We start from the raw sequence: 144179 nt of genomic DNA, 5'->3' as shown, positions 1-144179 counted from the left end.
GATTTCGGGGCTACATTAGGCCAGCCTACAAACAAAGGGTTGCCATACCTGCAAGGAGCGAAGTGGTAATCTGGGGGCGTGCTGTGGCTGGAAGCAGCGACTACCATGGACTGATCGAGGCACTCCCGGAACCTGACACCATTTCCGTAGCTCGAACGGTGGCTGTGGTAAGACAGGGGAGGGTTCCTGTCCGTGTCCGCAACCTACAAGACTTTCCTGTCCTCCTAGGACGCTACCAGAAGTTGGGCCGGTTATTCCAGGTGGGGAAAGGGGATATCCATGGAGCACGAGATGTCAGCCTGAAGCCCGGGCCCGATGGCGTGGTTGAAGTAAACGTGGTGGACGTCTGTGATGGAACGGAACAAGACGAACTGTTTGAGACACTCAAGCAGGCTGAAAGGCCAGACCTGACCGAGGATGAGCAAGGCCAACTGACTGCACTCCTGGATAAGTGGGGGAAAGCTTTCGCTGCCCACGAAGAGGACTTCGGTAGGACCGACGCTGTGAAGCATGGCATACCCACAGGTGACGCAGCCCCTGTACGAGAGCGGTTTCGGCCGCTACCGCCCCTGCTCTACCAAGACATGCGAATCCTACTAGAAGGTATGTTGCAAAATGGTGTAATAACTGAAAGTTCGAGCCCTTGGGCTGCACCCATTGTAATGGTTAAGAAAAAGGACGGCAGTTGGCGATTCTGTGTTGACTATAGAAAGCTGAACTCTGTTACTCATAAGGATGCTTTTCCACTCCCTAGGATCGAGGAGACACTGACCTCGATGACCCGGGCGGAGTGGTTCTCCACTTTGGATCTTGCCAGCGGCTACTGGCAAGTTGAGGTAGAGCCCAGAGACCGTGAGAAAACTGCTTTCACTACACCCATAGGTCTTTATGAGTTCCAACGTATGCCATTTGGCCTTTGTAATGCACCAGCAACATTTCAGCGCCTAATGCAGCAGTGCCTCAGTGGCCATATAACCGATTCCTTGCTAGTCTATTTAGACGATATTATTGTTTATTCCCCTGACTTTGCCACACATTTAAGACATCTAGAAGAAGTCTTTGAGCGTTTATGGAAGAATGGCCTAAAGCTTCGACCTGACAAGTGCAAGCTGTTCCACAAACAGGTTAAGTTCTTGGGACATGTAGTGGACAAAAATGGTGTAAGCCCAGACCCCGGAAAAGTGTCTGCTGTTGTCGATTGGCCGGTTCCTACTACAGCCAAGGAGCTAAAGGGTTTTTTAGGCCTCGCAGGGTATTACAGGCGTTTTGTCTCGGGGTTCGCCAAGGTCGCGCGCCCCCTGAACTCACTTTTAGTGGGTATACCCAACGACAAGCGGATGGGCTTCCGTCATCTAAGTTGGTCAACGGAGGCCCAAACATCCTTTGACACTTTGAAAAAGACACTAACTGAGGCCCCCATTCTTGCATATGCCGAGTTCTCTAAACCATTTGTTCTCTATACAGATGCCAGCAACCACGGACTGGGAGCGGTGTTGGCCCAAATCCAGGAAGGTAAAGAACGCGTGATCGCTTACGCTAGCCGCAGCTTACACCCCACCGAACAGAATGATGCTAATTATAGCTCATTTAAACTGGAACTGTTGGCATTGAAATGGGCGATTACTGAAAAGTTCAAAGACTATTTGACGGGGGCCAAATTTGTTGTATACACAGATAATAATCCTGTAGCACACTTACAGACAGCGAGATTGGGTGCTGTCGAGCAGCGCTGGGTGGCCCAGTTGGCCTCTTTCGATTTCGAAGTTAAGTACCGGGCCGGGAGGGAGAACACCAATGCAGATGCCCTCTCTCGATTCCCCACAACTAGGACGCCACCCGCACAGCTGTCCGAACCCGTAGCTGTTATTGCGACGGCTGCAGTGACTCAAGAGGAGAACCCCCTGACACAGGACCTGGACTGGGTAGCCGAGCAACAGGCAGACCTGGACATTCAGGTGGTGAAGAGGTATGTGGAGCAGGGCCGACATCCTACAAGGATTGGACAGAGAACGTTACCTGCTGGCACTGCCAGATTGCTGAAACAATTCAAAAGACTCTGTATTCGTGAGGGCATTTTATGTCGCAGATTTATTGACCCTAACACTCATGACCAGTGGTTCCAGATTGTGTGCCCAGTTCTGAAGCGCAAGGACGTGTGGAAGCTGCACCACGAGGCCGCAGCACATGCCGGAGCAGGGAGGACATTGACTACTTTGCGACGCCGGTTTTTCTGGGTCGACATGGAGAAAGAGGTGCGTGTTTTTCAGTCCGAGTGTGTTGTCTGCAGCCTACAGAAGGACAGGGCAGAACCAAGAGCTCCCTTGAACCCCGTTTCTGTAACTTACCCTTTAGAAGTTATTGCTATAGACTTCTTGACTCTCGGTAGGCCCAGTGATTCATACCAAAATGTTCTGGTTATGACGGACATGTTCACTCGTTACTCCTGGGCCGTGCCCACTCGTGACCAGACAGCCAAAACCACAGTGCGTGCAATTTGGTCCCACATAGTCCAAACGTTCGGTTGTCCTGCTCGTTACCATTCCGATCAAGGTGCTAGCTTTGAATCGGAATTAATGAAACAGTTATGCGAAATGTATGGCATCACCAAAAGTAGAACGACCCCATACCATCCGGCCGGTAACGGTCGTTGCGAGAGAATGAATCAGACCCTGCTTACTATGCTCCGTACTTTGGGAGTCGAGAAACAAAGTAGGTGGCCTGAACATTTGCCCGAACTCCTGCAGGCCTACAATAACACCATACATAGTGCCACAGGTTTTGCTCCCTCGTATCTTATGTTTGGTAGGCACCTGAGGCTCCCCATAGATATTGGGCTAGGGGTGGTACAGGACCAGCCTAATGGTGGATTGGGTGGCTGGGTACAGGAGCATCACCAAAAGCTCACCTATGCGTACGATTTGGCCCGTGACAAAATGACTAAAGTGTCAGAACAGTCTAAGCGTCGCTACGACCAGAGAGCCAATGCTGCCCCACTACTACCTGGTGAACGTGTGTGGGTTCGTTGCAGGAATAGACAAGGGCAGGGGAAGCTTCATGCGGGGTGGGATCCTGAACCTTACGTTATCTGCCAGACAGTGGGAGACACAGGTCTTGTCTACAAGGTCAAGCCAGAGAGGGGGGGAAAAGAGAAAATCGTACACAGGAACTCCCTCAAATTGTGCACAGGCCCCCTTCTACCACCCAGGCCCACACCACTGCCGGTAACTACAGAAATACCGGTAGCGGTTCCACAGTTTTATTGCACACCAGGTCACCCCAATGATGGGGAAGAAGAAGAACCCAGGCGGCACTCCACCAGGTCCACCCGAGGGGTTCCACCAGCTCGTTATGGAATGTAATGTTGCAGGGACTGCCAACTTCAAGCCGTGGGGGGATGTGATGGGGTCAGATTTGTACAGTGTGTTTTCTATTTGATTTGAGTGTTTTTATTGTGTGATTATTTTGGTGTGCAACACTCTGCTACTGCCCCAAAGAACAGTTACCACGGCAACGGGCAGGTTCCCAGGACAATCAGGACAATTCACGCCAGCTGCGCGACCAGCGCAGGTGTACGGAGTTAAGCACCTCACCTCTCCACACAGACAGAGACACCGGTAGCACGCGGACGCCACCACGCAACTCAGGGACACAGTAGTAGCAGCAGCAGACAAACACACGCAACAAGACGACACAGAGACGAGTAGAGTCGGCGAAACGGACAACAGACGGACCGACGGCGCAGAGAAAGACGAGCCGGTACCAGCCCAGCAGCAGCCGTGACGACGGGGGTGTTCGGCGATCGGCGGTGCCAGTCCAACAGTCCGGCGACCAGAGAGGAGGAGGGGGAGCTGAATACACTCAGCAGAGGGGCCAAGTTACGACTTGCCCCTCTCCAAAGCTAAGTGCCCCTCTGTGCCTCATTTTTAACCTGTGATAGTGTGTCTGCTGCGTGCTTTTAACTCCCTGCTTTTAGTCCTTTTAGTTATTATTTTATTGGTTGATCCGTCCTTCGAAGCCCGAGAGAAAGCCATTCATTTAATTCTTCTATAAAGTCCTCACTGTTTTTTAGACCACTGCATGCTTTTACGTTTATTTTAGACTTCATTTTATTAAGTTCTTATTGTTTTTTAGTGTGCAGTGTGTTCAGAAGTGAGAGTGAACATTTAGTAAGAGGACTCAGTACTGATGTGAACTTTTTGTCTGGCCCTTAAAGGAGAATTCCGGAGTGGACGACGTGACTAATATTTGAGAGACTGAAGGACTGAGGACTTGTGGGGGGCTGCATTCTGGAGGATCTGTGACAAGAGGGTTCTGTTATAAGTGCTTGTAATTTGTATGCATCATTGTTTTCTAATTAGAATATTTGATAACTAGCAATAAATGTGTTTATTGCACCCTTGATGTTTTTATTTCACCGCTCAACCCCTGGTTTTTAAGAACCTGTGTGAAACTGAAAAAAGTGTAGAGTTCCTGGGCTCTAAAGTCCTCCAGGTGGCGTAGTCGGCTACAAATACACATTTTAACAAGTATACTTTTTAAACCTCGCCACATGTATTGATGATTAGTTATCGATCATCATCAACATGAAGGCTCGTCTCCTCAGAGCTTCATGGTTCGTCTGTCTGTTGACAGCAGCTGGACTCATCCTGACGTCAGGTAGGAAAAAAGTCACATTAAAACATTTCAAACATGGACCTGACTCATATCTGTCTGAAATGATGATGATTATTTTGTTTCTCTTAAGTGTTAATTACATTTGGTGGTGTTTTTAAAAAACACCTATTTTAAAAAACACGAAAAGTTTATTGTGTGTGTGTGTGTGTGTGTGTGTGTGTGTGTGTGTGTGTGTGTGTGTGTGTGTGTGTGTGTGTGTGTGTGTGTGCGTGCGTGCGTGCGTGCGTGTGTAATCCGTGAGTCACGGACCTTGACCCTGGCTCACCCCTGGCTTATTTAATTATTAAACAATAATTAAACTCTGAACCTATACATTAATTATTAAACAAGCCAATAAATCAAGTTTAGCTTCACTAACTTGTGCCTTTGGGCTCAGAACCAGTTTCATTGGATGTCACTGTGTATGATAAAGTCCATTTGACTGTTAACAATTATGCAAAGTTATCCACAAGTTTCCTATAGGGCATGGTGGGCATCACTTCCTGTCGATTTGATCAGGTATCAGGGATCAAACGACAGGAAGTGATGCCCACCATGCCCTAGGAAACTTGTGGATTAGAAAAATATATCTTTGACAAATTTGCCAGAAATAGGCTAAATAACCTTAGGGTTTAAATTAAATATAGGTCCAGAGTCAAATACATGTGAAAGCAGGGGGATTCAATTTCAGTTTCACCCAGCTGATAGCTGCTCAGATGGTCATGATTAATTAATTGATTTAATGTTTTATTAACATGCTTATTAACAGTAGGTAGTACAGTCAAATGTTATGCTTAAACGTGATAATGTCCCATTCAGTGCATTGACAGCATCCAAAGCCGGTGCACTACCTAGCTATCCATTCAGCTCTGGACACTTAATAATATCCATGATAATCTCAAGTGGTGCTGTGTGTCACTAACAAAAACAGTTGCTGCTCATTCAATCTGACTTCCGCCCGAATTAGTTTCAGGCTTTCATTTGCATAAAGTTGAGATGATCTCAAATTTTCAACACTTTCCTCACCTGCTCCTCTCCACAGTCAATCCCCCTATCCTGTACATTGCTTCTTATATATATATGTCATTACATTTTTGTACTGCAGACACACATTAAGATTTTTGTTTACTCTGCTTCCATAGAATATTAATGGTAAGCATTAAAAACACTTGCTCCCCCTGCATGTAACTGTTACCTGTGGAAGATCACACAGCTATGGTGTGTTTTCCTCATCAAAATGTTCTAACTGCAGTTTGATGGAGACATCATCACCATTAATTCATAGCTGTGTTCATTATTTTTCCGCAACAGGGAAAGTCCCAACACCAACGGCTATCATGTTACCATGTACACCTAACTCTACCAGCTGCATACTGGACTGTGTAGGGTCAGGGAACATCAGAGACTCAGGTCCGGTCACCTATCGCTGGAAGAAAGATGAAGGGGAATGGATGGTGTCTGACTCTGGACAGAACTCTACGTCAAATATCACCAACGATGTAGAAGGGAAGAAGGTTAAACAATTATTTTGTGAAATGAAGAACCCAGTCAGTGTGGAGCAGAGTGGTGCCACTGACAACCTGTTTTACGAAGGTATTTGTAAAACAGTAGTACTCCACAATGTGTAGAAATGTATGGTGTTACAGGGTCAACACTGCTATTATGAAAATTATTTTGGCTCCTAACACAGAAATCATAAAACTGGTCATGTGTGTCTGAGTGAAGCGCTGTTTAGAGGACACTTTGATAAAATGTGTTTGTAATTCTGGTTGTTTCCTGTGTTCTCTCAATAAAATAACTAATTAATTTAATTATTTATTGATATAATGTATATTGTCGCTGTTGGGTGGATGTCCAAAACCATTTATTTTTAGCGGTGCCAACCGCTCTATACGTGGCTTTGACTCGGTGTCTGTGTGTCTGTCTGTGTGTCTGTCTGTGTGTCTGTGTGTCTGTGTGTATGAGCCTGGGATGAGCACGGCAAAGAAGCAACACATACAAACACACGCACACACACACACACACACACACACACACACACACACACACACACACACACACACACACACACACACACACACACACACACACACACACACACACACACACACACACACACACACAAACACACACACACACACACACACACACACACACACACACACACACACACGGACTTGGAGATTGCCTATGCCATCTCTCCTCTCATTTGCCACACGTGCCACCGGTTATCAAAGATTTGACTCGGTGTCTGTGTGTCTGTCTGTGTGTCTGTGTGTATGAGCCTGGGATGAGCACGGCAAAGAAGCAACACATACAAACACACGCACACACACACACACACACACACACACACACACACACACACACACAGACACACGGACTTGGAGATTGCCTATGCCATCTCTCCTCTCATTTGCCACACGTGCCACCGGTTATCAAAGAGGGGTCCAGGGACCCCCAGGGACGTCCGCCCGTATGAGCACGGGATGAGCACGGGATTTTAAACAGCTATAACTCCAGTTTGCAGCATGCCACCAAGTCCAAATTTGGTATGTGGACTTAGACCACCAATAGGGACGAGCATGAATTGCTGAAGCCCCGCCCCCTCTGCCTTCCCATTGGCTGGCCTTTAAACAGCCATAACTCAAGTTCGCAGCATGCTACGGAGTACAAATTTTGCACATGGACTAAAACCACCAATAGGGACGAACTGTAATTACTTAAGCCCCGCCCCCTCTGTCTGCCCATTGGCTGGGCTTTAAACCGCCATTATTCCAGTTTGCAGCATGCTACCAGGTACAAATTTGGTAAGTGGACTAAGACCACCAATAGGGACGAACTGAAATGAGTTAAGGCCCGACCCAAAGGCACCGCTTCCTTCACACAGGGTGTGATTTTTAATATTATAAAAAAAAAGAAAACAGGAAATCTGCAAGCTCACAACGTGTCGCATCGCATCACATGAGCTTGTAGATCTGCTATTTTCACTACTTTTGTGCGACACTCTTGCATAATGAAGTAGGGCATTCATTGACGAACAATCGTAAAAAGGTCAAATATGGAGATACAAGGTTTCTGCCTGACAGCAACAATATATAATATATGAATTATAAGATTATTGCATTATCTCTATGTATTTGATGCCTCCATTGATGCTGCATGGTTGCAGCCATAAGAAATTATTTGATTTGACTCATCATCATCATCATCATCATCATAGCTTACTGTACATTGTGTTGTAATTTGTGTAAAATGTGGTAGCCTACATAGCTGGATAGCAGGGAGAAAATAATACAACACTGACATGAACTAAAATAAATCCAATTTCCAGTGAAGTCAACCGACCCAGGCGGCTGCTTGTAGGTTAGTCTACATACAGTATTGTTGTTGAGGAATATTAACATGTCAATAATAATATTCTGGTGTCAAACTAGTCTGAAATGTACACTTAAGTTTGTCATCATCCTTCTTTCCCAAATTAACTGATCCCAAAACTGAGTGGCTAACGTACTAGCTTCTTAGTCAGGCTCACTCACTGATCAGCTGGCAGAGTTAGACCTGCCAGAAATACAGGACAATCATCTGAAAGTCTGAATTATACTCTACGATATTATTGTACTTGCCTGAGTGTGTTTAAACTAATCACCCCATTATTCTAAACAAATAGCATTGTCAACAAAATGCAGAACATGTATTTATTATTCTTGAATTGAAAGCAAATTAAACCCAGTAATGTAATTGTTTATTTTGTCTCCTAAGAACCTGAACCTGTGCAACATGTGGGAGTGCTTGTTGTTGGCATTATTGGTGTTTTCAGCCTTGCAGGTTTCCTTGCAGTGGGTTTGGTGCTGCGTGTGAAATATTGTGGTAAGTTTCTCTACTGATTTTAAGTTACACATAACATACAACATGCTTACAAAGTTACTGCTAACTGTTAGGCAGCTACATGCAATGTCAAATATTTAAATCTTTGTGTGTGTGTGTGTGTGTGTGTGTGTGTGTGCACGCGTGCGTGCATGCGTGCGTGCGTGGACAGTAGTGATGCGCGGGTCGGGTTTTTTCATGACCCGCCCCGCCCCGCCCCGCCACGGAACGCAACCCGCCTCAACCCGCCCCGCGAACCCATATATAAATCTATGGCTGGCTCAACCCGCCCCGCGACCCGCGATTTTTTTTTTATTCTGTAAAATTATGGATAGAAAATAATCCCCAAGTGTATTCAAACTGTTTTATTGTTATTATTCTTATTCTTATTAGGAATAAAGACAAAACAAGAGCATGTTATTATTTTTATTTTTTTTGCGCGTGAGAGCGCGTGACCCACTCACCCTCAGCCCGCATCATTTTCTCCGAAATTCTGACTTGACCCACCCGCGCCGCGGGTTGACCCGCGGGTCCCGCGGGTTACGGGTCAACCCGCGCATCACTAGTGGACAGGAAACCTAATATCACTGTTTGAATTTCATCTCAGGTATTATAAAGAGGATGTTTTCTTCACGTGGGTCTGAGCCTGTGCCTACGGAGGAAGGTGAGTGTTAGAACTTTATTCGTGCAGTTTGTGATGTGACTTGGTCTGGGGTTGAACCTCCAATTCATTTATAATAATAATTATTTAGTAGAAAAGGTTCTTTTGCACACCTATTGAAAGGACATGGTGCGTAGGAGTTATGAACTTGACAAGAGAAAAGAAAAGGGGATTCCCGCACACTGGGATGTTCCCTACATTTTGCTTCAGCAGGATGCTTGGCAAAATCAGGGAACACTAAGCAAAACCCCCCATAGATATACAAGAGCGGGCCTAAGCAATACATTGACAGATTGACTTGAATCAGCAGACATAAAATCACAATAGTATTTGAGCCTATGTCAGACTCTGATGAAAAGGTGGCGGCTGGGGTGGAGGAGGCAGCTACTGCAACAGCAGACTTGTGGCAAGCAGCAAGAGAAGCAGAGTTCTAGTGAATGGAGAAGCCATTATTGTCTCCGCCAGGCCGAAAGGCATGGCGAGAGAGTATGTTTTACCCTCCGTCCGTCCTTCCGTCCGTCCGTGTGTGTGTCCGTGTGTCCTGTCTGTGTGTTACCAGCTAATCTCCGGCACCGTTGGCCCGGTCGCTGCGAAACTGTGCACACACACTCCCTGGATGCCAATTCAGAACACACACACACACACACACACACACACACACACACACACACACACACACGGACTTGGAGATTGCCTATGCCATCTCTCCTCTCATTTGCCACACGTGCCACCGGTTATCAAAGAGGGGTCCAGAAAAGGTTCTTTTGCACACCTATTGAAAGGACATGGTGCGTAGGAGTTATGAACTTGACAAGAGAAAAGAAAAGGGGATTCCCGCACACTGGGATGTTCCCTACATTTTGCTTCAGCAGGATGCTTGGCAAAATCAGGGAACACTAAGCAAAACCCCCCATAGATATACAAGAGCGGGCCTAAGCAATACATTGAAAGATTGACTTGAATCAGCAGACATAAAATCACAATAGTATTTGAGCCTATGTCAGACTCTGATCAAAAGGTGGCGGCTGGGGTGGAGGAGGCAGCTACTGCAACAGCAGACTATTCTGATCCCTTCGTACAGAAAGCTCGCCTGTGACCAAGGTCGGAGCGTCTCCACGCAACGTGGTGACACGACCGGGTGCAATACGTTAGTCCGACAGACCATTCCTCCGACAGCGCATGCCTCCGACGTTTACTATACTAACCCTATACCAAACCCTAACCCTAACCCTAACCGCACGCGGAAGCCACGTAGTCGGAGTAATGGGATGTCGGACTTACGTATGCCCCCCGACACGACCACCTTCCAAAACCCCTGGGTGCATCGCATCCACCTCTGAAAAGGTCTCATATGGAATCTGCCCAACCGAATCAGGTGCACGGCCAAAGCCATGAGACCTGCTGCCTGCATGCAGGTTTTGTATGCAACTCTGCGCCCCAGGCGAGGAGACTTTACGCATGACAGAAACCCCGCTATTCTGTCCTGAGACCGACGTGCCAGATTCGTGGTCGAGTTCAGCGAGACTCCTATGAAGGTGGCCTGTTGTGCTGGGATCAGAACGCTCTTCTGAGCGTTGATTGAGAACCCCAGGGACGTCAGGTGTGCGATGGCCACCTTGGTGTGCCACGCCACCTCCTCCCTCGAGCCCGCTGCCAGCAGCCAGTCGTCGATGTAAGTGGACAGACGGAGACCCTGCTGCCTCAGTGGAGCTATTGCCGCATCGGTGCACTTCACGAAAACCCTGGGACTTAGTGACATGCCAAAAGGAAGAACAGTGTACTCGTACACTTTCCCTTCGAAGCCAAAGCGCAGGAATTTCCGGTGCGGAGGGTAGATTGGGACGTGAAAATAGGCATCCTTGAGACCTATACTCGTCCACCAATCCCCCTGTCGTATCGTGCGTAACAGCGTCCCAGTTGTTAGTATTCGAAACTAGAAGACCCTCAGATATCTGTTGAGGCCTTTCAGATTCAGAATGGGTCTCACCCCCCCGCCCCCCCCCCCGTTCTTTTTCACCAGAACATTTTCCGAATAGAACCCCAGCCGGTTCTGATCCGGAGATAATTTTCTGATCGCGCCTTTGCGTAAAAGAGACAAAACCTCCTCTCCCAGGAAGGTGGGGGCTGCTGACATCACCTGCTCCGTGGAGCTCGCGTCCGTTTCCATGGCGACCGTTAGCGACAGCTTGGTCTCTGGAATGGCGCCGGGTGTTGTCGTCATCGGCATCCCAGAGCGCGTGCTCGTTCCCGAGGGAAGCGGAGGCGCCGACGCTCTGTGTGACGTCACAGCGGAACCTTTCTGCGATGGTGGTGTCATCCGGAACGTAACTCTCGCCCCCCCCCCCCCCCCCAGGGGAGCACGGGGCGCTGAGCGTCCTTGCGTCTGAGGTCGCCCACTCCAAGCGAACCGGGCCTTCCCTCCCGGGAGCTGGTTCTGGTTGAAGATTAGTGCGATGAACCCCGTGTGCGAGCGGGGGCCCCGGCTCCACCCGTGGGCCTCTTCTGAGGCTGATTTTCAGCAAGTGGAGCCGGGGTCAGGAGGCCAGTTGCTGCCTCCTTATGTTTCCTCCGCCTTTGTGCTGCGCAGCAGCTCGGCGGCGGTGTGGAACAAGTTGTCCGCCTTGAGGGGGAGGTGGAGCAGCTTCGAGGGGATGTCCTTGTCCGCCTCGGAGGCGAGCTCGAGCCACTTTGCCCTCTCGAGCCGTGGCTCGACCCGTCCACATCACACCGTGGCAGGTGCACATGATGGCGATCTGCATTAGCCTTTCGAGCTCTGCTGCATCTGCGATCCACTCGGCATGTACCTCAGCAGCTGTGGCCTTGTCCTCCAGAGGCCTGGCCACTAGCTCCTTCAGTCTCTCGGCTGCCGACCCCTGCAGGAGAGCCACGGCGTTGAACGACTCCGCAGCATGGCCCGAGGTCTTGTAAAGTCCGTTCAGCGTCGCAGTGTTGGCCTTCCTGTTCGTGTCCGTGAAGACAGGCTTGCCCTCGATGAACCTCACGGAGCCAGGCTTGCCCTCACCGAGACTCTTGGCCAGGGTCGAGTCCATCGGGGGGAGGCCGAGGATCCCCAGGTCCGCAGCTGTGAGGAGCTTGGTTGCAAACCCCAGTTTGCCCGGCTCCTGTTTCTCCTCCCAGGAGAACTGCAGGGCGCCCCGAACACTATTCGCCTCGGGGAGGAGTTTGGATTCCACCCGCCTGGGGGAAGGGCTGCTAGGCCTTGGAAACCTGGGACCGGTGCTGCGCCCGCCACCTTTAGGGCCTCCATTGGCTGCTCCAAGCCGCATCTCCCGATGGCCCGCTTGAAGATAGCCGACACAGGCTCCAGTAGCTCCTTGTCCGTGGAGTCAGCCACCGACACAGGAGCAGCAGGCCGGACCGGATCCGGACTCGTCATGGCCACCTCGCGGTCCTCCTGGTACGAGGTGAGCCAGGTGGAACACTGTTAAGCAGGCACACGCTCGGCAGGTGTCCTCATCCCCCAGGTGGTAATGTGCTAGCATGGCCTGGTGTGGCCCCAGACAGGCGATGCAAAGCCGATGTGGATCGTCGGCCGCAACGAGGAGGTTGCAGCCATCAAGGCCGCAAACCTTCGGGGCCTCCATCCTCTTTCTTTTGTTCTCTGCCACGTGGCGAGCAGGCTAGCTTAGCCGCCTAGCCTAGCTTAGCTTGCTGGTTGTGTGGCCTAGCCGACCAGAAGCTAAGCTAGCTCGACACAAGGAAAACTTGAGAGGATAGGAAATAAATCAAATAAAGTCGAAACGCGGGAGCGTTTAATCTAACAAAACTTTTTCATACTCAAAAACGCCCGTAGAGGTGCAATCCGTGCCCTCGCTAAGGGTTTTGTTGGGATTTGAGCAAAATGTCCCAATCGCTGTGCTGAAACTCGTGCGCATTCGCTCGTGCAGAGTGAAGAAGAGGGCGTATTCATGCTACGCGATGGGCTTTATACTCCTTCCGGACTACCGGTTTCGCGTAACATGACCCTATCCAATGAGAATTGTCGCGGGAGTCCATGTGTTATTTCTCTGTGCATCGCCAGGGGGCGATGATATCCCATAAGTAAGTACCTCACGAGAGGAGAGCAATAATAACTAAAGTTTTCACAAAATTGTAGTGGAGTAAAAAGTACAATGTTTGCCTCTGAGATGTAGTAGACTAGAAGTAAAATTATTTAAAATTGGAAATACTCCAGTAAAGTAAAAAATACCTCAGAATTGTGCTTAAAGGTAGGGTGTGATATTTTTTGGTTAAAACAAAAAGTATTTTGTTAAAAGGTTAAAATACTATATTCTGATAGTAATCATTGCTATAGAGTGTTTTTTCAGTAACCGATGTCTCCCTGTCTCTCCAGCTCTTTAATAAACAGAAAATACATTTTTCGGTAGGTGTCAAAATCTCAGCCAATCAGGAGAAAGTACCCATTTTTAAGCTTCATTTTTATAGTGTTCCAGTTCCAATTTTGCCTGCTCATTTCTTAGTGTCATCACTTCCAATTTCACTTGTTTAATCTATATCCTGATTGAGTTCTCTATCCTGATTGGATAAAATTGGAAATGGAGACAAGGAGACTCCTAATACTGAACAAACACTCTATAGCAATGAGTACTATCAGAATATAGAGCTATTTAACACTTATTTTAACCAAAGCAAATCACTTACCCTACCTTTAAGTACAGTACTTGAGTACATAGTACTTAGTTACTTTCCACCACTGATCGATCATAGGGCATCTTAGCCTTGTAACGACCGGACCGAAGGATGGACATAACTGGTTGTTGTTGAACATATTTTCTGACTTATTCCAAGTTAAACGAACTGAATGAATACGTTTGCTACGTTTCTTTTCAACCAGAGCCGTAGTAGAGCAGAGAGCAGCAGCAACGCATGTTATCCTATGCTCCACCGAAAATAGCAGATCTACAAGCTCACAACGTGTCCATCCGTGAGGCAATGGGCAGTTGTAGATCTGATTAGGAACAGCTGCTGTGGGTTTAGAATAGACCAATCAGACCGCACAGCTGCATTTTATGGCCCCGCCTATTAGTTACTATACTCGCTGATGGTTTTCAAGACTGCAACACGGCATTTTAATGATAAATTATGTTTGTATTGGATGAAAAAAATATGATATTTCAGCGGCGAATAATCGAATATTCGATTTAGCATTCGAAAAGTTGAATGCTAAAAATCACTATTCGTGAATGCCCTAGTGTGTGGTGTGTGTGTGGGGGGGTGGGTTGCTTTACACTCGTAAAGCAATGATTACTATCAGAATATGGTGCTCTATTAAAGAAAAACATCACATGGATGCAACTGGGACGTATCATCAGTGTTGTAGCCTGGGGTCATCGGGTCTCGCAACATACAACATACACCCTCGCCCAGGTGACCCAGCCAGGGTTGATCAAGCCCTGACTTAAGTCCCAGTAGCTACCCACGGTCAGTCCTATAGGGCAAGACAGGGCAGTCCGCTTCTCCGGAAGTACTCTGCCGCGACTCGGGGAGGCTCTGGCACGTGGAGGGACTAGGCTCTGTGGGTTGTCTCCTGGCGGGGCTCCTCCTTCGGCTCACCAGGTCCAGGACCTGAGCGCTGCGCCAGATCAGGTGCACCGCCCCGATCCAAACATTTCCTTCTGGCGTGAAGGTTCCTTGGGTCGATACCACTAGATTGGGCCGTCTAATGGTATTAGCTCCACTTGCGGTTAGCTGGAATGGCCCTCCTAAAGGCCTCACCGCGGGTTTGTTGGGCTTCTTCCTCACGGAAGACACAGCCTGGGGCGCTAACCCATACTGCTCCCGGGATGCCGTCTACATTCCGGCTGTCACCAGTCTCTCCTGTGGTCACCAAACTACTCCTGGTTGTCACATAGTCTATTCCTATGAGCCACTATAAATAGAATAACTAATAAAGAAAAACATCACATGGATGCAACTGGGACGTATCATCAGTGTTGTAGCCTGGGGTCATCGGGTGTTTCGGGTCTCACAACATACAACATACACCCTCGCCCAGGTGACCCAGCCAGGGTTGATCAAGCCTCTACACTTTTAACAAAAAAATATATCACTTACCCTACCTTGAATTAATTAATTAATTACTTACAGAATGTGACGTTTCCATGATCACCACTACAGAGCACTACAAAAGGTCCGCTCATAAAAGTCCTTGCGGTCTTGTTTGCAATGAGGTCCTTGATATTCAATTCATAGACAAATTCAAATGCATAGACAAATTCGAATTCATTCATTCATTCATTCATTCGTTGCAGACAACCTCATGGCTTTGGACCTAGTCCCCCCTGCTGAGCAGGGACAGTTCTACGCATGGAAACACAGGGTGAGTTTATTGCAAATAATGTGAGAAAGAATAAATAAAATCACAACTACACTTTGACCTCTCTTTGTTTTCTCTATTGCATGGGTCTTCAACAGGGGGTCTGGGACCCCTAGGGGGTCCTCAGAGTTACTACAGGGGGGCCGCTAAATCTTTGTGATAGGAACTGTTTGTAGATCTGCTATTTTGTCAAATAGGTTTGGTGTAGAGGGAAAAAATAGCAGACGAAGTACAGAGTCAAAGGTCAAGTTTACTAAGTATTGACGGTTTAAGTGGTTACATCTGAAAACACACATGAACATGAATTCAATATATTAATAGAAAAGATCCCAGCTATTACTCATCTCCGAGGAGAAAGGCCTGGTAAGCCTGGTCACAACCTAATGCAGAGAGTGTCTATAGGGGTGGGACTTCCCTCGTATGTATTTCCCTCAGAAACTATCCTTTCCAACCAATCACAACACTTGTTTCATTCACGGAGACTTTATTTCCTTGGGCAGTAGTTCTGGTATTTCCGTTTAGACACTCAACCGGCTAGGTCTTGCCCAGCTAATGTTTGTTTATAAAACTCTTAAATTCCTAGTGGAAAGGGTCATTCACACTGAGCACTATAACTATAAAAATATACTTTTAAAAATCTTCGAAGTCAAGTGGATGGCAGAGTGAAAAATACAATGGGAACTATAGTTATCATTATAGTTATAGTTATAGTGCTCAGTGTGAATGGCCTTTTAGATGTTTGTCTGTTTACTCGAAACTTTCACACAGTGGTTGCACTTGTATTCATAATATTAATAAATACAAGTGCAACCACAGTGCATAGGCTACTGTATGTCCTAATATTATTAGGACATACAGTAGCCTATGCATATTTTTTTTATCTTCTTTTTTTCTTTAGGCTGGGGTTGAAATTGAGAACTCAAATATATACCGGTGCTGTAAAACTGTCATATTTGTTTCATATTCATTTGTGTTAATTCAGTATCCATGATTTGATTAAATCTTCTCTGTTCTCTGTTTTAGGAAACTATTAATTTGCATGAAGCTGATTCCGATCATTGCGATGTGGCATGTTGGTCTGAACTGAACTCCACCATCACACCATGCCGGAAACTGCATGAAGGTCCCCTGCCCCAAGATGCTCTACGGGAAATAGTTACACCTAACAGGTGTCCCTCTGTTACTATAGTGTCCATCCATCCCCCCATGTTGTCTTCCTTAACCATATCACAACAGTCCTTCCAACATTCCACAGAAGAAGTGATGTCATGTGACACAGTCTGTGCTTTCGCAACCACAGACCATCCTGTTACAGTGTCGCTGTCCTCTGTGCATGAGCTACATGATGCAACTAATCTAAGTACATGTTTCAGTTGTAGTATGATGGGAGAATCCACCTCCGTGCCTCGTTCCTGCAGCTTACCCTCACTGAGCCAAATTCCATGTATAGAGAACAAGGCAAGTTTCAGAGCAAAGCAGTCCCACAGCTTAAATGATGTTATACTACTTGAGAACACCAATAAAATTACACCTGATATTAGTGTTGTAGAAAACAAGGAAAGCTACTCGTTCCACTGCACCCAAGCAGGACTGTTCCAATGCAACGTGACCGGCCTGGTGTTTAAGATGGAGGCAGATGGAGATGTGACTTACAGGACAGTCCCCTGGAACCGAAGGCTTCTAGCCCAGCTTGACAAGAGGCCTGCAGGACCACTGTTTGACATCAAAGGCCCTCAGGGTTCTGTTTGTCGGTTACACCTTCCACATTGTGAGATCCGCTCCATGGGTGGAGGTAAATCCTTGTCAGTTCTCCATGTGATGGATGAGGGTTTTGAGCTTATCACCCCCCATGTGATCACAGAAACTCATGTTATCATAGATGTAAGTGCATTTTCTCCCTATGGTTATGTCAAGGATGTCGACAGCCCCAATCCTATCCAAGCACAGGTGTTACTGTTTTATAGACCACCAATTGATGGAGATCCCAGTTCAATCTTGAAAGTATTGCTGCTACCTAAGAACATTGTGCTACGTGAAGTAGTGAATGAAAGGAGGAGCATACATGGAGAAGAGATTTACATTGAAACTCACTCATGTGAACTAATCCCAAAGCAACAATATACCCTCTCCACTTCCCCTCAAAATGATGACATCATAATTCAACCAAATCAGGCAAAATTTCAAGATGATTATGATCGCAATTACATTCAAACGTTTAGCATGATTTTAGAGGGAAGGTGTAGACGTGTTAGTCTGCTTCTAAGAGACAGTAACACCTCAGTCTCTGTATGGGAATTCTGTGTATGCCTTTCAGATTCTGCTTTAAGACGACAACAAGTTCAGTGCACACTGAGTCGTCCAGCAGAAGACAGATTGTTTTCTGTGCGGAGCGAATTCATCGGCCACATTTCAGGTCCAAATCTCAATGGTATTTTGGACAAACTTTTTGAGCAGAAGGTGTTATCCGGCTATGAGCAGGATGAGGCCAGCAGGATGGACAGGAAGGACAAGGCACGTTTTGTTATCGATGCAGTGAGGAATAAAGGACGTGCTGCAAGTTCAAGCATGATATTTATTTTCTGTTATATCGACCCATTCTTCTCTGAACATCTTGAGTTGGTGTAAAACTGTACTGATGAACTTAAAATACCTTCTGTATCTAGACAATTTCTTGCTTGTTTTTTCTTTTATTTTGGCTACATATGTACACTCTGAGTTGCTAATGGATGGATAAATAAATAACGCTTGAACCAAACAGTAAACTGGTTCTCCTGTACTGCACCACCAATTGACTTGACTAAATACATACCACTGGACTTAAAATAAATACTGGGCCGGAGATCAATACGTACTACTGGACTTAAATAAACACTGTGCCGGAGATAAATAAACACTGGGCTAGAGCTACAACCTCATCATTACTGATGAGCATATACATTTTGTGACCAGTTGAAAAGGTATAATATAGCTGCAAGCAGCGATAATACGGGGCCAGGGATTGCAGAGAGAAGAAAGAAAGAAGCAATGATAAGTAATATGCACAATAAGCCATAGAAATAGAAGACTGAACTTGAGAGAAAGAAGACCATGCAATTAACATGAGCATTTTCAACCGTCACTAACCCTAACCTCAGTAAAACAACGCCTAAGCCTATCCTCAAGAAACACTATGTGTTATCCGAATAATGCCAAATCATGACCACCTCAATACATTGTCGTGGACAGGGATCGAACCAGCAACCTATGGACTCCAAGACTGGCTTTCTTCTTATTGGGAACTATTTCCGTCCATGTTGAACCAGGCCTCTGTGTCCCGAACTACTCTAGATCACTGGTTCATAAACCATTTACCAATAAAGGCATTTTTGTGTCTCCTCAGAACAAAAACTAGTGTAAGTAGCCGATCTACAAGCTCACAAAACGTTACTATCTGAAAAATTGTGAGATTGTAGATCGGCTATTTTCACAATTAAGTATGTCATACATTAAAAGAGAGACAAAACTATAAGTAATATGCACAATAAGCCATAGAAACATAGAAGACTGAGCTTAAGGTCATGTTTTTTGCAATGCCACCTCTCACCCACCCTCAGAGAGAGAGAGAGAGAGAGAGAAAGAGAGAGAGAGAGAGAGAGAGAGAGAGAGAGAGAGAGAGAGAGAGAGAGAGAGAGAGAGAGAGAGAGAGAGAGAGAGACGGAATAGATTGAAGAGAGAGAGAGACATGGAAACGGAATAGATTGAAGAGAAAGAGAGAGAGAGACATGAGACCTGTTCCTCAAAAGGTGAATAAACTAAGCCTGGACTTAAGCCAAATCCAGACTTGACAAAGTCGGGTCCATATAAGCCTCGTTTATTCCGTTCCTCAAAGCAAAGCCAGGCTGAAAAGGAGCGACTTTGTCGAGCTAGGCCTTGTCAAGCCAGGCTGTTTCGAGCCAGGATAATGAAGCCAAGCTTCACGTATTTCTATAAAAGACCATGAAAGTCGATAGCAGAATCCTTGAACTTGACCAATCATGGAGTCCAAAACCAGAGCAGCGTTCCTCTCTGTGGCTGAACCATAGAGGTATAATATAAGGGGCTGAACAGCAGCATTGCAGCAGCTCATGGAATCATACAAGGAAGTGAAATGTATTATAAGCGAGAAACGCGACCGCAATAAATAGATCCAGGGAGAAAGCGTGGCAAAGTATTGCAAGCACACACTGTGTGTGTGTGTGTGTGTGTGTGTGTGTGTGTGTGTGTGTGTGTGTGTGTGTGTGTGTGCGTGTGCGTGTGCGCGACGGGACGGGACGGCAACGGGACGCACGGGACAGGACGGGACGGGACGGGGGGTGTACCGCGACTGGGGGCCGCGACGGGATGAGCGGCCGGACGGGGGTACGGGGGGGGGGGGGGGGGGCGGGACACGCAATGACCCCACATTTGCAAGACCACTTTGGTAGAGGTTTGGGTTGTGTAGTTCATAATGTAACTCCAAAGGTGGACAAGAAATAAAAAATAATTTCTCCATTGACTAGAAATTGATAATTTAAAATATGCTCCTCATTGACTTACATTCAGTGAAGAGGCTCTTTTAAACCCGTAATATATATATATATATATATATATATATATATATATATATATATATATATATATATATATATATATATATATATATATATATATAAATATATAGACATTTTTTTATAATATAAAAAAAAAAATCTGCAATATATTATCAAACATCTAACAACAATATGAACTATAGTGTTAACAGAGTGACAATGACATATCACGAGTCATTGTGAAACAATTATGATTCATGGTCACACTATTTCAGTAATATAATTAATTTGATTATATCTTATTGTATTTATTTCAATTTATTTGAATGCAAGGTCATTAAAATGAGTCCATATTCAAACACATGTGTTGAATTAAGTGTGGAAAAACTTGAAGAACAAGGCACTGGATTAAGTAAGCTTGGCTGTTAGCCTGCTCCTGACCAGGCTAACTTCACAGCTAAATTGCCATGGTAACTAAGGTAGGATTGCTTCAATTCTCTTTTGAGGAATCGGGTCATGGCTAAACTTAGCCAGGGTGAACTGGCTAAACTAATCTTCAAGCTAATTCAGCTTTTGAGGAACCGATTCAGCCCTAATCCTGGCTAAATTAAGCCAGGATAGGTGTTAAAGCCAGGCTTAAGCTCTAATTCCCTTTTGAGGAACAGGCCCCTGGAAACGGAATAGATTGAAGAGAGAGAGAGAGCGAGAGAGTCATGGAAACGGAATAGATTGAAGAGAGAGAGAGAGAGAGAGAGAGAGAGAGAGAGAGAGAGAGACATGGAAACGGAATAGATTGAAGAGAGAGAGACATGGAAACATGAGAGATGGAAGCAGAATGGATCGATTGGACATCTCAACCTATTGCCATTAACAGGAATCGAACCTTTAACCTTCGGATTAACAGGCTGCAACACTACCTATAGTGCTATAGCTTTGTCCAGGCTGAGGTTGTCTTTTGAAGATAACACTGAACCAGTGAAAGCAGCCGATCTACAAGCTCAGAAACACGTTGCTATCTGAAAAGTTTTGAGATTGTAGATCGGCTATTTTCAGAATGAAGTATGTCATACATTGCAAAAACATACCCTCTCAAATAAGCATTTCAGGTTATCTTTAACAATTGCACGTGTATTAATTGACACAATCATGTTGTGTGCAATGCAACTTCAATGAAGTCCGCATCAAGTGAGGCTTGAACTGGCGATCTTCAGGTTGTGAGGCACACGTTTAAGCGAGAAGCCATTGGACCAACAGACAAGAACCTGTGAAAAAGGAGATCAAACAGATGATACAGTTTCACGCAAATAGCTGAAAAATCCTGGGTTTAAGTGTTTTTCAAACTGCTCAAAATTGTGGACAATATAAGGGCGGAGCTTACTGGTCATCGTGATACACGTGTTCCTCATGAGTCAAGGCACATGTGTAAGCAGGTTTAATGGCTGTCGACCAAACGAGGCATGACTTTTGCCTGTTTAAAGTTTGCATTTTCAAAAAATCGCTATAGCGCCCCCCTATGACCAATTGGAGTAAGATTGGTTTCAGCGATATTTGGAATGACCCTCTACATTATTGCAATTTTTCAAAGAAATGTGAGTCTGCATGTATGTGTTAGGGGCAGATGAATAATTGTCATAAAACTGCAATATTCATTGGCTCATTAAAGCTTCATTTTTTCTCTTATGGAAAATCCGCTGCATCGTTAGTCGGCATAGGTCCAAAGTCCATGTGTAAAAAGTTTCGTGCAGATTACTCAAAAATCCCAGGAGGAGATAGGTTTTAACTGTTTTTCATATAATTCAAAATGGTGGGAGATCTAAAGGTCAGAGGTCAAAAGTCAGAGTGTAAAAGTTGTTCATCATGAGTAGACGCATATGTGTATTGAAGTTTCATGGCTGTAGGTCAAACAGGGCATGAGTTGTACCTGTTCAAAGTTGGCATTTTCAATTGAGTGCTATAGCGCCACCTTTTGACGAAAGATTGTGAGATTTATTTCTTGATAGTTGGCCGAGTTTCGTAAAAAGCGTATGCACGGTTCAGCCAGAACTGCCAAAAACGGCAGAAGAAACGGAATAATGCCAATATCAAAACGGGTCCATGCTGGAAGCCTGGCCCCGTAAAAAAACGAAGGACCAGAACAGCGAGCAGTGTTAGTTAAGTTTGTGACACGTTTATCACCATCCTGACCTGACCAGCATAATTGTAAAGAACTGTGTATTCCCAGTAAAGTCTACTAACCTGGATAAACATTGTCGTGCCCCTCCTTACCGAGTTACACTAAAGCAGTCATGTAGGCAGTGGTGTGTTCTACCGTTATACGCTGTACACGCCGTACACAGCTATATTCCCCATGAGACTCGGGCGGTCTGCAGACTGCAGTGATCCCGTGCCGCCACCCACGTTATAAGAGATTGGAGCGTCAGGTTTATATCCTTAACCCAGCCAGGTTGTAGCCTATATAACTCTCTATGACATAACTCCATACCATAGGACAAGCTACTGTAAGTTTGTAGACCTCACTGTCCATGAAAAGATGGTCGGGAGTCCCGACCGCGGGACTCCCGACGCAAAAGCACTCGTATATTTTGAAAATAGCAGCATCTACAAGCTCACAACGCATCGCGATGCGACGCTGGCTTGTGAGCTTGTAGATTTGCTATTTTCAATGCAGCCAGATCTACAATCTTATCTGAATGACTGTTAAAGCAGTTTGTTTAAATTACTTTATAAAATGTTATATTTTCACAGGGATTATTTATTAGTGTACTGTAGATATACTTTTAGGAGTGGATTATTGTGTCTAGATGCCTGTCAGACAGTCAGACAATGTTGCTCCGCAGGTCTAGAATGGAATAAACAAGTCAACAACTGCTCCCGACCACACGTGAGATTTCAGCCTACGGTAGGATGAAGCCCACGTCAGGATATATTGATGAATGCCGAAAGGTGCGGTGATCTCGCCGTACGCCCATTATTTGGGCTGCACCGCGTTGATAAATGAGGGCCATTGTGATTAAACCTGCAGAAAATGGGGTTCCAAATTGATATTTGGCCACGGACCCCCCACTTGACAATGTTTGTGCCAGGGACCCCCAGGAGAGAAAATTTGCGTTAACATTTCTAAAAATGATTCAATTATTCCAAAAATAAAAAATAGCAGATGTACAAAATCGCGGCATAAAGTGACGCACTGTGATATTGTAGATATTTTTTAATAGTCAACGCTCAAATCTAAAATGACATCTAAAATATAATGTTTACCTCTAAGTTTTTATCATGTATACAGATGACCACATCAACAGTATACCTATATCTCTAAATAAATAAATATCCCTTTATTATCCTTTTCCTACATTTAGTTTTTAATAATTATTTCAAAAGATTTACAAAAAAAGGGAAATAAGAGGATGTATATAAATGGTAACTGGAACGCTAACCCCAAAACACCCCAGCGGTTATTACGGGGCCAGAGCTCAGCTCTGGACCTGTTTTGTTATTGGCAGTATTCTGTCTCTTCTTCTTCTGCCACTTTTCGCAGTTCTGGCTGAACCGTGCAGTCGCTTTTTACGAAACTCGGCCATATGGTAGATGGTCATGAAAAACTATCAAGAAATAATTCTCACAATCTTTCGTCCAAAGGTGGCGCTATAGCACTCAATTGAAAATGGCAACTTTGAACAGGTACAACTCATGCCCTGTTTGACCTACAGCCATGAAACGTGGATACATGCGTTCTCCTCTTGCTGAACAACTTTCACCCTCTGACTTTTGACCGCTGACCTTTAGATCTCCCACCATTTTGAATTATATGAAAAACAGTCATTGGGCTCCTAACTTCTGCATTTTTTCACTTATGGAAAATCCGTTGGAAATTTTTGTAGGCAGAGGTCCAAAGTTGAAGTGTTAAATGTTTCGTGCAGATTACTCAAAAATCCCAGGAGGAAATAGATTTTAACTATTGCAGTTTTATGAAATTATTCATCTGCCCCTAACACATACATGCAAGACTCACATTTCTTTGAAACGTTGCAGTAATGTAGAGAGTCATTCCAAATATCACTGAAACCAATCTCACTCCAATTGGCCAAAGGGGGGCGCTATAGCAATTTTTTGAAAATGCAAACTTTTAAACAGGCAAAAGTCATGCCTCGTTTGGCCGAAAGTCGTGAAACTTGCTTACACTTGTGCCTTGACTCATGAGGAACACATCTATCGCTTTGACCAGTAAGCTCCGCCCTTAGATTGTCCGCAATTTTGAGCAGTTTGAAAAACACTTAAACCCAGGATTTTTCAGCTATTTGCGTGAAACTGTATCATCTGTGTGGTCTCCTTTTTCACAGTTCCTTGTCTGTTGGTCCAATGGCGTCTCCCTTAAATGAGTGCCTCACAATCTCAAGGTCGCCAGTTCAAGCCTCACTTGATGCAGACTTCATTTAAGTTGAATTGCAAACAACATGACTGTATCAATGAATACACGTGCAAATGGTAAAGATAACCTGAAATGCTTATTTGAGAGTACGCTTTTTCAATGTATGACATACTTCATTCTGAAAATAGCCGATCTACAATCTCAAAACTTTTCAGATAGCAACGGCTTGTAGATCAGCTGCTTTCACTGTTTTCGGTTGCGAGGAGACATACAATTTCTCTATTGGTAAATGGTTTGTGAACGAGTGATCTTAGTGTTGGCTTGGTTCATGACAGAAGGCAAGAGTTTATGATCTTCAACAGACAACATCAGCCTGGACAAAGCTATAGCACTATAGGTAATGTTGAAGCCTATTAGTCCGAAGGTTGAGAATTCGATTCCTGTCAATGGCAATAGGTTGAGATGTCCAATCAATCCATTCTGTTTCCATCTCTCTCTCTCTCATCAATCTATTCCGTTTCCATGTCTCTCTCTCTCTCTCTCTCTCTCTCTCTCTCTCTCTCTCTCTCTCTCTCTCTCTCTCTCTCTCTCTCTCTCTCTCTCCCCAGTTTCCATCTCTCTCTCTCCAGTTTCCATGTCTCTCTCTCTCCAGTTTCCATCTCTCTCTCTCTCTCTCTCTCTCTCTCTCTCTCTCTCTCTCTCTCTCTGTCTCTCTCTCTCTCTCTCTCTCTCTCTCTCTCTCTCTCTGTCTCTCTCTCTCTCTCTCTTCCCTCCCTCTCTCTCCAGTTTCCATCTCTCTCTCTCTCTCTCTCTCTCTCTCTCTCTCTCTCTCTCTCTCTCTCTCTCTCTCTCTCTCTCTCTCTCTCTCTCTCTCTCTCTCTCTCTCTCTCTCTCTCTCTCTCTCTCTCTCTGTGTCTCTTTCTCTCTCACTGGCCCCGTATTATCGCTGCTTGTAGCTATATTTATATTCTTGTATTAGTTTTACTGAGGTTAAGGTTAGGAATACGTTTTGGGTTAGGCATACGGTAGTTTTACTGAGGTTAAGTTTAAGAATAACGTTAGGTTAATGCATAGTTTTACTGAGGTTACGTTTAGGAATATGGTTAGGTTTAGGCATTGTTAGAAAACAATTCCTTGTTGTCTGAGACGTACACGTTGAATTTGTGCTCGTCCATGGCGGACGACAGGCGAAAACTGGATAAATAGAAATACTATATACTATACTTACTGACACTGCTGCAAGCTGCAAACATAACACAACGGGATAAAAAACTAAGCAACAGTGCTGCGGGGAGTATACACAACAAAGCGATTTGTAACAAATAGAATACGAGAAGCGTTACCTTCAGCAGAAATCCAATACGAGAGCTATATATATACCTACAGTGTTTGAATCCACGTTAGCACATCTTCAAATGGAAAACAACTAACTAGAATAATATCCCTGCTGCTTAGTGCCTATTCAGGGCTGTGTCATGTCGTGGGGTGCTGTGCAGCCATCAAATATGCTGTGGGGAAATAGCATTTATAGGACATATACGGTAACCCCTAACCCTAACTTTTAGCATTTGTGGCATCGCCTATCTGGTCAGAATTGAAAGTGCTTTTGAAGGTGCACTCTAGAAGTTGCTTTCATTGATATAGCCTTATAGTAGGCATGAGTGGGTAGATTTCAATATCGATTATTAATAATCAAGTTATTAATCATAAATGTGGAATTAAGTAAAAAATTATAACGGGGCACCATGAAAATCAACTTATGACTAAACACAAGCTTAATTTGTATTTAACCTTAACTTTAAAGACCTGGGTTTGAGAACCAGTCATAGGGCCATGATACAGTTTGATGGGTGGAGCATTGAAAGATGGGTGGGACTTGAGTTGAGGAGAGACAGAAAACAACCTAAGTGCATGTATAAGAAGTATACGTAAAATAATGCTAAATAGCTGACAACGGCATTGTTATATTATAACAACGCCGTTGTCAGCTATTTAGCATTATTTTACTACAAGATATTTGTTTATTAGGCTAGAGTAAACCTTTCAAAAGTATATTCCTAACATTTTACTAACACATGAATAAATACAATGCCTATTCCACCTCCGATCAAGGTAAAATAAAGAAACAGATTTTTTTTTAAATTGTTTTATTAAAGCAGACAAACTTAAAGGTTTAGTTCAGATTTTTGGACTTCTGTAGGAAATACTTGCCATAAATGTAATGGTTGCAAAGGTATTAATTGATTGCCTGAGTCCCGTGGTCTGATGAATATGAGGTAGTTCCGTGATTTGGTGGGGGCCGCTCATTAAAAACAAATTAATCAAAAAAAATAGCGTCATTTGTATTGTTGACCTATTTCTACCATATAGTTCGACCCCTCTGTCACATGGTACTATTTTTTGTGTCCAGAATCACTGCGATCACTCTCCCACAAAAAAATATGACACAAAAAAATAGTACCATGTGACAGAGGGGTCGAAGTTGAACGAAACCTGCACTATAGGGTAGAAATAGGTCAACAATACAAATTAAGCTAGTTTTTTTATACATTTATTTTTAATGAGCGGCCCCCACCATATCACAGAACTACTTAATATTCATCAGAACCGGACCAGAACCGGACCAGAACTCTGACCACGGGACTCGGGCAATCAATTAATACCTTTGCAACCACTACATTTATGGCAAGTATTTCCTACAGCTTTAAGTCCAAAAATCAGACTAACCCTTTAATGAATGGAAATGTCGCATAAGCACTATATAAAAGCTCAATTTCAATCACAAAGGAAAAATATGAAAACAATCAATTCTAATCCAATCACATACTGTCATCTTGACATCATTTTAGAAGAAATAAAGACTGCCTGGCCAGTCTTTTCAACATTCCTGACTCAGTCCAAAAATTACAGTAAAAAAAGGCTCTTAGCAGAGAGTGGCAGTGGACTACCGGACCGTTACCTCCTTTGTGCAGGATCCATGCACACAAAAAAACATTTTTTATCAAAAAAAAAGGCAACATGTGTGTGAAAGACAAGGCACTTTTTGAAAATATCAGTTGTCAATGACTGACTCCTTGTAACGTAATGATCTGTGATAATGGTTTTGTGGGTCAATTTCTGGGTACATGCCCTGTGCGTGTGTGCGTGCGCGTTGCTATTCTGCACTTGCTATTCTTCCATGCTGGTATCACTCAGGGGCAGAGGCGGATCTTTTAACTAGGTCGGTGGCTTAGCCCCAGGGCCTAAGAGGGGTCAGAATCATGTTTTTTTCCACACTTAATTAGTTGATATACAAACACTTAAGAGTCTAATCAGCAGCTTGTTGATGTCACTGTTCAGAGTATGATGCAGAAGCCATGAATCTCTAATGACATAATAAACTAAAAAGTATAAAGAAGTTTCTTTATACTTTCCTCTAGTTTCATATCCATTTGAAAGTTCTGCCAGAAAACGTGTGTTTTGTAAAATATCTCCACTTTTCTACGAGCTGCACACGGACGACTTACTGTCCGGGCGAAGGGCCCAGAATGAGTGCAGGACTGAATATATCTTAACTTCCTTTGGGAAGCACAAATGTTTGGGGCACACAATTGGCAGGTGGTGTGATTAATTAACCCGCACTAATCACAACGCACCTGTCAATTGTGTGCCCCATTCGTTTGTGCTTCCCTGTCAATTTGTGATGACGTTTGTGGTGATCAGAGGGAGTTTTGATGAATTCGGTCCTTCACTCAAGTCCTCGCCCGTACAGAATGTTGAGTGCAGCTCGTGGAAAAGTGGAGATGTTTTGCTAAACCCACGTTTTCTGGCAGAACTTTCAAATGGATATGAAACTAGAGGACAATTAATTATTGGGTGAGTACAGGCACAGTTTAGAGCACTTTTCTGACGCGCAGATCACTGTGCTACACAGGCACGGATAGGATCGATCTATGGCTGTGGATTTGAAATACATGAAATGTATGTAAGATTACAGACATTCTAGGGCTAGTTCTAATCATGTATACCTTACCATTTTTTTTTTTAACATAAAATATCTTTTTACAAAATAGCCAATGTTACATTGAGGTGCCCAGATGTCCATAGTGCCCACCTATCATGTTACCTTCTCATGTGCCCACTCCTCTGGTTAAACAGTAGTTTAACTAGTCATATTTGCATAGCCCTAAGAAAAAGTGGGTTTTAAAAACTAAATAAACATGCTTATTTCAAATACCATGTTAGCCTCTGTGGTCACTTGGCAAACAAGGAACTGTGTCAGTGCCCCCTTGCTTCTGCTTCTCACTTTTCTTGTGATCCATGTTGTTTACAATTGCATCATGGATTCGACTGTAAAAACTGTCACACTTTCTTTCTAGCCACCCTTGTTTTTCCCCACTCAGTTCTAATAATATATTCTTCTGACATCTCTTTTGTTTTTCCTTTAGACATGACACTTCTGTTCTGAGCGATAGTGCTGGCTACCTTAATCCATGCTTGTTTGTGTTGTGTTTTGATTGGGGGACGCAGAGAAAGCGATTTCTCATTGGATGTGTCATGATTAAATGAGCCAATGAGCTGGATGCAATAAGCTGACGGCACCAGATCCACATGCAGACTCTCACACAGTAAACACAGTAATGAGAGAGAGAGACAGGAATGAGTAGGACAGCAAAATTACCGTTTTTCTCAAATAAAACCGCCCTGTCATTCATATTATAAAAAAGAAAAAGAAAAAAATGTAATCATTTTTTTTGATCGGTGGCTTTGGAGAAAACATTGGTGGCTATAGCCACCAAAGCCCCCGCGTAGCTCCTCCCCTGCTCAGGGGTCTGCTCCCCTGGGTCCTCAGGGGTCTTAGTGGTGATGTTGGCCTGACGTTGCCTCAGGAAGCCAAGCCTCTCTTTGTTGTTCCTCAGCTCTGTCACCTGTGGAGAGAACGGTGTGTGTGTGTGTGAGAGAGAGAGATAACACACCTGAGGCAGCTTCTACAAAATAATGCCTTCTAAATCAGTAGTTCTCAAACGTTTCAGTGACATGGACCCCCAAATTGATATATTTGGCGGCGGGACCCCATCTGAAAATGTTTTGTGCCAGGAACCCCCCAGAAGAAAAGTTTTGTGTTAAAAAATATAGTTTTTATTAAGGATTTTCAAGACACACTTCAAAATGTTTCAAAAATGTTCAAAGATAGCAAGCTCATAGCGCGGCACGAAGTGACGCGCTATGAGCTTGTTTATCTGCTAAAATCTAAAATGACACAGATGCTTTCCCGGTTTTAATGGGTTAATGGAGCCAGTAGTACAAGTCATTCATAATAGCTTTGTTGAAAAGATTATCTTCTGTCTGTGACTTTGTCTGGATAAGTGTTATAATTAAGCAATAACACATGAGAGTCCATAGTATATCATGACTACATCACAGCAATGGGTGCTGTTGGCATGACATGAATGAGTACCTTTACAACCCATAACCATGGTATAAATATGATTTATCATATAAGTATAACCATTCTTTATTTTCCCTTGATGAGGGGAGTGATTAAACAACATAAGAATGATAAGCCATGTCATCCCTAGGGCTGATAACACTTACACACATATATATATATATATATATATATATATATATATATATATATATATATATATATATATATATATATATATATATATATATATATATATATATATATATATATATATTGTCGTAGCAGAGACAGAAGAAGAAGAGAAAAATACAATAAAAAGAATACATACATTCATGCAATTTCAACGTAGACGAGTAAAATAGCATAGAACAACATGGTACTGTAAAACCAACCTGTTACAACTCAACTGATTGATAGTTATAATTAGTCCAGCTGCTATTCAGCCAGATCTTTATAGAGGACTTGAAGTAAGAGTTTTATTCCATTATTGTTGCTTATTGGAGTTCCTGTGCAGTAATATAACTTATAACATTGGTTCTCAAAGTGGGGTCTGGGGTCCCCAGCAATAGCATCACAATACTTTTTTGCAAACCTCTGAATTTATATATATTTTTAAAGCGACATTTGTAACTCAAATCTTTGCTTCTGGGGGTCCCTGGTACAAAATATTTTGAGATGGGGGTCCAAATACATATCATTTTGCGGGTCCTTGACATGAAAAGGTTTGAGAACCACTGACTTATAACACTAAACTAGTGTCGATCAAACATATTGATGAAGCAGGACGGTCACCTGGTCCTTCAGCTCAGCCAGCTGGTCAGACATCTGGGCCAACAGAGCGGTGTTGCTGTCCAGTTTCTCCTGCAGAGAGCGCATGTCGTTCTGCTGGCCGTTATCTTCGCTGACAGACATGGCTCTCATGCGGGGGAACCAGTCCAAGTTCTTCTCCTGGGGGAGGAGGGAATACGGGGAGAGACCAGGATGAGAGAAAGACAAATACAGTTCAAAGGAGTAATTTCCAAAATGACTCTTTTTTTCCTATCAATTACACACCCCATGAAGCCTTGAATTCATGGAGATTTTATTTTAATTTTTTCGCATACCTAAGCCAATAATTTGATGACCCACGGAGTCTCCTACAGACCAATGACAAAAACAAAAAAATCTCCATGAATTCAAGGCGTCATGCCATGGGGTGTGTAATTGATAGAAAATGAGTCCATTTTGGGGTGCACTACTCCTTTAATGGAGGTGGAGGCAGTTAGGTGGAAGAGAGATGGTGGGGGAAATGTGGCAGTTCCATAATAAATATTGAACTATTTCACAGTAAAGGATGAAACCATAATGCTGATGAAAAACATTCTTTCTATGTTCTGATATTAGCTTCTTCTCAATCCATTTCCAAATGCCAATAATTACATACATAGGCCCATGATAATCTAGAGTTATATATCAGATATGTAAAATGTAATGGACAATAAGGTTTATCCATAGATAATACAAACAAACATCCAGCGTTCCCAGTCCACCTGCTTCTTCTAGGTTTAATTCATCTTTTCTTACTGATTCTAAGGTTTCTTGTCGCTCACCTGAGCTGTCTGGGCATTGATATGAACAAACCTTAATCATGTGGGCCACGTAGCTCTCAGGGCCGGTGTACTCGGTGGGGTCCTTCTCCTTCACCAGGACCAGGAAGTGAAGGTAGTGCCACATGTTGTGTTCCAACCTGATATGCTCCTCAAACGACACCGTCCTCTGGCCAAACTTGTCTCTTTCCAGCCCTGTGATGACATTATAGCACAGTGGTTCACGGTCTGAACACTTTTCAGGCCGTGACCCCCCCCCCCCCAAAAAACATATTTGAACTGGGGACCCCCCTGACAAGCGCTTGGAATGTAGGGGTTGACGCGTTACATTTAGTTTGACTCGGTTCCACAGATAAATATTGTGAAAATAGCCGATCTACTAGCTCACAACGCCTCGCGTTCGCGCATGACCGGTTTTCCCCACCGGAAACAGATTCGGAGATATAGGCGTTTTAAAGAAGGAAATAGACAGGATGGGGAGCGGATGGGGAGCCGGTTTCCGGTTTCCGGTGATCTATCTGGCCTATCCTTCTCAGGATCACAATGGGTACTCCCAGAGCTGCTCTAGCCCCTCAAAAAAAAAAAATCAAAAAGACACCAAAACCGTTTCAATACGGTTTTGGCACTCCGTGTAAGTTTTTGCACCTATTGCAAAACCGTATAAATATGGTTTTGGCACCCCATGTGTTAAGAAGGTCTTAAAAGTCCTTAAATTGTCACTTCACTGTCATCTGGGGACCCCCCCCCCCCCCCCCCCAAAATCACATGGGGACCCCCCTGGGATCCCGTCTGGAGGTTCACATTTTCTGTGCCTACTGGTTATGTAAAAAAGAAAATGGTTGCACTTCATGTACAGTACAGTAGTTTGTGTGTTTCATAATACTGTATGAATATAATATTGTGTGAAGTCCAGCTGAGCACACACCACAGATGAAGCAGGTGTTTTGCAGGATTTCTTCCTTCATCTGGATCTCGCTCCTGAGGATCCGCATGTCGGCGAAGGCGTCGAGGATCACACCTGGGACGAGGTTGAGGACGATGATGATCACAACGAAGTAGAACAGAAGGTCATACACCACCCGGGCAGCAAACAGAGGCTCCTGGTAGGTGGGATGTAGAAAAAATCACAGCACTCACAACTATAAATAAAGCTAAACCTTCGGTCAGGCGACCTTCATCAGGGCAAAGCACCGTTATTTTGCCCTGATGAAGGTCTAGATCCTAGTCTATTAGCCTAGTATCCTGGTCTAGATTCTACTACTGTAAAGCACTTTGTAACTTGTTTTTTAAATGTGCTACACAAATACAGTTATTATTATTATTATTACTACTACTACTAATAGAAGTAGTAGTACTTGCATATAATGCTACTGGACATGGACATAATACACAATCACCAGATGTGCAGACACTATGCAGGTGACATTCAAACAGACGTTTTGATGGCGTCATTCAGACAGGGTGTGGGCTCCTGACCTCTTTAGAGGGTCTTCTGAGAACGTCCCCCACTCCTCCTCCATTCCTCAGTCCCTGGTTCAACACCGTGATGATGCACATGAGCAGCGTGTCACACACCCTCTCTGTCCCCTCATCCTCGCCTATCACAGGACACACACATTATTATTTATTACATTTCTGCATTCCTCACTGGAATGAGGAGCCCCCACTGGGAGGACCCGCCCAACACTCCCAACGCTCCCTGCTGACAGGTGCCGCCCCAGCCCGTAGGAGTACATGCAGTGACTATTATCACAATATCACCCTCCCCACCTGGCTCCCCCTCCCCCGAACACGGGCCAATTGTGTTGGTGTAGAAGCTCGACAAAGTCGGACGCACCACGGTGGATTCGGACCCATGACCTCTGCGGTAATAACAGGTTTATTATACTGTTTTTGTCGAAGTGGGACAAAACCTTTGGTGCGCAGAGGGTTGGAGCGACACGCCCACAAGCAGCAAACAGGCGTGTTGCTCAGGGTGCTGAAACAGTGGCTTCAGGGTGGGAAGGGTGATCTCTGTCGCTGCACTATCAACTCCTACAGGTTGGTTGGGGCTCCTGTTCAGTGGGGAGGGGAACTGGGAGGTATAGAGTGTTCCTTTGCATGCAATGCAGCAGGGTTCTCAAACTTTTTAATGCCACGGCCCCATTTTATGGGGGATTTTTTATGGCGACCGCAACACACTTTATTTATAAAGCAATTTCAAAGTAAAGAGTACCGTAAAATAAAAGTTCAAGTCGGACTTGAAAATTAAGTTAAAGCAGTTATTCCTGCAGATTTCTGGGCCTATCCTATCAATGAAATGAATGAATAAATAATATTGTAGTGTGGCCGAAAAAGACTTGTTTATGTCACGTCATGACTCGCTCCTCACGTGAGCCATTTTTTTTTGGCAGAGCCTGGTCTGCTGAGCTGGAGATTGGAGTTTAATTCCAGCTCGGAGCAGTAAAACGCTACAATATCAATAAAAGCGGAAAACGGAAGTGTTTCTGAACACACATTTGTAAACTGAAGCATAAAGGTCTTAACAGACGGGGAGCGGTGGATCGGTGGCGTTACCGCTCGGATCAGCAGGGATCGCGCCGTGATCATTGTTGTTTTGTCCTCCTGCGCGGTACGGGGAAAAGAAAAGCTCACCACAATCCAGCTCTTGACGCCCGCGTGCATGTACACAAACGAGTGCGAGAATTTCACGGTACCGCGCCCCGCTCGTCTCAGCGCCCCTCAACTTCTCCGCACGTCCCAAATAATCGCCCGCCTCTTATTGAAAATGATTTACATATAGGCGTGTCGGCCGCTTCCCGTCTGAAATGACCTTAAGAACCACTGGAGTTTCTTAATCCAGCTCTCAAATTTATCCCCCTGAACTTGAGTTTTTCCATCGCGGGGGCAGCAGTAGGCTGCTGGTCTAGTTGTCTGTGAGCAGCAGGACCTCCCCGCACAGAATGTCACTTCACGATACGTATTGAATGCGGTTTGTTCACTAAAATGCAGATTCGGGGGCTTATTTTCTTTGCTGGCACATACAACAGATATTTACACAGGGACCCCTCCAGTGCCAATTTACCGGTGTTAATTTGATTCAGAGAGGGTACAAATGGAACCAAATGGACCCGTAAGCGTCCATATATTTCCATGCATTACACCCAAAACAGTTCATTAAAGAACCCAAACATAATTCTTGCTAAATAACTAGGCTATATAGTTCTTGTATGTCTCTGCAGGGGCTTGTGTGTTACTTTATAAAAAAAAGAAAAAAAGGCACAGTGGTAAAGTCACTGCCCACCACCGAGTTGTGGGTTCGAATCCACCGTGGTGCATCCGGCTTTGTCGAGCGTCTACACGAACACAATTGGCCCGTGTTCGGAGGAGGGAAGCCGGGCGGGGAGGGTGATATCTGTCATTGCACGTACTCCTACGGGCTGGGGCGGCACCTGTCAGCGGGGAGTGTTGAGACGGGAGGAGTAGGACGAAGGCTCTACGTCCTCCTGGTTGGGGGGCTCCTCACTGGTGTAACGCCCAGGATTCGAACCCGGGTGTCCCGCGTGGAAAACCAACATCTTAACCACTAAGCCAAAGGGATGTCCCTATCGCCCGGGGGAGATATTAGACTTTCAAGCCATCAGGCTGAGGTAGTGAACCACTCTGTTACACTGGCAGGTGTGTCAGTAGGATACGACAACAGTGACAACACAGAAATGTGTGTGGGGAGGAATGAATTGGCATAACGACTAAATTGCGGAGAAAAAGGGGTAAACAAGAATTGGCTACTCTAAATAAAAAAATAAAAAAGAACAGTTGCCAATGTGCGATCCCAGCAGCACCTTCCTGCGACCCCACATTGGGTTTGCGATCCATAGTTTGAGAACCGCTGCATTACAAAAACTCTTCACTGTCAGGTGAAAATAAGCAGCAAGTAAGTACTTTATGAGTGACACATGGCTGTCTGTCTACACCCTCCCACATGACCACCAAGTAACAGGGACTATACTGGAGGGGCAACACTAGGACACTTTTGGGGGGAAAAGGGAAAAACTGAAAAAAGTATAAGGTTAGAATCAAATATCAGTGAACTCTGTGTTGTTCTCAATCAACAATTACCAGCAGCCGAGCTGGAGGAGGGATCAGGGCAGCTGTGTCTCGGACACGCCTGACAAACCACTTGACCTGCAATGAGAAGAAACCACATGAGTGTATTAACCACTTAGCTGATCCACAAGCTCGCAAAACACATTGTGAGCATGTAGATCGGCTATTTTCGGCAAAGAGATTTGGTGTAGAGGGAAATATTAAAGGACCAAGTATAGAGCCCTGTTGGACTCCAGTCCCTAAGTCCATACATAGGGTTGAAGGAGTGCTTCACCTCCAAAATGGTGAGAAAAATTCTAAGACACAGAGACGCCATCATAACAAAGGACAGCAACATACTTAACCCATTAAGTGTGTCGTTTTTAGATTTGAGCTAAAAAGCATTATTTTACACTTTGGGCTATTCAAAAATAGCAGATATACAAGCTTGTAGCGCGGCACCGAGTGCCGCGCTACGAGCTTGTAGATCTGCTATTTTTGAAAAATCGTGTAAATGTGTGCAAATCTTTGCATATATATATTTTTAAAGCGAACATTTTAACTCAAATCTTTGCTTCTGGGGGTCCCTGGAACAACATATTTTGATGGGGGTCTGGGGCCAAATACATATCATTTTGGGGGTCCTTGACATCAAAAAGATTGAGCACCACTGATATAGAAACAAACGTTTTTCAGAATACTGTTGAGATTTAGGAGACATGTAGAATCGGCTTCAGGTCTTAATGGGTTAAAGGACCAAGTATAGAGCCCTGTTGGACTCCAGTCCCTAAGTACATACATAGGGTTGAAGGAGTGCTTCACCTCCAAAATGCCGTTCTTTCTAAGACACAGCTGACGCCATTATAACAAAGGACAGCAACATACTTAATTTCTTGCAAATGTGATCAATATGACAACTTAGATGTACCAACTCTTGGCTGATTGGTTGATCTATTGTTTTTTTTTATTGCTTGCTTGCTTGATTGATTCATTTGTTGCCGTGAGGAAGAAGCGACACCAATCAATAACCTGCAAATGACCTTTGAACTTTTTTCAAAGGTCATTTGAAAATGACCTTTGAAAAATGTGTGTGTGTGCATGCGCACGCACGCACGCACGCACGCACGCACGCACGCACGCACGCACGCACGCACGCACGCACGCACGCACGCACGCACGCACGCACGCACGCACGCACGCACGCACACACACACACACACACACACACACACACACACACACACACACACACACACACACACACACACAGTTAGTCACCTGGTACAGGAAGTGGCTCCACCTCCAAACGGAAGTCATCCTTGAGGAAGAGGAAGCCCACGATGGAGAAGACATAGATGAGGAAAATGGCCAGCATGGTTGCCATGACGATAAAATGACTGTTCCTCATCATACTCTTTTTAACGTCCAGCAGTTTCTCCTCCCTGATCACCGGGTCCAACAGCTGAGGAGACGCAATCACATTGGAAACACAATTACATGGGAAACACAAGTACATGCAACAAAATCACATGGGAAACACAATTACATGGGAAAACAATTAAATGGGAAACACAATTACATGGGAAACACAATTACATGCAACACAATCACATGGGAAACACAATTACATGGGAAACACAATCACATGGGAAACACAATTATATGCAACGCAATCACAGGGGAAACACAATTATATGCAACGCAATCACATGGGAAACACAATTACATGCAACACAATCACATGGGAAACACAATTAAATGGGAAACACAATTACATTGGAAACACAATTACATGGGAAACACGATTACATGCAACACAATCACATGGGAAACACAATTACATGGGAAACAATTAAATGGGAAACACAATTACATGGGAAACACAATTGCATGCAACACAATCACATGGGATTGTGGGGGACCCTGTTGTGGGAATTATACGATTACATGGGAAACACAATTACATGCAACACAATCACATGGGAAACACAATTACATGCAACACAATCACATGGGAAAGACAATTACATGGGAAAACAATTAAATGGGACACACAATTACATGGGAAACACGATAACATGCGACACAATCACATGGGAAACACAATTACATGGGAAACACAATTACATGTGCACATTGAGGTTTCCACCCGACAGAGACGATATTAATTAGATTTTGTTCATTAAAAAAACACATATATGGATAGCTGCAAGCCCTAAATGAAGCACACATGACATGTCTAGGGTTGCCAACAGTCCCGTATTAGCCGGGACGCCCCGTATTTGAGCCAAAAGGGGCGTGTCCCGTACGGGACTTTGTTTGTCCCGGACTCCGGTGCAAAGGGAAAAATAAAAAATATATTTCTGTTTGCGCACACTGCAGTGTGTCTGGCTGCGTGTTTGTGTGCTGTATGCGAAGGGCGCTAGGACCGCTCAGTTGACAGGGCAGGCACAGTGCTAGCACGAGTGCTTGTGTGTGTGTGTGTGTGTGAGATTTTCTCCGGTGGGAACGGCATCATTGTTTGTGTGGCATGTCAGCCTGTTCCCAACCCTAACCCTAACTCTAAAACCGAAATAAAGTAACAAAAAAAGTGACTTTACCCGCGGGAAACCCCAAAAAAAAAAAGTTTGGTCGACAAAATGAACAGTGTGTCTCACCAAGAAGCAGTAGAAGAACTCATGCACACAGAGACCCAGCACACAGATGACAGCATAGGTCAGATGGTAGATGAAGAGCGGGTCCAGAAGCACCTCCTTGTAGCCCCGGGTGAACGTTACCTGGTTGTCCACGAAGCTCAGCACAAACACCAGCTTGTTAAACAGCTGAAAGGGAAGGACACAGCAAAGCAGTGCTATCTCAGAAACATGTAAAAATGAACTGCATTTTATTACCAATTAAAGGTAGGGTAAGTGATTTTCTTTCGTTAAAATTAGTGTTAAATAGCTCATTGCTATAGAGCGTTTGTTCAGTAACAGGAGTCTCCATGTCTCTCCAGCTCTTTATTAAATCGAAAATGCATTTTCAGGTCAGGATACCAATTTTATCCAATCAGGATAGAGAACTCAGACAGGATTCACATTAAAGTGCAATTGGAAGTGATGACAAAAATAAGTGAGCTGACAAAATTGGAACTGGAACACTATAAAAGAAATCACACCCTGTGTGAAGGTAGCGGTGCCTTTGATACATTTTGTCATCGATATGTGTTTATTGCCATGTGTCACGTGAAGCTTGACCAATCACTTTGTTGACGGGTCTGACCAATCACTTTGTTGACGGGTCTGACCAATCAGAGCGTTGACGGGTCTGACCAATCAGAGCGTTGACGGGTCTGACCAATCAGAGCGTTGACGGGTCTGACCAATCAGAGCGTTGACGGGTCTGACCAATCAGAGCGTTGACGGTGAACACAGACACGGAAGTCAGGTATAGAGCAGGATCCGCGCCGCTAAAATGAAGCTGATGAATGGGTACTCTCTCCTGATTGGCTGAAATTGCAACCCACCTGAAAATGTAAACACTTGGTCAGATGTCACATGACTTACATTGATGGCTCCCATCAGCATCATAGCAGGACGGAGGCCCACAGTGTAGATGACACACAGCGTGGCAGACACCAGCAACAACATGAGCACACACTTAAGCCTGGGCTTGAGGAGGAGATGAAGCAAGGACAACACCCCAACGGCCACCCACAGCACCACGTTCCACAGTGGGGGCAAGGTACCTGGGAATGGGAACAGAACGTTTTGAAATAGAACGCATTCCTTTTAACCCATTAAGACCGGGAACGCATCTGTGTGTCATTTTAAGATTTCTTTGGGCTATTAAAATCTACAAGCTCATAGCGCGGCACGAGTGCCCCCAGGGGTCCTTGAGGGAGTTTCAGGGGTCCCCAGCAAAATGTGTTAATACATCACCACAATCATTTTATCCCCTTTATCCATATTTTATACTGTATGTTGACTACAAAAAAATAGCAGATCTTCAAGCTCACGGCGCGCCACTTTGTGCCGCGCTGCGAGCTTGTACGTTTTTTGAAAAATATCGAAAATGTTTGGAAAACTAATTTTGAATTTCTCTGAACACAAATCTTCTCTTCTGGGGGTCCCTGGTACAAAACATTTTCAGATGGGGGGGTCAAATGGGGGGGTCAAATGCATATCAAAACGTTTGAGAACCACTGGTGTGATAAACGACAATAAGAATCAGGATATCTCACCCATGTCTCCAGCATCACCAAACGGGTAGAACGCTGCCACTGTGATGTTGAGCAGGCAGGCCAGGTAGAAGGACACACTCTCCCACAGGGAGATGTGTCGTGAAAACCAGATGAGGGCTGTGTTCCCTTGTTTTAAAACATTAAAGGGCTTTAGTAGAGGATAGATGGACACAATGCATGCACAGAAGTACAAACACACACACATATCGTTGCTGTCGGGCAGAAACCTCTTAGCTCCATATTCTAACTTTTTGTGTTTTTTTCCGTAAATTGACGCCCTACTTGATCATACAACAGTGTCACACAAAAGTATCAAAAGTAGCAGATTGAGCTTGTAGATCTGCTAGACTTGTGATTGTGATGTTTTCTCTTCTAATTGGAGTTATGTGACCCAACTGAAACAAGAGTTACGCATGTAACTAAGGTTCTATGAATTCCGGATGACCACCAGAGGCGCCGTTTTCAAGAGGCCCTCTAAGAGGCCCTTTCAGATAACGACTCACCAAAGGATGAGATCCCACCTCCCACCTCCATCAGCACATGCCAAGCTGAAATGGCGGCAACAGACACCTTCATCGTAGAGGCTGAGAACCCCTTATCCAACAATGTCTGTAGATAGCGGAGCAGCATTGGCACCGAGCACATGAGTGGATCCACATGCTGGCCCTCACACCAACTACAGAACAATCTCCATCTGTTAGCGTACTGCACTCTAGTGGAGGGTGCACAAGCGGTAAGCAAGGTCTGGACAACTGCCCGATCACAGGAATTCAGCAGTGAATTCAGGGGCCAAACATGAAGCTGAAGGCGATCTGACTGGGGATGCCAAATGTGCGACAAGGTGCTCCGTTGAGAAGCCGTCGGATCATGGGAAACCAAATCCTCCCCCACCAGTATGGAGCCACCAGCAGCACTGTGGGACCGCATGGCTATTCTGTGAAGTGTCAGCACGAGCAGTGGAAGTGGAGGGAATGCATATAAGAGGCAGTCTAGTGGCCATGGGTGAGCCAATGCGTCCTGCCCCAATGGACTGGTCGGATCCGACAGGGAGAACCATAGTCGACAGTGTGTTGATGTGCTTGAAGCAAACAGATACACTTCTGCTCTCCCGTACCTCTTCCAAATCTCCTGAACCACTGAAGGGTTCAATCTCCACTCGCCTGGAGGAGGATACTGGCGGGAATGCGTATCCGCAGCCTGGTTGTGCACATCTGGCAGATGTATTGCCCTGAGACTGGCAAGGTGAGGAAAATCAATCAATCAATCAATCAATCAACTTTATTGTCACAACACAATTACAGGTAACGGTGAGGTGAAACGCTTGTTTATGCAGGCTTCCACATTTGCAGCTCAGAGCAGGAGAAGAATAAAAAACAGATTAGCAATAAAGAATAAAAGCCTGGCATATTAAAATCAGTATCTTGTGACAGGAGAGGGCCTAAAGTACATGAAGTGCAAGTCAGTAAAGTGCATGTCAGTATCATGTTGGCTTAAGGTCCTTAAAAGTGTATCAGTAAAGTGCAAATCAGATCAGCAGTCTTAGGTTTTGTTCAGCAGCCGTATTGCTGCGACATAGAAACTCTGCCACAGTCTCTTGGTGTGGCTCATGATGCTCTGGTATAGCTTGCCGGGTCGAGGGTGCTGCGTTGGGGCAAACAGTCTGTGGCTGGGATGATGTCTGTCCTTGATGATGCTCTCAGCTTTGGCTGCACATCGCCTGACGTGTATATCCCGGAGGGAGGGAAGCTCACCTCCTACGACGCGCTGAGCTGACCGCACCACTCTCTGCAGAGCCTTGCGGTCGAGGTCAGTACAGTTCCCATACCACGCAGTGGAGCCACTCGTTAGGACACTCTTGATTGTGCTGCTGTAGAATGCCCTGAGGATGCGAGGGCTCACACTGAAAGTCCTCAGGCGCCGGAGGCAGTAGAGCCGCTGCTGTGCTTTCTTAACCACGTACGTCGTGTGCGTGGACCATTTCAGATCTTCTGAGATGTACATTCCCAGGAACTTAAAATCACTGACTCGCTCCACCACAACGCCGTTGATGAAGATTGGGGCGTGTTCTCTCTGTGGTCTCCTGAAATCAACGATCAGCTCCTTAGTTTTCGCCACGTTAAGAGAGAGGTTGTTCTCCTCACACCAGTGTGTGAGAGTACTAACCTCGTCTCTGTATGCTGTTTCGTCATCCCTGTCAATCAAGCCCATCACTGTGGTATCGTCCGCGTACTTGATGACGACGTTGGAGCTGTGCGTGGCCACGCAGTCGTGCGTATACAAGGAGTATAGGAGGGGGCTTAAAACACAGCCCTGTGGGGCACCTATGTTTAAGGTCAGGGGGTCTGACTTGATGTTACCCATCCTCACTACTTGCTGTCGGTCAGACAGAAAGTCCAATATCCAGCTGCACATAGCTGGGTGCAGGCCTAGGTTCTTCAGCTTCATGTCCAGTCTGGCCGGAACAATCGTGTTGAACGCAGAACTGTAATCCACAAACAGCATGCGAACACATCTGTTCTTCCTCAGATCAAGATGCGTGAGGGCGGTGTGTAGGGCCAAGGCAACTGCATCTTCTGTGGAGCGATTTTGCTTGTATGCGAACTGCCATGGATCCAGCGAAAAGCCCACTGAAGAAGCCTCTGAACCTCATGCAGAGACTGCCTGGATCTGACACCTCCCTGATGGTTCACATGGTAGACCGTTGACGTATTGTCTGATCGGACAAGGACATGTTTCCCTTCCAAGACGGGAATACAATGTCTGAGGGCTAAGTACAATTCACAGAGCTCCAGCACATTTATATGTTGGAGTTTCTACTGAGGGCCCCAGGTCCCTCTGACTGTCCTGTGGTTCCACACAGCCCCCCAGCTTAGAGGGATGCATCCGTCACCACTATCCCCCTGCGAGAGGGTAGTGAGCCCAAGGCAACGCCCTGGCACAGACTCTCCCTCCTTCTCCAAGGTTCTAGCAACCGACGGCACTGGCTGGAGTTCCTCGTGCACTCTCAATGCCGCCAATGCTACCAAGCAGGTGCTAATACTCACCATCGTGCAGTGCTGATATGCACGATCTGACCGCAGCGGTAGAGCGAAAACACATGCTGTGGTTAGTTGGTCATAACACTTCTAGGTACGAGAGCAAACAAACTCACAGACAACTGACAGTGAGTACACCGTCGTTGAAATCAGTCGGCGTGGTGAGGCGCAAACACTCCCGCGGGACTGCTAATCAACACACTGGTGCAGCTCCAGCACGCAAGCTTAGTACCAGTGGTAGCAGAATACACTGTTGTAAATAAAGCTTACTTGAACGCCCAAGGCACAAAGCAGGCTACGTAGTCTCTGGAGGATCGTAGCTCCAACCGTGTAGGTTACAAGACTCCCAGCGCAGCTATTGCTAATGTCCAATCAATCGACTCTGGAGGTGAAAAGATGAAAGAGAATGGTCGCTGTGTGCACCACACCTATATAGGTGGCGTGCGTGCACACATAGGTCACGAGTGACTTTGTTGGTATTAAAATTCGACCTTTGCACATGCGCGCGATGGATATCCAGGTGTTGAAAACACCGCCTCTGGCGGTCAGAAGGAATGAAAGAGAACATTTATTTTCTGTGTAGTGAAGATCTGGACAGACAGGGAGACCCTTTTTACTGAACAAACTCTATAGTGATTACTATCAGAATATAGCTTTAAGGTTTGAACAAAACAAAAAAAGAAAAGAAAATTGTTTGAACAAAAAAATATCACTTAATCCTTTATTAGCGGGAAACATGCATTACCCATCAAAACCATCATAAGCATCCGGTTTATGACATTGTTGTCTCCCTAACAACCACAACGTCTCATGTCACGATGCTGGGACTTACGTCTGATCTTCTCCTGCCACTTCATCTCGTTGTAGAGGAGGTCAAACTGCTGGGAGAAGTCGTTGACCTTGCTGCCCTGGTCGTCTCTCTCCGCCGTGGTGAACACGCGCGCCTTCGACTCCTTCGTCAGGTACTCACAGATGTGTGGCACGGGAAACACGATCCGTTCCATGGTGCGGTCATGACGCACAATCTGGCGCACACACACACACACACACACACACACACACACACACACGTGTCAATATGTCATCACCATAAGAGCCGCCATGGAATAAAGCAAAATTGTAATCTCATGACTGAATGATCATGATGATGTTTAGGTATTATTCATTCTGAACTCATGTTGCTGCTTGTTCCACAAACAGCAAACTAGTTGAAGAAATCACAGATTTGAGGCATTAACCTTTTGCTTTTATGACATTTCTGAGACCATTCATGCTTCTAAGTGTGTATTCTATCGCTAGTTTGATCACTTCAAACACTCTTAAAGGTATCATGATATGCTAGTTTACAAAACATTATAGAAGTCTTTATCATGGTCCTTCAAACATGTATTAAAAGGTTTTAACTGAAAAATCCACTCCAGTGAGCAACAAGAAAAAAATATATATAAATGTCATGATACCTTTAAAATAACTACTAACCGAAAATAGCCGATCTGCAATCTCACAACACGTCGCAGTGTGACGTGTTGTGAGATTGTAGATCTGCTATTTCCAGCACGCAACATGCTTTCATAGAAGACATGCTGGCTTGTATGGAATCTAAATGACTAAAATCGCATTTTAGTCATTTAATTTCACATTTATATAATTATTTGAATATTTTTTATGACATTAGTATAAGTAATTATGCAGCCGATGTGTCCTGACTTTTAACCACTTTCAACCCAAAAAAAAAAGCCCAAAAAGCTGATCTACAAGCTGAAAACATGTTGCAATGTGGTGCATTGTGAGCTTGTAGGTTATTATTATTCTTTTTATTATAATATAAGCTAAATGGTCCATTCACATATTGACGTTTAATATTATACTCAATGTTATTACTAATGTTATGTATTACATGTAAAAAAGTTATTTGTGTTTATTTGTATGTATGTTTGTTTGCTTAAAGGACGACTTCACCGATTTTCAACCTATCTTCATATAATTGGTCCTCACTAATACTCATGATAAAATGGTACCATTTTTTTCTACTTGGTCTGTGTCTCATAGGAGGGCTGTGGACAGTCCAGAAACCCGTCTACCAGTGACATCATCGTTAGGCATGATTTGTTTTCCAACAAGATTTCACTTTTTTTTTTTAGATTTTTATTAACACGAGAACAATGGCTTCTTTTATTGCACTGAAACTTTCCAGGAATAGAAAGCCTGCAGTTTCTATTAGCTTGGATTCCCCATTGATGATGTCACTGGTAAACGGGACTCTGAACTGTCCATAGCCCTCCTCTGAGACACAGTAGAAAAAAATTGTACCATTTTATCAGGACCAATTATATAAAGACAGGTTGAAAATCGGTGACGTTGTCCTTTAAAAGTTAAATATTCGAATATAGATTTTGTATTGCTTTTTTTAATACAAAAGTATAGGTCAAAACGTCAGTAATCGCTGTTCAAAATCGAGATCAGCATCAGATCCAAAAATTTGGTATCAATCGCAGCTATAAGTGTCATTTCGGGTGGAAACCTCATACGTCCTAAACTAAACTGTCACTTTTCAGAATTCAAAAAGATATATATTTAAAGTAGCCGCGTTTCGAGCTCGCAGATCTGCTACTTTTTGATACTTGTGTGACGCTGTAGTATGATCAAGCAGGACGTTAATTTACGAAACAAACACAAAAAGTTAGAACAGGGGTCTTCAACGTTTTCAGGCCAAGGACCCCTAGCTGAGAGAGAGTTGAAGCAGGGACCCCCTCTATATTGTATAAAATTGTGTTTCAGATTCACCTTTTTTTCTTTACTTGGTCTTCTTTTTTTCCCCTCTATACCTCTTTGCCAAAAATAGCCGATCTACAAGCTCACAACGCCTCGCAGCGCGAGGCGTTGTGAGCTTGTAGATCTGCTATTATTGGCTAAAGTCCTCCTCAGAAAAGGGATGCTAGGGTTCAAGTGGTTAAGGTAAAAAAAAAATCCTATCACACAAAGATTTGGCGGACCCCCTGTAGTAACACTGAGGACCCCCTAGGGGTCCCGGACCCCCTGTTGAAGACCCCTGAGTTAGAATATGGAGATAAGAGGTTTCTGCCCGACAGCGGCGATTTGATGCATGAAATAGAAATAATGACACTCACAACAGTCTGGTGGATGGTTCACATACAGACACATGATGACACCAAGACCTACCTCTATCTGACCAGTGTAGTTGGCATAGTAACGAAGAGCATCCTCTTCTTGGTGACGTGGCCCCGCCCCTGGTCCAGACCCTGCGGCTGGCTTCAGGCTCTGCTTCAGAATCTTATTGTGTTTGGCCAGCTAGGAAGGGAGCAGGGCACAGGTTATCACCATGGAGTGGACTGTGCTGTTCAAATGTTTAATCACGATTAATCGCATGATTTTTCATATTTAATTGTTTAATTTCATTATCTGTTCAACTTGTACCTTAAAGTCATAAATACTCTTATTAACATGGGTGTGGACTAATATGCTTGATTTATGCAAATATATGTTTATTTATTATTGGAACTCAATTAACACATCGGGTGCCAGAGGTTTATTAAAATATTGTACGTTCAGTGCCAAGATAAGGATATGGATAATTCCTTTTAACAGGTCGTTCATGAAAGTCCTTGCGGTCTTGTTTCCAATGAGAACCTGTGAGCAATTAGGGGTTAAGAATCTTGCTCAGGGACAAATTTCATTTCATCGACTCATATGCTGTCCTGGCCGGGAATCGTACCTGCGGCAACCAGGGCCTCTGGCTCCCTAGGCGGGATCACTAACCACTCAGCTATGGCCGCCCCCTGCTATTCTTCTATTCACTTACGTTCATACGTTTCGTGCTGTAGAAGCCCCAACGCGATGTAAACAAAGCGTGCGTGTGAGACTGCGGAGGGTCCCGACTAGCGCCTGGAACAATAATATTTCTAACGCGATCCTCGAAAACGGCTCACTTCCACCACGTTAAAAAGAAATGGAGATATTAAGCTTTTAGTCAAGGAGTTAACATTGGAGCGGCCGACCAGAAGGATTTTTAACATGGATCCACAGCCGGCCTCTCCTTCTCAGAGACTCCTTGGATGATCCCAAAGTTTCGTTAGAGCGCCCCGCGTATAAAAAAAAAAATGGGTCAAAAACGGTCCGGACCGTTTATGGCACATGACGCATGGATTCTCAAAAACGGTCCGGACCGTTTTTGGCACACAATGTGTTAACAGCACATTTATGGACAAATATTGTCCAGAAACCCTCGAATGTTTTTTCTTAAAGATTTACCTTTATGCTAATAATATTGGCAAACCTTGTTTATTTGTGTGATTGAAAACATCTGACTAATTCTGTAAATGGAAAGATAGATTTGGCTTCCATTGAAAGTGGTTTCTAGCCTGACACTTTGTCACTGCTACTGTGAATGCAGCATACAATATGGCATCGATAAAGCTACGGGCAACAAAGATATTAAGACAATTATGAGAACATCAATTATGACAACATTTGACACCAAAAATTATCATCAATAATCAATCATCAATCAATCACGTTAAAATCTGTGATTCCAATAGCACGCAAAATTGTTGTGATTATCATGTTTGCCATTACACATGCGCACGCACACGCACACACGCACACGCACACACACACACACACACACACACACACACACACACACACACACACACACACACACACACACACACACACACCCCTTCAAGCCCCTGCACTGTGTGACTTCTTACAGTGTTTAGTCAGTATACGTTCTCTATATACTGGACATGGTTTAAGATGCTAAGGTTACTAAGCATTAAGCATTATGTCTCATTTAATAGGAAACTCCTTCTACCTGGTGGCCCAGAATGTAGATGTTATGTCCAACGTCTCTGGGTTCGATCTGGTCTCCCACACCTCCCTGAGCGTACAGCACCTTCACCACATCCACCTGTTAACACAGAGAGGCTCTGCAGCAGTGGTGGAAAAAGTACTCAAATGCTTTACTTAACTAAAAGTACCAATACTGCAATGTAGAAGTACTCTGTTACAAGTAAAAGTCCAGAATTCAAAATTGACTTGAGTAAAGGTACAAAAGTATTCGCATCAAAATATACTTAAAGTACCAAAAGTAAAAGTACTAAAATAGCCTATGTATAAAATAGGGCTAAAGTGGTTAATGTATGTTTTACAATATTATAGTTTATATCTGAAAAGTAACTTGTAACTAAAGTTTTCAAATAATTGTAGTGGAGTAAAAGTACAATATTTGCCTCTGAGATGTAGTGGAGTAGAAGTAAAAGTATTGGAAATTGGAAATACTCAAGTAAAGTACAAATACCTCAACATTTTACTTAAGTATAGTACTTAAGTAAATGTACTTTCTACCACTGCTCTGCAGTTCAACTGAAAGCACACTCTTTTCAGACAGCGCATGGTGGCTGTATGTGTGTGTGTGCTGCGTCAGCACTTACCAGTTCACTGGGTCTCATCTTGTACAGTATCCTCTCTGCGCTCTCGCTGTCATGGCGACCATCCATGATGGCCAGCAACAGCTTGGATGCGTTGTTCTACGAGACACATTGATCTATTAAGCTGAGACTAATTGTTTCATTGAGAGGAAATACCTAATACTACTTTCCGAGTAAAGACAAGTCATATTATTCCCATACATAACCATAATAATTATGTTTTAAATCATTTTACAGTAGGTGCCCAAGACACACCAATTACCGAGTCACAATCTCAAGGCCCACCTGTTAGTCCAGGGGCCAACACTGATATTCAACACTTTTTGGTACCACCTAAGGTGACCGTAAAGTTTTTGTATTTTTGTCTTCCTACATGTCTCTAGTTTATATTTTGGTATGATAACCCTTCCAATCTTGTAGCTTAATGGCAGTTATCACTACCTACCGGCTAATGTATCCGGTAGGAGACACAAAGTAGAATCTTTGTGTCTCCTACCCCGGGCATCAAATTATTGCGACAAAAAACAAATATATCCATGTATTCAAGGCTTCATGGGGTGTGCAATTGATAGAAAATAAATATTTTTTTGGGTGAACTCCTCCTTTAAGTTTTTCAGGGGGACTCTCTACCCATTCAGCTATGACCACCCCAGACCGAAGGAGGGTCAACTTTTACAAGCTTATGGAAAGCAGTCTTTTTACAAACACCAAAAATCTGAGAAGTTATCAAAAATACGTATTTTGAGAACCGGCAGGGGCGGGCAGTGACTCGCATGTATCCGTATTGGGCATGGCCGTCTCAAAAGTCCCGTTGCGTCACATTAGTCTGGAGGTGGTAAAAATGCACTGGCTGAAGTGGGACACTGCTGATTGGCTGAAGGGGTTGTCAGTCAACGGTATTACTCCCGCCCAACTCCAGCCCACAGCCCAAATTGCAGAATGGGCGATCATGCCAGACTCACTCCTGAAATAAATTACAAATGAGATTTCCGGAGGGAGGGTTTACCAGGCTAGTGCTTCATATTGAGCATCATGCAAGAGGCTCTCAGACAGACAGACAGACAGACAGACAGACAGACAGACAGACAGACAGACAGGACACGCTCATTGCTCACCTTGAGCTCCATCACCAGGTCCAAGCGATGCTCCCCCAGGGGGTTGATGTCCTTGAGGACCAGCGCTATGATGATGTTGATGCCGTTGGACTCATGCTTCACTATACAGGACTAAAAGAGGGGGCCATCACTGATTTTTCACACCATCAGATACTTTGGCTATACAAAAATAGCAGTTCTACAAGCTCATAGCGTGTACGAGCTTGTAGGTCTGCTATTTTTGAAAAATCTTGAAAGTTAAGTGCAAATCTTTGAATGCATATATTTAACTCAAATCTTTGCTTCTAGGGGGGGGGGGGTCCCTGGAAGAAATTATTTTTTACAAATGTTCGCTTTAAAAAAATATATATATTCAAAGATTTGCGCACATTTTCAAGATTTTTCAAAAATAGCAGACCTACAAGCTCATAGCTTAACATACGTCATATCAGAAGAGCCAGAGCTGTGTGTGTGATTCTCTTGTGAGGACCACTTTCAAGGTCCTCACTAGAGAAATGCTTGTTTTATGGTGAAAACTGGCATTTAGAGATTAGTTTTAGGGGTTAGGGTTAGATTTATTGGGGGGGCGGGGCTTCCTACCTGGTTGTCATAGCAGGGTCCCTGGCAGTACTCTGTGAGGCTCTCGAGGGTCTGGAGGACCAGGTCCACATTGTTCTCATTGATGTAGAGACCCAGCAGACCCAGGCCTCCAGTGGTGCTGCCACACACACAGTCCAGGAACTGGAGAGTCTCAAAAACCAAGTTGTAGTTGGTCTTGTTGCTCTGGGTGCGCAGAAGGTTCTGGATTCAGAACAGAAAAGAAATGTGAAACAAGATTGATTGATTGATTGATTGATTGATTGATTGAATACTTTATTAACAGTTTGCAAAAAGTACAGAGGTACAGTTATACAATCATGCTAAAACAGTGGTTCTCAACCAGTGGTCCGGGGACCACCAAAGACGGTTCCAGGAGGTCCCCAGCTAAATGATGGAGAGTTGGTAACCAAATGGCAAATGGACCCTTAGATCTTTAACTCTTGAGAGATGAAACCAAATGTACTTCTACGGGTCCATTTGGTTTCATTTTACACTCTCAAGTGTTAAATTATCGTTAAACATCTGCATTACTTAATTACTGAATTATTATTTTGATCAACGTTTGCCTGTTCTCTCTCCTATTGGTATCACATCAATACAGCATGGATGGAATTGTGGACAAGATCGTATCCAACGGTAAGACAATATTCTAAGTTTTGGGTCTGAGAGTCTAAGGGCGGATTCAGACTGGGTCCGTTAGAATCAAACCGTTCCCGAGTACGCTTGGCTTCTCCCAGCTGGCCAGCATCCACACTGGCCAAGACTCGAGACCATTTCATTTAACAGTAATGGTAATGTGCCTCATGGGGGCGCTGAGGACTATGGGGCTTTGGGAGAGCGAATGTCATTCACAGAAGAAAAGTCACTCTAGAGTGAATAATAAAGTTTGACTGTGTTCCTGACGTTGTCTTGAGTTATAATAACAACAGATCAACAATACACAACCAAAGCAGTGTCGCCTCTGTTAATATTATATTGGCGTCACGGACGCATCCTTGGTATTTTAGCAGTGACGTCACAGACTAATCCTTAGTATATTTATCCTTATATAGACGTTCGCTACACATGTGTTTTTTGTTTATGTTTTTTCACGGCTCGCGGTACTCAAACACTAGCGGGATTATTATTTCTTGTCAACATTCAAGTAGAACTATGAGTAGGTATAACCCAGCTAAAATAATGTGTCTTTATAAAAATATATAAATGATATGATTAGCAGTCCACTTCCTTCTGTTGGTACGGATGGATTCACATTGCATCGTTCCGTAGCCGAGTACGCATGATCCGGATCCGAGACTACCTCCGGAGGTGGTTTCGGGTACGGTACGGTTATCTGTTTCGGGGAACGATACGCAACGTTCACACTATCACAACATCAGCCAAGTGGTCCAGGGTGCGCACCCGGGACCATAGTGTGAATCCGCCCTAAATCTCATCAAACGGTGGTCCGTGGCTCAAATACCCAATAAATAATGGACCTTGAAAAGGGTTGAACGCCACTGTGCTAAAATGATAACACAAAAAGCCCTGGGGGCTTGTTTCCATTGTGGTCCAAACAATACTAAATGTTCATGCTACTACTCTACCACCAACATGTGGAATGCCCTGATCATCATCATGCCCATCATCCCTTAAAAAATGTGGATCACTGGCTTCTTTCAAAACAGGCCCGACAAACCATTTATCAGGAGACCACAAGGGGAGGTAAATACAATTCTCCCATAGAAAGGAGGCGTCATTCCCTGCCAACATTTTCCTTTTTTTCCTTTGTACATATAGTGTTTTGTATGTGTTGATGATATGTATTATTGTGTTATTTTTGTTATTCTATGTTGATGAATTGAATGCATACTGTAGGACCACAATGGAAAAAAGTCCCCCAAGTTATCCTTTTAGCCTTAATGTCTGCCTGCACCTCATTTTGGTGGCATAACAGTAGAATGAATTCATCCCCATGTTTGTGCTGAATCTGGGGGGAATGAGATACAGTAAGTGGAGCTCCCTCTGGTGTTGTGCCCGTGGGCATTTCTCAGTCTTTTGAAGTAGTTTGACAGGTATAATATGGACACTGGTCCCTTGGGTATCTTGAAAACCAGGCCCATTGCAAGTAGCTGTACTCTGTCCTCTACCCTGATCCATCCCACTCTAGCATAAAGACCATAGGGTTAGGTGAGTCCTGCATGGGAATCAGAAGGTTCCTGGTTCCCTTAACTGCTGCTGAGGAGCAAGTTGGTGCGTTCCAGTATCAAGGAGCATTATTGTCATTCCATACAGAACACAATTTGTTAGCCAGGTCCCGGTCATGGCAGAATAAATACAAATACACTTAACACAACATACAAACTTTGCAATAACAACTGTATTAAAAGCAGCAACATTAAAAACAGCATTAAAAAGACAATTCATGTGTCACAGCAAAAGCTCAGCTGAACTGTACCGCACACACTCGCTGTTTTCAGCATGCTCTAATACAAGGTCAGTTTGACAATGCATGCACCTCATGGAACAACACCACCACTCAGGCCTTAAAAACAAGGCTCCAGACATCCCAAAACAAACTGGTAAGGCTACTTCTTGGCCTTAAACCTACAACTCATCTAACCCCTGCTCACTTTGCTAGGGTCGGATGGCTCAGGGTTGAGGACAGAGTACAGCAACTTGCAATGGGCCTGGTCTACAAGATACACCACAACGTTAAGATACCCATGTACCTGTCAAAGTACTTCAAAAATGTAAATGAAGTCCAGAATCACAACCACTGCTCCACTGATCACGTCCAACCCAGATTTGGCACAAACAAGGGGTTGAATGTGTTCTCTTCAAGAGTTCCAGGAGCTAGAGAAGCTGCTGCTCAAAGTGTGAAAGTGCACATAGTAAAACAGTTTGGATAAATGTGCTATACAAATGCACCATTTTATGTTCAATATACTGTATATATATATATATATATATATATATATATATATATATATATATATATATATATATATATATATATATATATATATATATATATTTAAAGGTAGGGTAAGTGATTTTATTTGGTTAAAATAAGTGTTAAATAGCTCTACAGTATATTCTGATAGTATTCATTGCTATAGACTCTATAGCAATGAATACTATCAGAATAAAACAATAATAATAATAATAATAAGGGTAATAATAATAATAATAATAATTACCCTTATTATTATTATTATTATTATTATTATAATTATTATAAACCATTTTAAGTAGAATAATTAAATTTGAAGTTAAACAATACCTGGTAATGTGTGTGGGTGGTTAGATAATTACATTTATAGAACAGTGGTGTTATGTAACTAATTACATTTACTCAAGTTACTAGAGTATTTCCAATTTCCAGAACTTTCTACTCCACTACATCTCAGTCACTGCTATCTACAGTATATCACTTTAAAAAATGTTTTATGAAGATTAGCTACTTTAATTATTTACATTTACAAAAATAGCAGATCTACAAGCTCATAGTGCCGCACTATGAGCTTGTATATCTGCTATTTTTGAATAGCCAAATAAATCTTAAAATGACACAGATGCTTTCCCAGATTGAATTTAAATACGCTCTGAGTTCAATTAATACTGATGAGGATTTCACTGGGCAAGCTCCTGAGAAATAAAAGAAGCAGCTTTGATACATTTAAACTACCTAGGCTATTACCATTATTATATTTTCAAAAATATCAAATTTACATGGTGTAGCCAGCATGAAAATTCATCTAAATCACTTGCTGCTCCCAGACACCTGACATCTCTTTGCTTGAACAAACTCAGTTTTCATAACACTGCACTGCACTGTGTGTGTGTGTGTGTGTGTGTGTGTGTGTGTGTGTGTGTGTGTGTGTGTGTGTGTGTGTGTGTGTGTGTGTGTGTGTGTGTGTGTGTGTGTGTGTGTGTGTGTGTGTGTGTGTGTGTGTGTGTGTGTGTGTGTGTGTGTGTGAGTGAGAGAGAGAGAGAGAGAGAGAATACATGTCCGTGCTGTGCTGACTCCTGTGTGAGGATCAGAGAGTAGCCTATAGCCATTACTACTCGACTAGTAGTTGAATAGACTCTTAACGAGCCAATCAGCCACAACATTCCACAGCTGGGGAGACAATGGCAGGGCCATCAGAGGTACTCAGCCAAGTAGCAGCGTGTGGGGGAGAGCTGCTTGGCCGCGCACAGCAAGTGAGTGCAAAATGCGACTCTGTCTGTTAGATGTAGTATCAATTTACTATTTTTAAAAGTATTTCCTGGGCCGCCACGGACCTTTCCGTGGGCCGCAAAACGCCCGCGGGCCGCGAGTTTGACACCGCTGCTATAGAGTGTTTGTTCAGTAACAGGAGTCTCCCTGTCTGTCCAGCTCTTTATTAAACAGACTATTCGGTAACACTTTCCTTAAAGGTTGCGTCTATAATGCATTATAATCACATGTATAACGCATTGTAATGCACTTATAGGCATAGCTGTAGGCATTATAACATTTCTTATACATTTTTATAATTATGGATGACAACTTATTACAACGTTTATAATGTATTATAGGTGCTGGTCATCATGCATTATAAACTCAGTGGAACAGCACATTATAACTACCTTAACTTAGTCAGTTATAATTTTGTTATAACTGACTAATATTGTTAGAAGTTGTTATGCATAATTACATACATTTATAACGGGTGTTAGGATAATTCCTTTTAACAGGTTGTTCATGAAAGTCCTTGCGGTCTTGTTTCCAATGAGAACCTGTGAGCAATTAGGGGTTAAGAGTCTTGCTCAGGGACAAATTTCATTTCATCGACACATATGCTGACCTGGCCTAGAATCGAACCTGGGGCAACCAGGGCCTCTGGCTCCCTAGGCGGGCTCACTAACCACTCAGCCATGGCCGCCCCAGAATGTTATGTTCCACTGAGTTTATAATGCATTATGACCAGCACTTATTATAAGTTATAATACTTTATAACACTTGTTATAAGTTGTTATGCATAATTATAAACATCTATAGCAAGTGTTATAATGTGTTACCAAAAAGTAATTTTCAAGTCGGGATACCAATTTCATCCAATCAGGATAGAGAACTCAGTCGTACAGATTATACAGATTTTAAATTAATAAATAATTGGAAGAGACAAATACATGAGCAGACAAAATTGGAATTGGAATAAAAATGAAGCTGATAAATGGGTACTCTTTTCTGATTGGCAGAAATTGTGTCACTTACAGTACCTAAAATGTAAAAAGCTGGAGAGACAGGGAGACCCCTGTTACTGAACAAACACTGCGATGATTTCTATCAGGATATAGCGCTTTAACCTAAAGAAAACCAAGATGTTAGGTTATTTAAGGTTTTACCTGCAGGTGTGAGTTGTGGTTCTCACAGAGTAGCTGCAGGTAGCGCAGGATGGGCTTCATGATGCTGGTGGCGGTGTGGCAGCTGTCTGTTTCTACAGAGACCTCCTCCAACATGTGTTCCTTCACATGAAGCCCTGAGTCCTTCCCTATAGGGCACACTGGACAGACACAATGAGTGCCAAGCTTTTCTTTAACCACTTATACCCCATGTGGTTGACCGGAGTCCCTCAGGGTTATATACTAGTGTATTTTCAGGTTTTTCTTTTTGTTATTGTGGGGAAAGCTTTTCGCTGAAAATAGCAGATTGACAACTGTTGTGAGCTTGTCGATCTGCTTTTAATGATAATATCATTTATAAATAACAGACATCTCGCATCTACGCAACTCCATTCCTGAGTAATGAATATGCAATTTTGGTCTCAACCTTCATTGCAACTTTGCCATTTTCACCCCAAAAGTTAATCACCTCTTCGGGGGAGCCTATGGATCATTTCCATAGAGTTTCATAAAAATGTGCCCATTTTTATGAGTTATTTTGTTGGGAAACAGGAATAGCTGCAGACAGGGTAATAAGTGAGTATTTGAATGTCCCGTTACAGAGGGCAGCTATATGTTGAGTAGGCTTTTAGAATATAAAAAACAGATCATCTAGCCATGTGATGTGGACTCTCACATGTGACCTCAGGCACAGGGAACATTATATTTTCTAAGAGGTCAGGATCACAAAGATCTGCAAAGATCACAGATAGTACTTTACTACTACTCCACATTGCATTGTACAGGGCAGCAATCATCCCCACTGGACTATGGCTCTTACATTTACAATTGGCGTAAAAAATAAATGGTCATGTTAACATCATACACCGGCCCTTATAATAGCTAAACTTAAAAGAAAACTAAGGCCATCCAGATTTGTATAGGCCTAGCCATTAGACAGGTTCTGTATCTGCCACTGACTGAGCAATAACACTTCCAAACTGCCTTTCCACCATGCATTTCTAGGGTAAAGATGCACAGGAGTTCTCCTCTTCCCAACGACAAGCATAGTGTTTCAACACACTCGGCGTCTAGCAATGTTTGGCTTCCTGGGTGCGTCGAGTACACTATAGTTAAACTTTTGGAGCGGAGCACCAGCCAATGTCATGTTTGAACCTCTTGGCTGTGTCTGACTACCCTGTCATTAACATTATTTAATAATTATAATGCAGATGACACGAGCACAGCAATGGCTGATAGGTACTTATAGGCTACTAACATTCTCTCACTTTCATCCACCTCTACCCATCTCCGAGTTTATCGGGACAGAAATGGTAAGCTTATGAACCATAAAATGCTTTATAATGCATTATGATTGATTATTGTTATAAAGCCTTATGAATGTTGTGAACATATTATCTATCAGTGCTTATAACTACAATTACAATTTGTAATCGGCCCGTGTTCGAGGGAGGGAGGGAAGCCGGGCGGGGAGGGTGAGAATTGTGAATTAGGATTAACTGCACGTAATCCTATGGGCTGGGGGCGGAGACTGTCAGCAGGGAGTGTTGGGCGGGAGGAGTAGGACGAGGGCCCTAAGTGCTCCCGGTGGGGGCTCCTCCCTGGTAGGCAAGTCAGTACTACACACAAATGTGTGTGGTTAGGAATCAATTGCCATAATGACTTAATTGGGGAGAAAAAGCGGCAAGAAGCAAATGCACATCGTCGCTGTCGGGCAGAAACCTTTTAAAAATATATATAGGCCTATATATATATCACTGCTATTGAACACCCTTCACGTCTGCGTGTGGGTTTTACACATATTGAACCAATGAAAAGTATTAAAAAAGCACTTCTGACTAAACCTCCTAACTCCTCAAACTGTCGGTCAAACCACCTAACTCCAACTTGTGGAGTTAGGTGGTTTGTCCACCATTGATTGAGTTGAGCTGTATTTGTGTAAAGTGATGATAATATAAGGACACATTCAAGTATCTGACAATGTACTTACTGTATTAAGTCACCATACCAACTTTGATGAGGCAGTATTGTGTTTTTTTTTTTCATTTCTTGAAAAGTTAATATTTTGGTTTCTGCCCGACAGCAGAGACATATTATGTACCTGATAGTGGATCATTAACCGTACCTTTCCTGACCCTGATGCCAGCGGTGTCGCTGTCGTCGTCCCTTTTCCTGCTGCTGACCTCAAACATGTCAACAGACACAGTGGATCGGACCTCCTGCTGGGCCAGAAGCATGCGCTCATAGAACACCTTGAAAAACCGCTCCGACTTCTTCTGCTGGTGCAGCTGGCTGTAGAAGGAGTTCTTTGTGGGTGGGAGGGTGACAAAACGCCCGTCAGAAACAACTTCTGAATGTGTGGGTTACAGTTTTTAGGTATTTAGGTAGTCTTGCACAGTAGCCAGACAACTATTCCATAATCTCTGAGTGGCCTGGACCGCTGGCGTAGCGGTCTGGGCACCTAGGCTAAAATCTAGCCTGACAGCGCGTTGCGGGTTCGAGTCCCGATCCCGACGGCCTTTGCTGCGTGTCACTCCCCATCTCTCTATCCATTTCCTGTCAGCCTACTGTCCTATCTATAATAAAGCATATAAAGCCCAAAATAAATATATATAAAAAAAAAAAAGAACATCTCTCAAGGTTATATAGAGTCTGGAACTACACCTCCTGAAAGCGGCGAGAACGGAAGCTGTCATCCGTTCCTCATTTCCGCTCATTAAAATATATTTTAAAATATCTTTACATTTTATTTTAGAATGTCCATTTCTGATAAGCAGCAAGGTATGTATATATTGTCTCTGTCGGGCAGAAACCTGTACAACCTCATATCTCCATATTTGAACTTTTTGTGTTTTTCCGTAAATGAACGCCCTACTTGATCATAGTACAGCATCACACAAAAGCATCAAAAGTAGCAGATCTGTGGTGTGGTCCTTTCCTCTGGACGGGGCCAAACCACACCCGTGTGGTCCGTCGCTCTGTGAAGTAGCTTGTGCATGCTAGCATCGTCGAGCAGTGAACTGAGGTAAAACGTTCTGCTTCCAGACGAGAAGAGGAACGAAAGGACTGAATGAAGATCCGCCCCCTGACTATATAGGCGGAGGGCTGTACCTTCGCCCAGGGGAGCGAATCAGAATCCAGCCAGAAGGGACCTTGTCTGGAAGTACATCAAGAAAATGCTTCTGTGTTCGCGCTAGAGGGCGCTCTCCCATAGCGAGACCTCGAAGCGGAGTATGGCACAATACCTTTTCAGATGGGGGTCCGTGGCCAAATACATATTAAAGCTGTGTGCTGGAATTTAACCATTGAGCTAATAGAGCTTGCCTGTTTGCTCAGGGGATAAATTGAATATTGACCATCAGGTCAACATTTTGTGTCAGATGTGAGACATGACCTTTTACACAATTTAAATGTCTAAATAGAAGAGCAGGGACACAATACAACCACCCCAATTGTATAAGTTATATTGTATTAACATACTCTACCATACAGATTATATACGTTATATTGTATTAACATACTGTACTCTACCATACAGATTGTATAAATTATATTGTATAAACATACTCTACCATCAGTTAGTTGAGTTATCGGTGTACCTGTATTAGTGTGTTTCCACCCATGAGCAAGGCACTGCCCAGAATGATGCTCTCTTCAAACACACGGTCGTTCTTGGTGTTGACGATTAGGTCAACAACCAGCTCTGATGCCCCACATTTATCCAGGTGACACTGAATCTCCATCCTAGTACTGACTGACTCTCCTGTGAAAGAGTAATATGCATCATATAAGGTCGCTGACGGGTAGAAACCTCATTATGTCCAAAAGCCGTTATTTTTTCATGAAATGGAACAAAGATGGTAACGAAATAGTGAAAATAGACGATCTACAGTTTGGGGTTAAGTAATCTCAAGACAGAGACAGCACCACTGGCCTAAACATGCAGTGCTGTAGGAATAAACACAGAAGCACCCGAGAGGAAGTGGACTGAGAGAGGGGAGGAGCCAAACCAAGTTCCTGTTTCTACACAAAAAAGGAGGTGGTGCCCAGATTGGGGGTCAATCGTCTTGCTCAGAGACACTTCGACATGGAAGTGTCACAGTGTGGTGCAGGCAGAGGACCCAAGCGCAGAGAGGACACGGAGGTTTGTTGAAACGGTAGCTTTACTTTGAAAACGGGTAAATAACAAATAATAAACAAACAAGGCAACCCTCGAACACGAGGGGAAAGTGTAAGGCACACGGCACGGGGAGCAGAGTTAACAGAAGTACAAACGAGGAGCTCACGCTGTGGCAATGGATTAAAGATAAAACACAGGATTGCCACCTGAAGCCGGCTAACTAGGCTACAGAGTCATTAAGCTGAGGAGGCTCAGCTGGGTAACGAGTCAGTTGCAGTGCAAACTAGAGAACAGGCAAAGCGGAGGGGGGAGGGGCACAGGAGAGGTAGAGGAGACAAGACGGTCAACAACAACTAAGCAGACAGGGAGACACAGAACAATACTACAAAATAAGGTACAAGAGTGTAAAGCAAAACCCAGAAACACAGAAACAAGGACTGCAACATGACTTCAAAATAACAGAAACATACAGAAGAACAACACAACAGAACAGGCCTAATAAGTCCAAGCCCAAAAAGGGCAGGAAGGTCCAGATGATAACGACAGAGTACACGGCCAGAGGAGCGGACCATGACAGGAAGCCAGGAGGCAAATTGGTGCCCTTCTGATTACCAGGCAGCCTCTGTATAGGTTGAGAATCACTGGTCTAGCATGTTGGTTATTGGAACTGATAGGCAACTTTCCTTAAAGACCATTAAACATAGAACTATGTGCGGAGTCTTGCACGTATTGTATTTGAGTGTCACACAATGTCCCGCTTGAAACATTTTAACAACACAAATATGGTATGGGGGTCCCTGGCACAAAATATGTTCAGATGGGGGGGTCCGTGGACAAATATATACATATTAATTTGGGGGTCCTTGATTTGAAAATGTTTGAGAACCACTGGTTTAAACAACATCAGGAAGCAAGCCCAAATAAGCAAACGCAACCGGCAACGACCATTATTTACAAGCAACTTTACAGAAAAACAAGCCCAAAGTCGCTTATAATAAGCAGACATGGCAACACTGGTTTCTGTGTGTGTGTGTGTGTGTGTGTGTGTGTGTGTGTGTGTGTCAGTATCTACCTTCAGGTGATGGCTTGATGAAACCTCTTGATGAGCTGTTCCTACTCCCAACGTCTGGTTTGAAATGAAGCCTTTGATTTCCAAAGTAACGCACAAGGAAAGACTTTCTTAACACTTCTCCCTGCGAGAGAGAGAGGCACATCATATCTCATCATATCTCACATCTCAAAATCATATCTCACATCTCAAAACTGCACACACAAAACTGCAAACCTCACACACAAAATGCTAAACCCTACACTCCCTTTGGAAGATGACTCTTTGCCATCAAATCTTTTAACTGTTCACAAAATGGAACTTGTGTTTTCATTTGGTACACACAGCCATATTTTCAAATGACACACACATACCATTCATTGAGTACACACAACTAAGCATGTGCTGCACACTACCAAACATTTACAGGACACTGCAGGGCAAAATTGAAAACACAATCATATAAATGGAACACACCATATGAATGACATTGACAATTTATTTTGTAAAATGACTTTTTTCATAGTGAAACATAAAACAAAACATAAATATGCAGCCAAAACATTTTTATTTCTCTACATGATTTAGGCATCATGCCTCCGGTTCATTTCTGGCCAGAGTGCCATCCACATCATAGGCAATGTTCTCCCTGTCCAAGCAGCGTTGGAAGAAACGCCTCGAGTGGCACATGAAGCCCTGACAGACCTCAACAGTGACTAGGGCTGCAATCGATTTTCACGATTTTTGTATAATGACATTTTTCGATTTTGAATTGGAAAAAAACATATTTTACTAATCGAGAATCGTTTGTTTTGAAAAAAACTGAAAATAATCGGAATCGTGACCCCAACAATCGGAATCAAATCGTGAGATAGCAGAAGATTCACACCCTAACAGTGACGTCGCCACAAGCCTCCTCCATGGCCTGGAGAAGTGGGACCCGGCTCTGTGGGTTCCGTTCATTTACCTTCCATCTCCAAGCTCAAAAGAACTACTCAATGGGATTCAGGAAAGGAGAATAAGGTCGAAGGTACAGAACGGAAAAATGGAACCTGGAACCACTCACGCACTGGAGCACCGGTGGTGCAAATTGCTCACCAGACCTGAATGTTTAGAGATTTGACTATTTGTGTGTTGTAGGTTGATGCTTTGAGATTTTACGTGAGAAGTGTGTGCAACAACTGAACATGTGTGTAGTGTTTGGACAACAAGGTGTGTTGTAGATTGATGCTTTGAGATTTTATGTGAGAAGTGTGAGCAACAACTGAACATTGTGTGTAGTGTTTGGACAACAAGGTGATAATGTAATTAACATCAGAGTGTAAAGAAGGAAAGTCAGAGTATAATGCAAATAAGGGAGTGTGAAGTAGTGCCAAATTGGGTGGAGCGATTAGTACATGAAGTTAAGGTTGTGAAAATTGTGCCGAATGTTCTCTTTTTGTGTGTTAACAATTGTGAAAAACTGTAACTATGAGATCTTCATCTTCGTCATCATCATCATAGACCACCAGGGATGAGCAGGGATGAGCTGAACCGCTCAGGGGGTCGGCGACCCCTTAGCTCTGGCACTATGTGGGCTGGGGGCTCTGGGTGCTCCACATGCACGCATGACAAAGACAAGTTGTCTGATTATTTTAAGTACTTATGTGTGGGTGAGTCTATGTAAAGGGCTTTTATATAAAACTAAAAGGAAAATCAAATAATTAATTAATTGAAACAAAAATAAAAACAACAAATTAACAATGCAACTAAATAATAAGAGATATAATTACATTAAAAATCACATGTTGAATACAGTATTTCAACTAGCACTGAGCTGATCGGCTATGTGCACATGTGTGCACGTGTGCGTGCACGTGACGTCAGAAAATAGAGCCCCCCTAGCTCAAAAATCCACAGCTCATCACTGTGAGACCACTGTGTAATCTGTCAAATCACTCCTCACAAAAAGTGTGGAAAGTGTGGTCGATTATTTCTCCCCTTAATTAAGGTTTCGAGGCCAATAGGCTCGAAGCCTTATTGCATTCCTTGGCTTTCATTATTAGGTTTCGAGAGCCTGTAAGGCTTCGAACCCTATTACATCTCTACACTTTCATTATTATTCTTCCGCCGGTTTTGCCAGTTCTGGCCTAACCGCGTGGTCACTTTTTATGAAATTCGGCAATATGGTAGAGGGCTATGCCAAACGGCGAAAACCCGAAACTCACAAACATTGGCCAAAGGGTGGCGCTGTAGCACTCAATTGAAATATGCCAACTTTGAACAGGTACAACTCATGCCCTGTTTGACCCACAGCCATGAAACTTCGATGCACACATGCGTCTCCTCATGCCTAACAACTTTCACACTCTGACTTTTGACCTCTGACCTTTAGATCTCCCACCATTTCGAATTCTATGAAAAGCAGTAAAAAGCAGTCAAAAAATCACTTCTCCTGGGATTTATGAGCAATCTGTACGAAACTGTATACACATGAACTTTGGACCAATGCCGACAAACGTAACTTAGCGGATTTTCCATAAGTGAAAACGTTAAGCTTTTATAAGCCAATGAAAATTGCAGCTTTTTTTTAATTATTCATCTGCCCCTAACACATACATGCAGACTCACATTTGTTTGACACTTTGCAATATTGTAGAGGGTCCTTCCAAGTATCACTGAAACCAATCTTACTCCAATTGGTCAAAGGGGGGCGCTATAGCAATTTTTTGAAAATGCAAACTTTAAACAGGCAAAAGTCATGCCTCGTTTGGCCGACAGCCGTTAAACCTGCTTACACATGTGCCTTGACTCATGAGGAACACATGTATCACTTTGACCAGTAAGCTCTGCCCTTAGATTGTCTGCAATTTTGAGCAGTTTGAAAAACATTTAAATCCAGGATTTCTGAGCAATTTGCATGCAACTGTGTCAAATACATGTTTGAGGCCCTTTTTCACAGGTTCAGGTGTGTTGGTTCAATAGCTTGATCGCTTAATCATCTGCCTTGAAACCATAGGGTAGCCGGTTCGAATCCCACCTCAGGTAGACTTAATTATAATTGCATTGCACACAACATGACTATACCAATGAATACATGTGCAATTGTTAAAGATGACGAGAAATGCATACTTGAAAGTAGTTCTTTTCAATGTATGACGTACTTCATTCGCGCTTTTGTTTTGTTTTGTTGGATTCTCCCTTTTCACTGTCTAAGGCTGTGTATTGGATAGCTCCACCAGTAGAGTGTGAGTCTCATGTGCCGAAGGTCCCTGGTTCGAATCCCACTTATTACAGTTCACATTTAAATTGCATTGTACAAAACATGACCCTGTTAATTCAGACAAGTGCAATGTTTAGACAATAACACGAAATGCTTTTGAGAGTAGTTTTTTTTTATGTATGACATACTTTCTTGTGAAAATAGCCGATCTACAATCTCACACCTTTTTAGATAGCAACGCGTTGTGAGCTTGTAGATCGACTATTTTCCACTAGTTTCCATTCCGAAATATATTGAGCAGTTTGAAAAACATTTAAACCAAGGATTTCTGAGCAATTTGCGTGAAAGTGTGTCATGTGTGTGAACTCCCTTTTCACTAGTACAGGTCTGTTGGCCCAATGGCTTAATCATCTGCCTTGAAACCACAGGGTTCCTGGTTCGAATCCCACGTCATGTAGAATTCATTATTAGGTTTCGAGAGCCATCAGGCTTCGAAAGCTATTACATCTCTACACTTTCACTATTATTATTATTCTTCCGCCGTTTTTGCCAGTTCTGGCCTAACCGCCTGGTCACTTCTTATGAAATTCGGCAATATGGTAGAGGGCTATGCCAAACGGCGAAAACCCGAAACTCACAACCATTGGCCAAAGGGTGGCGCTGTAGCACTCAATTGAAAATGCCAACTTTGAACAGGTACAGCTCATGCCCTGTTCGACCTACAGCCATGAATTTCGATACACACATGCGTCTCCTCATGCCTAACAACTTTCACTGTTTGACTTTTGACCTCTGACCTTTAGATCTCCCACCATTTCGAATTCTATGAAAAGCAGTAAAAAGCAGTAAAAAGCCTACTCCTCCTGGGATTTATGAGCAATCTGTACGAAACTGTATACACATGAACTTTGGACCAATGCCGACAGACGTAACCAAGCGGATTTTCCATAAGTGAAAACGTTAAGCTTTTATAAGCCAATGAAAATTGCAGCTTTTTTTAAATTATTCATCTGCCCCTAACACATACATGCAGACTCACATTTGTTTGACACTTTGCAATATTGTAGAGGGTCCTTCCAAGTATCACTGAAACCAATCTTACTCCAATTGGTCAAAGGGGGGCGCTATAGCAATTTTTTGAAAATGCAAACTTTAAACAGGCAAAAGTCATGCCTCGTTTGGCCGACAGCCGTTAAACCTGCTTACACATGTGCCTTGACTCATGAGGAACACATGTATCACTTTGACCAGTAAGCTCTGCCCTTAGATTGTCTGCAATTTTGAGCAGTTTGAAAAACATTTAAATCCAGGATTTCTGAGCAATTTGCATGAAACTGTGTCAAATACATGTTTGAGGCCCTTTTTCACAGGTTCAGGTGTGTTGGTTCAATAGCTTGATCGCTTAATCATCTGCCTTGAAACCATAGGGTAGCCGGTTCGAATCCCACCTCAGGTAGACTTAATTATAATTGCATTGCACACAACATGACTATATCAATGAATACATGTGCAATTGTTAAAGATGACGAGAAATGAATACTTGAAAGTAGTTATTTTCAATGTATGACGTACTTCATTCGCGCTTTTGTTTTGTTTTGTTGGATTCTCCCTTTTCACTGTCTAAGGCTGTGTATTGGATAGCTCCACCAGTAGAGTGTGAGTCTCATGTGCCAAAGGTCCCTGGTTCGAATCCCACTTATTACAGTTCACATTTAAATTGCATTGTACAAAACATGACCCTGTTAATTCAGACATGTGCAATGTTTAGACAATAACACGAAATGCTTTTGAGAGTAGTTGTTTTTTATGTATGACATACTTTCTTGTGAAAATAGCCGATCTACAATCTCACACCTTTTTAGATAGCAACGCGTTGTGAGCTTGTAGATCGACTATTTTCCAGTAGTTTCCATTCCGAAATATATTGAGCAGTTTGAAAAACATTTAAACCAAGGATTTCTGAGCAATTTGCGTGAAAGTGTGTCATGTGTGTGAACTCCCTTTTCACTAGTACAGGTCTGTTGGCCCAATGGCTTAATCATCTGCCTTGATACCGCAGAGTCGCCGGTTCAAATCCCACGTCATGCAGACTTCAACTCAATTGCATTGCACACAACATGATTGTATCAATGAATAAACATGCAATTGATAAATGAAATGCTTATTGAGAGTAGTTATTTTCAATGTATGACGTACTTCATTCCCTCTTTTTTTTTGTTTTGTTGGATTCTCCTTTTTCACTAACTAAGGCTGTGCATTGAATAGCTTGATCAATACACTGTTAGTCTCATGTGCCAGAGGTCCATGGTTCAAACCCCACTCGTCACAGTTTACATTTAAATTGCATTGTACAAAACATGACCCTGTTAATTCAGACATGTGCATTTTTTAAACAATAACATGAAATGCTTTTGAGAGTACTTGTTTTTTATGTATGACATACTTTCTTGTGAAAATAGCTGATCTACAATCTCACACCGGAAGAACCTATAGGACGGAAAAACCTATAGATATCAACAGACACCATCAGGGAGGCCATATCTTTAGCTCAATGAGAAGAGAGGCAGCCTGTGAATCCATAGGTCGCTGGTTCGATCCCTGTCCCCAACAATGCGTTGAGGTGATCATCATTTGGAATTCCCCCTATTCCCATGGATTGGATCCACCCCTCTCACCTGCTCTCACTCATCACCAATCACACCTGCCACATGCACAGTACAATTTTTAGGTACTTTTACTTTACTACTCTACTCTACTACAATTACAGCAGATGACAGCTTTAGTTACTTGTTACTTTGCAGATGTAATTATTAATACAACACCTACAGTAACCACATACAGCCGATCTACAATGTGACGCGTTATGAGCTTGTATGTATATAATAAGCAACCCATGCTGTATGATAACTTACCACATATGAAATCCAATTCTGTCTATCCAATGGCTCAGTCTGTACTGTGGCCATAGCTGAGTGGTTAGTGAGCCCACCTAGGGAGCCAGAGGCCCTGGTTGCCCCAGGTACGATTCCAGGCCAGGCCAGCAAATGTGTCGATGAAATGAAATTTGTCCCTGAGCAAGACTCTTAACCCGTAATTGCTCACAGGCCCTCATTGGAAACAAGACCGCAAGGACTTTCATGAACGGACCTGGAATTATCCTTATCCTTTACACTGTCTACCGGTCCCTGGTTCAAACCCCAATTTAACCGGTCCAAATATAATTTACTGAACAAAAATCATGACTTTGTTAATTAATGCATGTTCACTTCTTCTCTCTCGCTCTCTCTCTCTTACTGCCTCTCTCTCTCTCTTACTGCCTCTCTCTCTTTCTCTCTCTCTGTCTCTCTGTCTCTCTGTCTCTCTGTCTCTCTGTCTGTCTGTCTGCCTGCCAGTCTGCCACTCTGTCACTGTCTGTCTGTCTGCCAGTCTGCCAGTCTGTCACTGTCTGTCTGTCTGCCAGTCTGCCACTCTGTCACAGTCTGTCTGTCTGCCAGTCTGCCACTCTGTCACTGTCTGTCTGTCTGCCAGTCTGCCAGTCTGCCACTCTGTCACAGTCTGCCAGTCTGCCACTCTGTCACTGTCTGTCTGTCTGCCAGTCTGCCACAGTCTGTCTGTCTGCCAGTCTGCCACAGTCTGTCACAGTCTGCCAGTGTGCCACTCTGTCACAGTCTGCCAGTCTGCCACTCTGTCACAGTCTGCCAGTCTGCCAGTCTGCCACTCTGTCACAGTCTGCCAGTCTGCCAGTCTGCCATTATTCTCGAAACCGCTCATTGCTGCTTGCAGCTATATTTAGGTTTCGAGAGCCTGTAAGGCTTCGAACCCTATTACATCTCTACACTTTCACTATTATTATTATTATTCTTCCGCCGTTTTTGCCAGTTCTGGCCTAACCGCCTGGTCACTTCTTATGAAATTCGGCAATATGGTAGAGGGCTATGCCAAACGGCGAAAACCCGAAACTCACAACCATTGGCCAAAGGGTGGCGCTGTAGCACTCAATTGAACATGCCAACTTTGAACAGGTACAGCTCATGCCCTGTTCGACCTACAGCCATGAAACTTCGATACACACATGCGTCTCCTCATGCCTAACAACTTTCACTGTTTGACTTTTGACCTCTGACCTTTAGATCTCCCACCATTTCGAATTCTATGAAAAGCAGTAAAAAGCAGTAAAAAGCCTACTCCTCCTGGGATTTATGAGCAATCTGTACGAAACTGTATACACATGAACTTTGGACCAATGCCGACAGACGTAACTTAGCGGATTTTCCATAAGTGAAAACGTTAAGCTTTTATAAGCCAATGAAAATTGCAGCTTTTTTTAAATTATTCATCTGCCCCTAACACATACATGCAGACTCACATTTGTTTGACACTTTGCAATATTGTAGAGGGTCCTTCCAAGTATCACTGAAACCAATCTTACTCCAATTGGTCAAAGGGGGGCGCTATAGCAATTTTTTGAAAATGCAAACTTTAAACAGGCAAAAGTCATGCCTCGTTTGGCCGACAGCCGTTAAACCTGCTTACACATGTGCCTTGACTCATGAGGAACACATGTATCACTTTGACCAGTAAGCTCTGCCCTTAGATTGTCTGCAATTTTGAGCAGTTTGAAAAACATTTAAATCCAGGATTTCTGAGCAATTTGCATGAAACTGTGTCAAATACATGTTTGACGCCCTTTTTCACAGGTTCAGGTGTGTTGGTTCAATAGCTTGATCGCTTAATCATCTGCCTTGAAACCATAGGGTAGCCGGTTCGAATCCCACCTCAGGTAGACTTAATTATAATTGCATTGCACACAACATGACTATATCAATGAATACATGTGCAATTGTTAAAGATGACGAGAAATGAATACTTGAAAGTAGTTCTTTTCAATGTATGACGTACTTCATTCGCGCTTTTGTTTTGTTTTGTTGGATTCTCCCTTTTCACTGTCTAAGGCTGTGTATTGGATAGCTCCACCAGTAGAGTGTGAGTCTCATGTGCCAAAGGTCCCTGGTTCGAATCCCACTTATTACAGTTCACATTTAAATTGCATTGTACAAAACATGACCCTGTTAATTCAGACATGTGCAATGTTTAGACAATAACACGAAATGCTTTTGAGAGTAGTTTTTTTTTATGTATGACATACTTTCTTGTGAAAATAGCCGATCTACAATCTCACACCTTTTTAGATAGCAACGCGTTGTGAGCTTGTAGATCGACTATTTTCCACTAGTTTCCATTCCGAAATATATTGAGCAGTTTGAAAAACATTTAAACCAAGGATTTCTGAGCAATTTGCGTGAAAGTGTGTCATGTGTGTAAACTCCCTTTTCACTAGTACAGGTCTGTTGGCCCAATGGCTTAATCATCTGCCTTGAAACCACAGGGTTCCTGGTTCGAATCCCACGTCATGTAGAATTCATTATAATTGCATTGCACACAACATGACTGTATCAATGAATACATGTGCAATTGTTAACCAGTAAACTCCGCCCTTAGATTGTCTGCAATTTTGAGCAGTTTGAAAAACATTTAAATCCACTATTTCTGAGCAATTTGCGTGAAAGTGTGTCATGTGTGTGAACTCCCTTTTCATCAGTTCGGGTCTGTTGGCCCAATGGCTTAATCATCTGCCTTGATACCAGAGGGTCGCTGGTTCAAATCTCACCTCATGCAGACCTCAACTCAATTGCATTGCACACAACATGACTGTATCAATGAATAAACATGCAATTGTTAAATGAAATGCTTATTGAGAGTAGTTGTTTTCAATGTATGATGTAATTCATTCCCTCTTTTGTGTTTTGTTTTGTTTTGTTGGATTCTCCCTTCTCACTGACCAAGGCTGTGGATTGAATAGCTTGATCAATACAGTGTTAGTCTCATGTGCCAAAGGTCCACGGTTCAAACCCCACTCGTCACAGTTTACATTTAAATTGCATTGTACAAAACATGACCCTGTTAATTCAGACATGTGCAATTTTTAAACAATAACATGAAATGCTTTTGAGAGTAGTTGTTTTTTATGTATGACATACTTTCTTGTGAAAATAGCTGATCTACAATCTCACACCGGAAGAACCTATGGGACGGAAAAACCTATAAATATCAACAGACACCATCAGGGAGGCCATATCTTTAGCTCAATGAGAAGAGAGGCAGCCTGTGAATCCATAGGTCGCTGGTTCGATCCCTGTCCCCAACAATGTGTTAAAGTGATCATTATTTGGAATTCTTTATTTTACAAATAGTGTTTCTTGAGGTTAGGTTGTTGTTTTACTGAGGTTAAGGTTAGTCAGGGTGGGTATAGAAAAGAGCTATCTAGTCAGCAACCTTCCTCCTATTTAGGGGTGGCTATAGCTGAGTGGTTAGTGATCCTACCTAAGGAGCCAGAGGCCCTGGTTACCCCAGGTACGATTCCAAGCCAGGCCAGCAAATGTGTCGATGCAATTTGTCCCTGAGCAAGACTCTTAACCCCTAATTGCTCACAGGCCCTCATCGGAAACAAGACCCCAGACTTTCATGAACGGACCTGGAATTATCCTTATCCTTTACACTGTCTACCCACAAGTCTATAGCTCCCTGGTTCAAACCCCAATTTAACCGGTCCAAATATAATTTACTGAACAAAAATCATGACTTTGTTAATTAATGCATGTTCACTTCTTCTCTCTCGCTCTCTCTCTTACTGCCTCTCTTTCTCACTGCCTCTCTCTCTCTCTCTCTCTCTCTCTCTCTCTCTCTCTCTCTCTCTCTCTCTCTCTCTCTCTGCCACTCTGTCACTGTCTGTCAGTCTGCCACTCTGTCACTCTGTCACAGTCTGTCTGTCTGCCAGTCTGCCACTCTGTCACTGTCTCTCTGTCTTCCAGTCTGCCAGTCTGCCACTCTGTCACTGTCTGTCTGTCTGCCAGTCTGCCAGTCTGCCACTCTGTCACAGTCTGCCAGTCTGCCACTCTGTCTTAGTCTGCCAGTCTGCCACTCTGTCAAAGTCTGCCAGTCTGCCACAGTCTGCCAGTCTGCCACTCTGTCACAGTCTGCCAGTCTGCCAGTCTGCCAGTCTATCACAGTCTGCCAGTCTGCCACTCTGTCACAGTCTGCCAGTCTGCCAGTCTGACACTCTGTCACTGTCTGTCTGTCTGTCTGTCTGCCAGTCTGCCACTCTGTCACAGTCTGTCTGTCTGTCTGTCTGTCTGCCACTCTGTCACAGTCTGCCAGTCTGCCAGTCTGCCACTCTGTCACTGTCTGTCTGTCTGTCTGCCAGTCTGCCAGTCTGCCACAGTCTGTCTGTCTGCCAGTCTGCCACAGTCTGTCACAGTCTGCCAGTCTGCCAGTCTGCCACTCTGTCACAGTCTGCCAGTCTGCCAGTCTGCCACTCTGTCACAGTCTGCCAGTCTGCCACTCTGCCACTCTGTCACAGTCTGCCAGTCTGCCATTATTCTCGAAACCGCTCATTGCTGCTTGCAGCTATATTTAAGGTTTCGAGGCCAATAGGCTCGAAGCCTTATTGCATTCCTTGGCTTTCATTATTATTATTATTATTCTTCCGCCGTATTTGCCAGTTCTGGCCTAACCGCGTGGTCACTTTTTATGAAATTCGGCAATATGGTAGAGGGCTATGCCAAACGGCGAAAACCCGAAACTCACAACCATTGGCCAAAGGGTGGCGCTGTAGCACTCAATTGAAATATGCCAACTTTGAACAGGTACAGCTCATGCCCTGTTCGACCTACAGCCATGAAACTTCGATACACACATGCGTCTCCTCATGCCTAACAACTTTCGCTGTTTGACTTTTGACCTCTGACCTTTAGATCTCCCACCATTTCGAATTCTATGAAAAGCAGTAAAAAGCAGTAAAAAAATCACTTCTCCTGGGATTTATGAGCAATCTGTACGAAACTGTATACACATGAACTTTGGACCAATGCCGACAAACGTAACTTAGCGGATTTTCCATAAGTGAAAACGTTAAGCTTTTATAAGCCAATGAAAATTGCAGCTTTTTTTAAATTATTCATCTGCCCCTAACACATACATGCAGACTCACATTTGTTTGACACTTTGCAATATTGTAGAGGGTCCTTCCAAGTATCACTGAAACCAATCTTACTCCAATTGGTCAAAGGGGGAAGCTATAGCAATTTTTTGAAAATGCAAACTTTAAACAGGCAAAAGTCATGCCTCGTTTGGCCGACAGCCGTTAAACCTGCTTACACATGTGCCTTGACTCATGAGGAACACATGTATCACTTTGACCAGTAAGCTCTGCCCTTAGATTGTCTGCAATTTTGAGCAGTTTGAAAAACATTTAAATCCAGGATTTCTGAGCAATTTGCATGAAACTGTGTCAAATACATGTTTGAGGCCCTTTTTCACAGGTTCAGGTGTGTTGGTTCAATAGCTTGATCGCTTAATCATCTGCCTTGAAACCATAGGGTAGCCGGTTCGAATCCCACCTCAGGTAGTCTTAATTATAATTGCATTGCACACAACATGACTATATCAATGAATACATGTGCAATTGTTAAAGATGACGAGAAATGAATACTTGAAAGTAGTTATTTTCAATGTATGACGTACTTCATTCGCGCTTTTGTTTTGTTTTGTTGGATTCTCCCTTTTCACTGTCTAAGGCTGTGTATTGGATAGCTCCACCAGTATGTGTGAGTCTCATGTGCCAAAGGTCCCTGGTTCGAATCCCACTTATTACAGTTCACATTTAAATTGCATTGTACAAAACATGACCCTGTTAATTCAGACATGTGCAATGTTTAGACAATAACACGAAATGCTTTTGAGAGTAGTTGTTTTTTATGTATGACATACTTTCTTGTGAAAATAGACGATCTACAATCTCACACCTTTTTAGATAGCAACGCGTTGTGAGCTTGTAGATCGACTATTTTCCACTAGTTTCCATTCCGAAATATATTGAGCAGTTTGAAAAACATTTAAACCAAGGATTTCTGAGCAATTTGCGTGAAAGTGTGTCATGTGTGTAAACTCCCTTTTCACTAGTACAGGTCTGTTGGCCCAATGGCTTAATCATCTGCCTTGAAACCACAGGGTTCCTGGTTCGAATCCCACGTCATGTAGAATTCATTATAATTGCATTGCACACAACATGACTGTATCAATGAATACATGTGCAATTGTTAACCAGTAAACTCCGCCCTTAGATTGTCTGCAATTTTGAGCAGTTTGAAAAACATTTAAATCCACTATTTCTGAGCAATTTGCGTGAAAGTGTGTCATGTGTGTGAACTCCCTTTTCATCAGTTCGGGTCTGTTGGCCCAATGGCTTAATCATCTGCCTTGATACCAGAGGGTCGCCGGTTCAAATCTCACCTCATGCAGACCTCAACTCAATTGCATTGCACACAACATGACTGTATCAATGAATGACCAATGCCGACAGACGTGAGCAAGCAGATTTTCCATAAGTGAAAACGTTAAGCTTTTTATAAGCCAATGAAAATTGCAGTTTTATGACAATTATTCATCTGCCCCTAAAACATACATGCAGACTCGCATTTGTTTGACACTTTGCAATATTGTAGAAGGTCATTCCAAGTATCACTGAAACCAATCTTACTCCAATTGGTCAAAGGGGGGCGCTATAGCAATTTTTTGAAAATGCAAACTTTAAACAGGCAAAAGTCATGCCTCGTTTGGCCGACAGCCGTTAAACCTGCTTACACATGTGCCTTGACTCATGAGGAACACATGTATCACTTTGACCAGTAAGCTCTGCCCTTAGATTGTCTGCAATTTTGAGCAGTTTGAAAAACATTTAAATCCAGGATTTCTGAGCAATTTGCGTGAAAGTGTGTCATGTGTTTGAACTCCCTTTTCACTAGTTCAGGTGTGTAGGTTCAATAGCTTGATAGCTTAATCATCTGCCTTGAAACCACAGGGTTGCTGGTTCGAATCCCACCTCAGGTAGACTTCATTATAATTGCATTGCACACAACATGACTGTATCAATGAGGAACATATCTATCACTTTGACCAGTAAGCTCCGCCCTTAGATTGTCTGCAATTTTGAGCAGTTTGAAAAACATTTAAATCCAGCATTTCTGAGCAATTTGCGTGAAAGTGTGTCATGTGTGTGAACTCCTTTTTCATCAGTTCGGGTCTGTTGGCCCAATGGCTTAATCATCTGCCTTGATACCACAGGGTCGCTGGTTCAAATCTCACCTCATGCAGACCTCAACTCAATTGCATTGCACACAACATGACTGTATCAATGCATGTGCAATGGTTAAAGATAACGAGAAATGCATACTTGAAAGTAGTTATTTTCAATGTATGACGTAATTCATTTGCCCTTTTGTTTTGTGTTGTTGGATTCTCCTTTCTCACTATCTGATGCTGTCGATTCAATAGCTCCACCAGTAGAGTGTGAGAGTGTCAACAGACACCATCAGGGAGGCCATATCTCTAGCTCAATGAGAAGAGAGGCAGCCTGTGAATCCATAGGTCGCTGGTTCGATCCCTGTCCCCAACAATGCGTTGAGGTGATCATCATTTGGAATTCCCCCTATTCCCATGGATTGGATCCACCCCTCTCACTCATCACCAATCACACCTGCCACATGCACAGTACAATTTTTAGGTACTTTTACTTTACTACTCTACTCTACTGCAATTACAGCAGATGACAGCTTTAGTTACTTGGTACTTTGCAGATGTAATTATTAATACAACACCTACAGTAACCACATACAGCCGATCTACAATGTGACGCGTTATGAGCTTGTATGTATATAATAAGCAACCCATGCTGTATGATAACTTACCACATATGAAATCCAATTCTGTCTATCCAATGGCTCAGTCTGTACTGTGGCCATAGCTGAGTGGTTAGTGAGCCCACCTAGGGAGCCAGAGGCCCTGGTTGCCCCAGGTACGATTCCAGGCCAGGCCAGCAAATGTGTCGATGAAATGAAATTTGTCCCTGAGCAAGACTCTTAACCCCTAATTGCTCACAGGCCCTCATTGGAAACAAGACCGCAAGGACTTTCATGAACGGACCTGGAATTATCCTTATCCTTTACACTGTCTACCCACAAGTCTATAGGTCCCTGGTTCAAACCTCAATTTAACCGGTCCAAATATAATTTACTGAACAAAAATCATGACTTTGTTAATTAATGCATGTTCACTTCTTCTCTCTCGCTCTCTCTCTTACTGCCTCTCTTTCTCACTGCCTCTCTCTCTCTCTCCCTCTCTCTCTCTCTCTCTCTCTCTTTCTTTTCTCTCTCTCTCTCTCTCTCTCTCTCTCTCTCTCTCTCTCTCTCTCTCTCTCTCTCTCTCCCCTTCTCTCTCTCTCTCCCTCTCCCTCTCCCTCTCCCTCTCTCTCTCTCTCTCTCTCTCTGTCACTGTCTGTCTGTCTGCCAGTCTGCCACTCTGTCACTGTCTGTCTGTCTGCCAGTCTGCCACTCTGTCACTGTCTGTCTGTCTGTCTGTCTGCCAGTCTGCCAGTCTGCCACTCTGTCACTCTGTCACAGTCTGTCTGTCTGCCAGTCTGCCACTCTGTCACTGTCTGTCTGTCTGCCAGTCTGCCACTCTGTCACTGTCTGTCTGTCTGCCAGTCTGCCACTCTGTCACTGTCTGTCTGTCTGCCAGTCTGCCAGTCTGCCACAGTCTGTCTGTCTGCCAGTCTGCCACTCTGTCACTGTCTGTCTGTCTGCCAGTCTGCCACTCTGTCACAGTCTGTCTGTCTGTTTGTCTGTCTGCCACTCTGTCACAGTCTGCCAGTCTGCCAGTCTGTCACAGTCTGCCAGTCTGCCACTCTGTCACTGTCTGTCTGTCTGTCTGCCAGTCTGCCAGTCTGCCATAGTCTGTCTGTCTGCCAGTCTGCCAGTCTGCCACAGTCTGTCACAGTCTGCCAGTCTGCCAGTCTGCCACTCTGTCACAGTCTGACAGTCTGCCACTCTGTCAAAGTCTGCCAGTCTGCCAGTCTGCCACTCTGTCACAGTCTGCCAGTCTGCCATTATTCTCGAAACCGCTCATTGCTGCTTGCAGCTATATTTAGGTTTCGAGAGCCTGTAAGGCTTCGAACCCTATTACATCTCTACACTTTCACTATTATTATTATTATTCTTCCGCCGTTTTTGCCAGTTCTGGCCTAACCGCCTGGTCACTTCTTATGAAATTCGGCAATATGGTAGAGGGCTATGCCAAACGGCGAAAACCCGAAACTCACAACCATTGGCCAAAGGGTGGCGCTGTAGCACTCAATTGAACATGCCAACTTTGAACAGGTACAGCTCATGCCCTGTTCGACCTACAGCCATGAAACTTCGATACACACATGCGTCTCCTCATGCCTAACAACTTTCGCTGTTTGACTTTTGACCTCTGACCTTTAGATCTCCCACCATTTCGAATTCTATGAAAAGCAGTAAAAAGCAGTAAAAAAATCACTTCTCCTGGGATTTATGAGCAATCTGTACGAAACTGTATACACATGAACTTTGGACCAATGCCGACAAACGTAACTTAGCGGATTTTCCATAAGTGAAAACGTTAAGCTTTTATAAGCCAATGAAAATTGCAGCTTTTTTTAAATTATTCATCTGCCCCTAACACATACATGCAGACTCACATTTGTTTGACACTTTGCAATATTGTAGAGGGTCCTTCCAAGTATCACTGAAACCAATCTTACTCCAATTGGTCAAAGGGGGGCGCTATAGCAATTTTTTGAAAATGCAAACTTTAAACAGGCAAAAGTCATGCCTCGTTTGGCCGACAGCCGTTAAACCTGCTTACACATGTGCCTTGACTGATGAGGAACACATGTATCACTTTGACCAGTAAGCTCTGCCCTTAGATTGTCTGCAATTTTGAGCAGTTTGAAAAACATTTAAATCCAGGATTTCTGAGCAATTTGCATGAAACTGTGTCAAATACATGTTTGAGGCCCTTTTTCACAGGTTCAGGTGTGTTGGTTCAATAGCTTGATCGCTTAATCATCTGCCTTGAAACCATAGGGTAGCCGGTTCGAATCCCACCTCAGGTAGACTTAATTATAATTGCATTGCACACAACATGACTATACCAATGAATACATGTGCAATTGTTAAAGATGACGAGAAATGCATACTTGAAAGTAGTTCTTTTCAATGTATGACGTACTTCATTCGCGCTTTTGTTTTGTTTTGTTGGATTCTCCCTTTTCACTGTCTAAGGCTGTGTATTGGATAGCTCCACCAGTAGAGTGTGAGTCTCATGTGCCGAAGGTCCCTGGTTCGAATCCCACTTATTACAGTTCACATTTAAATTGCATTGTACAAAACATGACCCTGTTAATTCAGACAAGTGCAATGTTTAGACAATAACACGAAATGCTTTTGAGAGTAGTTTTTTTTTATGTATGACATACTTTCTTGTGAAAATAGCCGATCTACAATCTCACACCTTTTTAGATAGCAACGCGTTGTGAGCTTGTAGATCGACTATTTTCCACTAGTTTCCATTCCGAAATATATTGAGCAGTTTGAAAAACATTTAAACCAAGGATTTCTGAGCAATTTGCGTGAAAGTGTGTCATGTGTGTGAACTCCCTTTTCACTAGTACAGGTCTGTTGGCCCAATGGCTTAATCATCTGCCTTGAAACCACAGGGTTCCTGGTTCGAATCCCACGTCATGTAGAATTCATTATAATTGCATTGCACACAACATGACTGTATCAATGAATGCATGTGCAATTGTTAACCAGTAAACTCCGCCCTTAGATTGTCTGCAATTTTGAGCAGTTTGAAAAACATTTAAATCCAGTATTTCTGAGCAATTTGCGTGAAAGTGTGTCATGTGTGTGAACTCCCTTTTCATCAGTTCGGGTCTGTTGGCCCAATGGCTTAATCATCTGCCTTGATACCAGAGCGTCGCCGGTTCAAATCTCACCTCATGCAGACCTCAACTCAATTGCATTACACACAACATGACTGTATCAATGAATAAACATGCAATTGTTAAATGAAACGCTTATTGAGAGTAGTTGTTTTCAATGTATGATGTACTTCATTCCCTCTTTTGTTTTGTTTTGTTTTGTTGGATTCTCCCTTCTCACTGACCAAGGCTGTGGATTGAATAGCTTGATCAATACAGTGTTAGTCTCATGTGCCAAAGGTCCACGGCTCAAACCCCACTTGTCACAGTTTACATTTAAATTGCATTATGCAAAACATGACCCTGTTAATTCAGACATGTGCACTTTGCTCTCTCTCTCTCTCTCTCTCTCTCTCTCTCTCTCTCTCTCTCTCTCTCTCTCTCTCTCTCTCTCTCTCTCTCTCTCTCACTCTGTCACAGTCTGTCTGTCTGTCTGCCTGTCTGCCACTCTGTCACTGTCTGTCTGTCTGCCAGTCTGCCACTCTGTCACTGTCTGTCTGTCTGTCTGTCTGTCTGTCTGCCAGTCTGCCAGTCTGCCACTCTGTCACTCTGTCACAGTCTGTCTGTCTGCCTGTCTGCCACTCTGTCACTGTCTGTCTGTCTGCCAGTCTGCCACTCTGTCACTGTCTGTCTGTCTGTCTGTCTGTCTGTCTGCCAGTCTGCCACTCTGTCACAGTCTGTCTGTCTGTCTGCCAGTCTGCCACTCTGTCACTGTCTGTCTGTCTGCCAGTCTGCCAGTCTGCCACAGTCTGTCTGTCTGCCAGTCTGCCAGTCTGCCAGTCTGCCACTCTGTCACTGTCTGTCTGTCTGCCAGTCTGCCACTCTGCCACTCTGTCACAGTCTGTCTGTTTGTCTGTCTGCCACTCTGTCACAGTCTGCCAGTCTGCCAGTCTGTCACAGTCTGCCAGTCTGCCACTCTGTCACTGTCTGTCTGCCAGTCTGCCACAGTCTGTCTGTCTGCCAGTCTGCCAGTCTGCCACAGTCTGTCACAGTCTGCCAGTCTGCCAGTCTGCCACTCTGTCACAGTCTGCCAGTCTGCCACTCTGTCAAAGTCTGCCAGTCTGCCAGTCTGCCAGTCTGCCACTCTGTCAAAGTCTGCCAGTCTGCCAGTCTGCCACTCTTGTCACAGTCTGCCAGTCTGCCATTATTCTCGAAACCGCTAATTGCTGCTTGCAGCTATATTTATTATTATTATTCTTCCGCCGTATTTGCCAGTTCTGGCCTAACCGCGTGGTCACTTTTTATGAAATTCGGCAATATGGTAGAGGGCTGTGCCAAACGGCGAAAACCCGAAACTCACAACCATTGGCCAAAGGGTGGCGCTGTAGCACTCAATTGAAATATGCCAACTTTGAACAGGTACAACTCATGCCCTGTTTGACCCAAAGCCATGAAACTTCGATGCACACATGCGTCTCCTCATGCCTAACAACTGTCACTGTTTGACTTTTGACCTCTGACCTTTAGATCTCCCACCATTTCGAATTCTATGAAAAGCAGTAAAAAGCAGTAAAAAAATCACTTCTCCTGGGATTTATGAGCAATCTGTACGAAACTGTATACACATGAACTTTGGACCAATGCCGACAAACGTAACTTAGCGGATTTTCCATAAGTGAAAACGTTAAGCTTTTATAAGCCAATGAAAATTGCAGCTTTTTTTAAATTATTCATCTGCCCCTAACACATACATGCAGACTCACATTTGTTTGACACTTTGCAATATTGTAGAGGGTCCTTCCAAGTATCACTGAAACCAATCTTACTCCAATTGGTCAAAGGGGGGCGCTATAGCAATTTTTTGAAAATGCAAACTTTAAACAGGCAAAAGTCATGCCTCGTTTGGCCGACAGCCGTTAAACCTGCTTACACATGTGCCTTGACTCATGAGGAACACATGTATCACTTTGACCAGTAAGCTCTGCCCTTAGATTGTCTGCAATTTTGAGCAGTTTGAAAAACATTTAAATCCAGGATTTCTGAGCAATTTGCATGAAACTGTGTCAAATACATGTTTGAGGCCCTTTTTCACAGGTTCAGGTGTGTTGGTTCAATAGCTTGATCGCTTAATCATCTGCCTTGAAACCATAGGGTAGCCGGTTCGAATCCCACCTCAGGTAGACTTAATTATAATTGCATTGCACACAACATGACTATACCAATGAATACATGTGCAATTGTTAAAGATGACGAGAAATGCATACTTGAAAGTAGTTCTTTTCAATGTATGACGTACTTCATTCGCGCTTTTGTTTTGTTTTGTTGGATTCTCCCTTTTCACTGTCTAAGGCTGTGTATTGGATAGCTCCACCAGTAGAGTGTGAGTCTCATGTGCCGAAGGTCCCTGGTTCGAATCCCACTTATTACAGTTCACATTTAAATTGCATTGTACAAAACATGACCCTGTTAATTCAGACAAGTGCAATGTTTAGACAATAACAAGAAATGCTTTTGAGAGTAGTTTTTTTTTATGTATGACATACTTTCTTGTGAAAATAGCCGATCTACAATCTCACACCTTTTTAGATAGCAACGCGTTGTGAGCTTGTAGATCGACTATTTTCCACTAGTTTCCATTCCGAAATATATTGAGCAGTTTGAAAAACATTTAAACCAAGGATTTCTGAGCAATTTGCGTGAAAGTGTGTCATGTGTGTGAACTCCCTTTTCACTAGTACAGGTCTGTTGGCCCAATGGCTTAATCATCTGCCTTGAAACCACAGGGTTCCTGGTTCGAATCCCACGTCATGTAGAATTCATTATAATTGCATTGCACACAACATGACTGTATCAATGAATGCATGTGCAATTGTTAACCAGTAAACTCCGCCCTTAGATTGTCTGCAATTTTGAGCAGTTTGAAAAACATTTAAATCCAGTATTTCTGAGCAATTTGCGTGAAAGTGTGTCATGTGTGTGAACTCCCTTTTCATCAGTTCGGGTCTGTTGGCCCAATGGCTTAATCATCTGCCTTGATACCAGAGCGTCGCCGGTTCAAATCTCACCTCATGCAGACCTCAACTCAATTGCATTACACACAACATGACTGTATCAATGAATAAACATGCAATTGTTAAATGAAACGCTTATTGAGAGTACTTGTTTTCAATGTATTATGTACTTCATTCCCTCTTTTGTTTTGTTTTGTTGGATTCTCCCTTCTCACTGACCAAGGCTGTGGATTGAATAGCTTGATCAATACAGTGTTAGTCTCATGTGCCAAAGGTCCACGGCTCAAACCCCACTTGTCACAGTTTACATTTAAATTGCATTATGCAAAACATGACCCTGTTAATTCAGACATGTGCACTTTGCTCTCTCTCTCTCTCTCTCTCTCTCTCTCTCTCTCTCTCTCTCTCTCTCTCTCTTTCTCTCTCTCTCTCTCTCTCTCTCTCTCTCTCTCTCTCTCTCTCTCTCTCTCTCTCTCTCTCACTCTGTCACAGTCTGCCACTCTGTCACTGTCTGTCTGTCTGTCTGTCTGCCAGTCTGCCAGTCTGCCACAGTCTGTCTGTCTGCCAGTCTGCCACAGTCTGTCACAGTCTGCCAGTCTGCCAGTCTGCCACTCTGTCACAGTCTGCCAGTCTGCCACTCTGTCAAAGTCTGCCAGTCTGCCAGTCTGCCAGTCTGCCAGTCTGCCACTCTGTCAAAGTCTGCCAGTCTGCCAGTCTGCCACTCTTGTCACAGTCTGCCAGTCTGCCATTATTCTCGAAACCGCTAATTGCTGCTTGCAGCTATATTGCTAATTGGTATTGTATTGTATAACATGTTATCGTTGATTTGTCTTAAAAGAGCAATCGTGGAATGAGCAACACAGCTAAATGTGTGGGTAGCATGTAAATCCTGTAAATCTCTGGAAGAAAGCTTATGGTTCCTCAGTGAAGCAAGGATGAGGAACTGGTCTTCTTGGGGTGTTGTGTCCCTGGGACGGCCACTTCATGGGTCTGTCTGTGACTTCACCAGTCTCACGCAAATAGGCTCTATGCACAGCAGCCATATTGGACAGAAATTGGGCCCCTTCCTTGCTTCCTTCACAGGTGTTACCAATGACACTAATGAAGGCTCTGTTCCATTTAGTGTAGCACAGTGGTTCCCAAACGTTTTAATTTCAAGGACCCCCATAACTCTGAGAGTGTACAAATGGAACCAAATGGGAGGGTCCATTTGGTTCCATTTGTACACTCTCAGAGTTACACCCTCTCAAGGAACCATGAGGGTCCCTTGACCACACTTTGAGACCCACTAGTATTTCTAGTGAGCCAACATGCACAATATCAGCACCCTGACTCTGTTTGACCAGAATGGAACAGAGCCTTCACCAGTCTCACGCAAATAGGCTCTATCTATCTATTAGTATCATTGGTAACACCTGTGAAGGAAGTCAGAAGAGACCCAATTTGTCTCCAAAATGGCTGCTGTGCATAGAGCCTATTGGTCCTAAGTTTGGAAATGGGTTATGGTACCAAATAATGATGCCACTCTGCGTAACGGAACATCAGTTTCTATTGATTGCACAGGCCTTATCCTGAAGGGACACATGTGGCATATTTCCATGGGGGCAGTGTTGCTGCTTAGAGCATACACAAACTCAACAAAGTTGCAGGACCCATGCTCAGGTGTCAGTCACACACCCGTGACAACTCACCAGCAGGAGCTGGCAGGGTACGGAACATGGCAGAAAATCAGAGCTAAGGCCAACCCCTCATGTGAACTAATAATATCATAAGTGAAGTGATTGGTTAAAAACCTTAACCAAGAACAGACATGGGAATATAAGCGACATGATTAGGGATGTCCGATATTATCGGCCTCCCGATATTATCGGCCGATATTAGCATAAAAATTGATATCGGAAAAATATCGGTATCGGTTTTTGAAAATTTTTTTTTTTTTTTTTTTTTTTTTGCTTTATAAATAAGTTACAGGAGTTCTTACTGTATATGGTGTGTGTGATATGAAATTTGAGCTTACCCTAATCACAATAATCCCCGCATATATCGGTATCGGTTGATATCGGTATCGGTAATTAAGAGTTGGACAATATCGGTATATCGGTTATCGGTAAAAAAGCCAATATCGGACAACCCTAGACATGATTGGTTAAACTGTTAGCATGGATAGCACAGACGAAAGGATTGATTAGTCTCCCTAGAGGGCGAGAACATAAAACCAAGAATAATGTTGATAGGCTGCTTCTCACAGGGCTTTATGGTCAGTGTTAGAGCTCCTCCATACAGCTCTGTGTTACTCACACATTCCCCCAGGCTTTCCTTCTTGTCCAGCATCTTTCTGAGAGACTGTAGAATCTTGATACAAAGCTGTTCTTCTTCCTCCATCAGCTTCTTGGTATGTTTGATTAATCTATGAGTGTGACATAGATCAGAATAATCAATCAATAAACCAATCATCTTTATTGGCCAAGTATACTTTCACACCACAAGGAATGTTACATTTGTCAATGCCTCATTGCCTCTCATATGTGTACTTACACAACAGAAACAGAACATGCAGATGCATAGCATATAGTATGTACCATAAAGAGTGCAACATGTAGGCAGCATTTCAAAAAGGGCTGCTCGGTAGAACGCAAATGTCCACCAGGGGGGCACACATCTTCCTCCCTCCATCATTGTGTGTGTGTGTGTGTGTGTGTGTGTGTGTGTGTGTGTGTGTGTGTGTGTGTGTGTGTGTGTGTGTGTGTGTGTGTGTGTGTGTGTGTGTGTGTGTGTGTGTGTGATGTGAAGTGATTGTTTTGGCATTGTGTAATGTGTACATGTATGAAAAGGACAATGGGGGAAGGCTAAGATAAAGGATACTGTGTTCCAGCAGTCTGAACCCAAGGAACGCTTGAGGGAAAACAGCACTTCTACGACAAACTTTTTTTTCAGCTGCTTTTGGAGGTGAGCTGAGCTCTATTCACCTGTTTCCTAGGCTTTTCACTTCCTGTGTGTGTTCCACTTCCTGTCGATTTGATCCAATGAAATCCAATGAAATTGGTCAGATGACTAATGATATCCAATGAAATCCGACAGGAAGTGGAAAACACACAGCCTAGGAAACAGGTGAATAGAGACCCCTCAAAATGATACTATTCAAAATTGGCATTGAATAGGCTCTATGCACAGCAGCCACATTGGACAGAAATTGGGCCCCTTCCTTGCTTCCTTCACAGGTGTTACCAATGACACTAATGAAGGCTCTGTTCCATTTAGTGTAGCACAGTGGTTCTCAAACTTTTTAATTTCAAGGACCCCCATAACTCTGAGATTGTACAAAGCGGGTCCATTTGGTTCCATTTGTACACTCAGAGGAACCATGAGGGTCCCTGGACCACACTTTGAGACCCACTAGTATTTCTAGTGAGCCAACATGCACAATATCAGCACCTTGACTCTGACCAGAATGGAACAGAGCCTTCATTAGTGTCATTGGTAACACCTGTGAAGGAAGTCTTTCAATTTTTCTCTGGCTGCTGTGCATATAGCCTATTGACATGGACAATATATTGGACAATATGAGCAGTAATACATACAGCCAATTCACAGCTGTTCATCTCAATTTCCATATTACTTAAAATGTGTACAGAAACGTACTTGGACATGAAGGCTTGGCTCTCACAGAGCATGCGAGCAGCCTCTGGAAACAGCAGCTCAGGGCAGCAGAGAACGTCCACCAGTACAGAGAACTCTGCCTGCATCTTAGAGCTGAACTGCTTCTCCAGACAGGAAACCACCCCCTATATACACAGCACACATAACAAACACAAACACTTTAATAATAGTAATAATAATCATCATCATCATCATTTATTTAATATATTGAATCCCCCAATATAATGTTACTATCGGGCCCAACCTTGTACCTCCATATTTCTTCTTTTTGTCTCCGCCAGGCCGAAAGGCATGGCGAGAGTATGTTTTACCCCCTGTCCGTTCGTCCGTGGGTCCGTGTGTGTGTGTGTGTGTGTGTGTGTGTGTGTGTGTGTGTGTGTGTGTGTGTGTGTGTGTGTGTGTGTGTGTGTGTGTGTGTGTGTGTGTGTCTGTGAACAGCTAATCTCTGGCACCGTTGGCTTGATCGCAGCGAAACTGTGCACACAAACACAAATTGGCACACATGATATCTATAGTCATGTGATCAAGACAGATCTGTTTGATTTTTCATCATTTCCATCCTGATTGGCTAAGATTGACATCTAAAGTTTAGAGGAGTGGCCCGTTTTGAACAAAATGCAGCAAATCATGAACGCAGCGTCCGATTGCGGTGAAACTTTGCACGCACATACGCACTACGTTGAGGAACAAATGCCACATCATGCAAATCGTTACACATTGTCTTTATAGTCAAGTGATCAAGATGGTTCCGTCAGATTTTTCCTATTCCATCCTGATTGGCGAATTCCAAACATTGCTGGCCCACAACAACCTACCTGACCTGGCTTCGAGGAGCACTTTTTCTAGTTTTAATGTAATTTTATATTTGTTATATAACAGTGTCACACGCAAAAGTAACAAACAAAGGCAATCTACGTTCACAATGTGTCACGTTGCAACACGTTGCTTGGGGATCTGGTATTTTCACCTTTTTCTTTCTTCTTTTTTTTCGGTTTCATCTCACTGGATTGGTTCGCAGTCGAGTGTGAAACGGCTGGGATGAGGCCATGGTTCTCAGCAGGATACCGGTGGATTACCCACTAGGTACAGAATGAGCCCTTATCCCAAGTGACTTGTTCAAGAATGAGGGAAGGATGGAGCGGAAGAGTAACCGGAGAATCAAAGCGATACTGGTTTTCGCTGTATGGCACTGCACAAAAAGAGAGCTGAGCCAGAAGGCAAAGCTCTCGATATAAAGTTTTATCTTCATTCCTACAATTGCCACGTTCATGAAATGTTGGTCATGGCCCAAAGAACAAGATCGCGGATTGAAGCGGCTGAAATTAGTTTTCTCACAGGGGTGGCTGGCATCTCCTGTAGTGATAGGGTAAGAAGCTGAGTCAACCAGGAGAGACTTGGGCCCCTATTTTTGTCACTGCTATACCCGCAGCCGTTGCCCACTTGCCGTGAATGTCTGCCCATTACCTGTGAAAAATGGATGTGCCACTATACCCGCTCGCTATTCATTATGCTGACTCCACTATTTGCGCCTGGAGGTGTGGGCGTGTTGTCGCATTATCCCCAAGATTGCTATTTTACCCACACACGTTTTGGTCAGTGCATAGTGGAATCTAAAACCACCCGCAATGCCAAATTGGTTTGGTAGGGCGCGCCTGCAATGGACAGACGGCCAGGGCGCACAGTGGCACATTCGAGGTCTCCCTCTCACCTAATTCTCAACAAATCTATGTGATTATAAATTTCCTATAATCAGCAGAAGTGAGTGTCAATTCCTTGTGTCAATTGTTTTTATATAAGATGATAGTCTATTCAAAGAAGACAATTTGTGCGGCGCACAATGCAATGCTCTCCAAATTACACACTTGAGTTTTATTCATCGATTAGCAGGAAATAATGAACTGATTACAAAAATATAAAAGTCTCTCTAATCAGTAAGTATGTAGGTGATACGTATGCCTATCAAATGTGGTTTTATTGAAAGGTAAACAAGGGCTAGTATAGAGCTTAAACCAAACGTCGGGTGTATGATGTCCATGTTAAATCCCCACAGTGCGGCTGCAGCGAGCTGTTGCCAGAATTTGTGAGAGGACTAAGCAACCAGGTCTATAAAAACAAGCCCAAAAGAAGCGACTATAATACATGAGCACTTCAAACCTATATATGTCGGCCATTAAATAATGTGCAAATTTATGTATGTTGGCTATTTGAAAATAGCCGATCTACAAACTCACCACTGCACTACCATTATTTGCAAGCAACTTTACAGGGGGAAAAAGCGACAAACGTTTGCGGGGGAACGCCCCTTGCACGGATTTAGCCAGTTAGGCCCTTTATAGGGCCCTTGGAGTAAAAGAACTGCTCTTTTCTGTACATAGAAAGGAGCCAGTTAAGTTGGTTCAGGCATCTAGTAGGAGACGCCTCCTGGTCGCCTCCCTAGGGACGTCTTCATGCACATCCAGCTGGGAGAAGGCCACGTGGCAGACTAAGGACCAGATGGGGGGATTCCACTTGGAACGCATCTGGATCCCCCAGTATGAAGTAGCTATATTGTTGCTCGGGAAATAAAGGAAAGTCTGGAATTCTCTGTTGGAACTATTGCCTCAGTGACCTGAGTCCGGATAAACAGATTAGATGGATGGATGGATGGATGAGACATTTTTTTACTTTTCAGTAATGCCAGTCTGTCTGTGAGTTTTATAAATATTTCACCAATGAAACGTATTAACAAGAGCTTGTGACTAAATAATAACTACATTGAATCTCCTAAAAATGAACCGTTTTGGACATTTCAGCCCGACAACGACGATATACTGTTTATATTAACATTTATTGCAGGGAATAAAGGCCGATGTAGTTTATGCTTAGTTGGAGCGACAAATGTTGAATGTCATGTCAAACTACGCGTCTCGCAGCGTTATGAGTTTTTGTATTGTCTGCCATAGGTGTCACAACAGCGTTGCCACAAAACATAAACAAGGAAGTGAATGTAGTCTTGTGCATCTTCCCAACCAATCACCGTACGCGCCTGCCTGTTTTTCCAGAGGTACACAACACCTTCGGCGGAGGTCCTCCTCAACATATTCTTTGTCATTTGACGTCCCTTTCGTAGCACGACACGTCGGTCAACACTTGTCGCTCAGAGAACGCATTGGCCTTAACCAATTAAGACCTGAGGACGATAATAAAATGTCTTCTAAATTCTAACAGTTTTCTGAAAAACGTATGTTGCTATATATCGTTGCTGTCGGGCAGAAACCTCTCATCTCCATATTTTAACTTTTTGTGTTTTTCCGTGAATTAATGCCCTACTTGGTAATGCTACAGCGGCACACAAAAACATCAAAAGTAGCAGATTTACAAGCGCGTTTCGGGCTTGTAGATCTGCTACTTTTGCTACCTTTGAATTTGATTCCTGAAAAGTAACAGTTTCAGACATGACGGTTCAACCCGACAGAGATGATATATAGCTAAAATCTAAAAATGACACAGATGTTTTAATGGGTTAATACTCCAATGGAATATAGCCTGACTCTCATAGGAATAAACCTGAAGTCTCCCCCTCTCATCCACAGTCACCAACCTGGGTGTGAAAATGGACCCGCACCTCAACTTCGAGGCACACATTAAACACCTCTGTAAAACGTCCTTTTTTCACCTCAGGAACATCTCCACACTCCGCTCCACACTCACCCTGCCAGATGCTGAGAAACTCGTCCACGCCTTTATCTCCTCCAGGCTGGATTACTGCAATGCACTACTCATCGGGATCCCTAGCAAGAGCCTCCAAAGGCTCCAATACATCCAAAACAGCGCTGCTAGGGTCCTGATGAGAGTGCGAAAATTTGACCATATCACACCCACCCTCCGCTCACTTCACTGGCTCCCCATCTCCTTCAGGACCGAATACAAGATTTCCCTTCTCACCCATCAGTGCATTTACGGCAACGCCCCCCCCTACCTCAAAGAACTCCTCACCCCAAAACCTGCCACATGAAGCCTCCGCTCCAACAACACCAACCTTCTTGTTGTGCCTGACACCAACCTCCGCACCATGGGCGACCGGGCCTTCTGGCACACAGCCCCATCTCTGTGGAATGCCCTCCCAGACCACCTGAGAGCGCCACAGTCCACTGATGCTTTTAAAAATGGACTGAAAACCTACCTTTTAAAAAAAGCATTTTTCTAATTTTTCACGGACTTTGATTGTTTTTCGTAAGAGTTTTAAATTCTAAATGTTGGCCCTCTTAGTTTAGCCTGGTTGGGTCTTTTAAAATTGTTTTGTTGCCTATGCTGCTTTTATGCTCTGCTTTTAATCTGTAGCACTCTGAGATTCGTGAGAATGTAAAGTGCGTTATAAATAAAATGTATTATTATTATTATTATTAAGTCATAATTACGAGAACGGCATAAGCACCTGCAGCTTCTCTATGTCGTTTTTGTAGTCAGGGCCGCCCAGAGACTCCTTGCGGGACTGTGTGCAGGCTGACGTCCTCCATTCTTTTGCGACCCGCTGTGCCATGTAGTTGTGAACCTGGATGTCCAGCTCCACAGGGATGGGTATGGCTTGTGTCTTGGCTGGGATAGAGGAAAGGCCATTAAATACGTTTGCTCAGTCAACTTTGACTAAAAGTGTGGAATCATATTTGACTTAGGGTACTCAAGCTGTAGACAATCGTCTATAATAATAATAACAATAATAATAACTACTGAGAAAGGCCCTGTCACCCCAGGCTTGTTTCTTTGTCTTGGAAACATCCATGAGGTTGGCATCACCCGACCTGAGGGAGCGGTCTTGTAGGTGGTGACCGTCTCAGTGTACACATTCTGTTCAACCCCACCAAAGCTGAAGAAATGCAGGGACCAACACTCACCCACATCTGCCAGTGTTTTGATACAGCTCTCAATGTTTGTCTTCTGAGTCGAGGTGATCCAGGCACAGTCGTACATCCTGATGGCAGACTCCAGCAGCTGCATGAAGATGGACTTGTTTACCTGGTTGGAGTGGAAGGAGCATGAGACTTGTTTTCCCCTTTTTCGCACAAAGGCCTGTGTGCCACATCTATCACTGTTTTCATCATCTATCACTGAGTTGCAGCCTATGTTCTGCACCTGCTGCTATTTTAACCTCTCCTTATTGATGCATCTCATATCTACGTGTACATACAATACCTAGTACTATTTGCACTTATGTATTATAGCTTAGATTGTTTTTTAACTGTTTCTAGTGCACACAGAAAAAAAAATACCACTTCTTTACACCTGTAAACCTGTGATGTGACAATAAAGTTGATTAGATCTTGAAAAAAGAACATTTCCTCTGTGGGAGTAGACAACCTCTGTTTAAAGCATCAGCTGCTGAAAAAATGAATGTTGATAGAAACAAAAATATGTTTCACTACATCCCATCTGTGATGGAAGCAGTCACCTTGTGAGCCCCCCCCCCCCTCACAATGTGACCCCCAAAATAAGGGAGGGATGTCCACCTAGGTCACAGCCAATCATAGGTGGCTTATTGCACATGCTCAGTAGCATTACTCGAGATAGGGAGGAGGGAGGGGGGATCTCCCCCCTCCCAAATTGTGGAAATCCAGGTTAGGGCTGAAGGTGTGATTTTCTGGCAGCAGCCCCAGCAGGGGGTCACACATACTTAATTTGGTACGATACCGGTCTTTACTGACTAAGAAAACTTTGACTTTTCCGAGTGGTTTAGCTCATGTAAATACAGGAATTTTCACTGAATTTACATCTCCTTTTCATCTGTTTTCATGGCCGGAAACCTTGTTTTTTGCGCTGTGTCTGCTGTCAAGTATTACTCTAAGTTAAAAGTTGGCCAAGGACGGATGTGCTCACCAATGAGTCTTTGTCTCCACGCTCCACACTTCAGCTTTCTCTTAGACTTAGATATAAGTACCTGGAGGCTGAAGTTGTTGACAGAGAACTGGGAGTTGAAGAAGCCTTTGACAACAGCCATCACTGTGTCTGTCACATACTTCTCCAGTGCCAGGTTACGGTCTGTGGTGGTGCTGTCACACACCTGAACGAGTGAAAAGCAAAGCGGAAATGCTCATTAAAGCACAATGGTAGAGGTTTGGGTTGTGCAGTTACCCTGCCATGACTCCAATATTGGCGAGATAGCTTCAATGCTGATCTCTGTTTTCTTTTTTTCTTTTTTTTACTTACAGTATGTTGCTATATTATTAGTGTATATATATATATATATATATATATTCAAAGATTTGCACACATTTTCACGATTTCTTAAAAAAAAATAGCAGATCAGTATATCTGCTATTTTTGAATATCCAAAGAAAACAAACAAAGCAGATTCTGTCAATGTGTATTTGTCTTACAGTGGACATGTCCATCAGGAAGTTTTCAAAAAGCTTCCGGACGTGGTCGGAGGTGTAGATCTCCTTCATTTCAACCTCGGCGTCCACGTAGCAGTGATTAACAAAGTTCACGTAGGCCGTTTTCACCTACATGACAAAAACAATCCAAAAGATGCAATTGAGTGACCAGTAGGCTAAACAACCATGCATTTACCACAGAGAGGCCCCCTTTTCCACTAAAAGGGCTTTGGCTCTAGAACTGGTTCCATTCTAGATTCATGGAACCTTGGTGCTTTCACGGAACCGGCCACGAACTGGCCACCAGACGACTTCACCCATTTTCAATGTATCTTCTTCATATAATTGGTCCTCACTAATGCTCATTATAATGTGGTATAATTTTTTTCTACTCACGCTGTGTCCCAGAGGAGGGCTGTGGACATTTCAGAAACCCGCCTACCAGTGACATCATCGATGGGGAATGCAAGCTAATAGAAACGGCAGGCTTTCTATTCCTGAAAAGTTAGCATGCTATAATGAAAGCCATTGTTCTCACGTTAATAAAAAAATAATAATTGAAATCTTGTTTGAAAAATAAATCTGCGGACCGTCACTGGTAGGCAAGTTTCTGAAGTGTCCACAGCCCTATATGAGACACTGACTAAGTAGATTTTTTTTTACCATTTTTTCATGAGCATTAATGAGGACCAATTATATGAAGATAAGTTGAACATGGGTGAAGTCGTGCTTTAAAGGTGTAGTGAAATGAAAAAATATGTTTTTCACACTTTTAGAGCATATCCGTGGTCATCATATGGGCATACATAACAATATATGGCAAAAAAAAAAAAAAAAATTGTGTATTTTTATATCTAAAGTCCCTAAAAAGACAATCTTAATTACTTCCTGTAAACGAAAACGTGCTGCGTGATGACATAACGCAGCCTTCATGAATATAAATTAATCTTGATTACATGCACCTGTTTGATTCCCATAGCTGCACGTTCTTCAAACACAGCTGATTTTAATTACAGAGCTACTCTGTTTTTAATCTCATTGAAGATGAGTGTATTACTCATTTTAATTCATCTTCATCTGCACACTAAAATATGTATCTGAAAACATAATAGGTTAGAAATAAGCCAGGTAGTAGCAAACGTGCTTCACTGGCCGTCTCTCTCTCACTTGTAAACAAACACTAGCCGTGTTGCGCAAAGCTGAAGTGATTGAGATCCAAAGTCCCATAGCCTGAAGGGATGGGACCTTCTGATTGGTTTAGAGTCGGTTGAGCCGACGTTTCAGACTGAACCTTCACAATAAAATTACCGAAAATGTCACTGCAGTGCATCTTTAAGCAAATATTGTAATTGTGAGCGGCATAGCTGAATGGTTAGAGAGCCCTGCCTGGGGAGAGTGAGTCTCTAGTTGCCCCAGGCAATGTGTCGAATATGACCGGTGGAAGTGTCCATTTCACAGGGGGATTTCAATTGTCAATGGCAGTTACAGTTTCTGTCACGGCCTTGGACTTTATTATTTAGCCATTGCCTGGCCTTTTAAGGTCTTGGACTTATTAGGCCTTGTTCTGTTGTTCTGTATCTAGTCTTGTTATTTATTATTCTGTTGTTGCCCTGCTTTTGTGTACCTTTATTTTGTAGTATTGTTCTGTGCCTTCCTGTCTGCCCCTGTAGTTCTGTACCTGCCTTGTCTAACCGGTCCTGTGATTGCCAGTAGTCTCGCGTAGCCAGACAACTATTCCACAATCTCTGAATGCTATAGAGTCTGGAACTACAACTCCCAAAATCCGAGAGAGGAAACTGGCACTTCCGTTCACGAAAATATATTTTAAAATATCTTTACACTTTACTTTTTAATTTCCATTTCTGCTAAGCAGCAAGCTAAATATACTATGATTTGTATTTATATTAGGATACATTTGCGCGACTGTAAAGACGAAACGGAAGTGGGAGGAGGCTCCACATCCGGTTTACATTCTAATCATGATCAGAGCTTCCGAGTCCCAGACTGTATGACCGGAAACATTTGAAAATTGTGGGAGGCAACAGTCTGGTAACGCGAGACTAGATTGCCAGTGTTTCCACCTGTGTCCTCTTAGTTCCCAAGCCTATCCCAGTGTTGATTGTACAGTTGTGTGTGTGTCTAGTTAGTCCTTGTGCATGTATACCTCCCTGTTCTCAGGGTTGCTAGTTCATTGAGTTATGTTACTTGTGTTGTATCTTGAGTTGAGTGCTGTTAAGTTTGTATTCCTGTTCTTTAAGTTAATAAATACTTTGAACCAATCTTTTCAGCCTCTGTCTCTCCTCCTTTTAGGTCCTGCATCCTGCCCTGACTCAAACCGTGACAGTTTCCCATTTCTTTTCTTGTTTTTATGATGATTTTTTTATTTTGTTTGTATATCGCTTCTGCATCTTCCAACCTGTAGGATAGTGACACGCTCACTTTGGTTCCCCGTTAAGGTCAAGAAATAACAAGTTTTTTTTTTTGGTTCCAGTTCCGCACCAACTTTTATGGTTCTGATTCTGAACCAATAAATTTATTGGAAACACTCTGAACTGGTTCAAAATTAGGCGGAAACAAATTACGGAACTGTTTCGGTGGAAAAGGGGCCAGATCATTTTTCAATCAGTGCACCCCTCACCTCTGGTATGCAGTGAACATCCGCAACTACTTTAACGATGTCGTCCAGGGGTAGCAGAGTGATGCAAGGCAGCTCTGTGAGGATGTTCTTGCCCTCGGTGCAGGCAGCCAGCAGCTCCACCAGGGCTATGTGGTAGGCCAGGGCCCCGTCCGTGTCGGCCCGCTCCCCCTCGCTACACATCATCCGCAGCAGCTCCTGGAAGGAGGAGCGCGTATTGTAGAACACCAGCACATCCTCACCTCTGCTGACCAGCTGGACAGACACACACACACACACACACACACACACACACAAGAATAACCAATCTACAAGCTCACAACGCCTCGCAATTTGAGGCGTTGTGAGCTTGTCAATTTTTTCACAATATTTATCTGTGGAACCGAGTCAAACTAAATCTAATCCCTCAACTCCTACAGTTCCAAGTGCTTGTCAGGGTGGGGGGTCCCCAGTTCAAATACGATCATTTGGGAGGGTTCACAGCCTGAAAAGGTTGAGAACCACTGCCTTAGAACACAGTTGTACACAGTGTACATAACTGACACGTGACAAAAGATCCATGTCATTATTCTCACCTCTGTCATGACTTTGCTCTGACACTTCTTGATGCACTTGCTGTCGGCTTTCACAATGGTCTGCAGGAACTTCAGGTACTGAACATGTCTCCCGTGTGTCTCAATGCAGTGGACAAAGTGGCGGACTACGTGATCACTGATCTCATCACACAGAGGGTAGTTGTCCGCGAAGATGCAACATAAAGTCTCAGCTTCCTGCAACTGGATGAAAAGAAGTGATAGTTAAATATTCTGTAAAGTAATGTTGGTATACGCACATGCATTGTCTTGAGTCACTGGGCAAAATATAGAGAATAGAGAATGAAATATCAATGAACTTGGTTTCAGTTCAGGCCTTGTCCACAGAAAGGATTGTTTGAGCTCCCAAAATTCACATTTCTATGATAAGCAGCAAGCATCGTGTTTCATCGTATTTCCAAAGCACTCTGCCGCTCAAAAAACACCTTCTGTAGACCAGGTCCCTCACATTAACTCATCTATAGTGTACTAATGCATATTGTAAAGAAACATATTGTCGGGCAGAAACCTCTTATCTCCATATTCTAACTTTTTATGTTATTTTCGTAAATGAACGGCTTACTTGATCATACTACAGGATTGCACAAAAGTATCAAAGATCCATAAGCTTGTATATCTGTTACTTTTGCTGTTTTTGAATTTGAAGCAGTTTTGGACATACAGTATGACGTTTCCACCCTTCAGAGACGTGATGTGCTGTTGCTACGTTTATAACTAATGGCATACTAATGTTAATGTAACAGACCTACCTATAATAATCAGTAAGGAAGGATAACAGGTTAGCGTACCCCTGGGGTGAGGAACAGGTTAAGGTGTTTATGGAGCAGAACTTGGTTCTGAGGGTTCCCTTGGCAGAAGTTCTGGAGAAATGTATGGGCAAGGCTCATGATCTCGTTCATCTTCTCATCCGTCTGAGAATCGATACAGCCCACACAAAGAGAGACACGGTTTGAAGGCAGGACAAAGCGGACAACAAGAAATGGACAGATGATTAAAAAAAAAGCAACATTTCAGTATCATAGGAGAGGGGAACAAGCTGTTCAACTGGCTCACCTTCTCATAGAGGATCTGTAGAAGGTCCAACACCACATTGTGAGCCCCCATGTTCTTCAGTAGCCTACGGTTCTTCTTACCAAGGTAACATTGCTCACTGAGGCGAAGTAGAATCTAACGATCAGGCACACATGCGCGCACGCGTTAATGAATACACAACAGACTGTCAAGGCTGTGTAAGTCTGCTGCACACCGTTCATACATGCATCAGTATGTGACAAATACAGCCTTTGACTCTTAAAGTAGCTACATGCTACCACCATCCGGCATCCGACGCGCCCATTTTCTTCGCATGGCTCATCCGAAAAGAGTTCTTATTGATACACCTTTCATTCTCCATACTGCCAGCTGAACTGCTGACTTCAAAAAGGTTGCTGAACCTAACCCATTAAAACAAATGGGTCCTTTAATCACCGTTAATTAGTGCAGTGGTTCTCAACCTGTGGGTCGGGATCCCCAGAAGGGTCCCCACATCATTTTTGGGGGATCCCCAGATGACTGGTGAATTTAATTTAATAATAAAACAACATATAAAGAAAGAAAGAAAAGAAAATTATTATTTCATCAAAAGTAATCAACAAACTATACTATAAAATCACACCCTGTGTGAAGGAAGCGGTGCCTTTGATGAGTGGCCTCCTGGTGGCGCTATAATAGGGCGGGGCGGGGCTTAAGCAATTAATGCTCGTCCCTATTGGTGGTGTAAGTCCACATACCAAATTTGGACTTGGTGGAATGCTGCAAACTGGAGTTATAGCTGTTTAAAGCCAGTGGCCTCCTGGTGGCGCTATAATAGGGCGGGGCGGGGCTTCAGCAGTCAATGCTCGTCCCTATTGGTGGTCTAAGTCCACATACCAAATTTGGACTTGCTGGCATGCTGCGAACTGGAGTTATAGCTGTTTAAAGCCCAGGCTCAAACGGACAGACAGACATACGGACGGACAAAGTCAAGCTTAGAGCGGTTGGCACCGCTAAAAACTGGTCAAACATTGGCCAATGGCCAAATCGTCAAATAATATAAGAAAGAGGCAAAAAAATAATAAACAGACGATCTACAAGGTCACACGCTGCGAGGCATTGTGATCTTGTAGATCTGCTATTTTCACATCTGTGGAACTGAGTCAAACAAAATGTAATGCCTCAACTCCTACAATTCCAAGTGCTTGTCAGGGTGGGGGAGTCGCAAGTTCAAATATGATTTTTTTGAGGGGTTCTCTGTTCAAATATGATATTTTTGGGGTCACGGCCTGAAAAGGTTGAGAACCACTGAATAAATGCACCGTACTGCTCGGCGCGGGCACTCGCTCGAGCATGCCTCATAGACCATATTCACACGGCAGCCATATTGGAATTTAACATTGAAAGTGCCGCCACCCGGGGTGGCTACTTTCATAGACTTCATAGAAACATGGCCGCCGTGTGAATATGGTCTATGGGGCTCAAGCCCACTTATACCTTGTTTTAACTCATTTTGTACGCGTGTCGCCTTGTTCTCGTTCACGTCTGCATTCAGTCATCACACACTTGACTCAGAGAGCACCCTGGAAGTTGAAACTGACACAAAAGGGGTACCTTCCGTGTCTGCGTCTGCCGTTTGAGAACGTTTTGTTCCTGGTTCAGCCTGTACCATGGGACCTCAGCGTTCTCAGCCCAGAGCTCAGACTTCTCAACCGTCACACGAAGCTTGTCCAGGTCCGCTTTGATCAGCTGATAGTTCTCCACATCCTGCTCTGACACTAGCAACAGGACCTGGTATAACACACACACACACACACACACACACACACACACACACACACACACACACACACACACACACACACACACACACACACACACACACACACACACACACACACACACACACACACACACAGTATATGGAACATACATGTAATAGCCTACATGTATATGTATATTAAATCCATGTGTATTTCTTAATGTCATCTATTAATGTGTTTATATTTTATGCTCTGTTGATGAATTGAATACATAGGACCACAATGGAAAAAACAAGCTGCCAGGACTTTTTGTGTCATCCTTTTAGCCCAAGTGTGTTTGTACTTCCATGCTGCTTACATTTTTGACTAATAACGTATTCAATCAAACAAACATACAGATATTGAGAGCGACTAACGCGTTTGAGAGCTAAACTCACAGCCCAGAGAATTGAAACACCCTGCTTTTTAATCCAAACAACGTGATTATAATAAAGCCAACATCGAATGACATCGTAATAGTATGCTCCAGTGTAGAAGGGCAGTGCTCTTTACCTGTTTGAAGGCCTGTAGGACCTCAGCTCTTTGGCTGAAATGTTTGAATATGAGCTCCAGACATCCAGACACTAGAGGAGGGTAGTCCTGCATGATGAGGTGTAGCAGAACCCTCAGAAATGTGAGGCCACCGTCATCATCCAGCTCCACTGTGCTCAGCTCTGAGCTGAGGGAACATATACGGACACACACAAATAAATACATGTACAGCATATGGAATTTCCCCAAGAAAGCTGAGTTAATCATTAAAGCTAATGATTGACGTTAGTAGCCTTATAATTTAGGCATGGTGAGACTCCACCTACCTCCCTGCAAACATGTCGTCTGCTTTGGCTGCAATCTTGTCTATGTCTGGCTCGGACACTGGAGATGAAAGAAACGATGAAAAGATCTCCACAAAAAGAACCATCACAGCAAATCAATGAAGCGTTGCAGGTGATTGTGGATAAGGGCAAAAGAATAGAGAAATTCCATTTTAGTTGAGCTGCGGTGTGCTTTTTGGGGAATGCCATCATAGGAAACTGAACTGCAATTACAATTCAGAACACTTGATAATGACTAAATGAATATTTCTGCACAATGGATCACCTCAGTGAGTTATTGCCTCTGTAACTCCTTTGTCTATGTTTAGATCTGGGTTTAATGTGTTTTAACCAGATTCACAGCAAGAGAGAATTATGATTAAATAGAAAAGTGTGCTCCTCGGAGCACAGGTCTCCGCCAGGCCAGGTACGTTATTGTGGCCTCCTGGTGGCGCTATAATAGGCCAATGTGAAAAGGGTGCCATTTGTTCAAGGGCTTTTCACTGCAATCGGACACTGCATTCATGATTTGAGGCATTTTGTTGAAAATGTGTTTTGCAAAATTAGACCTGCTGGTGGCGCTAAAACAGACATGTGAAAAGGGTGGCATTTCTTCCTCGGCCTAATAGAAATGTGCGTGTGAAATTTCACAGAAATCGCAAGCTGCGTTCATGATTTGAGACATTTTGTTCAAAACGGACCAATCCTGCAAACTTTGGAAGCCAATCTTAGGCAATCAGGATGGGATATGGGAAATCGGATAAATCTGTGTTGATCACATGACTATAGAGATACTGTGTACCGATTTGTGTGATGTTTGGACAAAAACTGTAGGAGTAGTATAAATAAATGTGTTTTGCACATATCAGCCTCCTGGTGGCGCTATAACAGGCCAATCTAAAAATTTTGGGCCAGAGGTTCTGAATTGGCATCCAGGATGTGTGCGTGCACAGTTTCGTAGCAGCCGGGCCAACGGTGCCAGAGATTAGCTGCTAACGGACGGACAGGACGGACGGACACACGGACAGACGGACGGACGGACAGAGGGTAAAACATACTCTCTCGCCATGCCTTTTGGCCTGGCGGAGACAATGAACCCTAGTGGGCGAGTAATCATGAGAAAGGTATAAAGAAAGAGAGCTAAAATGAAATATGGACTCTCACCTGACATGGCAGGGAGATCGGACATTGACACAGAGTTATCAACAACATTCTTCTCCTCAAATTCTTCCTTGTAGATGGACAGTAAGTAGGTGATCCTGTAATCCAGCCTCACACTCAGGATGAACTGAGGAATTAAATAGACACAATGTGAATAATAACATAGAATGTACAATGTGTTTGCAATTGCCGCGGCAGTGGCTCAGGAGGTAGAGCGTCCACTTGTGGTTCTCAAACTTTTTCATGTCAAGGACCCCCAAATTGACATTTATTGACATTTATTATACTTGAAAAGATATGCCAAGGACCCCCATAAGAGAAGATTTTTACGGCTCTAGCAGTGATTTTCAACCATTTTAATTTCTTGGACCCCCAGTTTGACATGCATTATGCTACGGACCCCCATTTAATGGCATTTCTTTCTCTGGGACCCCAATTTATATTGTAAAAATCAATGTTAATTTAACTCTGAGAGTGTACAAATTTGTACTCAGAGTTACAAACCCATAAGGGCCTATTTGGTTCCTAGCTGGGGACCCCCTGGAACTCCCTCAAGGACCCCTGGGGGTCCCCGGACCCCACTTTGAGAACCAACACACTTGGGAATCGAACGGTTCCTCGGTTTGATCCCCAGCTCCCCCTGGGTTAACTGCTCCCGATGAGCAGGTTGGTATCTTGCATGGTATCTTCCTCAATGTAATGCACATAGTAATGCACTTTTGATAAGGTGCTATCTTCTTACAATAAATGCAGGGAATCTCTGTAGGTACGTATGTATGTAGTATGTTCGTACGTCTGTAGTCCACGTATCTCGAGAACCATATGGGAATAAAAGGGACAAGGACAGACATATACTGTATAGCTATCTCCCTATATGGGCATAAAAGGGGCACAGGTGGACACAGACAGACGGGTACTCTGACAACGGGTATTGCATAACAGGGGGGGGGCATGCATTCCATATTTGGATCGTTCCCAACTTGTTCAGGCCAAAACATGGCACTTACTTGTAGAATATCTATTATTTTTAGCTTGGTGTCCATTTCCATGTCCTCGTTGCCTTCCCCGTGGTGTAGAGAAGGAGGTGTGTCTGTGAGGTTGTGTGGGAGACTTCTACTCAGCACCATCCTGGTCATCAACTCTGCAAAGCTGTGGATTGAACGCAGCCCATTGCTGCTTGAAAAGGACATATTTGGGTGTATATATGTGACCTGATGCACTGTGGGAAGGAAGTAGATAGAACAGAAGCACAATTAGCACCATAGCTATGGAAGCACAATTTCCCCAATTCAACTTTTTATCACACACATCGTGAAATAAAGCAATAGTTCACCCACAAATCACTTTTCTATCATTGTCTACTCACCATTAGGACTGCTGCAAACACAGTTGAAGTATGCATACCGTGTCTATAATGCATTATAAACAAACTTATAATGCATTATAATCAGCTTATAACACTGTATAATTATAGTTATACAAAATCATGATGCTTTATAACAATAATTGAACACATTGATTATAATGCATTATAAGTTTGGTTATAGTGCATTATAGACATGGTTTGCATGGCAAGTGTTACCGGTCAGGCATAAATGCATTGTGATATTCATATAACACTGTATAATTACAGTTATAAGCACACATACTGTACTCATAATGCAATCATAATACATTATAAACCATCTTATAATGGCAGATCCCATGTTAATTATCATAGTTGTAAGACATTATAAAATCCTGTTTTAATGCTTTATAATCACCCTTATAATGCATTGTAATCACTGTTAAAATGCATTATACTGTAATTGTATAAGTGGTCATTTGTTGCTTCAAAAGATTATAGAGACAATTATAATAGTTGAACTCATTATAGAATGCTTTAATAATGTGTGATTATTGTTATAAAGCATTATGAGCATTAATGAGTTCTTACAACTATAATTACACAGTGTTATAAGCAGATTATAATACATTATAAGTATGTTTATAATGCATCATAGACATGGGATGCATAACAAGTATTACCCAACATTCATAGCAGCACTCAAATTACTAAATGTTTTAAAATGCTGATGCTCACACCGAGACCTCATGCAGGAAATGACATGTTCACGTTCATGACAAGTAGAGTGTGCATAAACAATATGACTTCATGCATGAGCTGTATGGACCATACATTTTTTATGGTAGTTTTTGTAATTTTCAAATTTGACTTGAGCTGCTTTGTTGAAGATTGAAGTTGCGTTGGCAACCTCTCTGTGGACAAATAAAGTTAATATGTGTTTCAACTGGCATCCGGATAATGACAGAATATGCATTTTTGGGAGAACTATTGCAGAGAAACATCAATCAATCAATAGATCACATGAAGTAATACTGACCAGCCTCTGGGCTCTTGTTCAGGATGGCCAGCAGAGTGCGTGAGAGACACAGCAGCTCACTGAAGCTATAGAAGCCAAAGTAGACCAAGTTGCGAGCCAGATTCACCACCTGCCAGGCAAGCAGCATATATTTGATCTGTCGAGGCTAGACACGTCGTCAATACATCCTTATCATGTGACTGTGACTGTGGAGGTTCTATTGTTCTTGTTCACGACCGTACTCTGTCCAAGCAACCAAACAAGTTATGTGCATATTCTGTCAGCTTTTTTTTTTCATGAGCCTTTATCATTCTGCAAAGTTTCATGAAAATCAACTGGGCTGTTAAGCCTGAACTTTGAAAAACAAAATAATCCCTAACTAGAAAAAGTGCACCTCGGAGCACAGGTCTCCGCCAGGTCAGGTATGTTATTGTGGCCTCCTGGTGGCACTATAATAGGCCAATGTGAAAAGGGTAACATATTTCTTAGGCCTTTCACGGCAATCGGACACTGCATTCATGACTTGAGGCATTTTGTTCCAAAAATGTGTTTTGCTAAATTAGACCTGCTGGTTGCACTATAACAGGCCAATGTGAAAAGGGTGGTATTTCTTCCTCGGCCTAGTGAGAATGTGCGTGTGAAATTTCACGGAAATCGCAAGCTGCGTGCATAATTTGATGCATTTTGTTCAAAACGGACCAATAATGCAAACTTTGGAAGCCAACATTACCCAATCAGGATGGAATATGGGAAATCGGACAGATCCGTGTTGATCACATGACTATAGAGATAATGTGTACCAATTTGCATAACATCCGTAGGGGTAATGTCAAAAAATGGGTTTTGCACAAATCGGCCTCCTGGTGGCGCTATAACTGGCCCATGTGAAACATTTGGGGCAGAAGGTCTGAAATTGGCATCCAGGGAGTGTGTGTCTGTGTGCACAGTTTCGCAGCGACCGGGCCAACGGTGCCGGAGATTAGCTGCTAACGGACGGACAGGACACACACACACACACACACACGGATGGACGGACTGACGGACGGACAGGGGGTAAAACATACTCTCTCGCCATGCCTTCCGGCCTGGCGGAGACAATTAAGCCCCATTCCCACTGGCATGGCACCACACGACACCACCTACTTGTGCCACCATGAGACCAACCGGCTTTATTTTCCTCCTCCTACCACGGTACAGTTTTAGAAAAATTGGTCAATGCAATGGGTTGTTTCACACAGACGTCTCAAAAACATTGTATGAGTTTTTCCTAAAATTCTAAATTGTGAAAAATCTTTGTAGGCGGAACTTTATGGGTCCTTAAAGCTTTCATGACATTCAGTTTTACAACACATTAAAAGTCTTTGTCATGGTCCTTCAAACATGTATAAAAAGTTTTTACTGAAAATTCCACTCTAGTGAGCCATTGCAGGTGTTTTTCTCTCACATTTCTAAAGCCTTTTCAACTGCAATGAAAAAATAAATCTTTGCCTGCGGGTGTCGCTGTTGAGGGATTTTGCCTGTCAATCATCACCTCTGCTCCGCCCCCCGCAAAGGAAAGGATAGGGGAGGGCAGGGGCGAGGAGGAGAGTGGGTGGGATTTATGAAAGCGAACCGAAGCGACTGGGCGCAGTTGTGCCTGAACTGTGGAAAAACAGATCCCATGATGTGCCTACACACTTATTTGTCCCCCTAATTAAGATTAGATAATTTTATCCACAATTAATAGTGGATAAAGATGACTTACTCCTGTAGGAGGTTCAGTAGATGAGGTTAAAGTACTTTACCTCTAGAGTCAGTTCATTCTTCTCTTTGTCCCCAAATGGAAATGGCTGGTCGACCATGTCCGTAAGGTATTTTTCAACAAACTCCATGGTGGGGGCAAACGTCCTTTTCTCTTCCTCTCTTGAGGTCTTAGGGAACTCATACGTATGCCTGTGGACACATACAGGCATGAGGGAGTTGAGCACATTAGCGTCCACATGTAATGTAGAGCATTGGTTCTCAAAGTGGGGTCCGGGGACCCCTTGGGGGGGTACCAAGGGGTCCCCAGCAAAATGAGTTAATATCGCGTAAACAATCATTTTAACCACTTTAACCGTAGTGTATTGCTATATACAAGCATATCCGCGCAATGAGCTTGTAGATCTGCTATTTATTCATTTTTAATCGTGCAAATCTTTGAACAGAGTATATATATTTATAAGCTAACATTTTTTAACATAAATCATCTCTTCTGGGGGTCCCTGGCACAACATATTTTCAGATGATGGTCCACAGCCAGATACATATCATTTTGGGGGTCCTTGACAGGAAAAGGGTTTGAGGACTAACTGATGTAGAGGCTCACTTGTGGATGCTGATCTGGGAGGGGATCTCCGTCCAGAGGCGGGCGTAGCGTATGGGCGCCACGGCCTCCTGTGGGTCGCGGTCCACATGCACGTGTAGCATGAGGCGACAGAAGGACGCCCGCAGGTTGTAGGGCAAGCGGTCGTCAAACATGCAGCGAAGAATCAGGTCCACTGGCAGTTGAGTGGACACCTGGTTGATGGCCAGGTACTGACGGTCCACACACATCTTTGCAAACAGGTTCAACTGGTACCTACGGCAACACAAAGGGTGAGAGCATGAGGGAACATCTGTGTGAAATCCATGTATTAATTGATTGATTGAATACTGTATTAGTCAGAAATGTAAACAGCACGTGGTACAGCAAGACATTAAAGCTAAAAGGAGAACACAAAAAGGTCCTGGGGACTTGTTTCCATTGTGGCCCTATGTATTCAATTCATGTCATCAACAACATAAAAACATTACCGTATATGTACAAATAAAGTCCCCTTTTGGTCTCCTTATATTTTTAGGCTAATTTTGAAAGAAACCAGTGTCACATATCATCAGGGCATTCCACACTTTGGTAGAGCAGTAGTATGAGAACTTTCCCATATTTGTTAACATTTTTGGTGGTAGATCATGGTCGCTCCCTCTAGTGTTGTGGCTATGGGTGTCACTCACTTGGGTGTTGTAGTTCGGCATGTATGAGGGTAATAGGCTCTATTCACAGCAGCCATATTATGAAGACATTCACAGGTGTTACCAATGATACTAATGAAGGCTCTGTTCCATTTAGTGTAGCACAGTGTTTCCACGACCCCCATAACTCTGAGAGTGTACAAATGGAACCAAATGGACCCTTACGGGTCCATTTGGTTCCATTTGTACACTCTCAGAGTTACACACCTGTAAGGGGCCATTTGGAAGCCCATGAGGGTCCCTGGACCCTCACTGGTGTTTCCAGTGGGCCAACATGCACAATATCAGCACCCTGACTCTGTTTGACCAGAATGGAACAGAGCCTTCATTAGTATCATTAGTAACACTTGTGAATGTCTTCACAATATGGCTGCTGTGAATAGAGCCTATAGAGGGCACTGAGGGGACTATCTCTTTGACTATCTTACAGTTTTTCACAATTGTTAACACGCGTTTCTCAAAATAATAACGGCTTTCTCAAAACTGCACACCAAAACTGCAAATCTCACACACAACATGCTAAACCCTACTCTCCCTTTGCAAAATGACACTTTGCCATTAAATCTTTTAACTGTTCACAAAATGGAACTCGTGTTTTCATTTGGTACACACAGCCATATTTTCAAATGACACACACAACATGCTAAACCCTACTCTCCCTTTGCAAAATGACACTTTGCCATCAAATCTTTTAACTGTTCACAAAATGGAACTCGTGTTTTCATTTGGTACACACAGCCATATTTTCAAATGACACACACAACATGCTAAACCCTACTCTCCCTTTGCAAAATGACACTTTGCCATCAAATGTTTTAACTGTTCACAAAATGGAACTCGTGTTTTCATTTGGTACACACAGCCATATTTTCAAATGACACACACATACCATTCATTGAGTACACACAACTAAGCATTTGCTGCACACTACCAAACATTTACAGCACACTGCAGGGCAAAATTGAAAACACAATCATATAAATGGAACACACCATATGAATGACAATGACTGTGGAGGATGAGACATTTCTCCTTTGGTAAAATGACTCAGTGTAGGCCTACTTTTTTCATAGTCAAACATAAAACAAAACACAAATATGCAGCCAAAAAAGTTTTATTTCTCTACATGATTTAGGCATCATGCCTCCAGTTCATGTCTGGCCAGAGGGCCTCATCCACATCATAGGCAATGTTCTCCCTGTCCAAGCAGCGTTGGAAGAAACGCCTCGAGTGGCGCATGAAGCCCTGACAGAACTCAACAGTGACTAGGGCTGCAATCGATTTTCACGATTTTTGTATAATGACATTTTTCGATTTTGAATTGGAAAAAAACATGTTTCAATCGAGAATCGTTTGTTTTGAAAAAATCTGAAAAGAATTGGAATCGGATCGTGAGATAGCAGAATATTCACAGCCCTAACAGTGACGTCGCCACAAGCCTCCTCCATGGCCTGGAGCAGTGGGACCCGGCTCTGTGGGTTCCGTTCATATACCTTCCATCTCCAAGCTCAAAAGAACTCCTCAATGGGATTCAGGAAAGGAGAATAAGGTCGAAGGTACAGAAATACCTGGGGTGGTCCTGGAACCACTCACGCACTGGAGCAGCCCGGTGGTGCAAATTGCTCACCAGACCTGAATGTTTAGAGATTTGACTATTTGTATGTTGCAGATTGATGCTTTGAGATTTTATGTGAGAAGTGTGTGCAACAACTGAACATTGTGTAGTGTTTGGACAACAAGGTGTGTTGTAGATTGATGCTTTGAGATTTTATGTGAGAAGTGTGTGCAACAACTGAACATTGTGTGTAGTGTTTGGACAACAAGGTGATAATGTAATTGACATCAGAGTGTAAAGAAGGAAAGTCAGAGTCTAATGCAGATAAGGGAGTGTGAAGTAGTGCCAAATTGGGTGGAGCGATTAGTACATGACGTTAAGGTTGTGAAAATTGTGCCGAATTTTTGCTTTTTGTGTGTTAACAATTGTGAAAAACTGTAATTATACCAATCCCAGTGATATGAGCTAAACCCTGTCTTCTACCCTGAGCCATCCCAAACAGTGTGTTGGAATTAGGTGGGTCATGGGCTTTCACTTTCCAAAAAACTTTTGGTCATTTTATCGTCTACTCAGGCTTTTGTGAGCCCCCCAGACCGTTTTAAGTTGCTTGATTCAGTATTTAGATATTTGATATTCATTTTATCAGACACGCCCCCTTCCTATACAGACCATTACAATAGAGACAATTTTTAACATGTTAGATTCATCAAAAGCACTCGTCCTTGGTTCTGATGACTCACCCTGCCCACCTAATACCTGAGGGGGCCGTGTTTTTTCGATAACTTTTTTCATTTTTTTTAAATATTTTTTTTGGAAAATGAAAAAAATGTAATACAATAAAAAATATAGCTGCAAGCAGCGATAATACGGGGCCAGTGAATAGAGAGAGAGAGAGAGACATGGAAACGGAATAGATTGAAGAGAGAGAGAGAGTGACATGGAAACAATAGATTGATGAGAGAGAGAGATGGAAACATAATGGTTTGATTGGACATCTCAACCTACTGCCATTAACAGGATTCGAACTCTCAACCTTCAGACTAAAAGGCTGCAACACTACCTATAGTGCTATAGCTTTGTCCAGGCTGATATTGTCTGTTGAAGATCATAAACTCTTGCCTTCTTTCATGAACCAAGCCCCTGTTTCACTAACACTAAGATCACTCGTTCACAAACCATTTACCAATGAAGAAATTGTACATCTCCTCAGAACCAAAACTAGTGAAAGTAGCCGATCTACAAGCTCACAAACCATGAAAAGTTGTGAGATTGTAGATCAGCTATTTTCAGAATGAAGTATGTCATACGTTGAAAAAACGTACTCTCAAATAAGCATTTCAGGTTAACTTTACCATTTGCACATGTATTCATTGATACAGTCATGTTGTTTGCAATTCACCTTAAATTAAGTCTGCATCAAGTGAGGCTTGAACTGGCGACCTTGAGATTGTGAGGCATTCATTTAAGGGAGACGCCATTGGCCCAACAGACAAGTAACTGTGAAAAAGGAGATCACACAGATGATACAGTTTCACGCAAATAGCTGAAAAATCCTGGGTTTAAGTGTTTTTCAAACTGCTCAAAATTGCGGACAATCTAAAGGCGGAGCTTACTGGTCAAAGCGATAGATGTGTTCCTCATGAGTCCTCCTGGGATTTTTGAGCAATCTGCACGAAACGTTTAACACTTGAACTTTGGACCACTGCCTACAAAAAATTCCAACGGATTTTCCATAAGTGAAAAAATGCAGAAGTTAGGAGCCAATGACTGTTTTTCATATAATTCAAAATGGTGGCCGATCTAAAGGTCAGAGGTCAAAAGTCAGACCACGAAAGTTGTCGGGCATGAAGAGACGCATGTGTGTATCGAAGTTTCATGGTTGTAGGTCAAACAGGGCATGAGTTGTACCTGTTCAAAGTTGGCACTTTCAATTGAGTGCTATAGCGCCACCCTTTGACGAATGAGTGTGAGAATTATTTTTTGGTAGTTTTTCATGAGCATCTACCATATGGCCGAGTTTCGTAAAAAGCGTATGCACGGTTAAGCCAGAACTGGCAAAAACAAGTATTTTTCAAACTGCTCAAAATTGCGGAAAATCTAAGGGCGGAGCTTAATGGTCAAATCGATACGTGTGTTCCTCATGAGTCAAGGCACATGTGTAAGCAAGTTTCACGACTTTCGGCCAAACGAGGCATGACTTATGCCTGTTTAAAGTCTGCCTTTTCAAAAAATTGCTATAGCGCCCCCTTTTGGCCAATTGGAGTAAGATTGGTTTCAGTGATATTTGGAATGACCCTGTACATTTCTGCAAAGTTTCAAAGAAATGTGAGTCTGCATGTATGTTTTAGGCACAGATGAATACTTTTCATAAAACTGTAATAGTTAAAATCTATCTCCTCCTGGGATTTTTGAGCAATCTGCACAAAACGTTTAACACTTGAACTTTGGACCACTGCCTACAAAAATTTCCAACGGATTTTCCATAAGTGAAAAAATGCAGAAGTTAGGAGCCAATGACTGTTTTTCATATAATTCAAAATGGTGGGAGATCTAAAGGTCAGAGGTCAAAAGTCAGAGTGTGAAAGTTGTTCAGCATGAGGAGACGCATATGTGTATCCAAGTTTCATGGCTGTAGGTCAAACAGGGCATGAGTTGTACCTGTTCAAAGTTGCCATTTTCAATTGAGTGCTATAGCGCCACCTTTGGACGAAAGATTGTGAGAATTATTTCTTGATTGTTTTTCATGACCATCTACCATATGGCCGAGTTTCGTAAAAAGCGACTGCACGGTTCAGCCAGAACTGCGAAAAGTGGCAGAAGAAGAAGAAGAAGAAGTGACAGAATACTGCCAATAACAATACGGTTCCAGAGCTGAGCCCCGTAAAAATAAAAAAAATAAATGAAAAATGTAATCAAAAAAACATGGCCCCCTCACATATTAGGAGGGCAGGTGAGTCAGCAGAACCAAGGACGGGTGTTTTGGATGAATCCAACATGTTAAAAATGGAGTTTGAAGTTATAATGGGTTTGTATAGGAAGGGGGCGTGTCTGATAAAATGATTATCAAATATCTAAATACTGAATCAAGCAACTTAAAAACTGTCTGGGGGGCTCACAAAAGCCTGAGTAGACGATAAAATGACCCAAAGTTTTTTTGAAAGTTTAAGGCCGAGAAGTAGTCGTATCAGTTTGTTTTGTGAGGTGTGAAGCTTAGTTTTTAGTAACATTGAGATGTTACCAAGAGAGGTGCAATAATCAAAATGATATGTAGATTGCAGTTCACGCCAGGGTAGGCCTAATAAATTATTTGCTCTATAATGTAACGATTGAACCATTGGCTATATAGCCCTCCATAGCTGTAGCCGCCTGTTAGGCATCAGGAGAGAAGCTGAACACTCGCTTTTTGCTGGCAAATTGTTAAAGACGGGGTGCCGTGATTTTCAGTGATCCCCCCCCCCCCCCCCCCCCCTAAAACATAATCATCAGGTATTATGGTTATACTAGGAGGAAGCTTTTTTCAAAAAAGTGTACAGAAAGTGTTAAAATTATGTTTTTATGTGGACACGCCTCCAGTTCATTAAGTATACCTGGTTCTCACCTTAGCACCTCCTCCACCACCTTAGCACCACCCACCTGTCCTAGTTCCCCCTCCTCCTCATGCCCACACCTGCTGTGTTATGATAATGAGGGGGAGGGCATGTTTTTACTATGTCACTAAAGCGCTGTTTTTCTATTGGCACGTTTGACCCTCAAGGTTTCAGCCTCCAGGAAGAAACTCAAAGTAGTCAGAGAAGACATAAAACACCATAAAAACACCACCAGGGGGCTTAATAAAGTTCTATCAACTTCATAGACACATGAAAAACAGAAAAAGTGCAAAACCATGGCACCACCTCTTTAATATTATGCCTCCAATCCAAATAGTGCTCTCTTTGCTTGACCAATGTAGCAAATGTTCTGTTTACAAACTAAACCTTCACAAGATCTCTTTTCCCAGACAGACAGACAGTGCTTGAATTGGGCCAGTATTCACCAGTAAAGAGTACCAATTTCACAGAGTTTTGCCCAACTGGGCACCCTTATATTATTTATAATTACCATCACTTGAAGCTATACGTACACATGCTGGAAGAGAATGCCCACCTTCACTGAGGAAATTCTGCAAATCCATCGGCTATTTTCGGTGAGTTTGGTGTAGAGGGAAAAAAGGAAGGAGCCGAGTATAAACCCCTGGGGGACCCCGGTCAATGAAGTATATAAAGGGTTTAAGTAAGGGGTCTTCAATGTTTTCAGGCCAAGGACCCCTAGCTGAGAGAGAGATGAAGCAGGGACCCCCTCTATATTGTATAAAATTGTGTTTCAGATAATTTTTTGCTGCTCTTTTTTTCCCTCTACACCTATAACTCTTTGCCAAAAATAGCCGATCTACAAGCTCACAACGCCTCGCAGCGCGAGGCGTTGTGAGCTTGTAGATCTGCTATTTTTGGCTAAAGTTCTCCTCAGAAAAGGGATGCTAGGGTTCAAGTGGTTAATGTTAAAAAAAAATCATATCACACAGAGATTTGGCGGACCCCCTGTAGTAACTCTGAGGACCCCCTGTTGAAGACCCCTGGTTTAAGTGTTTAAGAAAATAAGACACAGAGCATTATATGTATGCATAATTAATTAAAAAGACACTGTTTGCCTGGTTTGTAAGGGATGCATTTCTTTTGCAGGTGCTTCGAGAATTGCACGGCACGTTTCCTGATTAGTTCAGATTTAGCAACACAATCCTTCTGTGAATTTACCCCTCAGAGTGGAATTAATACTGAGGATAGAAAAGGAATCCAATGTGTGTCATAGATTTGACAGGGTAGGCCTACTGGTGCAGTGAAGACACAGGAACTTCTAGAATCCTTCCACACAAACCTGTAGTAAGTAATGATGTCAACATCCATTTTGCGGCAGCCCTTGGCATCCCGGGCCAGGTGGCGGATGGATTTGTCACAACGCTTCTTGTGGCTGTCAACCCAGTAGAGACAAATATCCTCTTCCTCCTCCAACTCTTCCTGCTGCAGGGAGGGCTCCACGTTGGGGGTTAATCTGGAGGAGGAGAAGGAATGACACACACAGATACAGAGAAAGAGAAAGAGAAAGAGAGAGAGAGAGAGAGAGAGAGAGAGAGAGAGAGAGAGAGAGAGAGAGAGAGAGAGAGAGAGAGGTCAAATGAAAATAAATATTTTGTCATGTGCACACAAACGCAATGGAAACACACTGTTTTAACATGGACAATTTAGCAACTACAATACTAACCAACATTTTGAAAATAGGATTAAACACTGGGGTCCCTCCAGAGCTTTATACTACATGTAGGTCCTCTAGTATTTCCCTCCACACTAAATGACTTAATAGCGAAAATAGCCAATCTACTGTGCAACCTCAAAAAACATCACATAGTGAGCTTGTAGATCTGTAGACCCCCCCCCCACCACCACCACCACCACCACCACCCCCACAGAATAGGGGCGGTAAGGTTCATATGGTTAACCGTGTTTATACGTGTAAATAATAGTGCCTGACTCACCTGGTGTGAATGAGAATGTCTGTGTTGGTGACACTGAACATAATATTACAGATGAGCTCCTGGGTGACTGGGATGGCCGTCTTATTGGACACACACAGGTCAGAGAGGTAGTCCAGGAATCTGAGAGGGAGGATTCAAGCAAATCTTCATGCAGTAACGTGAGCACAAGTACACATCAATGATTGTGTCTGTGTATTTTTTTTTTATTCTTTAATTAATTTACAGTAATTCTTATTATTATATTTAAAGGTAGGGTAAGTGATATTTGTTGGGGTTTTTTGGGGTCTTTTTGGTTAAAAACGTTAAAGTGCTATTTGCTGATAGCAATCATTGCTACAGAGCGTTTGTTCGGTCATCTCCAGCTCTTTAGTAAACAGAATATAGTACATTTTCAGGTAGGTGACAAAATGTAAGCCAACTTGCACTGAAAATGCATTTTCTGTTTAATAAAGAGCTGGAGAGACATGGGGGACTCCTTTTACTGAACAAACACTCTATAGCAATGAGTACTATCAGAATATAGAGCTTATCCTACCTTTAATTATACAATACTACTAGACCATACCCGTAGGGGGATATGCGCACATGATCTGGCAACCCGGGAGCCAGCGAACACAAACACGCTAATAAACAGCTGAGATTTTGTGTAATCGGAAAACGGGCTTCGCTGTTAGATGCACATGGTAATGTGCAAATTCAGATCAATAGCTCCAGCCACTGAGGAGAAACGGGCAGAACCAATTTTGGCCTCACCACGCACTACAGAGGTTTGTCAAATTATAGGATACCATATTTAATAAATACCCTTTTTTTCCCGGTTTTCAAAAATGTTTTGACACAGAATCAAATGTTTTATGATCATGATTCACCAGGAGCCTGGATGGCTTAGTCAAAAAAAAAATAGGCTTTCTATCTGAAGAACCAGAATATGGCCGCCAATGCTATGCCTAAGTTTGTTTATCTTCAGCTCTGCAGCTGCGCTGTGTGTGTGTGCCACGCAGGGGAGAGGGGTGGAGTTAGGAGGAGGTTTGACCAACAGTTTGAGAATCCATTGGAGTCAGGAGGTTTAGAAAGAAGCACATTTTAATACTTTGGTACCAATGCATTGCTTCAATATTTCTAAAACCCAGAGACAAACGTAAAGGATGTTCACTAGCATTGATATATTCAGGGACGTCACAGGCTCTCAGAAGGTGGGGGGATGGACTTTTGGTGGACTATACCCCTTATTTTGTACTTTGGCTATTCAAAAATCGATCTGCTATTTTTTTGCAAATCTTTGCATATCATTTCTTTCAAGCGAACATTTGTAACTGTCAAATGTAAACAAATTTTGTATTTAAAAAAAAGAAGTGTTTTTTGGGGCGGATCTTGTTAGTTTTTTCCCGGTGTTTTGGTTACTTTATTTCAGTTTTAGGGTTAGGTTATTTAATTCTTATTTTTGCCCAATTTTACCTATTTAATAAAAAAAATAAAGTAATAAAAAAAAGAAAATCTTTTTTCTCCCTTTTTTTTCAAAAAGTGGGGGGTATGAAATCACAGATCTGTGACAGTGAGGGTGTCGCGCCGTACGCACAGTGAATGGCCGTGACACCGCTGGATATATTGAAGAAAATACAAAAGAGTTGAACTACGGGGCCTTCCACTCGGGCCTTCACAAGATGCCTGTTTGTCTGACCTGGGTTCTCTATTCTCTCTGAGCAGGCAGGCAAATGTCTCTATCTCCCTGGAGGTGATGTGCTTCTCCAACAGCTCGCGGTTGTTGTGCAGCAGGGCTGTGATGGTGTCCTCAGCAAGGATCTCATAGCCGATCTGTTTCTGCATGATGGAGAACTTCTCAGCTATATACTCCTGGGAGGCACAGTGATAGCATGTGGTTATGGACAGTTCATTATAAATGTACCAACAGTCATAAGCAGCATGCACAATCAGAAACCATTGCAATTGGGCTAGATTGATCATCAGTACAGCAAATGTCACTTAGCATCGTTCATATGCCTAGTTGGCCAGCTCAAGTGCATATCAACATGTGTGCGGATGCTTAAACCTGTACGTGCCTGGTTCTTACGGTAGTCCTGCTGGGAATGTCGTAGCACCCTGTAGCAGAGCCTCAGCATGTACTTCAAGTGAGCATAGCCTGTTGCCGTTTGCCGTCTCGGGAGTGAGAACGCGTTGCGTCGGTCCAGCAGGTCCTCTAGCTTGAGCATAGGACCCTCCCCCTGGTCAGTGAATGGGGCCTCCAGGATGCCAAATATCTGTAACCCCACATCGGGCCCACACAAAGAAACAAGAAACCTATTGTTACACACTTGCTGAAACCAGAAATGTTCATGGATGCACATGCGTAACTACAGTACATTGACACATGCACATACAGTAGGCACTCACAATTTGAACACCTGTATGACACCACAGTTTCTAAAATAACCCCTCAACGTTTTTTCAGGCCAAGGACCCTTTAGCGGAGAGAGAGATGTGTGTTAGATGTGTGGTTTCAGACATTAAAACCTCAATACTTTGCTAACTTGACCTTTGGCTCTGTACTTGGTCTGCTTGCTCTTTTTTCCCTGTACAAAAAATAGCAGATCTACAAGCTCGAAACGTGGCTTTTGCTTTTGTGTGACGTTGTACTTTGATCAAGTAGGGTGTTCATTTACGAAAAAAACACAAAAAGCTAGAATATGAAGATTTTTCTCCCCGACAGCTATGATATGTATAGCCTACTGACCTGGGCAAGGATGTCCTGCTCCCTCATGAGTTTCTGTCTCTCTCTGTTGGGCCTGGAGATGATGACCACATCTAAAGCATTCTGGCCATTGTTTGTCAGTGAACACACAAAGAAAACCAGGTCTTCCAGGAGCTTGGTCACAAACCTGACAAAATGAGGAAGGGAGCAAAGACATCAGACTTTGGTTTTGTCTCATGCTTCTATTTGCATAAACCAGGGGTCTTCAACAGGGGGTCCTCAGAGTTGCTACAGGGGGTCCGCCAAATCTTTGTGTGATGTGTTTTTTTTTTTTACCTTAACCACTTGAACCCTAGCGTCCCTTTTCTGAAGAGAACTTTAGCCAAAAAGCTTGTAGATCGGCTATTTTTTGGCGAAGAGGTGTTTGGTTTAGAGGGAAAAAAGAGCAGACCAAGTAAACAAAAAAAAGTATAATCTTAAACACAACTTTATACAATATAGAGGGGGTCCCTGCTTCATCTCTCTCTCAGCTAGGGGGTCCTTGGCCTGAAAACGTTGAAGACCCCTGGTTTACAGTATGTAGCCCATGGTGACATCGATCAATTCTGGATTAAAAGCTTCTAATATATTAACAATTCCCCAAAATGTGTGTTGCAATTGTCTTCTATAAATCTCACACTACTAAAGCAGCCGGCAGTTCCGTGCGCCGCGCAAGGTGCCCTTTTTGTTTTTACTTGAGCACCTGCCCCTCAAAATGTCTGTGCACGCCACTGCATAAACGTTTACATCTGCACACCGTAACCGCACCTCCTCTTGTTCAGAGAAATCTGTCCGTGTTGAAGCTTTCGCACGGTAGACTCCAGGACCTTGCTGGCATCGTTAGCAAAGTCCAAGTCCCTGACTTCAGACAAGGGCACGGATACGATAGCAAATGCCTCTTTGTCCTCTTTTGCGGTGCAGGTAACAATCTGTGATCAGCGGTGGAAAAAGTACAAAAACATTTGACTTAAGTAAAAGTATCAATACGGCAATATAGAAATACTTTGTTACTAGTAAAAGTCTAGAAGTCTAAATGTACTTGAGTAAAATTACAAACGTATTGGCATCAAAATGTATTTAACCCATTAAGACCTGAAGCCGATTCTACATGTCTCCTAAATCCCAACAGTTTTCTGAAAAACGTATGTTTCTATATCAGTGGTGCTCAATCTTTTTCATGTTGAGGACCCCCAAAATGATATGTATTTGGCCACAGACCCCCATCTCAAAATATTTTGTTCCAGGGACCCCCAGAAGCAAAGATTTGAGTTAAAAATGTTCGCTTTAAAAATATATATATTCAAAGATTTGCACACATTTTCACAATTTTTCTAAAATAGCAAATCTACAAGCTCATAGCGCGTAAGAAGAGCATATGAGCTTGTATCTGTTCTTTTTAAATAGCCAAAAGTGTAAAATATGGCTTTTTAGCTCAAATCTTAAAACACAGATGCGTTCCAGGTCTTAATAAAGTTAAAGTACAAAAGTAAACATACTCATTATGCAGAATGTCCCATTTCAAGTTTTCAAATGTATAACAATCTTTGCACATACGCACGCACGTGCAAAGACAGCGCGTGCGTGCGTGCGTGCGTGCGTGCGTGTCCATTAACCTTGAGCATAGGTCGCTCCTCCTCTGTGTCTATGGCAATGCTGGTGCTGGTCACCCAAGTGTTTGTGTACAGGTGCCTCAGCCTCACGTAGGAGTTTCTGAGAAAGCATGGTAGCAATTATTATTTACAGCACAACATGCAAAACTTTGCTGTTAGCGGATGTAGTTAGTTTTACAGTGATACAACCAGATTCAAGATCCTAAAATGTCTCATCTCATAAGCCCAGATCATTGTGTCCCAAAGTGACTGACCGTTCACAGTATATGTAGTGAAATGCAGCATCAACTTTGATAATAATAACTTTATTTACGTAGCACCTTTCAAAAACAAAAGATACAAAGTGCTTTTAACAACAGTTAATATACAATAAACATCTGAAATTAATTGCATAAATAGTAACAGTTCATAATTTAAGAAAAAGCTGTGCGATGTAGAGATGATAGAGATACAATTCTTTTTTATTTATTGTGACAGGGAAGCCTCTAGTTTGAGGGTGGCAACCTGTTAATATTCATGAAGGTAAAGAAAAGAGACGATAGGCTCTATGCACAGCACCCATATTGGAAATAAATTGGGCTTCTTACTTCCTTCACAGGTGTTACCAATGGTACTAATGAAGGCTCTGTTCCATTTTGTGTAGCACAGTGGTTCTCAAACGTTTTAATTTCAAGGACACCCGTAACTCTGAGAGTGTACAAATGGAACCAAATGGACCCGTAATGGGTCCATTTGGTTCCATTTGTACACTCTCAGAGTTACGGGGCAGTAACGGGGCAGTAAAGTGGGGTATGGGGCTATTTGGAACCATATATATATATATATATATATATATATATATATATATATATATATATATATATATATATATATATATATATACATATACAAGATATATATATATATATATATATATATATATATATATATATATATATATATATATATATATATATATATATATATATATATATATATATATATATATATATATATATATATATATCCTGTATAGCTTGTATAGCTTGTATATCTGCTATTTTTGTAAAGCCAAACTATAAAAGACCCCAGACCCCACTTTGAGAACCAATGCTATAGTTGATTGCCATCAAACTAGAGAGGCCAATAGTGTTAAAGTGTCGCCCTGACCTGGGGATCAAGCCGTCAGGTCTCTGCAGTGTGGTGGAGTCCAGCTCAAACAGACAGGAGCTGTCATTACCATGGGGGACGGACACCAGCGTGTGAGAGATCTTCTCTGCCGCCTGATGCTCCGTCTTGGAGAAACCAGAGTACATATCATTCTACAGCACCCACACATGCAATAAACCACTGTTTCCCAAACACCGGGTCGGTTTGTGGGTCACGGACACATTTTCATGGATCACGAGTAGAGGTGTAGAGCTGTCTGTTGAGCAACAGTATGCATTGAAGGCCTTCTGCTGAGGGCTTTTTGACATATGGATCTTGTTTCTTTACTTTTTCTAAATGTTTACCACAGATGATACAACGAGGATCCAATGTTTGTTCATCACACTCCATTCTGGTAAACAAAAAAACAAAAAAATAGAAAAAGTGCTCCTCGGAGCACAGGTCTCCGCCAGGTCAGGTAGATTATTGTGGCCTCCTGGTGGCGCTATAATAGGCCAATGTGAAAAGGGTGGCATTTCTTCTTAGGCCTTTCAATCGGACACTACATTCATGATTTGAGGCATTTTGTTCCTTGGCCTAGTGGGAATCTGCATGCAAAATTTCACGGAAATTGCACACTGCGTTCATGTTTTGAGGCATTTTGTTCAAAACTGACCAATCCTGCAAACTTTGGAAGCCACCGTAAGCCAAATATTCAATTCAATTAAATTTTATTAAAGTGTCAAATCACAACAAGTTGTCTCAAGACACTTTACATGTAGAGAAGAGACCCAACATCCCACCCTGAGCAAGCAATTTTGCGACAGTGGCAACGAAAAACTCCCTCTTAATTCAACAGGAAGAAACGTCAGGCAGACCCTAGGCTCTAGGGCGGGGGCCTTCTGCCTCGACCGTGTTGGGGGAAAGAAGAGAGAGAGAAAGGGAGAGACAGAGGAGAGACAGAAAGAGATAAATAGGATATAATATGAAATATCGGACAGATCCATCAGAATCACATGACTATGGAGATACTGTGTACCAATTTGCGTGATTTTTGGACACAATCTGAAGGATTAATATCCAAAAATGTATTTGACATAAGTCGGCCTCCTGGTGGCGCTGTAAAAAGCAAATGTGAAAAATGCAGTGCAGATGTTTTTCCTTGGCCTCTAGGGAGAGTGTGTGCAAAGTTTCACGCAGATCGGTGCAGTTATACTTAAAAATGCAAATCGGCCGGTTATAGCGCCACCATGAGGCTGATTTTAATAACTTTAAGTGGCATTTCTTCCTCGGCCTAGTGGGAATGTGCGTGTGCAATTTTATGGAAATGGCAAGCTGCGTTCATGATTTGAGGCAGTTTGTTCAAAACTAACCAATCCTGCAAACTTTGGAAGCCAACCTTAGCCAATGAGGATGGAATATGGGAAATTTAACAGATCGGGGTTTATCACATGACTATAGAGATACTGTGTACCGATTTGCATGACGTTTAGTTAAAAGCTGTAGGAGTAATGGGAACAAATGGGTTTCGCACAAATCGGCCTCCTGGTGGCGCTATAACAGGCTCATGTGAAAAAATTGGGGCAGAGGTTCTGAATTAGCATCCAGGGAGTGTGTGTGCACAGTTTCGGAGCGGCCGGGCCAACGGTGTCGGAGATTAGCTGGTAACACACAGACAGGACGGACGGACACACACACACACGGACGGACGGACGGGGTGGAAAACATACTCTCTCGCCATGCCTTTCGGCCTGGCGGAGACAAAAAAGAGAAAGATACACTTCAGAATTTGTACAGTATCTATATGTTGTAAGTCCACTATTGTTAGGCTACCGCTACACTAATGTTAACAGTGATACTATAAGGCTCTGTTCCAATCTGGTGAAACAAAACTGCTATTACAGTATGCTGCTATTGTCAATGTAGGCTACTGGACAGGCTCTGTTAACTAAATTAACTTTAAGCTAGGCCACTCTCCAGCTAGCTACTTGATTTGGCAAGGTCCTTCTCATGTTTTCACATTCCAAAATATTTGCAATGATTTACCTGTCAGTTTATGAAGAAGCCCATGTGGGCAGTACGATGCAGATAGAGCAGGTGGAGCCAAATACTAATATAACCTGTAATCAAACATTTTTAAATGATATACATTCTACAGAATTGAATGACTTGCTGTTATGAGGATAACTTTGACCATCAAATGGGTGGAGCTTGATTTCCCTCAGCGAGGTTTGCTAAATAATTGTTAGTAGTTCTACTGTAGGCCTGCATTACTCTCTGCACTATTGTTGAAGTTGCATATATTTTATAAATATTTTAACAATTTCTCAACTTTGGGACGTGTCATACATTGTTGGGACTTCCACTCAAGTGAATTTGTTAATATTTCTCCAGCCTTGATAAGTGAATTGAAAATAAAACGAATCTGTGTGATATTGTAGATTTCATTAGGACTGTTTCATGTCTTCCCCATTTGGGACAACATATATGTTTAGTGACATAACTCCATGAGTATTAAAGCTACTATTACACACTTGATATTGCTGGATTCAGTAGAACCACACCTTTCCAACAAGACATATGTCTTGTTATGACAATTACGTCAGAATCACTACAAAGTAAAGAGAACATTCTACATAGATTTACATTTCCGCCTATTGTAGGTATGTGTTCAAATGACTGTATCTCCTATTTACATTCAGATATTGACATTTAGTCTTTTCTAGAATGTAGAGGGATGTCCTGAGCTTCCATTGTGAATCTACATGAGTTTTTATGCCTCAAACCCCAGACGGCCAGGCTTTTTTTTTTGTTTGTGGTGTATAACTTTATATAATAATTTCAGTACTTTTGCAGTAAAATATTTGTATCCAACAATCCATTTCATGTATGCCTTAGAGATGAGGGAAAACAATGTTGTGTTTGGTCCTACCCCCTGTAGGGATATCAATTTTTTTTATTCTAGCCTAAGAGGGAAGAACAGAGAGAGAAAGCTCAGAGTAAGAGTCGAGAACCAAACCAATATACGGTAGATTTAAAAATGTAAATAGAAGTCTTTATTACACTGGCTCTTCTCTTCTTTAGATTCCACCCTATCATATTTGAATTCAGGGCTGGCCTAACAGGACAATTAAGTGCCGTTCTGCTCTTTGATTGCTACAAAATATTAAGTAGTATTCACCTTATCGTAGACACGAAATCCCTTTCCTATAGTAGGCATATCTATAATTTCCATACGTACCTAGGTGTTTAAAGCCTAACGAATACCTCAGCAGCCAGGTAGCTCCCTGTAGCTACTAGGTGTTTAAAGTATAATGAATATACCTCAGCAGCCAGGTAGCTCCCAGTAGCTACTAGGTGTTTAAAGTATAATGAATACCTCAGCAGCCAGGTAGCTCCCAGTAGCTACTAGGTGTTTAAAGTATAATGAATACCTCAGCAGCCAGGTAGCTCCCAGTAGCTAGTAGGTGTTTAAAGTATAATGAATACCTCAGCAGCCAGGTAGCTCCCTGTAGCTACTAGGTGTTTAAAGTATAATGAATACCTCAGCAGCCAGGTAGCTCCCTGTAGCTAGGTGTTTAAAGCCTAACCAGTGGCGGCCTTTGCTATGTTTCCCATATTAGCTCTTGAAACGGGCCCCCAGATCATTAAGGCCGCCCCTGAGCCTAACGAATACCTCAGCAGCCAGGTAGCTCCCTGTAGCTAGGTGTTTAAAGCCTAACGAATACCTCAGCAGCCAGGTAGCTCCCTGTAGCTAGGTGTTTAAAGCCTAACGAATACCTCAGCAGCCAGGTAGCTCCCTGTAGCTAGGTGTTTAAAGCCTAACGAATACCTCAGCAGCCAGGTAGCTCCCTGTAGCTTGGTGTTTAAAGCGAAACACACTGTTCCACTGGCCAGCTCCTCCTCTACAGGGGTCATCATGCACAACCTGGGGTACACAACATTTTTTATTAGAAACTCAATACATTCTAATCAAATATTTGTCCACATGCCCTTCAGAACCCAATAACGCAATAACATGTGTCATGTGTTTCGCTAGCCAATCACAGTCCTGAATTTGCAAAGTCAGCCAATCACATTACAGTTAGTGGTGATGACACTAGCTGTAATGTGATTGGCTGATATGAAAAAAGTATCGATTTGCATTAACAACGGAAGGGTTAGGGGGTACACACATTTTTTGGTCGGTGTCCAAAACTCACTTATAGGGGGCGGCTACACCGCCCCAAAAATAAGCTAAACTACGCCGCATCAAGGATTTTATTTGGTAGGCCTTAAAATGACAATGCCCTTGATCGCACACAGAGTTATTTTGGGGTGTCTTATTTTGGGGAAGTCTTTCCGGATTTGCGGTTCCGGCCACCTGATGACGCGGATGACACGCCCGATGACGTAGGGTTACTTCCGCTCCCGACCGGATCACAAACCCGAAAAGGTATTGATCCCAGGCTAGGTTGCAGGTAACATACGTACCTCGATCTCCCAGAGTGCTTTGCTGCTGGTAGCATCCATAGCAGACGGCCGCAGGGTGGTCCTGAGGAACACATGCTGCTGTTTCCTGTAGTCATCACAGGTCAGGAACTTCTCCTGTTCGGCATGAAACAACCTCACCACATCTCCCTGGCAAGAGCACACGCATTCATGTCATACTGCAGTGGTTCTCAACGTGTGGGTCGGGACCCCCACATGATTTTTTGGGGGTCCCCAGATGACAGTAAAGAGTCAATTTAAGGACTTTTAAGACCTTTTTAACACCTAAACAAAATTAAGAAGAAAGAAATGAAAACGTCCATTAATGCATCAAAAGTAATCAACAAACTACACTATAAAACTGGTCACATTGGCCAAATTGTCAAATAATATAAGAAAGAGGCAAAATATTAGAAAATAGCTGATCAACAAGATCACAACGCCTCGCATTGTGATCTCACGTATTTATCTGTGGTACCGAGGCAAACTAAATGTAATGCCTCAACTCCTACAATTCCAAGTGCTTGTCAGGGTGGGGGGTCCCCATTTCAAAGATTCTTTTTGGGGGTCACAGCCTGAAAAGGTTGAGAAACACTGTCATATAGACCGACCGGTGCATGCTAAAATATGCAACAACACGCACAGAACTTTTCTCAAAACACACACTGCAATACAAAGAAGGGAATGTGTTTGTGCCATCTGCTGCAGTGGATATTTTAAATAAGAACATTTTAAAATAACCCTTCCACCCAATCAGCCCATGATTACTGTTGCTGTGTTAAAGGAATGTATTTTATATTGTATTGCATTGCATTTGTGTATTTTATGTATAAGTTGTGTTTTTATTGTGTGTATACTGGATGCCATGTGTGCCAAAGGCACATTTCCATTTCATGTTAAAGTTAATGGGACAATAAAGCTTTTTTTTTTATATCTTTATAAACACTCATATGTCCACTTACCCCCTTGAGCACATCTTCTCTATAGTCACTATACTTCATGAATAAGGCGACCTTCCAGTTGGTGTTGCAGTTGACAGCATTGACCTACAGGTGGTTGATACAACATGTTTGTGACCACAAGCATTTAAGTCATGCAGTGTTATTGCACTGTATGTTCTTCCCAATAGGCTCTATTCACAGCAGCCATATTATCACTTCCTTCCCAGGTGTTACCAATGATACTAATGAAGGCTCTGTTCCATTTAGTGTAGCACAGTGGTTTCCACGACCCCTCATAACTCGTGTACAAATGGAACTCTCAGAGTTACACACCTGTAAGGGGCCATTTGGAAGGTTTCCAGTGAGCCAACATACACAATATCAGCACCCTGACTCTGTTTGACCAGAATGGAACAGAGCCTTCATTAGTATCATTGGTAACACCTGTGAATGTCTTCATAATATGGCTGCTGTGAATAGGGCCTATTAATTCAACAAAAGATAAAGGGCATTAATGAGCTAGGAAACCCCACCTCCTTGCAGCCAGGGTTAGCAACAAGCTCACTGTCACTGGCATGAAGAGGCTGCCCTGCGCTTGCTGGCATCAGGACCACCTTGTCTCCAACCACCACCTGTAGTAGAAAGCAGTGAAATCCAAACAGTTATATTCTGAGAGGAGACACAGGCTCAGACATGGTGTGAGCTGAAAAAGCAAGACTCTTCAAAGCCAGAAAATCGGAGGATAACCATGCAAGGAGTATGTAGAAAGGTAGCTCTCCGTCTCCACGGCACCAACTCGGTGGCAGTAAGTGTTGAAAATGTCTGTTGCCAAAAATCAGCTGTTGAATGGGCGGTGGGTACACTGTTGCGCCGGGTCGGAAGTCGTAGGGAAGCGTCGAAAGTCGACCGAGCAAGCTTGGTCGGATGTAGATCTACAAGTTTGTAAATCTGCTATTTGTGGCTAATGTTTTCCTTGGAATATGTATAATGGGATTCAAGTGGTTGATATGATATACAAAAACTATACATACAGTGTATACAGTGAGATTTTATCTTTTGGCCGGTCTTATTTCCAAGACAAATAAGGGACGCCCGGCCGGGTGTCCCTTATTTGAATGTCAGGTAGATGGTCATAGGCGATTTTTAGGGGTGCCCGGCCGATTTTTTTTCTTCTTTTTTTGCCAATATATGGCAAGTATTTATGCAGAATATATACCACATATTTGCCATATTCAGGTTCATATATGTGCATGTGGATATATAGGAAATATATGTCTCTTCTATGTCCACATAGAGACATATATGCAGGCGGCCAATTTCGTATATGTCACATATATGATAAACATATATGTTGCATATATAAAAACATATATGTTCATATATTTTCTTTGCGCCCCCCCCCCCCCCCCCCACCCCACCCTTGTGGCAGAGGCAAAAATTCGCCTATGTAGATGGCAATATATGCACTGCAAAAGGATGCTTTTCAAAATATATACTTACGTTATCTCCTTCAGTACGTAGCTTCCAGAATGGCTGAATGTAGAACCAGGAGTCTTCATTCCGATCCTGGTCCAGAAACACCCGCATCGCATTCTTCTCCAGCAAGGCAGGGAGACGCTTGTTGACAGTCAGATACTTGTTACTCTTTATGTGCTGGAGCTGAAACAGAAACACTCATGTGTATTGTTGCTGTATGTGTTAGTACACTGTTTCCTAAACAATCTAATCATTTCCATAAATAAATAAAAACAAATGGGAACCCTTGTGTTAGTATGCAAGTCGTACGTCCACCTCAGGCACTGAAGTAGGCTACAGCACTACAAGTGAACATATGAAAACATGAACATTGCTCTGGATGCAACAAAAGCTAACATCAACCGTGAGCTGCGGTTGTACTAGCCTTTGATCAAGACTATCATAGATGTAGTGTATCGAGTCTGACATTATGCAAATGTCAAAATCGATAAAATAGCCTACATCTATGATAGTCTTGATCCAAGGCTATGGTTGTACCTGGATGACGTTACTGTATTTGACAACCTCTCCCAGAAGTTTCTTGTTCTCTGACTCATTCTGCTTCTGCTCCAGTTCTGCTGCATGCTGGGTAATACATTAAAACATAGAGAGGCATTGGTATGAATTGAAAAATGCATCAGAAGGTGGTGTAATGTTATCAGCTATGAGACATATTCTACCTGTAACTTCTTGAACAGCTCCTCGTGTCTGCTGTTATTTCCCAGTTTGCTCTGTTTTGCTTTCCAGAACTGCTTCTGGGCTGAGTACGTATTCTTGGGACACACCTTGAAGAGGCAGTCTGGACAGATAAGACACACATTAGGTTTGTTTATTCACATTGAAGTGGTGAAGCTGGATATACAGTATGTAACGCCCAAGATTCAAACCCGGGTCTCTCACGTGGAAAGCCTGTTATGGGGCAGCCCGTGCCACACACACACACACACACACACACACACACACACACCCACCCACCCACACACACACACACACACACACACACACACACACACACACACACACACACACACACACACACACACACACACACACACACACACACACACACACACACACACACACACACAAAACTCTTATATGCTATTGTTAATATCTGACATCATAACATGTCTATGGTGGATTTTTATGAAACAAAAACTTGGCAGATACAAAGACGATAGTCCAAGCTTTCCGTACAGCTGCAATATTGGCAAGTCAATTTTTTCCAAGCCTTATTTTTACGGGGCCAGAGCTCTGCTCTGGAACCGTATTGTTATTGGCAGTATTCTGTCTCTTCTTCTTCTGCCACTTTTCGCAGTTCTGGCTGAACCGTGCAGTCGCTTTTTACGAAACTCGGCCATATGGTAGATGGTCATGAAAAACGATCAAAAAATAATTCTCACAATCTTTCGTCAAAAGGTGGCGCTATAGCACTCAATTGAAAATGCCAACTTTGAACAGGTACAACTCATGCCCTGTTTGACCTACAGCCATGAAACTTGGATACACATATGCGTCTCCTCATGCTGAACAACTTTCACCCTCTGACTTTTGACCTCTGACCTTTAGATCTCCCACCATTTTGAATTATATGAAAAACAGTCATTGGCTCCTAACTTCTGCATTTTTTCACTTATGGAAAATCCATTGGAAATTTTTGTAGGCAGAGGTCCAAAGTTCAAGTGTGAAACGTTTCGTGCAGATTGCTCAAAAATCCCAGGAGGAGATAGATTTTAACTATTACAGTTTTATGAAAATTATTCATCTGTGCCTAAAACATACATGCAGACTCACATTTCTTTGAAACTTTGCAGAAATGTACAGGGTCATTCCAAATATCACTTAAACCAATCTTACTCCAATTGGCCAAAAGGGGGCGCTATAGCAATTTTTTGAAAAGGCAGACTTTAAACAGGCATAAGTCATGCCTCGTTTGGCCGAAAGTCGTGAAACTTGCTTACACATGTGCCTTGACTCATGAGGAACACACGTATCGATTTGACCATTAAGCTCCGCCCTTAGATTTTCCGCAATTTTGAGCAGTTTGGAAAATACTTGTTTTTGCCAGTTCTGGCTTAACCGTGCATACGCTTTTTACGAAACTCGGCCATATGGTAGATGCTCATGAAAAACTACCAAGAAATAATTCTCACACTCATTCGTCAAAGGGTGGCGCTATAGCACTCAATTGAAAGTGCCAACTTTGAACAGGTACAACTCATGCCCTGTTTGACCTACAACCATGAAACTTCGATACACACATGCGTCTCTTCATGCCCGACAACTTTCGTGGTCTGACTTTTGACCTCTGACCTTTAGATCGCCCACCATTTTGAATTATATGAAAAACAGCCATTGGCTCATAACTTCTGCATTTTTTCACTTATGGAAAATCCGTTGGAAATTTTTGTAGGCAGAGGTCCAAAGTTCAAGTGTTAAACGTTTCGTGCAGATTGCTCAAAAATCCCAGGAGGAGATAGATTTTAACTATTACAGTTTTATGAAAATTATTCATCTGTGCCTAAAACATACATGCAGACTCACATTTCTTTGAAACTTTGCAGAAATGTACAGGGTCATTCCAAATATCACTGAAACCAATCTTACTCCAATTGGCCAAAAGAGGGCGCTATAGCAATTTTTTGAAAAGGCAGACTTTAAACAGGCATAAGTCATGCCTCGTTTGGCCGAAAGTCGTGAAACTTGCTTACACATGTGCCTTGACTCATGAGGAACACATCTATCGCTTTGACCAGTAAGCTCCGCCCGTAGATTGTCCGCAATTTTGAGCAGTTTGAAAAACACTTAAACCCAGGATTTTTCAGCTATTTGCGTGAAACTGTATCATCTGTGTAATCTCCTTTTTCATAGTTCTTTGTCTGTTGGTCCAATGGCGTCTCCCTTAAATGAGTGCCTCACAATCTCAAGGTCGCCAGTTCAAGCCTCACTTGATGCAGACTTAATTTAAGTTGAATTGCAAACAACATGACTGTATCAATGAATACATGTGCAAATGGTAAAGATAACCTGAAATGCTTATTTGAGAGTACGATTTCTCAATGTATGACATACTTCATTCTGAAAATAGCCCATCTACAATCTCAAAACTTTTCAGATAGCAACGTGTTTCTGAGCTTGTAGATCGGCTGCTTTCACTGTTTTCGGTAGCGAGGAGACATACAATTTCTCTATTGGTAAATGGTTTGTGAACGAGTGATCTTAGTGTTGGCTTGGTTCATGACAGAAGGCAAGAGTTTATGATCTTCAACAGACAACATCAGCCTGGACAAAGCTATAGCACTATAGGTAGTGTTGCAGCCTATTAGCCTATCATGGGGCGGCCATAGCTGGGTGGTTAGTGAGCACGCCTAGGGAACCAGAGGCCCTGGTTGCCCCAGGTTCGATTCCAGGCCATCCCAGCATATGCGTCGATGAAATTAAATTTGTCCCTGAGCAAGACTCTTAACCCCTAATTGCTCACAGGTTCTCATTGGAAACAACTCTGAACTTGTTCATTTTTTGGAGCCTTGGCCGTTTGGTCAACCTTTACAGACAGCATCTTATCCACTAGCCTAAAGGGGACTGCCCCCTTGGCCGGTGGAGATATTAAAGGTTTCATGACATTCAGTTTTACCGCACAATAAAAGTCTTTGTCATACGTGTATAACAAGTTTTAACAAAAAAATCCACTCCAGTGATTCATGGCAGGTGTTCACATTTCTAAAGCCTTTTCAACTGCAATGAAAAAAGAAATCTTTGCCTGTGGGTGTCGCTGTTTGCCCTATCCCCCAAAGGAAAGGATAGGGCAGGGGAGGGGCGAGGAGGAGAGTGGGTGGGATTAATGGCCTGTGACTTGACTTCACTGCCCAAGGGCCAAGATTACTTTTCAGCCTAATTATTCAGAAAACCCCAGACCACAGAAAATCCACTGAATGTTCAAAGTTCAGATTTTTTGGGTGTAATTGAGGTCATAAAACCCCCCAAAAAACTTAAAAAATAAAAAAAGTGAAAATGAATGTCATAGGGGCGGCCATAGCTGAATGGTTAGTGAGCCCGCCTAGGGAGCCAGAGGTCCTGGTTGCCCCAGGTTCGATTCCAGGCCAGGTCAGCATATGTGTCGATGAAATGAAATTTGTCCCTGAGCAAGACTCTTAACCCCTAATTGCTCACAGGTTCTCATTGGAAACAAGACCGCAAGGACTTTCATGAACGACCTGTTAAAAGGAATTATCCTTATCCTTATAGAACCTTTAAGCTTTTGGTCATCAGGCAGTGGCTCTGATGGCCAAAATTTGTATACATACATACAACCCTGTTCCTCACTCTCTAATGTATCCATTTTTAAACTAAATTTAACTTGTGATATACTAGGGATTTGAATCCTCTGGGTGCATCCAGCTTGGCCGGGCAGGGAGGGTGATCTCTGTCGCTGCACTAGCAGCTTCTACAGGAGTGCCTGTTCAGTGGGAAGCTGAACTGAGTAGAATAGCATGTTCCTCTGCATGTATTATGTCCTCCTGGTGAAACCCCTCTGAAAAGACGCAGACTGGTAAATACACATGTTTGTCTACCATGGGTAGACCATGGGGGGAATTGGCAATATGATGAATTGGGAGAAGAAAAAAAAAGGGGGAAAAAAGTTAACCACTTAAACCCCAGCCTCCGTATTGTGGGGAAAGCTTTTGCTGAAAATAGCCGATCAATAAGCTCACAACGTGTCGCAGTGCGACGCGTTGTGAGCTTATAACTCTTACAAGTAACGCTTAAAAGTAGAGCTTGTAACTATACTCATAGCGAACATTGTTATATTGTTCATCAATACGGGTCCATTTGGTTAAAATTGTACCCTCACAGAGATAAATTCCCACCAAGGATTTTACTGTGTAACTCTGCTTACCGAGTGTCATTATAAGGTTCACCAATTACAATAAAATAACTTCACAAGAACAATGTTGGTCAACTAGGATGCAATAAAGATGCAACCTTACCAGATGGACAGTCTGGCGGATAGTCTGGACAGACGGTGTGTCTGAGATCGTGATAGTGGTTTGTGACCGATGAGAAATGTTCACAGATTGAGTTGTGCACATGAAATATGACGTTGATCAGCACTTATAGGTAGGGAGGTAGGGAGATTAGCTGCAGACAGACACACACACACACACACACACACACACACACACACACACACACACACACACACACACACACACACACACACACACACACACACACACACACACAGGGCCGCATTAACCGCGGAACTTAGTGGAACTTGTGTTCCGGTGAGAATTGTGTATTTAATTTTTGTGTATTTAAAGAAAAAATGTTGATTTATATTGGTCAAATAGAACCGAATTAGACAGAATTAGACCCGAATTAGACCCGAAAAAGGTTGTGCGGGTTGTGCAGGTTGCGCGCGTGCATGTGCGTGAAATTACGCCACTGGGGGGGCCTTTGATTTTGTGGTGTTCCACGGCCCTGAGGGGTCTTAATGCGGCCCTGCACACACACACACACACACACACACACACACACACACACACACACACACACACACACACACACACACACACACACACACACACGCACACACAGTGTGTGTGTGTGTGTGTGTGCGTGTGTGTGTGCGTGTGCGTGTGCGTGTGCGTGTGCGTGTGCGTGTGCGTGTGTGTGTGTGTGTGTGTGTGTGTGTGTGTGTGTGCCAGTTAACCAGATTAACCCATGACCTGAGGCCGATTCTATAAAATGCCTTCTAAATCAGTTCTCAAACCTTTTCGTGCCAAGGACACCAAAAATGATATGTATTTCGCCGCAGATCCCCCATTTGAAAATATTTTGTGCCAGGGACCCCCAGAAGAGAAGATTTATATTTAAAAAAAATCTAAATAATAACAATTTCAAGATTTTTAAAAAATGTAAAAAAATAGCAGATACAAGCTTGCAGCTTCTTTGAATAGCCAACGCTAAAATCTAAAATGACAGATACTTACCCGGTTTTAATGGGTTAAAAAAAAAACGTAATATATAAATGTATAAACTATGCTTAATTCCTCTCAACTATGCATTATTCCTCTCACCTCTGAACTTTTTGGGTGGGTTGGCCAGATCCCCGGCGCCAGACTGCACCACGCACCGGTCATCAAGGAGCCTACAGAGAGAAGAGTCACATGTTCAGGACTTATTTTATACAGGAGAGTGTAGAGGGAGAGGGGAGACATGTGGTATGACAGGAGTTGGATTCAAACTCAGGTCCTCTCCACTCTCTGAACAGCCCCCCACTCGCAACTCGCAAACAGCCCCCGGCCCACCCCCACGTACGCACGCACGCACGCACGCACGCACGCACGCACACACACACACACACACACACACACACACACACACACACACACACACACACACACACACACACACACACACACACACACACACACACACACGCACACACGCACGCACACATGCACACACTTTGAAAACCTGTGTGCTATGCCCTTGTGGTCTACGTGTGAACAGGGCCGAAATTGTATCACATTTGACTTGCAATTTGTTTGTACTATTGCACTCTTCTCCTTTAATAAATAATCCAGAATAAAACTCACAACAATAAAATATAAATGCACAATAAAGTGCTGGGTGCGTAATTACTGTGAGTCCTATCTGAACTAATTGTTTGTCGACTACGCCACTTTTGTTATAGAGGGAAGTCCCCTTTGAATACACTTTAACTTCTTCTTCAGGCTTTCACAGGTTCGAGGTTAACTGGTAAGTTTCAATACTTTTGGTTTTGAGAATACAACACTGGCATGAGAATATCCCTTTAAGAAACTGGACACGAATACAGTGTATCAAAAAAGGTAAGTCATATTTATTGGGTCCCTAATACATTGGCTTCTGTGCCTTAAAAACAATCAAATAAACACTATACTAATAAAACCTATATAAACATACAAAACACAATTAATCTACACACCAACTATAAAATAAATTATAAAGTTGTGCAAATTACGCGGGGCTTAATCACAAGGGTTCCTTAGCATGGGGGGTTTCTGTGCAACAAATACTTTTCAAGTAAAGTGCTGTGCCAATAAAGTGCTTCAAGATACTCAACACGGTTTGTTCAGGGGTAATGCTGCATGTCCATATATGGGGGTAAGATGGGAAAGGGTTTGAGGCCAGTCGTCTTCGTCTTCTCTCTTCTTTCTCTCCGCCTGCAATTATAGAGATCTAGACCAGTTCACTGTGCATTTACACGATACATTTGCGTTGTCTCAGGCAGTGGTTATACAGGGATTCAACGTTGCTTGTTCGAATACTCACTCGCCAGCCAGGTTTTTACACCTGGCGCTGAGTTGGTTGCGTATGCAACGTTATCGCCACTTTCCAGTCTCAGCGCTCCTTATATGGTCTGGTCTCACTCGTCTCTCATATGGTCTGGTCTCACTCGCCTCTTCCTCCCCTTCGGTTCGATCGCTTTCTCCTCTTGGTTTCTCCTTTGAATGTAGGCACACCTCGGCTTCCAAACTCCTAGGTGGCTGGTATGTCTACTTCATCTATGCACTCCTCTACTCCGTGTCTCGGCACAACCTTCCCCTCTGCTGTCCTTCTCCTCACTGACGCCTCTGTCACTTGGGTGCTCTGTTCTCCCTTTCAAACGGTCCCGCCTCCGCTTTTGTACCTGCCAAACCACACCTCCCTCTTCTTTCATTTGTCCGTGGTGACAGTCTGTCTGGGGACATTGGCCATGACCGTGGCCTTGGGCGTGACCGCGTGACTGCCGCTCTGCCACTCAATGTCTCTCAATACATGTGACCAGGGGATCATGGGGAAAACAATTATAAACAATACAGTGCGTAATAATAATTGGTACAAAAATAATAAGATGGTGGGGTTAAATGAGGCAATTATACACATTAAGCACCAATAAAAACAAATTACAAAAGTTTTAAGAACCCCTCATTTCACCCTTGTCACATTCCCCCCTACTTTTTCGTTGGCAGTCCCTGGCAACTGGTTCTAAACGTCATGCCCGTACCTCTCAGGTGGCTGTCCTTGGTTCGCTCTTCCAGAGCGCCGCGGACCTTCAGGTTCCCTAGGACCGGGGAAAAACCCTACATAAGGCGGCCATATTGGTCCCACCGGTTCGGCTACTGGGGCAGGTTCGGGGCTCTCCATCGGTGACCTGGGGGCTATACACACTTTTAATGCATTCCTATGGATCGTTCTATCTCGCCCTCCTTTTTCAGGTCGGATCCTGTATACTAGGCCCGCATCCCCCACCCTCTCCAATACCACAAAAGGTTCTGGGTCCCACCATGGGCCCAGTTTTCCTTGTCCCTGTCGGTTCCGGTTTCGTACCCACACCCTCTCTCCAGGTAACAATGGTGGCATACCGGCTCGGCGGTCATAGACCTGTTTACGCTGTCCTGCTATATGCACCATTTTTTTCTCGGCTGTCCTATACGCTGTGGCCATTCGTTTCTGGTGATCTTGCACCCAATCTCCCACTCCCATTCGATTTTGTGACAACGGTACTCCTAATGCTACATCTACCGGACGCCTCAGGTGGCGACCAAACATTAAGTACGCAGGCGCATAACCTGTCGCACCATGTTCAGTATTGTTATAAGCGTGTACTAACTCAGGTAAGTGTTCATTCCATCTGCCTTGGCGATCAGTATCTAGAGAGCGCAACATGTTTAACAGTGTTTGATTAAACCTCTCCACCCCCCCATTACCAGCTGGGTGGTAAGGGGTGGTGCGACTCTTAGTAATACCGTATGTATGACACAATTGCTGCATTAATTCGGATTCAAAATTCGGGCCTCGGTCCGAATGGAAACGAGCCGGGCAACCGAATGGCTGAATAATATGTGTCCAAAGCGCACGGACAGTCGTGGGCGCAGTTTGGTCACGCGTTGGAATAGCCCAACTGTACCTGGTGAATAAATCGGTTGCTACAAGAATATTCTGCCATGCGTCATTCGGCCTACCTAATGTGAGAAAATCAATAGCCACTACCTCCATAGGATACGATACTTCGAATGGCTGTAAGGGGGCCCTGGGCTCTATCCTGTCTTTCAGTAGGCTGCAGGCAACACAACCTCGCTGGAACTGTCGCACCGCCCCCTCCATGCCCGGCCAGTAGAACCGGCGCCGAAGCTGCGCCAAAGTCCGGTCCACTCCGGCGTGTGCCGAGGCCTCATGGAGTCCTTTCCACACCTCCTCTCGTCGCGCCCCTGGACAAACAAGCTGTAAGTAACATTCTTGTGTATGCTGATCAATCACTTGCCTATACAACACATTGTCTCTGATGCGCAACCGGTCCCACTGTCGTAACATTTGCCTGGCTTCCCGTGACCAACTCCTCTTCTCCATAAGGGTAGGCAGTTTCCTCCGCTCTACGCAACTCTTCACCATCTGGATGTCCGGATCTCGATCCTGTGTTCCCCGCCACTCAGCTCCAGCCCACCCGTCCTCTCTCTCCACCGGTGCCAACTCCACTACGGCCACTCCTACAGGTTGAACAGGGAACCTAGACAGGGCATCTGCGTTCGCATTGCTTTTTCCAGGTCGGTACTTTATATCATAGGTGAATGATGCTAGCTGGGCTGCCCAGCGCTGTTCCACCGCGCCTAGTCGAGCTGTTTGAAGATGCGCAACAGGATTGTTATCTGTATAAATCGTAAAATGAGCGCCAGTTAAGTAATCTTTAAATTTTTCGGTCACTGCCCATTTAAGTGCCAAGAGTTCTAATTTAAAGGAGCTATAATTTGCATCATTTTGTTCGGTAGGGTGTAGACTTCGGCTGGCGTAGGCGATTACTCGCTCCTGGCCATCTTGGACCTGTGCCAGAACGGCGCCGAGCCCGCGGCCACTCGCATCAGTATACACTACAAACGGTCGGTCATAATCTGCATAAGCCAGTATTGGAGCCTGCGTAAGGGCAGTTTTAAGAGCATCAAACGAGTTTTGGCATTCAGGGGACCACTCTATTTTACACTGATGGGACTTCACATCATTCGGGACTCCGATCAACAAACTATTTAACGGCCTAGCTATGGCAGCAAATGAGGACACGAAGCGGCGATAATAACCAGCCAGACCTAGAAAAGCGCGGACCTCGCGGACAGTCGAGGGTGGGTTCCAGTCTCTTACCGCAGCCAACTTTTCAGGGTCCGGGCGCACTCCCTCTTTGTCTACAACGTGGCCCAAGAACTTTACCTCCGGTTGGAGAAGCTTGCATTTATCGAGGCGCAGTTTCAATCCGTGTCTCCACAGCCGCTCGAAAACCTGGTCAAGGTGCTGCATGTGAGAGGAAAAGTCAGGTGAATATACAATAATGTCATCGAGGTACACTAATAATGACTCTGTCACCTGGCCACTCAAGCATCGCTGCATTAATCTTTGGAAGGTCGCGGGGGCGTTACATAAACCGAACGGCATACGTTGGAACTCGAACAGTCCTAAAGGGGTGGTAAACGCTGTCTTTTCTCGATCCCGAGGGTCCATACCCACCTGCCAATAACCGCTGGCCAGGTCGAGTGTGGAGAACCACTGAGCCTTGGTCAGGCTTGTTAAAGTCTCTTCAATCCGAGGTAAAGGGAAGGCATCTTTGTGCGTCACGGCATTCAGTTTACGGTAGTCGACACAGAAACGCCAGCTGCCATCTTTCTTCTTCACCAGGACAATGGGCGCTGCCCAGGGACTGCAACTCTCTTTTATCACTCCCTTGTCCAGCATGTCACTCAATAAGGTCTTCATTTCTCTATACATGGAGGGCGGCAGCGGTCGGTGCCTCTCGCGGATGGGTGCCGCGTCTCCAGTTGGTATTTGGTGTTGCACCACGTCCGTCTGCCCAAAATCTTCATTATGGACTGCAAACACCTTCTTCCATTTACACATCATCGCATGCAGCTCTTCTCTCTGCTGGTCAGGTAGGTCATCTCGCCGGGTCAACGCCTCCATCTCCTCAGGTAAGGTCTTCACGGGTCCCTCGTCTTCGATGCTCACCAGGGACACTTCCACGGCTCCGTCGGTTCCTAGGGACAGGTTCAGGTCTCGTCGTCCACGGACGTCGGCCTCCTCCACTGGATATAGCTTCCCTAACTTTTGATGTCTGCCCACGGTCACGCTATACGCGTGGGGGTTGCAGATGCGCACGGGGACTCGGCCATTACGCACGGTGACCAACGCTCGGGCCACTCCCAGATCAGTTCCTTCCGGCATGGCCTCCATCAGGGCCTCGTATTCGGCTCCATTTGGACCTTTCCAGGCACGGCCCCATACTACTAACTCACTGCGGGCGGGGACTCGGATTCTCCGTCGGCCGACAGGCCACACATAGCCCAATGCTCCGTCTTCGTGGGTCACTGCCTCCACTCTCCTACAGGCGGCGAATGCTTTTTTCCATGGTGTCCTCTCCTGTTGGCATGGAAACACAGACCTCCCAGAGAGTTTAAATAATGCATGCCACACTGCGTGGACTACGTTCATCCCAATGATCAGCGGCTCAATACAATGTTCATCTTTTACAATTACGATTCCTCTTCCCGGTATTTTCAGTCCTTCTAATTCTAAATCGAATATGGCATAGCCAGAATAGGGTAGATCAAGGCCGTTTGCTGCCCGTAGGCTAAACACCAGAGGCCCATTTTCCATTTTATCTTGCGAGAACTTTTCGTTAAACAAACTCTGCTGCATCAATGTGACTTGAGACCCCGTATCTAATAAACCCCTCATTTGGACTCCCCCCATTGTTATCCCAATTGTCGGACATTCCCCCACAAACACTTCATTGGCCCTTAACTTTTTTTGTGAACGTTGCACCTCTGCCCCCCGGACCTCGGCGACAGGGCGTACTAGTTTAACTGACTTCGGTCGGATCTACAGAATCTCGCTATATGACCCGCCTGTCTACACTGGCTACATATCGGCCTACCTCCTTCATCCCATTCGTAGCGCTGAGAGGCCGTATACCGTCGCTCAGGTGGCGGTGGAGTGCGCGCTCGTGCGTCATTGGTGCCAGTGCGGAGGAGCGGTCTGATTTCCTTCATGAGTTCCTGCGTGAATCCTTGCATTTGAGTTTTTACGTCGTCCATGATTTCCTGTTTTAATTTTTCTCTCCAAGCAGGGTCCTGAGAAGGGTAGGGGACAGAAATAGGATTAACAGCGTGGCACGTTATTTCAGTAGTTCCATGTTCAGCAGCTAACAGGTAGGCTTCTTCGCGTAAAGCAGCAAAATCTTCATCTGGGTGTCGTCGAGCATATATTTTTAAGGCTTGGCCCAGGGGGCCCTCAGCTAAACCCATAACAAACTGATCACGAAGAATGGCTTCGGAGGGAGCGGTGCTTGGGTCGTGCTGCCGCAGCCCACAAAACAGCTCTCTAAGTCTCAGGGTGTAAGTTTGTACATTCTCTCCTGCGCGCTGTGCGCACCGATAGAATAGTGAGCGCATTTCTGCGACAGAGACAGTTTCTTTATATAAAGCATCTAAGTATTTAAAAACTTTTGCCACTGTGTCGCGTTCGCCCTCCTCAACCACACTAATCTGCCGTTTAGCTTCGTTGGTTAGCGTTTTAATTATAATAGCAACTTTCCTGATTTCTGGTAGTTCCTGGGTACTTAATAATCCTCTAATCTGGTCTTTCCATTCCCTATATTTACTCTCGCCTTCTGTTCCACCAAAGGTGGGTAACCATGGGGCACCGGGATACACCGCCATCATCATCATTCTGAATCCGTAAAGCAAAAAACAAAAAGCAACAAAAACAACAAAACAGTACAGTTTCTCTTAAGGGTATTCTCATGTGTTTGTTCTCAACCAGTCCTGCCGCCAACGCCAAATATGTGAACAGGGCCGAAATTGTATCACATTTGACTTGCAATTTGTTTGTACTATTGCACTCTTCTCCTTTAATAAATAATCCAGAATAAAACTCACAACAATAAAATATAAATGCACAATAAAGTGCTGGGTGCGTAATTACTGTGAGTCCTATCTGAACTAATTGTTTGTCGACTACGCCACTTTTGTTATAGAGGGAAGTCCCCTTTGAATACACTTTAACTTCTTCTTCAGGCTTTCACAGGTTCGAGGTTAACTGGTAAGTTTCAATACTTTTGGTTTTGAGAATACAACACTGGCATGAGAATATCCCTTTAAGAAACTGGACACGAATACAGTGTATCAAAAAAGGTAAGTCATATTTATTGGGTCCCTAATACATTGGCTTCTGTGCCTTAAAAACAATCAAATAAACACTATACTAATAAAACCTATATAAACATACAAAACACAATTAATCTACACACCAACTATAAAATAAATTATAAAGTTGTGCAAATTACGCGGGGCTTAATCACAAGGGTTCCTTAGCATGGGGGGTTTCTGTGCAACAAATACTTTTCAAGTAAAGTGCTGTGCCAATAAAGTGCTTCAAGATACTCAACACGGTTTGTTCAGGGGTAATGCTGCATGTCCATATATGGGGGTAAGATGGGAAAGGGTTTGAGGCCAGTCGTCTTCGTCTTCTCTCTTCTTTCTCTCCGCCTGCAATTATAGAGATCTAGACCAGTTCACTGTGCATTTACACGATACATTTGCGTTGTCTCAGGCAGTGGTTATACAGGGATTCAACGTTGCTTGTTCGAATACTCACTCGCCAGCCAGGTTTTTACACCTGGCGCTGAGTTGGTTGCGTATGCAACGTTATCGCCACTTTCCAGTCTCAGCGCTCCTTATATGGTCTGGTCTCACTCGTCTCTCATATGGTCTGGTCTCACTCGCCTCTTCCTCCCCTTCGGTTCGATCGCTTTCTCCTCTTGGTTTCTCCTTTGAATGTAGGCACACCTCGGCTTCCAAACTCCTAGGTGGCTGGTATGTCTACTTCATCTATGCACTCCTCTACTCCGTGTCTCGGCACAACCTTCCCCTCTGCTGTCCTTCTCCTCACTGACGCCTCTGTCACTTGGGTGCTCTGTTCTCCCTTTCAAACGGTCCCGCCTCCGCTTTTGTACCTGCCAAACCACACCTCCCTCTTCTTTCATTTGTCCGTGGTGACAGTCTGTCTGGGGACATTGGCCATGACCGTGGCCTTGGGCGTGACCGCGTGACTGCCGCTCTGCCACTCAATGTCTCTCAATACATGTGACCAGGGGATCATGGGGAAAACAATTATAAACAATACAGTGCGTAATAATAATTGGTACAAAAATAATAAGATGGTGGGGTTAAATGAGGCAATTATACACATTAAGCACCAATAAAAACAAATTACAAAAGTTTTAAGAACCCCTCATTTCACCCTTGTCACATACGCATCACTAATACTAAGTTAATTCATTTGCAGAGACTGATACTGGTTCTGTGGTTTCAAGGTGCTATTAGAAACTCAGATAGCATCAGCGTAGATGTTGGAGCATTTGCTTCCTCTTCTCTGCGGTTTGTGGCTGTCAAACTCTATAGTTTAATACAGAGCAAGATTTGCCCCTTCAATCCTCTGCACTGTGTGACTTCTTACAGCGTCTAGTCGGTATACGTTCTCTATACTGGACATTGATTAAGATGGTAACGTTACGGCATTGTTTAATTTAATAGGAAACACTGTTTTAGTGGAATAGGCCTAGATCGTTCTAGTACACCATTTTTTCTTCTTTCTGTTTCTAAGAAATGTTTGTGTCCTCACAAGAGGTACTTTCCACTAAACGTCTAGGGTTGACCACAGGATGTGGTCTCCATTATGCCGCAGCCATATGCACCATGTGGGGCGGTCATAGCTGAGTGGAAAGAACAGGGGTCTTCAACGTTTTCTTTTTTTTTCAGGTGACGGACCCCTTAGCTGAGAGAGAGATGAAGCAGGGACCCCCCACTACATATTGTAGGAAATTATGTTACAGATTAATAGACTTCATAGACTTGTTTGACAACGCTATCATCCGTGTATGTTGGATTCATGTTCATGTGTATTTTCAGATATTTAACAACTTAAACCGTCAATTAGTAAACTTGACCTTTCACTCTGTACTTGCTCCCCTTTTTTTTCCACCTACACCAAACCATTTAGCAGAAAATAGCCCATCTACAAGCACACAGCGCTTCACGCTGCGAGGCGTTGTGAGCATCAGTTCCCCTCAGAAAAGGGATGCTAAGGTTCAAGTGGTTCATGTATTTTTTTATTTCCTATCCCCCAACGGGGGGGTGGGGGGTTTCACTGTTTTAACCCAGCAACCCTATGTTAATTACGCCACTGCTGTAAAGCATCCCGGCCAAACATTAACGTAACTAACAATTGGGCCGCGCGACCCGGAAATTACCGTAATAATCCTGACACGGGAGCAAAAAAAATATTTTTAAAAATATATTTTTTTCATTGCTTGTAAGCCCAGGCCACATCAATGACTCGCAACTGCAAGTGTGTGTGTGTATGTGTGTGTGTGTGTGTGTGTGTGTGTGTGTGTGTGTGTGTGTGTGTGTGTGTGTGTGTGTGTGTGTGTGTGTGTGTGTGTGTGTGTGTGTGTGTGTGTGTGTTGCATACTGCTTGTTTGCAACTGTTATAACTACTGTGTATGTATGGAACTCAAAAACTAATTGACAAAAGAATGAATAATTAACACCATTCTTAGTAACACCACCACATTAAAACAGGAGGATTTAAGCTTCGATTAGACTGATGAGATTCTTCACACAGCAAACCTGTGTGCGCTATTGTCAACTCTCATTAACACTGATCAGGTTCATATTACTGTGTAGTTTGAGTAAATGTGTGAGCTTTGGAGTGTGGCGTTTCAAGCAGCATAAGTCACAAATGTACATTTTTATTCTACTCGCCGTGCGTGTCACTTACGTCACTCAGTTATGAAATGACAGTGAACATTTTGGTCTGTCATAAGGTAAGGTGTTAATGTGAGCGTGCATACCAGAACGTTTAATCCAAATAAACTTCCCAGTTAGCACTGAACCACTTGAGCCCTGTGTACTTCATTCTATGACAAAAAGCCAAAGTTGCAAATACAGTCACAACACGTCACACTGCAATATTTTGGAAAATCACAATACATTTTGTAAATATTTCTCCCACAATAGCGGGCAGGTTGAAAGTGGTAAAGACAGGACGAGGAACATACCCCAAAGTACTGATGAAGCCATTAACGGCGCCCTCCGTGTAAAGAGAGACGATGTCTCCAATGTGAAGGAAACTGGATCTTTGTTCTGACATTTCTCTTTATGTTCAGTAATCGTTTCCTTTGATGAAGTAATCCACACATTACAAAGTATAAATCTTGGCAGCAATCTTAAGATTCACTCTCATTCTTCCTCCAACTGTGAAAACAGTGTAATCTCACAGACTAGCTACATCCTTCATTTACTGCAGATCGGTAAAAAACGTCTTCCTGTATGTCATCTTCACACCAATTTGTGGTTGGGGGCTAGTGCTGTCTGGGCCCCGGGCCGTGCACACATTTCCTAGGCAGGTGCAGCCGACAAAAGACGAACGGCAGCCATTGTTGTCTTCACTTCTTACTTCCGGTTTTAAAACGCTCTCAAACTTCTTTTTTGAGGCACGGAATTTACTTTTAACTCATTAACTCATTAATAACATTTCATGTAATCATACAACAGGACAAAGGAGAGAGACACTCAGCAGGGTATACAGCACTGCAGGGAGTTGCACCCTGGATCCAGCAGACGCTAGAAGTACTAACTACCAGTGCTTGAACTTGCTTTGTGACACCACCATGTGACCATGTCTTACTTGCATGTGAATACAGAAAATATCAAAAAAGGGCTGAATAGCCGGTGTAAAAACACGAATCGGCTGATTACAAGCCAATCTACAAGCTTGTAGATCGGCTATTTAAAAATAAATATAAAGTGAAAGTTTTGGAATATTTGCATAAATAACTGTCTTAAATATGAACACACAGTAGGCCTATCCCCTATCACAGTGGTTCTCAAAACTTTTAATTTCAAGGACCCCCAGTTTGATATGCATATTATTATAATTAAAAAATGGCAGATCTACAAGCTCACAATATGTCACTTATTATTAGATTATATTTATATTAGTTTTCTTAAAACATAAAAAAATAGCACCTACTGTACAGCACCTACAAGCTTGTAGATCTATATAATTTCACATTTATACATCTTAGATCATGATTGAATATGACACACTAACAACGCTGTGTTGTTGTTGTTAAGAACACAGACTATTTAAAACAAGGGGGAAAAATACATTTGGGGTCCTTACAAATGCCTTGTTGACAATAATTAATTGATGAGTCTCCTATCATGCTCTGTCAAATATTAAATAAATAAATGAGAATATAGGCAAAGCTAGCAGCTTCCTAGATCAACAGAAAACATTAAGAACTGTCCTGAATATCAAACGTGTGGAGAGAGATGAAGCAGGGACCCACACTATTGTATGCAATTGTGATGCAGATTATACCTTTTCATAGATTTCATAGATACCTTCATGGACTTGACAGCACTATCATCAGTGTTGGATTCATGTTAATGTGTATTTTCAGACAGTTAACCACTTAAACCATCAATACTTCAAACCATGTGTACTTGATCTGCTATTTTTCCCTCTACACCAAACCTCTTTGCCAAAAATAGCCGATCTACAAGCTCAAAACGTGAGCTTGTAGATAGGCTATTTTTGGCTAATGTTCCCCTCAGAAAAGGAATTCTACGATTCAAGTGGTTAATGTAAAAAAAAAAGTTCCTAACACACAAACATGTAGCCCCCCTGTAGTAACTCTGAGGACCCCCTGTTGAAGACCCCTGCCCTAGTTACAGGGGAAGCTAAGTTGCCAATTAAGGAGATGACTAAAAACAACAGCAACACCATCGTTTTTACATCAAATGTAGCCATACAAATCTTAATCTTAATGAAATATAAAATCTAGTCTTTCACAGGATCTAATGAGCATATATAGTGATCAGTGAATATGTTATTCATGCCCCACTCAGCCTGTAGTAAACCTCGGGGTCCACCCATAATTCCGACGGGTCGATGTTCCGACGGTTTGGTGGTCCGACGGGTCGATGTTCCGACGACCGGACCGGGGTCCAGTGGTCCTACGGGCCGGAGTTCCGACGGCCGGGGTCCACTGTTCTGAAGGGGGTGCACCAATAAGCGGGCGGACGGGTCATGATTTCAAACGCAATTAACGTGGGTGCGGACTAAGCGGGGCAACTCAAAAAAGGAAGAAAGCAAAAGCATTCTCTCTCTCTCTCTCTCTCTCTCTCTCTCTCTCTCTCTCTCTGAAAATTGGAAATACTCCAGTAAAGTAAGAAATACATCTAAATTGTACTGAGGTACAGTACTTGAGTACATGTGGGCTACTAGTTACTTTATACCACTGTCAATTATGCGCAGCTGCCTCTCTCTCTCTCTCTCTCTCTCTCTCTCTCTGCAAAAATACAACGAGCTGTTCATGAATAGCATAGAAGGGAGTATTTTTTAGAGGTGGGGGCTTCTAAATGTCGATGGAGAGATGAAGCAGGGACCCCCTCTATATTGTATATTTTTTTCCCTCCACTGATAGCTCTTTGCCAAAAATAGCCGATCTACAAGCTCACAACGCCTCACGCTGCGAGGCGATGGAGCTTGTAGATTGGCTAGATCGATCTGTCTGTCTGTCTGTCTGTCTGTGTCGGACGGGAAGATACGTAATTCTCATCTCTGCTGATGTATTTATTATGCACGTAATATAACAATACACAATGTCTACTGTACATATATAGCCCACTGTAGGCTAACATTATTGGGGGGTCTTGTTAAGCTCCACCTTAGCACCGCCAATGAAGCGGTTTCAGAAAATAAAAATAAGAAAAAGTAAACAAAAAAAGGCGTGTCTGTCTGTCTGTCTGTCTGTCTGTCAAGCTCCAATGTGGAGCCTAGCAGTGTTGCCAGATTCTGCGAGACAAATCAGCAACCAGGTCTATGAAAACAAGCCGCGAAAACCTGTAAATGCACTGTTTATTTCACACAGTACTTGATTTCAATAAATGAACCCAGTACATTTTACTGGGTTCAAACTGACACAAATGTTGATTTATTCATTCTGATCGGTTTGAAAAATAGAAATATAGGCCTCTCTCTTATACATGCCTCCTTTCAATAAAAGCCCGGTACCCACTACTACAGCTGAAACAAATACAAGCCTGGGTCACTATTAGAGGAGTTACTATTGTGTATTAAATATGACCGCGTGCGTAATGACGCGCAGATAAGCAACGATGTTAGGTAATTGTACCAGCTGACAGGTGTGGAAAAAACTGGGGGGACCCAACCAGCGTGTGTGGGTCCTTGTCATGCCAAGGACCCCCAAAATGTGATGTAGGCTATAATTGTCTGCAGAACACAGCATTCCATGCGCTTTCTCTCTCTCTCTCCCTGTCTTTCTCTCTCTCTCTCCCTCTCTCCTCTCTGGGGTCCACGGCCAAATACATATAATTTGTGGGGTTCCTGACATGAAGGTGCCCCCGCCCTCCTCTGAATGGAACAACTAGCGTAACAGCGGAATTTTACACGTGCGTAATTGCGCACTTAAGTGCATGTTCTAACATAATAAAACGTGTACTGTAGGCTACATATATAGCTCACTGTAGGCTAACATTCTTGGGGGTCTTCTTAGCGTTGTGAGCTTGTAGATCGGCTATTTTTGGCAAAGAGCTTGACAGATATAGATAGATATAGATAAGATAGATATGGATAGATAGATAGGTAATCACTTATGTTGCATGCAAGTAAATCCAACGTGTGTAAAGACGGTGCGTAAAGTCCAGCCCCTGTGTGCAAAACGGTTCTTATAAAATATACAGCTCAAGCAATTCATTATTAGTTATAAATTAAGAATGTATTATTAATGATTTAAAAGGGGGGGCGGGGGTGATCCTCAATGTGCACTCAACCAGGGATTTGATCTTTCACAGAAGTGATGAGGATTTGGAATCCTTCATGAATGAATCTTTCCACCTATACCAGAATAAACCATGGGCCTATTTAGCGCATGCTGCACATCCCTGCCTGGGTGCACAGTATAGGCAAAATTCACAGCTCTCCTTCTCTCCTAATTCCCCACAAATAGTCCCCAGCAGCTGGGTGGGACAGGAGAGCAAGCTGCCATTCAGTCATGATTGATTGAGGTGATTGAGATGACATCATGATTTGAACAATTAAATAGGTGTGGATGGCTTCAGTCAATGAATCAACAGCGGCCGTTAGCTCCCCACTGGGAGATCAGACAAACTTGATGGCCCATTCGCGCACACATCAGAGGTGGTTAGGATCAAAGGCACTTAGTTTGTAGACAGACGCACAAAATGGACGCCGTTGATCGGTTTAGATGGTTTAGATAGGATGGATAGATAGATAGATAGATAGATAGATAGATAGATAGATAGATAGATAGGTGGATAGGTGGATAGGTGGGTGGATGGATGGATGGATGGATGGATGGATGGATGGATGGATGGATGGATGGATGGATGGATGGATGGATGGATGGATGGATGGATGGATGGATGGATGGATAGATAGATAGATAGATAGATAGATAGATAGATAGATAGATAGATAGATAGATAGATAGATAGATAGATAGGTGGATAGGTGGATAGATAGATAGGTAGGTGGATAGATAGATAGGTGGATATATGGATAGATAGATGGATAGATAGATAGATAGACAGACAGACAGACAGACAGACAGACAGACAGACAGACAGACAGACAGACAGACAGACAGACAGACAGACAGACAGACAGACAGA

General features: G+C 43.3%; 1 protein-coding gene across 1 annotated transcript; it reads right to left on the bottom strand.

Annotated features, from left to right (window-relative positions):
• Positions 1-28994: 28994 nt before the first annotated feature.
• Positions 28995-139733, bottom strand: LOC311055770 (inositol 1,4,5-trisphosphate-gated calcium channel ITPR2-like). The gene is made up of 55 exons (XM_084072036.1): positions 139514-139733; positions 129468-129538; positions 124068-124186; positions 123886-123972; positions 123373-123531; positions 122406-122504; positions 121894-121977; positions 120935-121081; positions 120294-120389; positions 116483-116607; positions 115337-115433; positions 114492-114652; positions 113727-113871; positions 113056-113253; positions 112677-112849; positions 110999-111118; positions 110344-110517; positions 103198-103449; positions 102635-102782; positions 100872-100980; positions 99495-99706; positions 98491-98614; positions 97330-97387; positions 97025-97190; positions 96324-96500; positions 94752-94865; positions 94487-94609; positions 93681-93881; positions 93109-93360; positions 90474-90599; positions 90035-90157; positions 88995-89115; positions 88538-88698; positions 84106-84248; positions 82765-82873; positions 60438-60558; positions 58845-59008; positions 57371-57551; positions 55249-55406; positions 49894-50094; positions 49315-49425; positions 48203-48298; positions 47584-47679; positions 45930-46058; positions 43582-43774; positions 39715-39840; positions 39038-39219; positions 38150-38314; positions 36771-36954; positions 35526-35591; positions 32904-33025; positions 32353-32527; positions 31462-31622; positions 30634-30789; positions 28995-29338 (listed from the first exon to the last, which is right to left on the bottom strand). Exons 1-55 carry the CDS (start codon positions 139603-139605, stop codon positions 29156-29158), a joined length of 7836 nt encoding a protein of 2611 aa, XP_083928162.1. The 5' UTR covers positions 139606-139733; the 3' UTR covers positions 28995-29155.
• Positions 139734-144179: the final 4446 nt, after the last annotated feature.

Source organism: Gymnoscopelus microlampas (genome assembly GCF_963454915.1).
Source record: "Gymnoscopelus microlampas genome assembly, chromosome: 11".
In the NCBI taxonomy this organism is placed as follows: Eukaryota; Metazoa; Chordata; class Actinopteri; order Myctophiformes; family Myctophidae; genus Gymnoscopelus; species Gymnoscopelus microlampas.
The sequence above is the reverse complement of the archived record's forward strand: the minus strand, read 5'-3'. Positions and strand labels throughout refer to the sequence as shown.

Bases quoted from the DNA above. Each gene is read 5' to 3' on its own strand.
- LOC311055770 (XM_084072036.1), bottom strand. From the start codon at position 139,605: ATGTCAGAACAAAGATCCAGTTTCCTTCACATTGGAGACATCGTCTCT. The intron at 97,191-97,329 runs GTAGGTGGAGTC...ATGTTCCCTCAG, and splicing joins GACGACATGTTTGCAGGGAG to CTCAGAGCTGAGCACAGTGG. The intron at 57,552-58,844 runs GTACACCGATAA...CCACCCACAAAG, and splicing joins GTGGAAACACACTAATACAG to AACTCCTTCTACAGCCAGCT.